The sequence below is a fragment of the Hippocampus bargibanti genome, linkage group LG06, assembly GCF_051943395.1.
Source record: "Hippocampus bargibanti isolate YZ-2025 linkage group LG06, ASM5194339v1, whole genome shotgun sequence".
Taxonomy (NCBI): Eukaryota; Metazoa; Chordata; class Actinopteri; order Syngnathiformes; family Syngnathidae; genus Hippocampus; species Hippocampus bargibanti.
Window position 1 is genome coordinate 2,810,754 of NC_142739.1, and position 144,179 is coordinate 2,954,932.

Below are 144,179 nucleotides of genomic sequence, written 5' to 3' on the forward strand. Positions count from 1 at the left end.
TCGTGAAAATGGCTTTGACAGTAAATCTCCAACCAAATCCATTTTGTCTCCTCCTTCAGCCATTGTGTGTTGAAAAAAAAAGCGCTATTACATCAAAACAATATATTTGCCTATGCAGCTCGCTCCCGATACAGCCAGTCTGCTCTTGTCACTAGCGGCTTTTGATCGGAGCAGTTTTCACAAACTATGATTGGCAAGTGAATCGCCAATCATAGTTTGTGAAAACTTTGACGTTGACCAGACAAGAAGGCATTGGTATCGGTTTTGGGTTGTGAACTCAAAATCTGATTGGTTAGAGCGCAGGGGTCGGGAACCTTTTTGACTCATACAAGGAAATGATTTAGAAATGTTTTTCAGTGAGAGCCACACACACACACACACACACACACACACACACACACACACACGCACACACACACACGCACACGCACACGCACACGCACACACACACACACACACACACACACACACACACACGCACGCACGCACACACACGCGCACACTCACACATGAATGTGTGATTCCAATAAAATGTCAGAAATTATTATTTAAAATTACTTTGTGATAAAACTCCCCATTAATATGAATATCGATGAGAAGGTTTCTTCAGCCGTCATCTGTACAAATTTGAAGGTTTCGGACGTTTCGCCTCCTATCCAAGAGGCTTCATCAGCGAACTAAAGTCTGACTGGTCGTATCGGCCAGTCAGACTTTAGTTCGCTGACGAAGCCTCTTGGATAGGAGGCGAAATGTCCGACACCTTCAAAAAGTACAGCTGACGGCTGAAGAAACCTTCTCATCGATGGACCACTCCTGTACGACTGAGAGCTTACACAGACGTATTAATATGAATAGTTTTCCGTTTCTTATGATTTGTAAAAAAAATCCAGCCAAACGATCGGAATGAAAGTCAACTTGCCGGGTCCATTGGCGAAGTTACTGCTCGCCAGCCTGCACACTGCTCATTAGCTTGCACGCTTGTTTTCTGCTGTCTCTCGCTGAGTATATTGATGCTAACGTTAGCATGGGGCTTGTCAAAGTTCCACTAACATTCGACTGCTTCATCGATGATATTGTTTCATTGCAAATTAGAATCACGGAAGAACCATTTCTCTCCACAAAGGCAAATCCTTCGGTCCATTCAACCTGAAGTGTACGATACTCGTCTTTTTGTACTTGTCCGATTATTCAAAAGGGGGTGTCGAGCTGTTTTGACATCAACGGCACCAAAGTCAGTATCATCCAATCAAATTGCGCTTTTAGCCACCTGCAGCCTAAATAGGAAATGAACAGCGAAAAAGCGAAAATATGTATTTAGTTTTATCTGCGAGCCAGATGCAATCATCAAAAGAGGCATATATGTCTCGCGAGCCATAGGTTCCCGACCCCTGGGTTAGAGCAACAGTGTGATCGACACATTTGATGCGACAGGACCTGCAGAACTGATTGTGAAGGCGTCCAGGTAGATTTCTGACCCTGGTAACAAATGATGGCTGAAATGTGATTGGTTAAATGCTTAAATACAAAAACACACATCTGCAAGCAATGCAACATGGGAAAATAATGAAAAGAAGCTGAAAGACAATTTAGAATTATTTAATAAGAATTTATGGACAAAATATAACCAACTTCAGTCCGTGATTCAGATATTTGTAGGCCAGGAGAGAAGGCTTTGACGGCCTTGACGGTCCACCACTGGTTCTAACACCAACAACATTAATTTGTTCTTGTTTCATCGAAAATGATTCAAGAAGCGTGTTGGCTTCTCAACAATTTCCAGTCTCACCATTTTTAAAAACAATATATTTTTAACAGTCGTGCTTAGTTATCTCCCACGAAGTTGACTTTAGCTCAAACAACGTGACCATGCTACTGATACGGCGCAAAGGTTTTGAGTTTGTGCATCCAAAGTGAGAAATTAAAAAAATACAGTATACAACTGTTTCTTATCGCTGGCCACTTTTGGGTGTCATTCTACCTCGCTATGTTTGTATAGTAGGAGCCAGGATTGAAATATTTTCTCTTTTAAAATGGTGACAGTTAGCCATTTCTGATTTTCATTGGTTAATTTGATGAAGACTTTAGTCAGATTATCTTATTAGAACAATTGAAATAGATTAGATTTCTGGAAAGGTGCACTCTTTTGGCTTTCGACTCTCATTAGATTGTATAATGTTTTGACTCGTCAATATATCCAGGCCTTATCACAAAACTCACTTAAAGGTCAAAAAATGTCATCTATGACATGAAGCGCAGTATAATATGAACCAGCAAGCTGACAGCAGATTAGTGCGTGTGTGGTCGTAACATTGCTTCTGAAATAGCCAACATAACATGCATGTTGACTCGTCTTTTATCTAATTGGATTACAGCTAACCCATACAGATTTTCACTAAAGCATGACAAATACTAGACTGATTCTTCTAATTTTTTTCTTGCTATATTTGCTCTCAACATGTCATTGTCATTTTGTCGCAACTCCTGGTGGGTGGAAGTGATGCATCGATGTTGACTGAATGACCTATATGAAGAAATTACCACAATTGTCATTCCGGTACATATAGGCCTGAATGTTCATATATCTGCAATTTCATTGCCTCCAGGCATACATATTGTACCGTGTATATGTCACATTACAATCAGAAGAAGGGACAAGTGGGATAAAATGATCACATTTTAAACACCATCAATGCAATTGAGCTCATTCAATGCGATGCATCCAAATATCTACTGTGTGTTGCAAAATCTACTAGTTTAAACAGCAACAGAATGGAAAGAGTAAATAGTTTTTGAAATGATATGAACACTGGAAGCTTTTCTTTGAACACACGCTCATCCTCCCAAAAAATCAGTTTTCTGTTCATTATCATTGTCATTTTGAGATAGTATGAGATGTGAAGACAGGCTGTGTTTTCAATTAGGTTGCTCACTGTTTACAGGTATTTTGCGGGGGGGTTGTCAGGCCTCCGGGCCATTGTGACTGCTTGGAATAATGAGCAATATGCAGACGGCAAAAACTCGGGACACTTATACAAGTACAAAATCACACGCAATATAATTTTCCCATGATGGGGTGTCACAACATCCATTTGTCTGTTTTTCTGCCGTCTATGCGCCTGGCTGTCAATGCTTTCCTGCCATTCATCATTCTGATTCTCACCTATGCGTTTCAAGCAGCATTTAACAAATGATTTACAAAATCATTGATTAAAGAAAATGGAAAATCGAAAAAATTCTATGCTCAGTAACTATAAAATGTGTACATTGATAAATATTAAATACTACTTTCTCATCACCTCCATTAGGGTGCCGGCTGCTGTTACAATAGATAAAAGGATGGAAATGTGTAACTTGACACTCTGCAGGAGTGAGGAGAAAGGAGCATCAGCACAGAGTGTCAATGCATATGTGGAACTGTCGCGGCTTGGAATCGATGCGGATTTACGTGAGAAAGGAGATGTGAGACAATCTCTTTGGATGCTACAGCTTCATGTTTGCTTTCGACATTTAGCTTGTAGTAGACGTGCACATTCCACCATGACATCCCTGATCCACTGGTGAAAAGGTCGCTTTGACCCTCTCCTCTTTCATTTAGAATTGCTTCATGTCACAAAGAGGGTACAGAAAGTACTGAAGAATGAATGCCTCTCTTTGTCTTTGTGTTGTCATATTATTTGTTATTTTATTTTATTTTCTGTTCTTCTGACTTCAAGATGCTGGCGCGAGAGTGGCTGCCTTTGCAGCAGCTCCTGTATTTTGTTTTTTGACTTCTTTCTTTCCTTTCATAACTTTGGTGCTGTGAAATGTAAATTTCTCCCCTGCAAGACTCATAAAGGTAAATCCAATCCCAATCAACACGTCTGTGTAGGCTCTCAGTTGTAGAGGAGTGGTCCATTGAGGTAAAGGTTTCTTCAGACATCATCTGTACTTCTTTGAACGGGTTGGACGTTTCGTTCCTCATCTAAATAGCTTCGTCAGTTAAATAAAGTTGTGCTGGTAACCCTGGCCCTATATCTCTAAATGGACAGAGGTGGCTGTGCCAGACCTTTCCCTCTAGTAGGTTCCTGTGCCCATCCCCATTAGTTGGTACTAAATGATTCCTATTTATCTCAGTTAATGTGCCTTATATCTATTTTGCATTAGTGTCCAAGCCCAACAACCCGGCAAAAAGTACATTTTGGTTTTGTCCGAAATGTACACAAAGGTTGACACGTGTTTTTCCTTGTTTTTTTTTTCTACTGTAATTCTCATCGCTGAATAAAGCTGGGAAAATGTTTTCATCGCAACAATCTCAAACTGATTGATGGTGTAGTGGTGCACTCACAGTATGTGGGCAGCATGGCATCGTTTCCCACTCATTGACAGTGTGGTTGTTGGTGTGAATGTTGGTTTGTCTCAGTGGTTCTTAAACCGGGTCCTACACAGACACTCCCCAGCTTACAAACATTTTTGCGGGTAGTGTATGTCAAAAAATGTTTGGATAGAGATGCTGTAAGTTACATTTTGTATTGTGTGCCTTTTTCCGGCCGAGATCGCTTGCAATTGGCTGCGTACTGCGCTTCACGCACACGCACGCACACAGACACTTTGGAGGTTTCAAGGGCTGGATGTTCACACGACTGACACTAAGGCTGACCAATCAGCGCCCGGATATGCTGAAGTGTTGCCAATGAGTTCAGGCCTCGATCCGCCGAGCTCGCTTAAGATTGGCTGCGTAGAGTATGTGGGCGGAGAGGAAATCCCTCTTCCCAGGTGAGGCACCGAGGTGGAGGCGATGCATAGAGAAGTCCAAGATGGCGTCAGAGTATGCAGCCGTCAGCAATTGCTCTCATGAGCCTTGCTTTTTGTTTGTTGTTGTTTTTGTATTGTTTTGTGTTTTCTTTTGTGACTTTGTGTTGTTGTGCGTTGTGTGGAATGAATACGGATTGTTTTTCAGCATTTTTGACCATGACATTCATCAAGGAGGAAACTGTGTTGAGCGGTTGCGCCTTTTCAGCAGCATGAATATGCCAGTACTGTTTTTAAATGGGAGGAATGTCGGTGCAATTTCACTGCCATCATGGACAGCTCTGGGGCCATTGTGTTTTTTTTGCGCCTGTAATGGGCAGCATCTTCACAGCCCAGCTTTGTTCAGCGGAAAGGTCGGTGCTGTTGAACAGTCTGTGGCTGGATGGATGCATGGCTTGAGGAGCCCGCGATAAGAAGGAGCGTCAGCGCAGAGCGTATGTGGAACTGTGCGGCTTGGAATTGAAGCGTATTTATGTGGGACAGGAGATGTGAGACAATCTCTTTTCGTCAATGCTAAGCTGCGTGTTTGATTTCAACATTTAGCTTGTAGTCGATGTGCACGTTCCACCATGATGTCCCTGATCCACTGGTGGAAAGACGCTTTGATCCTCTCCTCTTTCATCTAGAACTGGTTCATGTAACAAAGAGGGTACAGAAAGTGCCTAAAAATGAATGACTCTCTATGTCATTTGTTATTTATTTATTCTTTATTCTTTTGACTTCAAGACCGCGCTGCGAGAGTGGCTGCCTTTCCAGCAGCTCATGTATTTTGTTTTTCTACTTTCATTCCTCTCATCACTTTGCTGCTGTGAAATGTAAATTTCTCCACTGTGAGACTAATAAAGGTAAATCCAATCCAATCCAAAAAAGTAATGTCACGTAATTCAGTAATTAGGTGCAGCTTCAGTAATGTTTGACTTCAACATACATTCCATACAAACTAGAGCACTGAAGCAACTTACAACCAAAATCACCTTACAAATGACCGCTCAGACCGTATCTTGTTCGTAAGGTGGGGAGCGTCTGTATCCGTAATGGACAGAGGTGGACGTTCCAGACCTCTGCTCTGCTAGGTACCTGCTCTAAGGTTAGGGGAGAAGTGGACCACTCCCTGAAGCTAATCTATTTACCTCTATTGTCCTATACCTGACGCTGGGTTCACCTCATTAGCTTGACTAAGCCTACAATGGCAGTATCAGCCCAAGTCTGTTGTACGCACGGTCTAACTTACTGAGATCAACATTACTGAAGTCACTTGACAGAGAATGAGTGATAAACAACCAATATATTTCAGAAAAGGCGGCACCGACAAAGGACAATAAAAGTTACTGGCAACAAAGGGCCAGGATAAAACCAAATATACAAAAGAAAAAACAGCAAGGCGAATAGATAATGCAACAAAATGGCAAGGAAGTCCAATTATGCAAAACAAAAAACCACAATGAATCACAAAACACCATAATCAATACTTAGAAGCGAAGTCCAGCACAAAGAGTGGAGAGCACTGAAAGATAGACATTGAAAAAAATCGAAGACTTGCGAGTAGGATAGTGAGCAAGGTTGAATAATCCAACAAAGGACTGCCGGCTTCAACTGTTTGCAATACACCACAGGTATGGCGCACAAGGGGAAAACCCTCCGCTCCCACAGGAACAGAATCAAATAAATAAATAAATAAATCTTGACAACAGGATAGAGATCAAAACCATGATAAACCGCATCAATCAAGTTCCTGTGGAGACAAAATGCATGTTCTTTTGCGATCGGGTCCGGTTGTTGAGTTGGTCGATCGAAGGCCTTCAACTTTATCCGTTGTTGTGTTGACATTTTTTTTTGGATCACTGCCGTGCTACACGGTGAAGCTTCTCTAAATTGCGAGTGAAAATGAAATTTGACTCTGTTGCTTCAACCTTGAGTTACATAATCAATAAAGACTATTGAACCCGTTCCAGAATGAGTTGTGACATGACCTCCAGCATGCTTATGTTTTCTTGGATCATCAGCATAGCCTTTCTTTCTCCATTCTTTTGCCTTTCCATAACTTTGATAGACGTTGGTTTTTGGTCTCATCAGTGCATAAAACTCAGCTCCAACATTTTTGGGGCTCATCACTACTTCTTCGCAAATTTTAAACTGGCCTTATGATTCATGCAGACCAGTGGTTGCATATTGTACCATGGCTGGTATATATATATTTGTATTCTCTGTTTAAAATTCTGCCCTTCCATCCATCCAATTTTCATTGCGCTTACCCTCATTATGGGCGATAAGCCAATCCCACTGAATTTGGGCAAAAAGGAGAAGAGCGCCAAACCCTGGACAAGACGCCAGTCAATTTTAGTTAAACTACATTGAATAATAATTTTCTCTCTTTTTCTGCAGAAAAGCTTAGTTGTAAATCTTCCAATGTGGAGTCACACAATGTTTTGGGACTGACTTGTTTTCATGTAGGGCCAGAAGTGAAGGATCTAGGTCAGATGCAAATCTCTTGCTTGTAATAATTTCAGCATGTGTTGATCCATCTGGAGCCCACAGCAGAATAATAAGCACAAGCCTTGCTAGCATGTGCCGACATTCAAAAGGCGGCAAAGACATGCTCGGCAGCTGAAGGCGACGTAGTGTGCAACTTAGCTTAACTAAAATAAAACATGTTAAAATTAAGCTCATGTGAATGATTTCAATGATTGGACCAGCAGAGGTTCTGCATGAAATATACATTTTAGCAGGGACACCTAAAATGTGATCAAATTTGACTTTTAATTGGAACAGGAAGCTGCAGGGAATCACGCGCAGCTCCCCGTGTTGGTGTAAAAATTAATCAAATGTGATTTTGGGTTATATTCACACATGTCATTTCAAATTTCAGGAAAACAACCCTCGATGGAGCGCAAGGCCTCATCTAATTATGGAAAAGTTGCTGAGGCGTCAACACTTCTGCTTGCTCTCTGTGTGGTACCCGCACCAGAAACAACAGGCTGTCTGAAACCCGCACTCATCACTACCTCTGAGGTTAAAACCTGTGCAGTCGGTCCTGGCAAACTGCGAAGCGAGGCCGTCTATGCAAATTACTCCAAATATCACTTAGAGGGCAGCAGAATAAGAAGCGAGGCCATGTGAGGGACTGTTGACGTCATATTCTTCCACCATGATGTCCTAAATAGGATGATAAGATAAAAGTTGTTGTGCACACTCACTCCCGTACTGACTAATGGAAAATTGTAATATTTTCTTTGAACCCAGAACCTCAAAACTGCGAAAAAGATGTACTTAGCACTTGTCCTCCACCCTGCGATGTACGTTTCTATTTTTACTATTTAGATAGAGCTGTGATCCTAAAAGACCTCCCATCCTCTGGATTCAATGCCATCAGAAGACAAATGAATAATTTTGATTGGCTCTTAATGCAAACCTAACCATTTATTGAACCAATGTTGACTTGGCCCTGGAGTATGCGTGGCATGTTACATGGTGGCAGTTTAAGGGCAATCACTCTACTTTAAGGGTGAATGGTTTTGGTGATGTCTGTTGTTGTGTGATGTAAGTTATTGGATTGGATGTACCTTTATTTGTCTCACAGTTGAGAAATGTACATTTCACAGCAGCAAAGTTATGAAAGGAAGAAGAAAGGACAGAAAGAAGTAGAAAACAAAATACAGGAGCTGCTGGAAAGGCAGCCACTCTCGCGGCGCCATCTTGTCAATAAACAATTATGTTATTCTTCTATTCCTTCCGGCTTTTCCCTTCAAGGGGTTGCCACAGCGAATCAGTGTCCTCCATCTTCAGAGGTTTGATTTGCATGTTTGTTTTGGCCAAGCTTTTACGTCGGATGCCCTTCCTGACACAACCTTCTGTATTTATCCGGGCTTGGGACCGGCACAAGAAGACTTATGACCCCTTGTGGCTACAGAATAAGCAATTCGCTCAGTAAAAGGCTCCCAAACACAAAATGGTCATCGGCACAGCAACAATCAATAAAGCAAAAGCATACTCACCATTTGATGTTATATTAAATATTAGATATGGAATGGAATAGAGTAACACGGGAACAAAGCTTGCTCATTCTTCAGCACATCACAATAGAAAGACACTTTGGTACATTACTATTGTTTTGTCACCACAAACTTGCTTTTCTAAGTAATGGTTGATAGGAAACCTTAAATGACTTGAACTCGAGCTAAAGTCAACTTAAGCATTTACATAAAAAAGGAGAATAGTACATGTACATCATTTTACTCAATTCTGACGTGTATAATAATAATAATAATAATAATAATAATAAAATATGTTCCAAATATGGAAGTCCTTGCTTCTTTCAGCTTTGGACAAGACTTCTACATCAGACTTTTATGGTTAAATAATTGATGCACGCACGTCACATGAAGGCATGTAAGGTTTCATTTCTACCCTATTACAGTCTTGCCTCAGTCTGTAGAACCATTTCTGGATATGCCGGGATTCGTTTTTCCCCAATGAAAGCGTGTATTAGAGCGCCCTCTGGTGCTTCCTACCGGAAGCGGTGCTGGTTAAATTTACCCATGTCACATGAGCGAGTTGTTCTGTAGCCACAAAGGGACACAAGTCTTCTTGTGCCGGTCCCAAGCCCGGATAAATACAGAGGGTTGTGTAAGGAAAGGCATCCGACGTAAAAACCTCTAAAGATGGAGGACACTGATTTGCTGTGTGCCCTTGAAGGGATCAGCCGATAGGAAAAGAAGACATGTTATCATTATCTTCCTTGTTTTGTTCTAATTCTCTCAATCCATGTCACCTAAATATAAATGATCTAGGTAGTATATCGTTTAAATAATGCATGATTTATCAACAATATACCATATTTTCACATCTCAAGAGTGGTTAACTTTTGAAATAACCTGGCAGCTTAGTCGTGACTCCGATGAGCCAAGTATTTTCCATGTACGTGTACGTGTACGACGACCCCTTACCGAAACGAGAAACTAACTGCTAACCATGACAGCAAACACTGTGATGTGCGTGTGCAACCAATGAGACAATAGACAAGGCTTCCTTGGTCCTGCAGAACAAGCCTGCTAGAGTTGGTGCTAAAGCAACTATGAGCCGAGGGTCAGACAGATGACTGGGAGGATGGGCAGACAGACACAGGCGGCAATCCCTCAGGGCCTTTACTGATTGGCACTGATCACAAGGTCCTTGCAAGGTGCAATTTCATGTGTGACTGTAAACAAGGTCAGAAAGATGACACAGTCGCCTGAGCTGCCTGTGACTGGAAAGGTGGCAGCAAGCGCTTCAAGGCGATAAAGGAGATATTGGGTCATCGATATGCCGATTTTCTCATTGGCAATGACAGAAGCTTCTACTGGAACTTGAAAAGCAAACTACAGTACACTCGTGCATTCTTTACACATTCTGGCAAAACTGAGTTTGGTTTGAATATTGATTTATTTTTGGGGAAGTCGTCTTCAGAGGAATTTTGTATTTCATATGTGTCGTCCACTTTTAGTAAAGTCATGTAGTAAATTATCTCTTTTAAAACCCAAATCAACACATTTTAAAGGGGATAAAGCATATCACATAAAAAGTTATTTCATCTTGTATATTTATAATAATGACAAAACAAATAAAAGTTGCAGTAGTTTGGGTATAATAAACATTCCCCTTTAAGCATAGAATAATGCATCCATGATGTTTGTTTTTCATTATCAAGCTTAGAACCTAGAACAGAGAGTGATAACCTCATAGTAGATAGTCAGTTGTGAATGAAGTAGGTCAGGAAGTTATTTTATGTATTTTCAATTTACCCTCATTAAAATGTCCCATCTTGTGGCAGTACCATAAGACAGATGTGACGTTTTTATGTACTGTACTTAAAAATTTAAGACGGGTACCACACACTGTACTTACCTTTCACAATGTTGGCATACTTTGTACTAATTTGTCCTGAATAAAAGCAATTCCAACTTATTTTTTTCAGGGATGGTAATATATGCCATTTATTGCTGATGGTTCCAGACAGTTAATGTACAACGGATGGTGTTGACATCGAGACATATTGATCCACATGTGAGAGCAGTCGCTGCCCTGGGCCATTTTGGGCTGTATGAAAGGAGGGACAAGCAAAGAAAGCGAGAATGCAAAAGTTGATCTCACATAGATTTGCCTGAGGTGGGACGCTGAACGCTGAATACTGACTGGTCCAGTTGCCTCCTGATTGATTCCATACTGGAATGGCCCGTGGGCCAGCCAGTGCCTCTGGTACTGACTGTCTGACTGGCGATTGATTCATTAAAAACTCAAATCATACTTTTTTTTTTTAACCTGACAAACTAGGCAACACATCATGTAAGTACCTCACCGGTCATCAGCGGGCTGGACACGCTTCTTCACCTCTTTTCCACACTCTCCATTGCTCTGGACAGTTGACCCCAAGTACTTAAAATCCTCCACCTTCTTTATCTCTTCTCCCTGTAGCATCACTCTTGCACTTGGATCCCTCTCATTCACACACATATATTCCGTCTTGCTGCGACTGATCTTCATTCCTCTCCTTTCCAGGGCATATCTCCACATTTCTAGTTTATCCGCCACCTGTTCCCTGTTCTCGCTACAGATCACAATGTCATCTGCAAACATCATGGTCCAAGGAGATTCTTTTCTAACATCGTCTCTCAGCCTGTCCATCACCTTAGCAAATAAGAAGGTGCTCAGAGCTGACCCCTGGTGGAGTCCCACCTCCACCTTGAATTCCGCAGTCACACCGACAGCACACCTCACAACTGTCTTGCAGTCATGATACATGTCTTGCATCGCTCTGACATACTTTTCCGTCACTCCAGACTTCCTCATGCAATGTCACAGCTCTTCTCTGGGCAGCCTGTCATACGCTTTCTCCAGATCTACAAAGACACAATGCAATTCCTTTTGACCATCTCTGTACTTCTCTATCAGCATTCTGAAAGCAAACACTGCACCTGTCGTACTCTTTTTTGGCATGAAGCCATACTGCTGCTCACAAATGTTCACTTCTGTTCAAACACTTTTAGTACATGAACGAAACAGTTCTCCGCTAACGACTCTGCATCGGTGTGGAACGGCCTTAAAGCAATAACAAATTATCGTTTACCATCCCCCTAAGCAGTGTAAAACAATGGTCTGGCCGACGAGTTAAATACATTCTTTTGCCGATTTGAAAAGGACAACCCCATTTCCCTGGTCTGCCCACCATTACCAGAAACTACTGTGCCCTACAGATCCACGAACTGGACGTGAGACGGTTCTTCGAGCAGCAGAAGACCAAGAAAGCTGCGGGACCTGACAGAGTGTCCCCCTCCTGCCTGAAAGTCTGTGCTGACCAGCTGGCTCCGGTCTTCACACAAATCTTCAACAGATCCCTGGAGTAGTGTTAAGTCCGATCCTGCTTCAAACAGTCTACTATCGTCCCAGTTTCAAAGAAACCAGCACCCTTGGGATTGAACAACTATAGACGTGTTGCTCTGACGTCTGTGGTCATGAAGTCCTTTGAACGCCTCGTGCTGAACCACCGAAAGAACATCACCGGACCTCTGCTAGATCCTCTTCATTTTTCGTACCGTGTAAACAGGTCTGTGGAGGATGCAGTCAATATCAGACGGATACCTCAAAGGGTGCAGTTCCTTCCAACTATCGGCCAATAACCTGTCTCTCCACAACATGGAAGCTCATGTCAGGCATCATTGCGGCTAAGATAAGTGGACAATTGGATCAATACATGAGCAAAGCACAGAAAGGCATTGGTAAAGATACTAGAGGTGCCAAAAATCAGCTGCTGGTTGACAGAACAGTCGCACAAGACTGCATGTCCCCACATACCAACCTGCGCACAGCCTGGATTGATTACAAGAAAGCATATGACTCGATGCCACACACCTGGATCACTGAATGCTTGGAGTTGTATAAGATCAACAGGATCCTGAGAGCCTTCGTTGCAAACTTGATGAGGATGTGGAAAACCACACTTGAAGCCAATGGAAGCCACTAACGCAAGTGTCCATCAAATGTGGCATATACTGAGGTGATGCACTCTCCCCACTGTTGTTCTGCATAGGACTGAACCCCCTCAGCCAGATAATCGCCAAGACAGGCTATGGATACCGCCTCAGAAATGGAGCTACGATCAGTCACCTCCTCTACATGGATGACATAAAGCTGTCTGCTTAGACCGAAAGGGACATTGAGTCCCTGATCCACACAACCAGGATCTACAGCAGTGACATCGGGATGTCATTCGGGGGCTGGAGAAATGTAGTCGGATGGTGACTAAGAGGGGCAAGGTAGTCCACACTGAAGGGGTCTCACTCCCAGAAGGAACAATAGCAGAAATTTAAAACAGCTAAAAGTATCTCGGTATACCACAGGCCAATGGCAACCTCGAACTAGCAACAAGGAAAGCGGCAAGGACCAAATACCTCCAGCGGGTGAGGCAAGTCCTAAGAAGCCAGCTCAATGGCAAGAACAAGACCCGGGCAATAAACAGCTTCAGATCACAGATGTTAAGACGCGAAAACTCCTCACCATGCATGGAAGATTCCATCCCAAATACAGCACCCTGAGACTGTACACAAGCCGTAAAGAAGGAGGCCGGGGACTAGTGAGTGTGAGAGCCACTGTCCAGGATGAAACATCCGAGCTCAACGAATACATCAAAGAGAAGGCTCCAACAGATGATGTACTCAGAGAATGTCTCAGACAATGGGGAACAGAGGATGAGGTGCTGGAAGAGGGACAATCATGGGAGGAAAAGCCTGTACATGGGATGTACCACTGAACCATAACTGAAGTGGCTGATCTCAAGAAGTCCTATCAGTGGCTAGAGAGGGCTGGCCTCAAGAACAGCACAGAGGCACTCATCCTGGCTGCTCAAGAGCAGGCCCTGAACACCAGAGCCATAGAGGCACGGTATACCACACCAGGCAAGACCCAAGGTGTAGGTTGTGCAAAGAGGCACCCGAGACAATCCAACACATAACTGCAGGGTGTAAGATGCTGGCAGGGAAAGCCTACATGGAGTGCCATAACCAGGTGGCTGGCATAGTCTACCGAAACATCTGTGCAGAGTATGGACTGGTAACCCCAAGGTCAAAATGGGAAACACCTCCCAACGTAGGAGAGAATGACCGAGCAAAGATCCTGTGGGACTTCCAGATACAGACTGACAAGATGGTAATGGCCAAAAAACCAGATATCGTGGTCATGGATAAAGGGCAAAGGAAAGCCGTTGTCGTGGATGTAGCGGTCCCGAGTGATTGAAACATCAGAAAAAAGGAACATGAAAAAAATCAAGAAATACCAAGGGCTCAGAAAGGAGCTGGAGAGAGGCTGGAAGGTACAGATGACAGTCGTGCCTGTGGTGGTCGGAGCACTCGGGGCAGTGACCCCCCAAACTCGACGAGTGGTTGCAACAGATCCCGGGAACACCATTGGATATCCGAGCTGAAGTGGGGGACAGACACCACCCATGGGGGGTGAGACGTGGATTTTATATATACAGTAAAGTCTCGTTATATCGATATCGGATATATCGATAGTCCCGGTTATATCGATACTATTTCTATGCACGCACGGAGAAAATTACATGCAAACAGGGTCGGATATATCGATAGTCCCGGTTATATCGATATTTTTTCGGACTCCCTTGAGTATCGATATAACGAGACTTTACTGTATATACACACATACATACATACATACATACATACATACATACATACATACATACATACATACATACATACATACATACATACATACATATTTCTACATGATGATTGCAACTATAACTTTTCACCGCTAGAGGGAAGACGGTTACCATCAACATAACTAAAAAGCCTTGCCAAGCATGATCAATGAAACTTGACTTTCCTGTTCATCACCACCTTATCAAGCAGGACTAAAATGCCTTTGGAACACGATTTTTGACTGTTTCTATTAGTTTTCATTTTAAACCCACAGGTCAATACTCGGATTTTTGGTACTAATTGTACAAAAGTAAAGTCTCAACAAAGACAATAAGAATCAAATACATTTTTATTCAAAACATCTCTACATACTACAGAAGATGGCAACATCCAAATACAGTACTAATATCACAGTACACTTTCACAAATGTGGTAGTTGCACACTGCAATGTGACAAGTCTGATTCAGAATTAAGACATTCTCATGAAATAAAATCTGGTCAGCAGCATCAAAAATCCAACGGCGCTTTTATGCCAGTGCCGTTACCATAAAATTCACACTTGCGCAGTATGGCCAAAATAAATTGGATACAGGTCCTCTGTCCTTATGCTTGGATGGCGGTGGTTAACCTGAACTCCTCTGACATCCATGATGTCAAAGTTTGCATGACTGGACTGTCACGCTGTCCTCTGGCCAGCGGTATGAGTCCGCAGTAAAATCATCATAGTCAGTGGTGAAAATCAGTGAGCGTAAGTATGCTTCTTTGTCAGCGGGCTCGGGGCGAAGTGTGGCTATGTTGTGCTTGTAGGCATATTCCAGTATCTGTAACACATTTGTTTCATATGGAAAGAACGAATAAACATCTATCACAAAAGAAAATGGCTCATGTGAACACAAGCTCAACTCTCACCTTCACTGCCAGCGCAAGGGAGACCTCCCTGATGGACCTGAGCGGTGGAAACAGTCTTCCCTCAAAAAGGTCCTTCTCTGTCACGAGGTCAGCAAGAGCCTTTTTCCCCACAGAAAAGCAGAAATAATCACCAGAATTATAAACAAATGTTTCGACTCAAACCAATGACAATTCTACCAAGCGACAACCATCCATCCATTTTATATACCACTTCTCCGATAGGGCCCTATCCCAGCTGCCGAACCGTTTGGTCCAGCTTGATAACTGTTCTGATGACAAATAATTGGTATAGAAGACGGATGAATGCAGAGAAACACCTGAACATTCTTCTCAATGCAAATCTAAAGCTGTTGTTCATTTAAGTTTCTGAGGCCAAGCTCATATTATACAGTGAAGAAAATAAGTATTTGAACATCCTGCTATTTTGTATTTCCCCCACCTAGAAATCATGGAGGGATCTGCAATTTTTATGGTTGGTGCACGTCCAGTATTTTAACGATTTATTTGTGTGAAATAGCTGCAAATAAGTCTTTGATCACCTGAGTGTCATCTATAATTCTGACCCTGAAAGACCTGTTAGTCCGCCCATTAGAAGTTCACCTGCACTCCATGTATCATCCTGAATCAGATGCACCTGTTCGAGGTCATTAGCTGCATAAAGACACCTGTCCACCCCATACAATCAGTCAGACTTTAACTTGTAACATGGCAAAGACCAACCTCTCTCACAGTGGACATGCACCGACGATGAATATTTCACACCCCTCCATGATTTTTAAGTGGGAGAAATAGCAAAATAGCAGGGTGTTTAAATACTTATTTTCTTCACTGTAAGTATCCCATTCCACTAAATGTAAGGGAGAATTAAGAATACTGTAAACCTGCCTCATGCTGTTATTTTCTGTATTTATTTTTTCCATTCTTACTGTCAATGGTATTTGTGTTTACAAAGGTGTATTTTTTTATTACTTCATGATAGAGAATAGACAGAATAAGAAGTTATGATATTTAAAAGTCGCATGCTTTGTTGGCCACCGAACAAGAGGCCTACAATGAAAGCACAGAAATCCCTGGGGTCAATCTGAGGTGAACAGACACAGCCTGTTAACCCGTCATCTTAATGTAGGAGATCTAGCCTCGGACATAATTTAATACTTGGTCAACTCCTTCACAGGACATAATTTAGTACTCATTTTAAACCCACAGGTCAATACTCGGATTTTTGGTACTAATTGTACAAAAGTAAAGTCTCAACAAAGACAATAAGAATCAAATACATTTTTATTCAAAACATCTCTACATACTACAGAAGATGGCAACATCCAAATACAGTACTAATATCACAGTACACTTTCACAAATGTGGTAGTTGCACACTGCAATGTGACAAGTCTGATTCAGAATTAAGACATTCTCATGAAATAAAATCTGGTCAGCAGCATCAAAAATCCAACGGCGCTTTTATGCCAGTGCCGTTACCATAAAATTCACACTTGCGCAGTATGGCCAAAATAAATTGGATACAGGTCCTCTGTCCTTATGCTTGGATGGCGGTGGTTAACCTGAACTCCTCTGACATCCATGATGTCAAAGTTTGCATGACTGGACTGTCACGCTGTCCTCTGGCCAGCGGTATGAGTCCGCAGTAAAATCATCATAGTCAGTGGTGAAAATCAGTGAGCGTAAGTATGCTTCTTTGTCAGCGGGCTCGGGGCGAAGTGTGGCTATGTTGTGCTTGTAGGCATATTCCAGTATCTGTAACACATTTGTTTCATATGGAAAGAACGAATAAACATCTATCACAAAAGAAAATGGCTCATGTGAACACAAGCTCAACTCTCACCTTCACTGCCAGCGCAAGGGAGACCTCCCTGATGGACCTGAGCGGTGGAAACAGTCTTCCCTCAAAAAGGTCCTTCTCTGTCACGAGGTCAGCAAGAGCCTTTTTCCCCACAGAAAAGCAGAAATAATCACCAGAATTATAAACAAATGTTTCGACTCAAACCAATGACAATTCTACCAAGCGACAACCATCCATCCATTTTATATACCACTTCTCCGATAGGGCCCTATCCCAGCTGCCGAACCGTTTGGTCCAGCTTGATAACTGTTCTGATGACAAGTAATTGGTATAGAAGACGGATGAATGCAGAGAAACACCTGAACATTCTTCTCAATGCAAATCTAAAGCTGTTGTTCATTTAAGTTTCTGAGGCCAAGCTCATATTATACAGTGAAGAAAATAAGTATTTGAACATCCTGCTATTTTGTATTTCCCCCACCTAGAAATCATGGAGGGATCTGCAATTTTTATGGTTGGTGCACGTCCAGTATTTTAACGATTTATTTGTGTGAAATAGCTGCAAATAAGTCTTTGATCACCTGAGTGTCATCTATAATTCTGACCCTGAAAGACCTGTTAGTCCACCCATTAGAAGTTCACCTGCACTCCATGTATCATCCTGAATCAGATGCACCTGTTCGAGGTCATTAGCTGCATAAAGACACCTGTCAACCCCATACAATCAGTCAGACTTTAACTTGTAACATGGCAAAGACCAACCTCTCTCACAGTGGACATGCACCGACGATGAATATTTCACACCCCTCCATGATTTTTAAGTGGGAGAAATAGCAAAATAGCAGGGTGTTTAAATACTTATTTTCTTCACTGTAAGTGTCCCATTCCACTAAATGTAAGGGCGAATTAAGAATACTGCAAACCTGCCTCATGCTGTTATTTTCTGTATTTATTTTTTCCATTCTTAGTGTCAATGGTATTTGTGTTTACAAAGGTGTATTTTTTATTACTTCATGATAGAGAATAGACAGAATAAGAAGTTATGATATTTAAAAGTCGCATGCTTTGTTGGCCAACGAACAAGAGGCCTACAATGAAAGCACAGAAATCCCTGGGGTCAATCTGAGGTGAACAGACACAGCCTGTTAACCCGTCATCTTCATGTAGGAGATCTAGCCTCGGACATAATTTAATACTTGGTCAACTCCTTCACAGGACATAATTTAGTACTTGGTCAACTCCTTCACAGCAGTAATTTAGGACTTGTTACTCCTTCACATCTCAAGCCAGGTTACAAATCTATTGGTTCAGGGAAAGACAACCAATTAAAATGTCCGTTCTATTGTTTATAGCTGTTGGTGCTTGGAACGTCCATGGGCGTGGTATTCAAATCAAGAAGACTATGTTTTAGTAATGTATCACTCAAAGGACAACCGACGCCTCGGGACAAGTTGTGTCCATAATTTGTAAAATCACTTCAAATGACTTCTATTGAGCGTATTTTACAAAGATTCCACGGCATATAGCTATATTTTATTTTTTTAAGACTCGCGCTAAATATTCAGGAAGTCTTGTTTTCGAGTTGATGACGATGCCTGACATGACGTCACGTCTGGAACGCCCCGGACCAAGAAAGCGACACATAATGCATTTTGTGTACTTTGTTTGGTCCGTGTTGATGCCGAAATTAGAAGGAAAACACATGAATAACGCGATGGTGGTTATGTGTTGCATTTTCTGGGACGCTACATTGGATTCCTGATGGCTCGAATTGATACCAAGTACTTCTTTAATCGATTGCAAAAATGTATGCGTTCCGCTTCAGAAATATTTGAATCATATTCATAACTGGATGAGTAACAACAAAGCATCTTCCTGTGTTCGAGCCATTGTTCACAGTGTCCGGCCGAATATCTCTTTACACTCCATTAGTCTTATATTTCACCCATTCATCAATCCATCCATCCAGTTAATTTGATGCGCGTAACTGCACGCTGGACTTGAGGGACATCTTGAATCTGCACAGTGCTAGCCAATAGACTCATACTTGCAGTCTCTTACTCATTATTTTGATTACATTGAAGTCCCAAGATATCATGTAATATTTGGCTATTATTTGGAAAGATTTAAAGAGGTTGAAAGCAAAAAAAGCACAGCCATAATGAAAACATTGGCAATGATAGGACTGAGCGGCCATGTTGAAGAACACACATCTTCGACAATTAGGTGACTGAAAGTGACCATAAGATAGACTGCAATAAATATGAATAATGAATACAAATGTGTGACATAGCTTTCTATAAATTGTCGCAAATAGAAATTATTTCCGTAAGAAAGCGTTAAACGTTATCTTTTTGAGACAGGTCGTATATTAGAGAATAATATTTACGGGTTGCATGAACGCTGGCGCGTGTGGCCGCCGCTGCTCACCCTCAGAAAAAAATATCCTGTGACTGTAAAGTGTCCTTGAGAGTTTTAAATGGCACTTATAAAATAAATGTATTATTATTATTAATGCTTCATCGGTGTGCTTTGGACATATGCGAATATATGTGAATGAAGTGTCCCTTCAGTGTTTGTTTTCTTGTGCTAAATGTCAATGCTACCTCCGCCGCGGTAAGAAAAACATCTTCACTGATGTGACGAATGGCACCGGCGGTGACACCAAGGCCCACACCAGGAAAGATGTACGCGTTGTTTCCTTGACCAGGGTACAATGTCCTCCCGTCATGTAAGGTGACAGGATCAAATGGACTGCCACTGGCAAAGATGCCACGCCCCTACAGCACAAGGTCAATATTGTTTATATCTATTACAGTGCAGTATGTGCATTTTCAATGTAAAATGAATACAAGTGTACTGTGGGTGCATTTTCACAGTACCTCTGTGAATGTGTAACATTGCTCTGCAGTGCATTCGGCTTTGCTGGTCGGGTTGCTGAGAGCAAAGATGATAGGGTGTTTGTTGAAGGACGCCATGTCCCTGATAATCTGCTCGGAGAAGGCGCCAGCCACAGCTGCCACACCTGAAACAGACAGGCAATGATAAACAACACAGTACCAATGAATTGTCAGGCTCCCAAAGGCAGACGATAAAACTCGACAATAAAAAGTCGGGTCCAAATGTATCTTTAGCTGGCACAAGGCGGTACATTCGTTTATTGCCATACCTACTCTTCTTCGTTTGATTCTTTTATATTTCTTGAAATGCTTTTCCTACCAATATCGACCGTGATTCAGACTAAACTGCTGTGTTATGTGCTGTGTGGCGGTGGTACATTCACAAGCTGTATACAGTGATACCTCAGCTTACGAACGCTTTAGCTCACAAACTTTTCGCCTCACGAACATTAAATTTGCAAGCACAGTCTTGGCTAACGAACTACTTTTTGGCGGACGAACCAAACCACACAGCGCCACGATGGCTGGTGGACTAGTTTTCGGCAGATGAACACCAAACCACATGGTTGAACAGTGTGAATGCTGTTGAACACATTGTATGCTGTTGGATGCAATTGTATGCATTGTGTGCAGTAATGTAGCCACAAGGGGGCACAAGCCAGTGTCTTATTGTGCCGGTCCCAAGCCCGGATAAATACAGAGGGTTGTGTCAGGAAGGGCATCCGACGTAAAAAATTTTGCCAAAACAAATATGCGAATCAAACCTATGAATCCCATACCGGATCGGTCGAGGCCCGGGTTAACAACGGCCGCCATTGGTACTGTAGGTTGGATAGGTACCGGAGGGAGTACATTAGAGGGACAACTCATGTTAGAGGCTTTGCAGAGAAAGTCAGAGAGGCCAGACTGAGATGGTTTGGACATGTCCAGAGGAGAGAGAGTGACTATATCTGGAGAAGGATGCTGAGCCTTGAACTGCCAGGCAGGAGACTGAGAGGAAGACCGAAGAGGAGGTTTATGGATGTGGTCAAAGAGTACATGAAGGTAGCTGGTGTGAGAGAAGAGGATGCACAAAACCGGGATAGATGGAGGACATTGATTTGCTGTGGCGAACCCTGAGGGGAAAAGCCGAAAGGAAAAGAAGAAGATCTGTTCATATTTTAATCAATGTATGTTGTTTATAATCGTGATTGAACAATACAAACACGACTGCTCACAATAGAATGCTAAAGGAGTCGTTCACATGCGACGCGACACAAGAAAGTGACGTGTGAGGAAGTGTGGGGGGGGGGGGTCCGGTGGTACATTCAGGTGCTCTCAGTTTGGCCCGTCAGCACATTTGGCCCGGCCCCCTGAACAATACCAGAGATGCTATCAGATTTTTTTCCTATTTGGCCTCTAGAAAAAAAAAATCCTTTTACAAGTCAAAGGTTGGTTTTCGATCATTATCTGTTCCTATTTTAATGACTGAGGAATTCAAGGTGGGGGTGGGACTCCACCAGGGGTCAGCTTTGAGCCCCTTCTTGTTTGCTATGGTGATGGACAGGCTGACAGACGATGTTAGACAAGAATCTCCTTATACCATGATGTTTGCAGATGACATTGTGATCTGTAGCGAGAACAGGGAACAGGTGGCGGAAAAACTAGAGATGTGAAGATATGCCCTGCAAAGGAGAGGAATGAAGATCAGTCGCAGCAAGACGGAATATGTGTGTGAATGAGAGGGATCCAAGTGCAAGAGTGATGCTACAGGGAGAAGAGATACAGAAGGTGGAGGATTTTAAGTACTTGGGGTCAACTGTCCAGAGCAATGGAGAGTGTGGAAAAGAGGTGAAGAAGCATGTCCAGGCAGGCTGGAGCGGCTGGAGAAAAATGTCAGGTGTGATGTGCGATAGAAGGGTTTCAGCTAGGATGAAAGGAAAAGTGTATAAAACAGTGGTGAGACCAGCCATGATGTTTGGACTGGAGACAGTGCCACTGAAGAAAAGACAGGTAGCAGAGCTGAAGATGTTGAGGTTTTCTTTGGGAGTGACCAGGTTGGATAGTATCAGGAATGAGTACATTAGAGGGACAACTCATATTAGAGGCTTTGCAAAGAAAGTCAGAGAGGCCAGACTGAGATGGTTTGGACATGTCCAGAGGAGAGAGAGTGACTATATCTGGAGAAGGATGCTGAGTCTTGAACTGCCAGGCAGGAGACCGAGAAGAAGACCGAAGAGGAGGTTTATGGATGTGGTCAAAGAGGACATGAAGGTAGCTGGTGTGAGGGAAGAGGATGCATAAAACCGGGATAGATGGAGGACATTGATTCGCTGTGGCGACCCCTGAGGGGAAAAGCCGAAAGGAAAAGAAGAAGTATGCATTGTGTGCAGTGCATGTGTTTGTTTAATCTTGGCGGACTTTTAATCTTGGTTTTCTTTTGATACTTTGTATTTTTTCCATTCAGATGATTTTGATGTTTTACATTTTGTTCCTGCTGACTTTATTTTAATACAATTTCTCAAATACAACCTCCGGCTCTCTCCTGCCTGCTTTTAGGGATCCACACCCGCCATCACCACCTTGCACACCGTGACATAAGAAGACATTCAAGAAAATTACGGTCGAGCAGAAGAATATCATCGGAAAACACGAACGAAGTGTGCGTTTGTATTACTTAGCGTCCCAGTACCAGTATGCTAAGTCGACCATTGCTACGTGTGGCTAAGTGTGTTTCTGTGTTGTCTAAGCAACGGTCTCAGGCAATAGAAGAGGTTGAAAAACTTTTGCTGATTTGGATTAACGAAAAGCAGCTAGCAGGGTACAGTATGAGTGAGGGTATTATTGGAGAAAGCACGGCAACTTCTCTCGGATATCATCAAGACAACTACATCAACGACCCTCACAAAAGTAAATAAAACGAGTTTATTATAAAGTACAGTTTATTTAATTACAATACAATAGCACATTTATTTTACGTAAAACAAGGTATATTTTGTGTAGTTTTAAGGTTTATTTAGTAGAAAATTATGTTTTATGGGGACCTGGGAACGGATTATTCTAATTTTTAATGGTTTCTTATGGGAAATAAATGTTCGGCAGACTAACTTTTAGCCCAACACACACTTCCTGGGAACCAATTAAATTCGTAAAATGAGATATCACTGTTTTGCTTGCATGAAATTTGATTATTGCATTCATCCAAAACTATTCTTGTTCATTTCATATAATTTCTATTTGCTGCATGGCCTCTAGTACGAAGATAGGGATGATTTTTCTAGGGCCCTCAGTTTATTGCCACGTTAATCTAATCTACGCCCCAGAAAAAAAATTGCAAAAAAAAAAAACACAAAATGAAATCACTGTTAACGGGCGTTTGTCGGAAATCCCAAAACTCTCTCTATGTGAGATGCGGGAAAATTCCAATGTCACTGGATTAGTACCGGGCTGCTGCTTGTCATTTGTAGTTTACGGTAAATGCAAACAATCTGTTAGTTTAAGAAAAAAAACTGCTGAGTATAGATATAAAAAAGAAGCCAATTTGTTGTTTGTTATCAATTGAAATGCATGTGTGAAAAATAGTGTTTATCCAATGACACAATTGCTCTATTAAATTTTTAGTAGCATACTTAATTCATTCACTACCAAATGATGTGCAAAAATGGGTCCACGCCAGTGCCAGGGTTTTTGTTATTTTCACAGAAGTTGCAGGACCCACCGAATATTGACTTTTAGGACGGCATAAACATTCAATGCAGCGTAATAAATCGTAAACTTTTTTTTCCGAGGAAAGAAGAAAGTCTCTTTTGAGCTTACTTGGCTCTTGAGTTATTTGCATTGAAAATGGGGGCGGCTGTACAAAATGCAAATGCTGCCCCCTCTTGGGAGGGAAAAACATTTCTAGAGGTCTGACCGAAGCTTCAAATGCACCCTCTCCCTCCCCGCAAGAAAAAACAAAACCCGAACAAATTCATGAATGGAGCTCCACGTAATGACTTTCAATTCCAGAATAAATTTGGGAATGGCAGTGTAGGAGTTAAATGTCGAAATATTCAACCTCGGCTTTACATTGTCATATTTTTTTTCTGGACATTTACGTGCTCCTCCAAAATGTGAATGTGCTCCTCTATTGAAGTTAGTTATGAGCTAAATTTCTTTTCAAATAACCAGACAAAGACCTTCACACCTGTAAAAAAACAAAAACAAAAAAGTGTTTTACCAATGAGGGCAGTGGGTTTTAGTTCCCGAACCACATCCTCCAGGGTTCTCATCTGTGGGTGCTCATGAGCAAACCTCTGCTTCTCATGAGTCAGGTGATCTCGACCCTTCGAAAGGTGGACAATGTCAAAGAACAGGACAAAGAGAAATTGTGTCATCAAGGCATGGCTTTTCTTACTCCTGACTATTTTACACCTTGTCTTGGTGCTTGAAACCAATCCAACTATCCCAAATCGAAATATTTTGCCACCCATTTGTGAATTGACTTCAAGTGACGGATCACGCCGCAAGTCAATCACACGTGAAGGATTATCAAAGTGTCAAATCCAGCCCTCCTATTTCTGCAGTGGTTTTCCACAAGAGGCCAGCGGGTGACAACTGCCTATCCCATCCGACTGTGTGAAAGGCTCTGTACTAGCCGTCAGTCAAACGCAGAGAAATAAGACGAATGAACGCTCATACATTCACATTAGAACCGAGGGGAAATTAGGGATGTTTATTTTATCTAACCTGCATGTTTAAGGGATTTTTGAGGAAGCAGATGGAATAAATTAGGTGCAGCTATTTTGGGGAGAATTTGTAAGAAAAATCTACCTGAACAATGAGGCCCTTGGAATCAACCATCCAGATCTTCTTCAAACCGTCTTCCTTTGCAAGCCCATCTTTCTCCATGGCCATTGTAATCAGCTCAGCAATCCCCATCGCCGCCTGGTATCAACACGAGAGGGAGGCAAGACTTTTACAGTGATAGGATCACTCGTATAAAGTTGTGGATGAACACAAATGGAAATACATATTTAACTCATTTCTCAATAAAAAATAACATTTTAACAGTCAATGAAATTCACAGACTTGAATTGCAATACAACATTTTGTTTTTTTCCCCACACTTAACACATCCTGTCAAATCCCAGTCCATCGTTTCTGCTGTTATCATTTTAAGTGATGTGCGTGAGAGTTGACAAAGCCATAAAAGTAATAGTCTGGTCTCACTGTGCATGAGCAACCCACCTCCCCTGCACCTTGGAACACGACAGTGTGGTCACTCATTTTGCGATTGGTGATGCGGAGGGCAGCCAAAAGTCCAGCTACTGCTACAGCAGCTGTTCCTAAAGGAAATTACAGAACAACAATTTACACTGGTATTATGTACCTACAAACCATCCAAACAAATATTACACATGTGCCACATATATTATGTGCCATATATTACAATGTTTTCATTGCTTCCTTTACGTTACTAGTTACTAAACGAGTTATCTCCACCATTGAAACAATTTTTCCGTTTGCCGAATGCCGCAGAAGATCGAAATCTCCAATTGTTGGTCAAATGAAGGCTGACCAGAGGGATTGGATTACCGACGACAACTAGGGAGAAGCAATACATTTGAGCCCAATCAATTCCTTAGGCTGATTATGACCCTTTAAAGGACAACCAACACCATTTTTTTGTTTCCTAACTGACATCAGAAAAACGTTTTATAGCATCTAAAATACCCAAAACACGCAGGCTGATATTTTTAGTCAAATGCAACACACCAATAAAAATGAGTTAAAGTGTCCAAAATTCGGCACAAATCCCAGTTCATGATGTCACGCCACGTCGTGTTGCATTGCTCAAGAAACAACACAATGGGCTCACGGAGTTCAGATTCGGAGAAGATGATTTTCTTGTCACTCATCCAGTTATGAATATGATTCAAATAGTTCTGAAGAGGAAAGCATAAATGTTTGCAATCGATTAAAGGAGTCCTCCCATATCAATTCGAGCCATCAATGGCATCTGGACTGAAATGTAGTGTCCCAGAAAATGCAAAAGATGGCGCCCAAGCTCCGTTGGAAATGGGTTGATTGGTCTGCTGGGAATTTTTGTCAGAGAATATCAAATAGTTGCCATCATTCCCGGGTTGAGTGAACGGTGTGGCTGCCGCTGCTCGCCTGCTGAAAAAAAATTATCCTGTGACTCTAAAGTGTCTTTAAGAGTTTTGAAAGTCGCTTGGAAATAAAATGTCTAATAATAATAACAATTATTATTATTATTATTATTCAAAACAAAGAAAATCTTTATTTTTACAAGCTAAGGCGGGCAATGTAAGTTGTGCAAGGAATTGGCCGGTGTGTGACAATTTTACATGCAATCTAAAGTCACACCTTGATGAAGAAAAAGTAAATACAACAAACATCGAACATATATTGCCCAGAAATGTGGGAAAATGGGAAAATCAACTACCGGTCACAAAGATTAATGTCCTTGTAACTTCAATAATTCGAAAAAGAAAAGTAAATTTTGGAGCAATATATTTATTGTTGCGTCCATAAGTGATTAGGACGGCCCACAAAAAATGAAACTCTATATATACTGGAAATGCACTGTGGAGATGGGAGGGATTGGGTGTATTTTTGTTGTTGTTTGTTTCATCAGCCAATTGACCAGTCAACTGTCTGTTTTTTACCCGCCAAAAATTAACATTTACAAACCTCTCGGTTGGGTATTGGAAATACACTTTGACAGTAATCAAAATTGAGCATCACAATTGATTGAAGTGGACATTTTCTGAAGATCTTGTATTGAATAATTTTGTTGTATACGTGTATCTGAAATATCCATTTACTTCATTTTGATGAGTGGTTGACATCACATTTGAGGAAATGTCATAAAATGAATATAACGCTGTACTGCACATGTGTCAAAGTCAAGGCCCGGGGGCCAAATCCGGCCCGCCACATCATTTTTTTCAGTCCGCAAAATCAAATCAAACTTGAAATTCCATGATGCTTGCCAAAATCCTAACCAAAATGTCATATTTTTGGATGTAAACCACAAGAACAGTCATTTTTCTTGACTTCAGATTTGAAAACTAGTTATTCACTAATTTGTTGTGCGCTCTAGATGTCATATGTGGAGGGGGTTTAACATTCTAATGGCTTCCCCACATTCGGGGTGTCAAATGACTTTGACACCCCGGCTGTACTGGATAACTTTAAGGACAACCGACGTCACTTTTTTGTTTCTTAACTGACATCAGAAAAACGTTTTATAGCATCTAAAATACCCAAAACACGCAGTATGATATTTTTATTCAAATGCAAAACACAAATAAAAATGACTTAAAGTGTCCAAAATCTGCAAAAAATTGAGCTGCGAATTGGGCATTTTCAGAAAGTCCCACCCCCAGTTCGTGACGTCACGCCAAGACGTCTGGCATTGCTGGAGAATCAAAACAATGGCTTCAGAATCGGAGAATATGCTTTCTTGTTACACATCCAGTTATGAATATGATTCAAATAATTCTGAAGAGGAAAGCATACATGTTTGCAATTGATTAAAGAATTTATTCTGTTTCATTTTGAGGCAACTGGACTGCAATGTAGCGTCCCAGAAAAGAGGCACAAAATGGCGACCTCCTGTGGCCATTTCCGTTTCCACAGGCTGATAAATTCCTTATATGGAGCTTGGATGCCCTCTTCTGGCAGCTTTTGGGTGCAACACAAGGCTTTCAGACCAAACAAGTACATCAAAATACATTGACGTGATGGAAGGACTGCTACAATGTGTGTTTTTTTTTCGGTCATGGGCGTTCCTTTAGTGACGTAGCGTACGGACTCGTCACCAATTCAAAAACAAGACTTCCTGAATATTCAGCGCAAGTCTTAAAACGTAGAATATAGCTATATGCGGTGGAATCTTATTAAAATACGCTCAGTAGAAGTCATTTGAAGCCATTTTACAAATTATGGACACAACTTGTCCGGAGACGTCGGTTGTCCTTTAAGTGTAGTCAGATGAGTTGTATACAGTATATAAAAAATATTAGGAGTCAAAAGGTAAGCAGTTTTTGTGTGCCCAGCTACCTTGGATGTCATCGTTGAACGTGCAATACGTGTTTCTGTACTTGCTGAGCAACCGGAAGGCGTTAACATTTGCAAAGTCTTCAAACTGAATCAGGCAGTCCATTCCATATCTGCAAAAAGTAAGGATGCATTTTAAAATGTGTGAATATAATCTTATTTTAGGTTGTCCAAACACCCTGAGTGATGCTGGAATGCAGGCCTGTGGAGGGCAGTCTATACCACAGTTTTGAGTTTTACATCTAGGAGTTGAGGTCCTAAAAGTTTAGGAGCTCAAATTTGTGCATGTGTAGAGCAAATGTAAATCATACCATCGTTGAAATAAGAGCAATTCACGTCCCAAAAACAAAATTATTTAAAACGTTACAAGGAATAAAGCCACAAAAACAATGGACACTGGTTTGAATTACAACATGACCCCTTTAATGACTTTCAACAGAGGTTAAAGATGCACAGGAAAAAGAAGACAAAAAGTCAATTCCTAAAAATTAAAAAGGGCAACCAGCAATGTTCATTGCTCCTCAGACACCCAATCATATGTAACAGCGAGTAAAAGCACCCTTCTGTTCATTAATTTACAGAATGTTTACATTCTTCAAGATTCAAGATCTGGTGCGACGGTGAGGAAGCAAAGAATGACCTAAATAATGGTATCATTCTGATGACCTGCCCCTGGCTAACCCAATGTCAATCACATAGAATTGAAGAGACGCATCCACTGGTTATTGTATGGCTTAGCAGCGAAATGCATGTTCGCCCCATGCCTGCGTGGGTTTTCACCAGGTACACCGCTTTCATCCCACATTCCATAAACATGCATGGCAGGTGTGAATGTGATCTCACACATGCTTCGTTGTGCCCAGCGATTTGCTGGCAACCAGTTCGGGCTATCCCCCGCCGAGTGCCAGAAGACAGATGGTATAGGCTTCAGCACTTTCCGTGAACCTAGTAAGGATAAAACCATTTGGAAAATGAATGAATGAATGAATGAATGAATGAATAAGTGAATGAACGAACAAGTCTTTAGAATTCAAATCCAACCTGATGCTCAACTCCAGCATCAAAACGTTGTTTGTATCGGGGTGTAGAAAAGAGGGAGTTTGAAGGAGCAGTGGACATAGGAGGTGGGCACCCCAACCCGCGCCCCTTCATCAATGAACAACTAACTTTATTGGGTCATCAAAACATATTTTCCCAGGCAAGACTCCACAAACTCCTGTGAACCAACCAGGCCAAGAATATCATCGCCCCAGTGGTGACAAAAACTTCCAAGAGGCAGCTATCTTTGATATAGGCATAAGACATTTCAGACAACTGATGTGTATTAGCTTTAATCATCAGAATCCGTCGACAAATACAATACTATGCACGCAAGGCTATGAGTCACTTGGTTGTTGGAAAAAAGTGAATCAAGTTGGAGGCATCTTTTTTCTTAACCTTGCCAACAATCAATTTACCTGGTAAGAATTCAGAGTGATCATAGTAATGGGAAAAATGGACAGTTGACAGTTTAATTCCCCACGTTCCTATAGGGCTACCAAACACTGCGCAAATGTGGTGTGGACAGAGGTTTACATGGAGTTTATTCTAGCTGACTTCGTAGGAGACTTGCACTTGCCGCTTGTTGGGTACGCTAAAACATAACAATGCTGTTGGCTTTGTTGTTTTTAATTTGATAGATTTTAGTTCTGATATTGGGGGTTTTGTAATCCTCAGTTTCTTTGTCAACCAGGTCTTTAATAGATCTGTTTGATAATATTTCACATTTTATCCAAATAGGCTTTGAGAAAATTTTGGAAGAAAACTCTCTCGCACATGCACATGCACGCACCCACACACCCCCCCCCCCCCACACACACACACACAAAATGAAAACAAAATATTTTGTATTATTCAAAAACTTATGTAATGTGCACATTCAAACCGCACAGAGGGATACGTTCCAAGTGTTATTTCATATTAATTTGGATGGTTATCCCAAATTCACAATATCAGACAATTTCAATATTGTGAAATCTGTATGCAAGATATGGGTTTCAGCTGTCACATTCCTCATGTCAAACCACTCCACTTTACCCTTGGAAAATCCAATGTCACAACAACAGTAGTGTCAGGTGCCTGGGCAAAAGACAATAAAAAAAGAGATAGGACTCCTGCTGAGTGGTCACAAAATCCTGTTCTCTGATGAAAGCAAATTTGTTATTTCCTTTGGAAAGTAGGTTCACAGAGTTCGGAGGAAACGGAAAATGGGTGTCACACAATCCATGGTGCTTGCAGTCCAGTGTCAAATTTCCAAAGTCGATCGCACATGTGCAAGTGACCACTGCAGCTAATGTGTGTGTGTGTGTGTGTGTCCTATTATTGCTGCATTTGTGCTTCATGAATTTTACCTCACACAACCGGTTGGACAGCTGAGGTCTATGAAATGATTATTTTGTCAGAAATTTTGTTGTCATCCACACAGTCATTAGGATGTCATGATTTTCTGCTGCAGAAATTCAAAATATATTTAATCCTTTCATGAACAGTGGTTACTACAGTGGACAGTTTACCAAGTTATGAGGTTACTGAGTGCACAAAAGGGACACATGGGACATAAGATGCAACTTTCTAGCTTTACTTGGTTAATTTCATCTTTTCCACTCATCATTCTTGGTACAACATCCCGTCTGCATGTGCGCGATTTCAGCAGTTACACAAAATGTCAAGATATCAAACGCTGGCAAATACAGCAAAATCTTTCAAAAGTTGCGGGGGGTGCTGGAGCCTATCCCAGCTGTCTTTGGGCACTAGGTGGGGGACACCCTGAATTGGTTGCCAGCCAATCGCAGGGCACACAAAGACAAACAACAGTCACTCTCACATTCACACCGAGGGACAATTTGGAGTGTTCAATCTGCCTGCCATGCATGTTTTTGGAATGTTAGAGGAAACCGGAGGACCCGGAGAAAACCCACACGGGCCCGGGTAGAACATGCATAGTCCACACAGGGAGGCCGGAGTGGGACGTGAACCGGCGACCTCGGGACTGTGAAGCTGGTGTGCTAACGACTCGACTACCGAGCCGCTTCTTTAAAAAGACTTAAATAGATAGACTTAAATAAATAGACTTCATTGTGTTATCTCAGCTTTTAGTGGCTTATGTAAAAATTCTCCTTCCCCAAACTAAAAACATCACACATTACAGGTTTAATTGGAAAACAAAGCTTTGAAGTTATTTATGTTGGTGTCATATCTTTTTTTTTCCCACAAAAACTCAGGGATCTTTGCTGTAGAGTACATGTTCGGAAAAGATTAACCTCCCAAATCACCAAAGTTGGGACTTGTTTTGATTTCTCTGAACTTGAGCAGCAAAACACAAATGCACAAAAGGGCAGAGGTGTTTGAAAAGTATAAAAAAAAGCAGAGGTCATGTTTTTGTGACAACAGAAGAAATTGGTCAAGGTCATGCAAACAGTGGCAAACTGCTCCAATAGCTCATGACACATTTGTTCTAGTCTTTTTTTCAATGCTATTTTGTGTTAGCTTTTTATGAAAGACAAATGTCCCGAAGAAAGGGCCATGACCGTTTCTCCATTGGCGGCACATGCGAGAAATTGCTGCTTAATTCTGGGATAGTGAGCCTGGCTGCCAACACAGCAGTCTCGTAGTGGAGAAAATATGTTTTCTATCAAGCAGGCAGCAGCTCTAAAAGCACACTGTCTGTAAAATGGTAAAGAAGAATGGGACAAAGAAGGGTGCAATCAACGTTTTACTATGTTTGGCCTCTGCATTTATACTTTCATGCGCCGTTGTGGGATGGCCTTTTCCAGTCCAGCCATAAATGCAGAAAAGCAACAACAGGGCACTGACCGTTGGCAGGTGGAGATTCCTACTGGTAAAGTCACCAAAGCTCACAGAGAGCCAAGACTAAAAGGCCATCTACAGAGCAAGAGGATGTTGCCTCGCCTCACCTCTCCTGCTTCAGTTCAGACAAACCATTCTACTTTTCATTTTTCAAATGTAGAGGTTAATCTTTTGGGGGGTAAATGACAGGGTAGTGAAGCTTAGTCACTTGAACAAAAATATCAGAATGATAGACAGAGAAACGTAAAAAAAAAAAAATCTCGACCAAAATCCTCTAACCATCTAACCACTGGTGAGGTTGCGGGATTGAAGTGAAAGCAGAATATCTTCTCAGAACTTTCTCCGTGTTGGTTTTTCGCCAGTGAAAATGAGTGTTTGGGTCTTTAAGGCTGTGCGTGCGGTGGCGTGTGTGTGCGTGCGTGCAGGACATCTGTGTTGTTCATTTGATTTCATTTTCATTTTAATGCCTTTCTGTAAAACATTGGATACCCATCAATCAAACGGATGTCATCTAGCGGCATCTTCAAATGCTGGACTGCGGCCTGGAGCCTGCCTGAATCATGCTCTCATTTGAACTCGTGGTCAATTTCTGTGGAATAGAGTATGTACACATTCAGGCTGTGTCCTCCGACACAGACATAAAATCCGTACGAGCTACAGGGAACGTAGCCCTCTGTTGTCATCATGTGACCAAAATGAGCCAATCAAACAAATCAAGAGATTTGCCCAATTTTGCGGGGGGAAATGTGACATGACTTGTTTCAAAATTAAGAAGTTCCATAGTTCCATCAGAAACTTGCGTTTTTTTTTTAACTGCCATGTTTCGTCGACTACGTCGGAAATCAAAATAGGCGACAATTAATTTCATATTCAATATCGTCATTTATTTATTTGACGGCTAGTTTTTCTTCTTGAACCTGCCGATCTATTGGGGCTCTCGCTGGCTGTCTGCTGGCATGTGACGCACATGCTCAGTCGTGGTAATTGGCGTCATCCAATGTTTATAGAGGCCATCTGACATGTGATACCAGTGATTCCCACCAGTCTGCTGTGGCAAACTACCGTGCAACGACCAATCATATGTGCCATGGTAAATGATCTAATCTCAATTTTTCAGTCCAAAACCGGCTTTCTTTCTCTAAAAACAATGTTCATTTGGTAATATACATGGGTTTATGGTTTCAATGTCCAGTGTATATTATAAAATGAACCGGTTCATCCAATTTTTGCCAGTCATTTTGTTTAATCTTGCGAGTGATAACATGATGGGCGACAGGTGCAGGATTGGAATTATGACATCCTGATTATCAAGATGGTTGATGTAAAACCCAAAACCTCAAACTATACCCTCATGTTTGTGAGCATCACTGATAATGTAATTTGAATTTGACCAGTCTCAGTTTTTGGCTGCTCTAAAAGAAGAAAAAGAAAATCAAATCAATTTGGCAGGCAGGCTGTTTTGTCTGTGTGTTCAGGGCTTTGTGAAGATTATGAACATCTGTCAAGTCTGGTGGGAAAGTCCTCACACTCTCTATCACAAGGTGAATTCAGTTCGTCCGCAACCTCCTTAAAGATGTGACATACCGAAACAATCTCCTTAACTCATTCACTACCAGAAAATGTGCAAATATATGTCCACTTCAGTGCCAGGGTTTTTGTCATTTTCACTGAAGTTGCAGGAGCCACAGAATATTGAGTTGTAGGACTACATGAACATTCAATGCAGCATAAGAATCCAGAGACTCTTTTCTTTCATCAGAAAAATAGTTAATTTTGCTTGGCTCGAGAATTATCTGCATTGAAAGTGGGTCGGTTGTACAAAAGGTAAATGCTTGCAAGGGAAAAACATTGACAAAGGTCTGACGAAGGCTTCAAACACCCCCCCCCTCCCCGCAAGAAAAAAGAAAACCCGAACAAATTTGGGAATGGCGCGCCACGTCAGGCTTTTCGATTCCCGAATACATTTGTGAATGGCAGCAAATGAGTTAATTGTGACAGTACCTGAGCATAACATTGACTCACGAAAGGAAAATTTGACATTCAAACAAACAAATCTGGCATTCAAAAATCTCACAAAATATCAAAAACCTGAGCTGTCACTGTCTGCTGTAGTAACATTAATATGATGTCCCCCTCCACCCGCCAGACCTTCTGTCGGTCCACCCATCCATCCATTCAATCAATACCTGCCTTAAAGGGATTGGGAAGGGAGAAACAATTTAGCAGAGAATTCCATATTGCCTTAACCCCAACCACCCCAACCTTGGGGCAATTTTGCAGCCAAGGAGACAAAGGGCTTGCGCAAAATGATCTATGTGCAAGGGTACAGTTTTTTTGTTGGAGTTATTTTGCTATATTACACATATAATTGGACGTAACTCTGCATTTATACTTTCATGCGCCGTTGTGGGATGGCCTTTTCCAGTCCAGTCATGAGCGATCCCTCATGCATTGAAATCAGGACAGTCACGCGACACAGCGGAGTACAGTGAGACCTCAACTTACAAACACCTTATCTTACAAACTTTTCGTCTCACAAACGTCAAATTTCTGAAAATTAAACCTTATAATAAGCACTATTTTCATAATACACACCCACCACGGCTGGCGGAGTGATTTTCGGCGGAAGCACACGACCGAACAGCACCAGAGGTTAAGTTACCAACAGTCCTTATGGAAGGTGACTCTCCTTCCATAAGCCATCAACGACCATCAAAAAGGTAAATAAAACTTTATTTTACAGCACAGTTTATTTCTTTAATTACAGTCCTCATGTAATGCTCCTTTCTTTCCAAACAGCAATTCCCTTTGACCTTCGACCTCCAACGCCATTCCATCAAGCCATAAATGAACATCACAAATGTAAATATAATGACTTTATGATACAATGCAGTGTATTTCTTTCATTACAATACGATAGCACATTTATTATACATAGAATAAGCTATGTTGTGTGTAGTTTTAAGGCTTATTTAGTTGAAAAGTATATTTTATGGAAACCCTGGAATGGATTATTCCCATTTTAATGGTTTCCCATGGGAATTTTTTTTGAGATACACACTTTTCACCTTACACACTATGTCTGGGAACCAATCAAGTTCGTAAATTGAGGTCTCACTGTACAGCAGAGTACACAGTGTTTGACACTGCGAGAATAGAACCAGACTCGCTGTATTGTCTGTGGATGATATTGGCAATTAAACTGCAAACTCTCCCATTGGGGTTAATGTCGTGTGCCGGGCATGCAACTTTTATGAGAAAAAAATGTGTGTGTGTGTGTGTGTGTGTGTGTGTGTGTGTGTGTGTGTGTGTGTGTGTGTGTGCGTGTGTGTGTGTGTATAAAATCATTATTTCAATTGAAAGTTACCTTTACTTGTAAAATACATGTAGTCGTCTGTATATCTAGCTGCTATGGCTATACAGTATGAAATACTTGGGTTCATGCTTGCTGTCAGAAAAATAAACATGTATATTACTTACAAGCCCACAGAGTTATAATCATTTACTCAATCCCAGAGCCTGTAATTATTCATTTTTCCATCCATGTGGCTTCTTTCTGGGCAAAGCATTTCTGCTCCCTGTAGTTGAAAAGCTACCCAGTTATTAGAGCTGAGGCTTATGATTTCCATCTATTTCTGTTCTTTCTTAACTCATTCACTGCCAGACGATGTGCAAAAAAGAGTCCACTACAGTGCCAGGTTTTTTGTCATCCATCCATCCTTCTTCTGCCGCTTATCCGGGGTCGGGTCGCGGGGGCAGCAGCTTCAGTAGGAAAGCCCAGACTTACCTCTCCCCAGCCACTTCTTCTAGCTCGTCCTGGTCAATCCCGAGGCGTTCCCAGGCCAGCTAGGAGACATAGTCTCTCTAGCATGTCCTGGGTCGTCCCCGGGGTCTCCTGCCAGTGGGGCATGCTCAGAACACCTCACCAGCGAGGCGTCCAGGGGGCATCCTAATCAGATGCTCGAGCCACCTCATCTGGCTCCTCTCTATGTGGAGGAGAAGCGGCTCGACTCTGAGCCTCTCCCGGATGACCGAGCTTCTCACCTTATCTCGAAAGGAGAGCCCGGACACCCTACGTAGAAAGCTCATTTCGGCCGCTTGCATCCGGGATCTCGTTCTTTCGGACACAACCCATAGCTCGTGACCAAAGATGAGGGTTGGAACGTAGATCGACCGGTAGATTGAGAGCTTTGCTTTTTGGCTCAGCTCCTTCTTCACCACGACAGATCGGTACAAACCCCGCATCACAGCAGACGCCGCACCGATCCGCCTGTCGACCTCTCGCTCCCTCACACCCTCATTCGTGAACTCCTCCACTTGAGGCAAAATCGCAATTGAACCATTGTCCACCAAGAACCATTGTCTGAGATTTGGAGGTGCTGATTTTCATCCCAGCCGCTTCACATTCGGCTGTGAAACGCTCGAGAGTCGGAGAGCTCCACTTGAAGGCCCCAACAGTACCACATCATCTGCAAAAAGCAGAGATGCTTTACTGAAGCCACCAAAACGTAACCCTTCATCGCTTTGGCTGCGCCTATAAATTCTGTCCATAAAGGTTATGAACAGAATCGGTGACAAAGGGCAGCCTTGGCGGAGCCCAACCCTCACTGGAAACGATTCCGACTTACTGTCGGCAATGCGAACCAGACTCTGACATCGGTCGAATAGGAACCGAACGGCCCGTATCAGGCGCTCCTGTACCCCATACTCCCGTTGCACCCTCCAGAGAACTCCACGAGGGACTCGGTGAAACGCTTTCTCCAAGTCCACAAAGCACATGTAGACTGGTTGGGCGAATTCCCATGCACCCTCGAGGACCCTGCCAATGGTGTCGAGCTGGTCCACTGTTCCGCGGCCGGGACGAAACCACACTGTTCCTCCACAAGCTGAGGCTCGACTTTCCGACGGACCCGACCCTCTAAAACCCCTGAATAGACCTTTCCAGGGAGGCTGAGGAGTGAGATCCCCCTGTAGTTGGAACACACCCTCCGGTCCACCGTTTTAAAAAGGGGGACCACCACCCCGGTCTGCCAATCCAGAGGCACTCTCCCCGATGACCACGCAATGTTGCAGAGGCGTGTCAGCCAAGACAGCCACACAACATCCAGAGCCTTTAGGAACTCCGGGCGGATCTCATCTACCCCCGGGGCCTTGCCACCGAGGAGCTTTTTAACCACCTCGGTGACTCAAGCCACAGAGATCGGAGAGCCCACCTCGGAGTGCCCAGACACTGCTTCTTCCAAGGAAGGCGTGTTGGTGTAGTTGAGGAGGTCTTCGAAGTACTCTGCCCACCGGTTCATGACGTCCCGAGTCGAGGTCAGCAGCACCCCATCCTCACTGTACACAGTGTTAGTGGTGCACTGCTTTCCCCTCCTGAGACGCCGGATGGTGGACCAGAATTTCCTCGAAGCGGCCTCACCGAACTCTTCCCATGCCCGTGTTTTTGCCTAGGCGACGACTGAGGCTGTATTCTGCTTGGCTAAACGGTACCCGTCAGCTGTCTCAGGGGTCCCACAGGCCATATAGGCCCGATAGGACTCCTTCTTCAGCTTTACGGCATCCCTTACTACTGGTGTCCACCAGCGAGTACGGGGGTTGCCGCCACAACAGGCACCAACCACCTTACGGCCACAACTCCGATTTGCCGCCTCAGCAAGAGAGGTACGGAACATGGTCCATTTGGACTCAATGTCCCCCACCTCCCCCGGGACATGTGTAAAGTTCTGCCGGAGGTGGGAGTTGAAACTCCTTCTGACAGACATTCATAACAAACCCTCACAACATGGAGAGGAATTTTTGTCATATTCACTGAAATTGCAGGACCCACAGAATATTGAGTTTTAGGACCACATAATCATTCAATGCAGTGTAATAAACCTTAGACTCTCTTCTTTCATCAGAAATGGGGGCGGCTGTACAAAAGGCAAATGCTGCCCCCTTGTGGGAGGGAAAACATTGACAGAGGTACACATTATATATATATATATATATATATATATATATATATATATAAAAAGTAAATACGTAACTGCACCCAAATACATCAAATATGCAAAAAACTTGTGTTCAAGGACATGAACTTCAAGCTTTGGCGCATTTTCATTGCTGTGAATGAAATCAATAGTTCTGGTGCTTTTAGTGGCTCTCTGATCATTTTTCAATAAGGTCTCTCTGATCATCATGAGCAAAGTTGGGTATTATGGTTTGAAAAAGCATTGGACCCAAAATTCCACTCATAAAAGTCCAATCATGCAGTGGTAAATTGTTTTCCAGACAGTAGAATCCCACAAAATGGGTCTGTCTACATCACATATTGTACAGTACGTATAGTACGCTCCAAATGGCTTAAGAGAGTGGTATGTCTGAAAGACACAGCGGCAGACTGTGAAAAGGAAGTGGGAACATTAATTGAAACAGACCTGTCTGTCACAGCCTTCATAAATTCATCCAGCAGCTCATCATATGCCTGGCCTCGCACCCTCTTGTGCTTGAGCCCAATGTACAGTGGATCTTGCAATAATGCCTGAAAAACACACAATGAAGAGGATAAAAGACATATGAAACTACCGGGAGGTGTATTTTAAAGGATACATTGATTCTTTCATGCATAGGTGTCAAACTTAGGTCCTGGAGGGGCGCCGTCCTTGATGTTTTCCAAGTCTCCCTGTTGCAACGCACCTGATTCAAATGAACCGGTTCAATGTCAGACTTCCGCAGAGATTACTGATCTTTTTAATCAGGTGTGTTGCAACAGTGAGACTTGGAAAACATGCATTACAGTGGCCCTCCAGGACCTGAGTTGACACACCTTCTTAATGGATTACTAAATAGTAAAATAAATCAACTGTTTTGGAGTACAGCCATCCCACACAACATGCATAATTTGTTCTTTGAGTTTGTGGTGAGAGCGAGAAGCACGATGTGAACAAGCTCAAGCCTCACCCTCATAATTTAATGATTTCTATACATGTTTTATGTTCATACATAATCCACCAGGCAGCAACTTAACATCTTTCAAATGAATATACAGTATTTCTGCTTGGATTAACTTTGATGAAAGGTCTTCAGAGTTTTAATCCTCAAATCTTTGCAGCTGCTTTCTTGCCTCACTTGAGAAGGCATCCTTTTACTTCCCATGCACTTTGAATATATAATTGCACAGTGGTTCTAAAATAAGCAAATGATGGAGTGAGAAGCAGCCACCTTTCCATTGCGAGGTCAAGAACCAAACAAGAATATTATTTATATGGGGCTGACAAGTTATTTCCTGGCAGGCATTCGTTGGACACTCGTAGGCAGGAGTGGGCCAAGATTAACTGTAATCGAAACAGGCAAAACGTGATCATTCGATGTACCAGAGTGGACTAATATCAGCGTGTCTTTGGTGGTCATTTCAAAAGTGATGCAATCGCATGCAATGAGAAAGGCCATGAGAAAAGCTTGCAGGTTTTGCATCAAATGTATTCACATTGAGCAGTGCAAACTCCATAGACATTGCTGCGGTGCTATGACAATACATGAAACTTCTTTTCCTTTCGGCTTTTCCCTTTAAGGGCTTACACAGCGAATCAGTGTCCTCCATCTTCGGAGGTTTAATCGGCATGTTTGTTTTGGCCAAGCTTTTACGTCGGATGCCCTTCCTGACACAACCCTCGGTATTTATCCGGACTTGGGACCGGCACAATAAGACAATACATGAAACACATGACAAATTTGGCGGATTGAAGCTGATCTGCAACAGAGGAGTCATCTGAAATCTGTCTTTTGGTATAATACACAACAACTTCTGACAGGCTCAGTTTATCTGGCATCAGGCACAGAACCCTACCTAATGTAGCCACGCCTTTGGCCAACACAACATGGATACAGTATAAAGAGATATGTGTAAATATAGACATGCATGCACACTATTTTCGTCTGAGTCTCTTCAAAGACTATTGGTGGGTGCTCTGTTTGCTGTCTGGCCGGTACTTGCACGTACCGGCACGAGAGAGATCTGCTTTACCAGCTGGCACCCATCAGGGGAGATGTAGCATCTCAAAAGGGGAATGCACGGGAGTAGCTGGTTGATGTTTTTTATGAAGCAAGGCGTGCCTGGTTAAATTTGATTATGTGATTTCTACCAGAAATTATCCAGTAAACTGACCCCTGGTTTAAAACACATGTGGAATTTATTTTTCATCTGATAAGATTTTGAACAACATACTGCCAGAATCCATCTCATACTTATAAATTTCCTAATTGGATAGATATGCCTTAAAATCATTTGTAAAAGGTAGAGAATAGTATATCTGACTAAAGTTGTTTGGTAATGACTATTGCTGCTTAGTAACGAAATGTCTGGTTTTATTGCATACAAAATTCTTCACAAACAAACAAACAAAAATAATCCCAATGAAGTTGGAATTTAAAACACAATCAAAACAGAATACAATAAAGTACAAATACCTTTCCACCTAATATTCAATTGAATACACCACAAATACATTTTTGTGTTCAATTTCAGAAACATTATTTTCTTTTGTTTAAAAAAATCACTAATTTTGAATAGGATACCTGCAATGTGCTTCCAAAAGCCGGAACATGAATCATTTTTCATTTCACAACACTCAGTCAGTGTTTCTTCACTAGAGAACACTAATTGTTTTTTGGGTGGAATTGCTTGATGTACAATTTATGTGGTAAACAATCTGTAGTCTTTGTTGTCGTATTTTACACTTCATAATAGTACACATTTTCAATGGGAGGCGGGTCTGTACTGCAGACAGGCCAGTGTAGTACCTGCACACTTTTACTACAATGCCATACTGTCACAACAAATGCAGAATGTTTCTTGCTGAAAAAAGCATAGACATCCTTGAAAAATACAATGTTTGAAAGGAATCCCGTGTTGCTTCAAAACCTGAATGTATCTTTCAGAATGAATGGTACCTTCACAGATGTTACATATGTCATGTGCACTATACATGCCCTCATCCCATCTAAAGTGCTAGCCTTTTGTACTTTGTACTTATAAAACCGCAGGACACAATGTTCATAACTTTATAAAAATTGTTTGAAAGGCGGACGTGTCAGATCACAGCACACTTTTTCAATTTATATCAGATGAGCTTGGGCCGAGACAAGCCAGCGGTGTTTCTAGGTGTTTTTGACATGAGGCTTTCACATTGCGTAGTACCTTTTGAACTTGCATCTTTACATGCAAACAACTCTGGAAGCGGACAATGGTTTGCATAAGTGTTCCTGAGCCCATGTGGCAATATCATTTTGACCCAAGATTTCCCTTTTCAAGGGGCCAACCTCCCATGATGAACCACCTTTTGATTGACAGGGAGGCTGGGAGATGCCAGCAGCTCATGTATTTTGTTTTTCTACTTTCATTCCTTTCATCACTTTGCTGCTGTGAAATGTAAATTTCTCCACTGTGAGACTAATAAAGGCATATCCAATCCAATACATAATCCATCATTGGCGGCAGATATATGTAATCTGTGACATTTTATGAAATAAATAAATCGAACAAATCAATGTGAATCAGTTTGAAAATAAAATGAATTATCTTACAGTATCTCTGTAGTGTATTCAATAGAACTGACAATAGGTTTAACCTCCCTATCAACTTCATTTTACACAGAAGATTTTCTGGAGTATGCAGTATTTCTTCCCAGTCTCAGAGTAAAATATTCAGTGAGAATATAACATTTGGAGCTATATTGTCTTGAAAAAAGCTACCAGATTTTTCGGTGCAGCAGGCGCACCGGAATATAAGGCGCACCCCCAATGAATGGTGTATTTTTCCAATTTTTTTCCATCTACAAGGCTTACTGGACTATAAAGCGCACATTCAATTAATGAAAAAAGTTTGTCAAATATATAAATATATAAATATATAAACATGTTCCAAATATAAGGCTCACCATATTATAAGGCGCTACAGTAGATGCTGGGGTTACGCACACTACTTGTTCTACAGGGGGAATGAAGTCAGTGGCTGCTGACAGTAGTTGCAGACCTATTGCTTCACATTAAAGGAGGGTCATCTTTTGAAGAAAATCCAGGCTTCTGGAAGCGCCTTATACACCGGGAAATACGGTAGTTTTTTGTTCACTCTGAAGTTTGAAGTACATTTTACTCACATCAGTATTGGTTGAGTAAAATGTTGAGAAACAAATCCACAGTTTTCACGTTGGGAGATGGCCAAATGATGACCTGAGCCATGCCGCTCCTACTTTGAGTTCTGCTCAAAACCAAAAATTCTTGAGATCTTTTGGTACGAGTATTCCATCTGTCATCAGCAATTTATTAGATCATCATAAGAGTGGCGTGGCATGGCCTACGCCCTACGTGCTACTGTGACTGTTTCCCGATCTGCAGGATGTGTGTTTGCTCTTCACCACTTGAGTAACATTGTTTTATTATTATTAAGTACAATTATAATGAAGTAAAATTTATTGAGAATATCTGTGTTGGGGTAATTCGCCATACAAAAAATTATCCAACAATCTGCATGTGAAATTTACTTTGAATTTATGAGTGATAACTTTTTTTTCAAAATTGATACCACTCCAATCTTTCCTCAATGTAAAATGTCCTTTTAATTTCAAATTTTACTCTGTTTAGGTGTACTCTATGGTGATAACAGACTGTAGAAATTGTTTCACGCTTCTGAAGAACCATTTTGCCTAGAGGTATACTGTATTCAATCGTTTCCTCTTACCTCATTGTCTGTACCCACGTCAAGCAGGATGGGCAGGCACTGGTGTGGGGGAACGCCCCCACAGGCTGTGTAGAGGGCCAGCTTGCCCACTGGAATTCCCATCCCATTGCAACCAAGATCTCCCAGGCCCAAGATTCTCTCACCGTCAGTCACACACACAGCCTGTAAACAATCAACGTAATGCTTTGAGAAGGATAATATATTGATATGGATGCCTACAGTCTCCACCCACATTCCTATCTAATTAAGTACAATTTTATTGCGATAATATATGAATTTAATAACTCAATTTAACTACATTTTACTGTGGTGAAGGTGTTTTCTAGCTGACCAGAACAGCCACCTGACGCAGACCATGTTTGGCCGGGCGACGTCTGAGCCGGCATGTCATTCCATTTATTGTCTCTCATCATTGTATGATGTAGGCCATATGCCAAACCGATGCCTTATCAACTGAGCTATCCAGCCGCTATATATACAGTAAAGTCTCGTTATATCGATATCGGATATATCGATAGTCCCGGTTATATCGATACTATTTCTATGCACGCACGGAGAAAATTACATGCAAACAGGGTCGGATATATCGATAGTCCCGGTTATATCGATATTTTTTCGGACTCCCTTGAATATCGATATAACGAGACTTTACTGTATATACATACATACATACACATACATACATATACATACATACACATATATATCTATATATATATATATATATACATACATACACATACATACATATACATACATATACATACATATATATATATACATACATATATATATATATATATATATATATATATATATATATATATATATATATATATATATATATATATATATATATATATAGTAAAGTCTCGTTATATCGATATTCAAGGGAGTCCGAAAAAATATCGATATAACCGGGACTATCGATATATCCGACCCTGTTTGCATGTAATTTTCTCCGTGCGTGCATAGAAATAGTATCGATATAACCGGGACTATCGATATATCCAATATCGATATAACAAGACTTTACTGTATATATATATCCAAGATGGCGCTGCGAATGGCAGCCTCGGTCACACGCTCCCTAGTACTGTTCCTGGTTTTGTCATTTTCACTAGTTTTTTGCGATCCTACGCGACTCAGTTACACGAGGGAAGAGTTACTGAGCATTTGGGAATCCACTCTAGGACTATTTTCACCGACACACCAAAATCTACAAGGTTTTTCGGGGCTGCTCGCGAGCGGCGTAGCAGCTCTGTACGGAGCTTTGAGACGCCGGCGTAGGAGGGGGAAGCGAGCCGGCGTGCTCGTCAAGCTACGGCAGCGTGGATTTCGAACGCCGCTCCCATCGATCCACCTCGCTAATCTACGCTCACTACCAAACAAGATGGACGAACTTCAGCTTCTCACAAAGACCAATAAAACGTTTGCCCGCTCTGCTGCGCTGTGCTTCGCTGAGACTTGGCTCAGTGACCGCCACCCGGATTCCGCGCTACACCTACCCGGATTCCGTCTCCTTCGGGCCGATCGTGACACGGAGCAATCGGGGAAATCCAAAGCCGGTGGACTATGCTTCTACATCAACGAAGAATAATGCACCGATGTCACGATGCTCGACGCACACTGCAGCCCTGGTTTGGAATCGCTGTCTCTCAACTGCAAGCCATTCTACTCGCCACGTGAGTTCGCTTCCTTTATTCCCGTTGCCGTATACATCGCGCCACAAGCTAATGCTTACCCGTGTATATAAATGCTAGCGGACCATGTAAACCAACTCGAACTAAAATATCCAGAATCACCCCTGATCATTTTGGGCGATTTTAATCAAACACGTTTAAACCGTGAACTTCCCAAATATAAGCAGCATATTGACTGTTTCACCAGAGGAGAAAACATTCTAGATCATTGTTACACAGCACTCAAAGGCGCATACGGGTCTGTTGCGCATGCAGCATTGGGTCTTTCTGACCACTATTTAATCCACTTAATTCCCACATACAAACAGAAACTCAAATGTGTAAAACCGGTAGTCAAGACAGTTAAAAAATGGACAGATGAAGCAACGTTATCGCTACAAGAATGCTTAGACTGCACTGATTGGAGCGTCTTTGAAACTTCAACGGGCACATTGGATGAATACACAGACACTGTAACATCATACATCAGTTTCTGTGAGGACATGTGTGTACCAACAAAGTCCTTCCGCTCATTCAACAACAACAAGCCATGGTTCACTTCCAAACTCAGGCAGCTTAGGAAAGAGAAAGAGTCCGCATTTAAAAGCGGCGATCGAGCAGTTTATAAACTCGCCCGAAACAGGCTGATGAAGGAAATTAACATCGCAAAGAAAAGTTATGCGGAGAGGCTTAACAAACAGTTCTCCGCTAACGAGTCTGCATCGGTGTGGAATGGCCTGAAAGAAATAACAAATTATCGTTTACCATCCCTCCAAGCAGTGTACAACAATGGTATGGCTGATGAGTTAAATACATACTTTTGCCGATTTGAAAAGGACACCCCCAGTTCCCTGGTCTGCCCACCATTACCAGAAACTACCGTATCTCCGCCCTCTGCCCTACAGATCCACGAACTTGACGTTAGACGGCTCTTCAAGCAGCAGAAGATCAAGAAAGCTGCAGGACCTGACAGAGTGTCCCCCTCCACCCTGAAATTCTGCGCTGACCAGCTGGCTCCGGTCTTCACACTTCAACAGATCCCTGGAGCAGTGTGAAGTCCCATCCTGCTTCAAACAGTCTACTATCGTCCCAGTTCCAAAGAAACCAGCACCCTCGCGATTGAACAACTATAGACCTGTTGCTCTGACGTCTGTGGTCATGAAGTCCTTTGAACGCCTCGTGCTGAACCACCTAAAGAACATCACCGGACCTCTGCTAGATCCTCTTCAATTTGCCTACCGGGCAAACAGGTCTGTGGAGGATGCAGTCAACATCGGACTGCACCACATCATCGACCACCTTGACAACACAGGAACCTACGCAAGGATCCTGTTTGTGGACTCTGCGTTCAATACCATCATCCCAGAACTCCTCATCCCCAAACTTCTCCAGCATGGTGTGTCCTCCACGATCTGCCAGTGGACCCTCAGCTTCCTGACACAACAGGAACGACTGTCTCTACACGAACGACTGCACCTCAACGCACCCAGCTGTCAAATTCATAAAGTTCGTAGACGACACCACGGTCATCGGTCTCATCAAAGATGGCGCCGAGTCTGCTTACCGACAACAAGTGGAGCAGCTGGAGCTCTGGTGCAGCCGTCACAACGTGGAGCTGAACACGCTCAAGACAGTTGAGATGATCGTGGACTTCAGGAAACATCCATCAACACAGCTACCCCTCACACTATCCAACTGCCTTGTGTCAACCGTTGAGACCTTCAAGTTTCTGGGAATCACAGTCTCCCAGGACATGAAGTGGGAGGTCAACACCAACTCTATTCTGAAAAAGGCCCAACAGAGAATGTACTTCCTGAGGCTGCTAAAGAAGCATGGCCTGCCACAGGAGGTGCTGCAACATTTCTACACGGCTGTCATCGAATCCATCCTGTGTTCTTCCATCACCGTTTGGTTCGGGGCCGCCACAAAAATGGACAAAATCCGACTTCAACGGACAGTTAGGACGGCGGAAAAAATCATTGGCACCGCCCTACCCACTCTCGAGGACTTGCATACTGCAAGAATCCAAACTAGGGCGCGGAAAATCCTACTGGACCCTCCGCACCCTGCCCACCACCTTTTCCAGCTACTCCCCTCAGGCAGGCGCTACCGATCCATGCGCACCAAATCCAGCAGACATTTAAACAGCTTCTTCCCCCAACCCATTAACTCTTTGAACTCTTTGATCTCTTTCAACAGTAGCCAAAATGGAACTGTATAGTGCCACTTAGCAGTTTTTTTGACAACGATACTAGTGGCCATTGAGCTGGCTTGCCATTGAGATGTATATATATACATATACATATACATATACATATACACATATATATATATATATACATATACATACATATACATATATATACACATATACATATATATACATATATACACATACATATATACACACACATATATATATACATATATACACACACACACACACACACACATATATATATATATACACACACACACACACACACACATATATATACACACACACACACACACACACACACACACACACACATATACACACACACACACACACACACATATATATATATATATATATATATATATATATATATATATATATATATATATATATATATATATATCATCTATCTATATATCATATATCATCCTGGCTGCCCAAGAACAGGCCCTGAACACCAGAGCCATAGAGGCAAGGATATACCACACCAGACAAGACCCAAGGTGTAGGTTGTGCAAAGAGGCACCTGAGACAATCCAACACTATATATATATATATATATATATATATATATATATATATATATATATATATATATATATATATATATATATACATACACACACACACACACACACACATGGCAGAGACCCTTAAACAAGTCTAGAGCAAAGTACAGACTAACTGTGCGCATAGGTGGTGTTTTCTTTGAGAAAACGGCATTTGTGGCATTGTGACCGTGAGCACAGCCAATTTGCTTGCATGCCGAATTAAATCAGTTCACAACAAATGTTCGTTTTCATGATCCTTTCCTTTTCCTTTCGGCTTTTCCCCCCAGTGGTCGCCACAGCGAATCAATGTCCTCCATCTATCCCGGTTTTGTGCATCCTCTTCTCTCACACCAGCTACCTTCATGTCCTCTTTGACCACATCCATAAACCTGCTCTTCGGTCTTCCTCTCGGTCTCCTGCCTGGCAGTTCAAGACTCAGCATCCTTCTCTCGATATAGTCACTCTCTCTCCTCTGGACATGTCCAAACCATCTCAGTCTGGCCTCTCTGACTTTCTCTCCAAAGCCTGTAATATGAGTTGTCCCTCTAATGTACTCATTTAAGATCCTAATCAACCTGGTCACTCCCAAAGAAAACCTCAACATCTTCAGCTCTGCTACCTCCAGCTCTGCTTCCTGTCTTTTCTTCAGTGGCACTGTCTCCAGTCCAAACATCATGGCTGGTCTCACCACTGTTTTATACACTTTTCCTTTCATCCTAGCTGAAACCCTTCTATCACACATCACACCTGACATTTTTCTCCAACTGCTCCAGCCTGCCTGGACACGCTTCTTCACCTATTTTCCACACTCTCCATTGCTCTGGACAGTTGACCCCAAGTACTTAAAATCCTCCACCTTCTTTATCTCTTCCCCCTGTAGCATCACTCTTGCACTTGGATCCCTCTCATTCACACACATATATTCCGTCTTGCTGCGACTGATCTTCTTTCCTCTCCTCTCCAGGGCATATCTCCACATCTCTAGTTTCTCCGCCACCTGTTCCCTGTTCTCGCTACGGATCACAAGGTCATCTGCAAACATCATGGTCCAAGGAGATTCTTGTCTAACATCGTCTGTCAGCCTGTCCATCACCATAGCAAACAAGAAAGGGCTCAGAGCTGACCCCTGGTGGAGTCCCACCCCCACCTTGAATTCCTCAGTCATACCGACAGCACACCTCACAACTGTCTTACAGTCATGATACATGTCTTGCACCGCTCTGACATACTTTTCCGTCACTCCAGACTTCCTCATGCAATGCCACAGCTCTTCTCTGGGAACCCTGTCATACGCTTTCTGCAGATCTACAAAGAACCAATGCAATTCCTTCTGACCTTCTCTGTACTTCTCTATCAGCATTCTTAAAGCAAACACTGCATCTGTCGTACTCTTTTTTTGGCAAGAAGCTATACTGCTGCTCACAAATGTTCACTTCTGCTCTTAGTCTAGCTTCAACTACTCTTCAGTTTCATTGTATGGCTCATCAACTTTATTCCTCTGTAATGAGTACAACTCTGCACATCTCCTTTGTTCTTAAAAATGGTCATGAGTACACTCCGTCTCCATTCTTCAGGGATCTGTTCACCATCTAAGATCTTGTTGAATAACCCAGTCAGCGCCCTCCTCACTTCATCCTTGCTAATGCTTGCTCCGTCTTGGTCCACAACAGTCACGTCTTCTCTTTATTCCTTCTCATTTTCCTCATTCATCAATTCTTCAAAGTACTCTTTCCATCTTGCCAGCACACTACTGGCACCTGTTAATACATTGCCATCTCTATCCTTAATCATCCAAACCTGCTGCAGGTCCTTACCATCTTTGTCTCTCTGTCTCGCCAGCCTGTAAAGATCAGTCTCACCTTCCTTGCTGTCCAGCCGAGCATACAAGTCATCATAGGCCTAGTTTGGCCTTTGCCACCTTTACTTTAACCGTGCGCTGTATCTCCTTGCACTGCTGTCTACTCTCGTCCATCCTCAGTGTCCCACTTCTTCTTTGCTAACCTCTTTCTCTGTATACACTCCTGCACCTCCCCATTCCACCACCAAGTCTCCTTATCTACCTTTCTTCCACTTGATACACCAAGCACTTTCCGACCTGTGTCTCTGATTATGTTTGCTGTAGTTTGCCAGTCACCTGGAAGGACCTCTTGCCCACCCAGTGCTTGTCTTACTTCCTTCCTAAATGACATGCAACACTTCCTTTTTCAACTTCCACCATTTTGTCCTCACTTCAGCCTTTGGTTTCTTCATCTTCCTCACTGCCAGTGTCATCCTACACATCACCAACCTATGCTGTCTGGCTACACTCTCACCAACCACTACTTTGCAGTCACTGATTTCCTTGGTCGTTTTCATGATACATTACCTTAATGTCTTTCTCGGGCCAGTTCCGTAGTAGGGATGCAATGTGGCCACGGTCATGGACAGTGATGAATAGACCCCTGGGGTGTAGAATGAATAACATATCAAAACACATATCAAAACAATAATGAGAAGGTTTCTTCAGCCATCATGTGTACTTTTTGAAGGTGTCGGATGTTTCGCCTCCTATCTAAGAGGCTTTGTTAGCGAAATAAAGTCTGGTCGTATCGGCCCTATTTATATATCCCTAATGTCCAGACATGGCGGCGCCGGACACAGCTATGATAGGTCGCTACTCTCAGGTTGGGGGGAGCAGAGGACCACTCCCTGTGGCCCCACTGATTGTTCCTACATTCCTGACTAACGACTGGCCTGTTTGCCCCCCTCCCTCCGGTATCACCTCATCAGCATTACGAATGTTTTGTAACCTGTTTTGCCTAAGCAGGCTATTGTATGAACAATCCAAATATAACCTCACCCCACCAGACCGGTTTAATGAAGGATTTTTTTTGTTTTATGAGAATCACTTCTTTTACTCCCCTTTCAAACCCTCTATGTTCTTTTGCTAAGATTTTAACCTCATTGTCGTCAAATGACTGGTTGCTAGCTTTTAGGTGCAAATGTACTGGCGATTGAGGCCCACTCGTATTATCCCTGCGATGTGTAGCTGTCATGTCTGAACATTAGGGATATATAAATAGGGCCGATACGACCAGTAAGACTTTAGTTCGCTGACGAAGCCTCTTGGATAGGAGGCGAAATGTCCGACACCTTCAAAAAGTACAGATGACGGCTAAAGAAACCTTCTCATCGATGGACCACTCCTGTACGACTGAGAGCTTACACAGACGTATCAAAACAATAGTTTTAAAATTTCATCTGAATTTTTTTAGACAATGTTGTGTTCAGTAGTTTTGTCCTTTGCGATGCGCCGAGAAAATATCTTATAATTACTATATAATATGTTTCGGAAATAATACTTTAGAAACGTGTACAAAGCAGGAAGTTGGCAAAACTCACGGGGGACAAACGAGTCTCTCTTTCGGCAGGGAAATGTGGGTATGTAAAATTTGTTCCTGTTATTACATTTATTTTATGTATTAATAAATAAATAATAATAATAATAATAATAATAATAATAATAATAAATGGTGAGTATAGTTTTGCTTTTTTGATTGTTGCTGTGCCGATGACCATTTTGTGTTTGGGAGCCTCTTACTGAGCGAGTTGCTTGTTCTGTAACCACAAGGGGACAAAAGTCTTATTGTGCCGGCCCCAAGCCCGGATAAATACAGAGGGTTGTGTCAGAAAGGGCATCCGACGTAAAAGCTTGGCCAAAACAAACATGCGAATCAAACCTCTGAAGATGGAGGACACTGATTCGCTGTGGCAACCCCTTGAAGGGAAAAGCCGAAAGCATACCAAAGTCCTGCTGCCCCTTTTCGTTGAAACCATTCCCACAAGTTATTGAGCATGAACATCATATGGGGATCAACAATAAACAACAAAGTACTTTGAACACGCTTGTAAATGACTTGAAAGAAAAACATTGGTTTATGGGTAAAGATTTTATTGTTTTTGCCTTCGAGCCTTGACCTCCTAAAACAGGATTATATGGAACACTGAAGGCATTTTAGTCATGGACTTTATAGTTCAGGCTAGACCCATTTGATTGAGTTTACTTTGCACCCCTATGGCTACCAAAATATTCATTCAAATCACCCTCGTCCCTTCATATACCCCATTTTATCCTACCAGCTGGTCTCAATGTCCTCTGCTGCGAGACAATCCCAAGATAAAGAGATCATGTCTGCATGTGAGGTCCAGCTATATTGTGTTTTCTTGCCAAGAAACTCATCTGTTCGTGGTATGGGATATCTCAGTTATGCGGCATCAAGAGTAAAAATGTCACAATTAGTAATATTGCCTTTAAGGTCAATGCCAGAAAAAGCACACAGTAGGAAATGTCATATCCAACAAGTCAAAAAAATGTCATTGGACTTGAAGAAAACAACATGGCTATATGTGTGCAATAAAAATGATTTGACAGTTTCACGGTGAGGAAATATAAACTGCCAGTATATTTTCCCACCTACTGTCACTACTATTATATCAGTGAGAAGGCCAATCACAGCACACTATATGAGTTCCATTCAGTTTAAATTGCCTTGGTATAGGATGGATACTCCATATGCAGATTGCACATTGGTGCCTTTGATTATCAAATGTTCGGTTTGGCATCAGTTCAATGAGTGCATCCACAATTCCAACATTCATTTCATCTGGAATCAATTTGTCACAACCACTACATTTAATTAGTGATGGTATGTCTGAAAATCTGGACAAAGTCTGTTTCCTTTCCAAACAAAACAGTACCATTGGGATTAAATTCTTGACATTTATGTGGTAGATTACATTTAAAGGACAACCGACGTCACTTTTTTGTTTCCTAACTGACATCAGAAAAAAAGTGTCATGGCATCTAAAATACCCAAAACACGCAGTATGATATTTTTATTCAAATGAAAAACACCAATAAAAATGACTTAAAGTGTCCAAAATCTGCAAAAAAAATAGAGCTGCGAATTGGGCATTTTCAGAAAGTCCCGCCCCCAGTTCGTGACGTCACGCCAATAAGTCTTGTATTGCTGGAGAATCAAAACAATGGCTTCAGATTCGGAGAATATGCTTTCTTGTTACACATCCAGTTATGAATATGATTCAAATAGTTCTGAAGAGGAAAGCATACATGTTTGCAATCGATTAAAGAATTTATTCCGTGCCATTTTGAGATAACATTGGGGGGAAACCCAAAAAGAGGCAGAAAATGGCCACCGAGCTCCTGTGAGGAATTAATCAGCCACAGGCTGATAAATTCCTTACATGGAGCTTGAACGCCCTCTTCTGGCTCTTTCTGGTGCAACACAAGGTTTTTAGACCAAACAAGCATTGACGTGATGGAAGTACGGACTCGTCACCAACTCAAAAACAAGACTTCCGGAATTCAGCAAGAGTCTTAAAACGTAAAATATATGCGGTGGAATCTTTGTAAAATACGCTCAGTAGAAGTCATTTGAAGCCATTTTACAAATGATGGACTCAACTTGTCCGGAGCCGTCGGTTGTCCTTTAAAGCCATAGCCGAAACAAAACATCTGCACTGTGAGACCAAAGTGCTAGCCAGTTGCTCAATGTACCGGGCTCCCTGATGATAAAAATTCACATTTACAAACAATTAAATTTGATTCATTCCCTCTGGAAACTGAAAAACACATTTGAATTTAAATGTGTCACGTGAAGTAAAGACAAAATGTATTTGATTGTTTCTCAATGTTCTGGTTTTAAATTACAGGGTTGTGTCTTAACACGAGAGTTTTGGCTCACTTCAGTTGAAAGGACAAAAGCCATACATCACATATGGCAAATGGTGCATTCTGCATTTTACACTATTATCTTAAACTGTGCACGTATTGTAATAAAATTACAGGTACACAATTTCAAAATTACAGTACTGTACTTGCAATGTTGTTTATTTGTGGTAAACAGGAAGACAGTATTCTCTAACAGACGAGAACAATGATTTTGAGTCGTTGAAGTAAAAATGAAAATGAAAATTCAGTCCCACAATAAGATGGCTGCAAAACAATTGCAGGAGATGATTAAAGCAGACAAGCAGAGGCAGGACTCCCCTAAACCCGTTCGATGTTAACAAAAATGTTTCAGGTGACGTATCCAAACCTCCATTTCTCATTTTCAGTCTCTTTGTAATTTGATATGCTGTTGAACTCATAGACATTTGACCGTGACAAAGTAGAGCAACAGGGGAAGCTGTTTTAATAGCTTTTAAAAAGCCACAGAGAATGAGAATGTAACTCTTGGCATAAATATCAAGAACAGCAAAGCAGTGAAGTTGAATACATGACGTCAGGAGTCGGTTGCTTTTAAATTCATCATCACTATGTTAAATGCTGCTCTTCTCTTCAGGGTAATATTTCTTTGCTCTCAGAAAGCTCGATCGAATTAACAGGAATGCGTGTGTGCCATAAAAAAACATTCGCCCTACACTGATGTCACGAAATGTGTGAGAAAGAGGATGAGATTACAGTCATGCTGCATACGTTGTTGTGAAATGAGTCATTCTTGCCTGTCCACGCTTTATAAAGCGATCATCGCAAGGAATTAGAAAGAACTTTGAGAGTTTCGGGTGAAAGGCCAGTTCTGTTTCTTGCCATTAAGACACGTAAAAGCCTTAAATAGTGCAAACCACCATTCTGTATCTTTGAAGATAGAAAGTTGAGGGAAAACAACACAAAATAATTTGTTCACTTCAAACAGTCACTTTGCACGAAGCTGTTTCATCTTTGTTTTTGTTTGCATTTCATATTTAAGGTGAACGTTTTACCATAGCAATAGTTTGTCACGAAAGTGCACACTTAACTACAACTGTGTTCATAACAAAACTTAAAAAGCATTCTTTTGTTCTGAGTGTGATTTTCAGAAAGAAAATCAATCACGGTAACTGAAAAGAAGTTCCAGTACTGCTCTTGCATTCATTGTGTAGATCGGGGATGCCCTAGTCCGGTTCTTGAGAATCCCTTTGCAGCCTGTTTTAAATGTCTTCCTCTTGCACCAAACCTTACTGAAGTGTGCAGGATCGTGAGCAGGCTTTTTTCTGCACGGTATAGCTTGCTGATCATTTGTTCATTTGAATCAGATTTTGTGGAAGAGAAAGATGTCTTAAAGCAGGCTGAATGGTGGTCCTATTGGACATGGGCAACCCTGGTGTAGACAGGAGAAAAATTACATCTCTCAAGCTTTTCTGCTCTATTATTACACACATGAACCGAATTACAAGATCATCTACCACATCTGTGTAAACTAGTCTGGAAAAAAATATGCATGAATGTGGGGACAGATTGCAGTCAATGTATTAGTTGATGGACAAAACGTATGTGTCGTACTGCTGTTGACATGAAATAGCAGTGCTGCGTAGCTGTCACCTCATTTTCTCGGTGAAAGGAAGGCCACATAACAATGAACTACCATGTCTGGTTTTCCTTTAAAAGGTTGGCGAGAACATATAGCCTAAAAAAACAACCCAATGACATGAAACAGCACTGCCACTGACCTGCAGGCTATCGCAAAACCGATGGCAGAGACTGTGGAAAACACGGTTCACACTGTGACCCCAAAAACATTGAGCCCCATCGAGAAGATGGCCTCCAGTCTTTGACTCGTGTCCAGACTAAACACAACCAGTCACCATTCTTGAGCTTCAATGCCTTACCTTCATCTTCAGTGTGCGAGACAATCTCCCTGAGGTTGGCTGACATCATTAAGAGTTTGGTTGGAACAACAGTGTTGGAGGTCAAGATCACACACTTGGAAATGTTGGTCTTCTTTGAACCACAACAAAGGTTTGATCTTGTAAACATGTTTCATAAACTTATTATTTTCAAACAAATGATGCTGGGTGGCAATTTGGCAACCCAAACTTCTCCTTCCAAAATTAAATAAATCTACCAAATATCCCATAAGTGAAGTGGGAGTTCGAAAGCACGCTCTGTTGGTTACAAAACAAACACACTAAAGCATAATGGTGGCAAGAGCACACGACGTTTCTTCAGGTGAAATGAACTGCGGTTTAGTCAAGGTGGAGGGAATTGTGAACAGATCCAAATACTACACACACAAAAAAATTGGCTTCAAAACCTAGGTCTGTGTTCCAAAACTAAGAGGAATTTCGCATTTCAGCACGACAGTGACCCAACACATATATCCAAATAACACATTCAGTGCACTGAAGGAGAAAGCTCTGCCAAAGACCATCTCTGAATCAGCTTTAAACTCTGTGGGGACAAGCTGTGCGCAAAGGCTTGCCCTCATAATTTGACACATTTGGAAACAAAAAATGAATTAATATACAATATAATGTGTGCGATTTTGACTGGCAGTTTAGGGTGTACCCCATGTCCTCCCCGAAAACAGGTGGGATAGGCTCCAACTCGCCACGACTCGTGAGGATAAGAGGATGAGAAACTTACATGATTCGGGATTTGTCTCTAGACTGATATCGGTCTGAAAAAAAGTTTGAGTCATGAATCATCTGGTGCAATCAAAAGCCCCCAAAAGATGGTAAATTAACATGACTATTACATTAACTTCAACCTGCCAACTGCCATTGACATAGTACAGTATACTGTAGATTAACAGCAGTGGTCAGTTTGTTATTACTGATGCAAGGTCTATCCACCTGTCACCGATTGACTGCCCTCGCACTGGCACAGTGACAACTGATGGAAACTTTTATACAGTTCTGGAATAAACACAGATGGCAAAAATATTTTGGACATCATCCTAACCGTCAAAACAAAAAGCAGACAACTTTTTTGCAAATGTTTTGTGAAATATGTCTGTATGTATGTATGTATGTATGGCGATGGAAATTTCTGCAGCATTTCAGTTGCCCAAACTTTTCCGGGTGTCCACGCCTACTTCCTGAAGATAGGCTCCAGCATGCCCTGCGAGCCTTCTGAGGATTGGCGAATTGGAAAATGGATGGAAAATAGAAGGATTTGAGTAGCCTGAGGTCTTTCATAATGAAAGGTTGTTTGTCATGAGCTCACCAATTCTGCGGCACTCAGCACCAGCATCCAACATCCAGAAATGGAACCCCAAGTTTTTTTTTTTTTATGCTGGTCCTAAAATAGCACCGAAGAACTGTAATTTAGCAAAGATGGAAACATGGTTAAAATAAAGATGACTGACTGGATCGGCCTAAAATTAATGACAGAGTGATGGTGATAGAGTGACGGCCAGCCGCTGGCTGATGAAGAATGACGGACTGGCAACATCCTGTGATGAGCCCAGCACTGTATGCTAACATATAATGCATTGACCTTTGCAAGACTGTGATGCTTTCTGATCTGCAATGAGGCAGGCCTCATATTCAAAATATGTTTGGAGTACCGCACCAAAATTAACACATGAGATTTGTCTGCCAGACCAGCTGTTGGAATTAATATTATAGTTGGAAGGTTAAAATGGGGGCCACAGGAAAAACAGCATTTCATTTCCAGTCACACATTGCACAGGTTTTGTATGAACACATACAAGTGACCGCAATTAAGATTCTTGGAATGCAGTAAGAACCCACATTTTATTTTGCGCCATAACATGTAACTAATTATTTTGACTGATTCTTTAGACTGCTTGCTTCACTGAAATTTTATGATTCCAGTTGTTAAGTCGCAAACATATAAACTCACCAATGTGAGGTTTATTGGCCAGTGACTGCCTGTGAATTAGCTGTTGAACTTTTAATTGCTTCTTTTTGTTTTGTTGAAAATCCCACCATTACTTCCCTCCCCCCAGAGGTTTTACATCATTTATTTTTATCTTATTCATGTTAGTTTGTGAAATTCAGTTTGTGCAAAGTTGGACAGGATTGAGAATATGCTCATAAGAGCATTAGCAAGTGACTGGAAACGTTGACTATTTATTTTAGCTTCATACAGTGGAAAAGCCAACATTTCCCCAGTCATGCCTTCATTGGTAGTATTTATTAGGTAACAAGCACCTTCTAAAAATACAAGGTACTTCATGTTTGGAGTGAATATTACTTTATTGATATTACTTCATTCACTTCATTGAACCTCATTTTCAACGACAAGTAGCAGTCTCATTTATGTCTGATCTTTTGCACACCCGGTCCACTTGTGGTGTTAATTTTTATGGTAAAGTTGACCAACTGCAATTAAACTCAAAAGAACAAGGAAAACAGTCTGCCCACTCAGCTAACAATACAACTGGACAACACAAAGGCTCAATCAATGAGCCTGCAGACTTGAATTTTGCTGGTGACAAACTTCATCCTTTTGCAGATAAACTCGGTTGTTTGTTAGTTTTTGCTTTTTAGTATGTTTTAATGACTGCTTCGACTCTCACTCAGCATTCGTGACTTATGCTGACCTAACTGAGCCATTACATGTGTAACTCTGGCGTACTCGTTTCTGACTTCAGTGCATATGTTTGCTTTGAACTTGTGTTTTGTTGTAAAGTGCTGCTTAAAATCATCAACACTGATCGGAGCTTAGACTTCACCTGAGAATTTTTTTGCACAAAACTCCAGTGAATGTATATGCAAACCAAAATGTAAAACAGCCATCTCTTTTAATGACGTCTGCCCGAATTCCATTGCAACATGAAGTCGAGAACAGACAGAGCACACAATTAAACAGATGTCATGATTGGATGGAGTATGATAGAAGACCAAAAGCTGCAAAGAGGAGATGCAACAAAGTACTTGAACAACGAGCATTCAGTGTTTGAAATAGCGTCTGCCCGGTGGCCCGGGTCGTACAACTTTGACGTCGGGCGTACAACTTTCAAAATGTCTCGGCCCGGGTGGCCAACAACTTCAAGAAAAAAAAAGTGATTTTTTTCAAATTAAATGTTTGTTTTATTCAATAAAGCAAAAGCTACACGCAAACCACTACAAGCCACGTGCAATCCTCTTTCTAAGCGGCTTTCAAAACTATCAAGTACACCTTTCAGTCATATGATAATAATAAACTGAAAAGTGAACTTGAGAGTTTTAAAAGCCGCTTCGAAAGAGGAGTCCACGTGGCTTTGGGCAGACAACGCAACACAAACATTGCATTGTGCACCATGACGGCAAACGACAACAAAAGCTTCTGCAATGGATATTTACCATAAATTAAGCAAGGGAGCATTTTTGGTAGGTACTTCCTTAATTAAAAAAATACTTAATACTTTGCAACAATGTTTCTTTGTGATTAGTCGTCTGATTGTGTTTCAAGTTGTGAAAAATGGGGCAGGCAACTTTTCAGAGTTGTCTGCCTGGGTGTCCGCTAACTTTTTGTCATGAATTTCAGACACTGGCATTCATTAATGGTTTTCCATGGAAAACATCTATGAAGGATATGCTGAAGAAAGTTAACTGTTATGTAAAACAAAATGTTTCCATGTAATGTGAGAGGAAGTCGTTTTTCGCCGACCCACCACTTACCTTGGAAATAGATCAGCGAAACGAGACTATCGTCTGCATGCAAAGACCTTTGCAATAAATGACTTAAACTCCTGACAGTTAACTCGTTGGCACATTGAGGATACAGTGTGCCACTAAGCACTGAAACGAATGACCCAACAGTGAAGAGCTCCGGTCGTGGAGGGAGTCCCTGGCACAGCCAATTCATAATGCCACAACAATTATGTGGTTCCTGATTCTATTACATTTCCTCAACACGATCATTTCTTCACACAAAAGCATCATTTTTGCAGAATTTGAGACAGAAGAAGCAATTTGACTGAGTACTTTGTAACTTCTTCCCAACCAAAACTGTCCTTTTAATCACTTTAACATGAAATGTGACCGTGAGGAATTTTCTTTCCGGACAGCTTTCTTTTCCTTTTACACCTTCCTCCGAGTGTTCTACTCTCCAAAAACAATGCAACACTTCTTCTCTTCTACCTCCCACCATTCTTGGTGTGCACATCAGTTCACAACACACTGCTTGAATCCTTGAATGCTTTTTCAGTGCCACTTAAAGCCCAAAACTAAATCCATCGCTATACCGAGCTGTAAACCGTTCTGACTTCACAGCGGTGATGTTGTGAGTTTGAATACCGCTCTGGCCTTCCTGTGTGTAGTTAGCATGTTATTCCCGAGCCGGTGTGGGTTTTCCCCAGGTCCTCCGCTTTCCTCCTACATTTTTTTTTTTGTTCTTTTGGCTTCAAGATGGCGCCGCGAGAGTGGCTGCCTTTCCAACAGTTCCTGTGTTTTGTTTTTCTACTTCTGTCATTCCTGTCATCTTCCTTTCATAAATTTGCTGTGGTGGAATGTACATTTCTCCACTGTAAAACTAATACAGGTAAATCCGATCCAAAAACATGCACAGCAGGCTGATTGAACACTCAGAATTGTCCCTCTGTGCGAGTGTGAGAGTGAATGGTTGTTTGTCTCTGTGTGCCCTGTGATTGGCTCGTAACGAATTTAAGGTATCCCCCCCACCTCGTGCCCAAAGTCGGCTGGGATAGGCGCCAGCACTCCCGTAAGGATAAAGCGGTGGGGAATATGAATGAATGCATGACTGAATACATGAATGAATGCATGAATGAAGAGTTTACTCGGTTTATCAGTCTTTCAGCACATATACAAGAACAATTTGGCAAAAGTGTAAAAAAATCCCTCTATCCTGAAGACAAGGGAAAAAAACCTGATGTATGAAGCCGTGGAATTTCAAAATAGGACATAACCATTGATGGCCCTGTGAAATAGAAAACTTTAGGAGTCCAGACAAGGGGTGTAAATTCCCAGTTTATATTCTCAGCCAGTCTGACACAACTGAGGCAGGACATAGGAGTAAAATGATCATTCCAGGACAGGAAGGCACTGCGAAAGAAATCATAGCCACCGATGAACGCAAATGGTTATTAAATGAATTTCAGACTGATGAAGCCAGATTTTTCTTTAAGTTGTTTTTTTTCTTTTTTTGTAACCACCAATGAAAAAGTATTTGCCAATGACTTCAAGAATTCAAAACAGTCAATGAAATCATTACTCTCCAAAATATCCGCATCTGTACTGTTTGTATTTACAAAGGATGCATTGTGTTGACAGCTATGCTTGAATGAACCACATAATACGGGACCAATGAGGTGATGGAAGGGGGGCATGAAAAGACAGGACTCAACACGAAATGGATACCTCGAATTATCTGCTGCTATTTCATTCTTTCTTGGTGTGATGGAGATATGTTCCTTGGAAGTATAACAAGTATCAACATGATGCCATACATAAATACAGAATTCAATGATTTGAAAACTAAATCCAGAGATTTCATGATTGTAGAATGGAGTGGATATTGGAAAAACAGCAACACTTAACGTTTTATCTGTTTGAACATTTTGCTTTCATATTGTATTAAAGTGAAAAGGGACTTGCTCATGCTTTTTTTTTTTTTTTTTATTGTTGCCTTACCAAACATCAGAACTTATTTGGAATTATTTTTGTAATTTGCAACAGACAGAAAATTAAAGTTAGGGAAAAGGCAGAATTAACTTTCACCCTCAAGATTGCAATGCTTTTTTTTCCCAAAGTCTCGTGGTTGCCTAACGTCTTAAGAGGAAAAGCATGAAAATGGATGGAACACCACTAAAACATCCAAAACCAATACTGCGAGAATAAGCAGTTCTGGTAATGGATGGGTTGATGGTATGAGATTTCATGTACCATGTTAATGGACTCATAAAAGATTGAAAGACCAAATTTAGGTCGAACAAAAGTATTAATTTTGAGACTGTAAAGACAGTAGGTAAGTAATTACATGAGGCCTTAACGAACTTAAAACAGATCACATTATAACATTAAATGAAATCAGTCTGATTGTTACCTTCCTTTCACTCTGTATATGCACTTAAAACCCACACAAAGGATCATTTTCTTTCCAGCTCCTAACAATCCACGGAATGACATTTACTTCACAATCTTCAGCTGCTATCAGACTTCCAACAATGATCCAAGCGATGACAATGCAGCTCTATTTCAGAAGACCAAGTGGCACACATCATTAAAATGGGAAGCCCCTAGCACAGCCTGTCTAACATGTACTTGAGAGAGGGTTCACAGTTTATTCAGCATTCTTTAGAATGATGAATAAAATTCACAAAACACATACTGACATAGGGCGGCCCGGTAGTCGAGTGGTTAGCACACCGGCTTCACAGTGCAGAGGTCGCCGGTTCGCATCCCGGTCCGGCCTCCCTGTGTGGAGTTTGCATGTTCTCCCCGGACCCGCGTGGGTTTTCTCCGGGTCCTCCGGTTTCCTCCCACACTCCAAAAACATGCATGGCAGGCAGATTGACCACTCCAAATTGTCCCTAGGTGTGAGAGTGACTGTTGTATGTCTTTGTGTGCCCTGCGATTGGCTGGCAACCAATTCAGGGTGAAGACAGCTGAGATAGGCTCCAGTAACTCCCGCGACCCTAATGAGGAATAAGCGGTACGGAAAATGAGATGAGACATACTGACATGAGATTAACATCATTTTTCTGACAAGAAAACAATCATGAATCAGCAGTGAAGATGGTCAGCTGTGAACCTACTGTATCGGCACAACATGCCTTTTCAGAGATCGAAAAATGTGATAGAGAAAGATTAGTGTGCTCCACTAAACACCATGGAAGGATGCCCATTAATCTTCTGATATGTGAATGTGGCTTTGTCCCTTGACCCTGTGCTCCATCAAAAGATGAGGGAAACCACTGTTTTCACACTTAGTAGCGCTTGAGCTTTGGCCTCTGGATAGAGCTGATGTAGAAGTGTTTAAGGTCCATGAAGCAGATTAACTAGTAAAGTCAAGCATGACAAGAAAAGGCTGCAGTTTCTGCACAGAAAGCCTTTATTCCAGAGTTCCAGGGGTATTCCACTTTCCCACGTATGTTTGTTGGGGTGAAATTACAACAGATTTGCGGCGAGCGGACTGCATTGACTACACGTGGAAATGCATTACCAGAAACTTTTAAAACTCTGTACATCAACTGATTTTCTGGGTGAATTTTTTGACAGTGGCCGCATCCTAAGAATTTACAATGGCGATTTCATCAGTCAACATTCCATCTCAGTGAATTTACATCTCACTTTGATGAAAAGGACATAATGTGATACATGTGCAAGCTGGACACACTGGATATTAGCAATACCAGTCATGGAGAACGAGTGCAATTTGCATCTATCGCAACAGCAGATGTAGAGAACTACAATGGTGAGTCGTTGCAATCACACTTTGAAGGCTTTGAAGGTTACAAATTAAGGTAATGAGGCACATGTACCTAAGACTTGCATGGCTTTATCTCTTTGAGCATGTGGTGGGCTATGTGCCAGGACGACTGGGTGGATGGCAGGACCAGTAGCCACACAAGATGGGGAAGCGGTTGATGCGCACGCTTGTGGCCTCCATTGGTCTGGAGAGTGAATTTATGTTTGCGTATTTTCGGAACTGTCAATTGAAACAATGTAAGATTTTTATTCATTCCTTTTTTTAAATAAAGGGTCAATTTGTTTGCTCAGTGTCTTTGCAGAGAAGCTAACATCAGTAGGAGAGCGAAAGTGCCTACCAATTCATTGGACTAAAACTCAAGGGGAAAGAAACACACACATACAGTACATACAGTATATGACCTGCTCGTGGGTCCCCGTCTCCTTCGCTCTTGAACACAGAATTTTATTTTGTATGTGAAAGCTTGTGTGCATTTGATAGGTTCCAATGAGTATGTGCACTGTGCAATGGAGTCTAACACAGGAAAGTTGATCCCGCCCTACACATGTTGTAACGGAAAAGCATAAGAGGCTGGTGCGGTTTGGTCTCTGGCCGTTCCCTCTTTCGTGAAAGAGAAGCATTTTTGGAAATCGTAAAAAGCTCACCATGAGCTTTCTTCCAACCTGCTGAAGTGTGGCTTTCTTCTATGTCTGAGCCTCACAAACCCCAGCTGGTAACAATTGGAACTTTCCGTATCCTTACACAAAATTGCCATTCTCCCACAAGCAGCTCTGGCACTTCTGATGATTATTCGGCATGCCTCTCAAGCATGAGCCCGAGTGGATGAAGTAGTTATCTGCCAATCTAATGACGGAGTTGAAGACACAGTCATTGAGGAGGCCACGTGCGAAACGAACAGCTGTAGTCCAGGTGAATGAGAAATAGTGCTTCATAAACATCAAAGTGCTAATGCCAAAGTTCCAAAATGAAATGAGCTATGGTATATTTTTTCTATTTTTTGTCCATTCATCCATTCATCAATGTTCTAATCCGCTTATCCTCACGAGGGTTGCCGGTGTGCTGGAGCCTTTCCATGATGTCTTCGAGCAGGAGGTTAGGCACACTAAGAACTGGTTGCCAGACATTGGCACGCCTACTGTACAGTAGACACACAACCAATCACCCTCATAATCACAACGAAGGACAATTTCAAGTGTTCTACTAATCTGCCATGCATGATTTAGAAATGTGAAGAGAAACCGGAGTACCCAGAGAAAAAAACAGGCATGGGAGAATATACAAACTCCTCACAGGAAGGCCAACCCCGCACTTCTGCACTGTTCTGCTAACCAGTTCACCACACCGCCATCTTTTTAATATTTGTCTGTCTATTTATTATTCATATTCTTATATTGTTTTGTGTAGAGCAGACATGGGCAAACTACGGCCCGCGGGATAGGCTTTTTAATGCGGCCCGCCGAACTTGTCCAAATTATAGTAAAAACAGTGTCTGAAACTCATGACAAAAAGCTAGCGGACACCAGGGCTACTCTGTAAAGTTGCCTGCCCCATATTCCAGGTTTCTGCGAAATAGTATGTAAATGCCACATCTTGCATATTCCTTGAGACAAATGTATGAACTGATAAGGGCTATTTTTCACGTTTGAAAAACAGTTAATAAATTGGGTTGTAGTGTTTGCACACACGACATTTAATGCTTTAGTATATCCGGCCCAAACACTCCCTCCAAATGCTCCTGGCCCAGCCGGCCCCTCTGTCAAATTTTGGATTGGATTGTTTTATATAGTGGCTGTCATAAATAAAGCTGAGTACGTTATTGGGAGCAATTTACCCATTATCATATATATATATATATATATATATTATATATATAATATATTATATATATATATATATATAGTATTTATATATCGATGTGGCTAGTACATATTTACTTTATCGCAGTGGGTTTGTTGTGTGAAGAAATTCTGTTGTTGAGTTGTATCTAATTCATACATTAAAAATATCTAGAAACAATGGTGGAGTTGTTCATGGAAATCAAATCCGCTGTATCTAATTTATATATATATATATATATATATATATATACAGTAAAGTCTCGTTATATCGATATATCGATAGTCCCGGTTATATCGAAACTATTTCTATGCACGCACGGAGAAAATTACATGCAAACAGGGTCGGATATATCGATAGTCCCGGTTATATCGATATTTTTTCGGACTCCCTTGAATATCGATATAACGAGACTTTACTGTATATATATATATATATATATATATATATATATATATATATATATATATATATATATATATATTAGATTAGATTTACCTTTATTCATCTCACACTTTTTAGATATTGCGCCTCTAGTAAGGAGCTACAGGCAACTTGATCGGTGGGCAAGGCCCCCTCGGTGGGTTGACATTGGCCTCAATAGCAATGAGAAATATGTTCACAATTGCCTTGTTGGAATACAAATTGTATAAAAAAAATATATAAACACTAACTTTAGTTTCTTGACACAACAGCTTGAGAAAAAGTGCCTAGCGCTTTGTCACCCTCCACACCAAGTTTCGATGCCCCTTTGAGTAATTTGGCTAGATTGTGGTTTTAAACCATTTCCCACATTCAACGTGATAAACTATTGCTGTGCGTGTGTGCGTATGTCACCTTGGTCTTCTAAATATCAGGCCGTACTGCTGGCAAGCGAGGCCAACGGTGGGTGTGTAAATGATGGGCATGAATCTCTCAATATCTGACAATAGCACACGGTAGAAGAGCTTCTCACTGCGGTCTTGGAGCCCCATCAAGAACACATATCTGGGAATGACAAGGATGAACACATTGGAAAACATCACTTCTTAATATTGAACCTCTAGTGGACCAACACCTGATAAAAAAGGGAGACAGAACCCGAGTATTGACGTGTTGATGTAACAGGCACGATCGGTGGAGTCCTTGTTTGAGCGAGAATAACAAGAAAACTAGTGGGAAATTAAGAAAAAACTGAATAGTGAGGGGGAAAAAACTAAACCAAGTGAAGTGAATCAGTGGTGTACAATAACGACTTGTATCTTGGGAAAACGCTGCACAAGCTCTTTATTGTTCGAGTTATTTGACTGGGAAGTAAAAGTTACATATGACCCAAATGAGGTAGAACATGCCAAAAACTGTTATTTCTAATCAGAACAGTTTCCATAAGTTCTCAAGCACAAGGTGGCTCTTGAAAGGATTCCACTCCCTCTTTGCTTTATGTTCTTCTGCAGCAGCAGCTGCACAATTGCCTCATGATGAAGGCAGATCTTGGGAAACGTTTTCATTTTGGAAAGCCATTTTAGTTAATAATGTGGGTTGTTTTTTTTCCACAAACTATGTTGTTTGTTTTTATTGATCATTTATTGAATGTTTTCCACTTATTTATTTTTAACGTTATCAAGGACGCCTGAAATTCTCAGTGTTTATGTTACTCTCTGCGGAAGGTGCACGTGCTCCCAAAGACATAGTCCAACAAACTGAACTTTACTGTCTTTCATACAGGAACATAAGTCCACTCACAAATGAAAGCCACACTAGCCACATACACAAGGACCGCCATCGCTTATCCTGATCTGTCAAGGTTGGCCTCTCCCAAGTGAATTTGGCGCGAGGTAGGGGCACACTGGAGACAGACTTACTATTCTATACAACTACATACTCCTTAAACGTGAAGGAGCAATTGAGTGTAAAATTACAAAATAAAACAAGAAATAACCAAACATATCCGTTTTTTTTGTTTGTTTGTTGTTTTTTATTTTGGTTTATTTTTAATGGTAGATTTTCAAGTGGGACTAACAGAGGAAAACTGGGTTTTATTTTCAGGATTTGGCATCTGAATATGTTCACAGTTAAGTATGATGGACATTATTGGCAAAGGAAATTGTTAATATTAAGTATCTGATGATGTCTTCAGATGAATGATTGATTGCTCTTTGTGTATTCAGTTTTATGGCAGTTGAGTTGAACAATTGTTTTAATGTCTGTTTGGTGACTGCCGTGCTTTGTGTCTTGCTTTAAGTGTGGCCCTGCTTGACTTTGTATAGATGACGGTCTTAGTATTGAGTTAATTGAACCCAGCTGAATCTAAATGTGTGGCAATGCAGCTGCTACCCTGGACAGATTTATTTATTTATTTTTATTTTTCTTTGCCGCTGTCAAAGATTGAGGGATTGTTTGATAAGAATCATTCATGTATTTGACTCCTTGTTGGACTACCTTCAATTCTATTATCTTACAAGGTGCATTTGTTGTGCAACCGTTGGGAATATTTAAGAAGAGAGAAAGAACATTTTCACTGTGGGGTATTTTTATAAACAGTGTTTGCATTTTGCCTATGACTCCCGACCACCATGACTGTCAGTGCAGCTTTGTAACAAAGATTGACAGAAGGTGAAAAGTATGCATGCATTCCACTCTGACAGTTCAAGATGAGGTCCTATTGTGGAATATCGAAACATATTAGCTTAAGGGCCACATGTTAAAATGGCCCAAACCCAATCTTGAAAATGCAGACGGCATTTGGCTTTAATTACTCCTACCGCCAAGAAAAGTTAAATTTCAGTAAAAATCTGACTCGGCTTAAAGGACAACCAACACCATTTTGTGTTTCCTAAACGACATCAGAAAAACATTTTATAGCATCTAAAATACCCAAAACACACAGGCTGATATTTTAGTCAAATGCAAAACACCAATAAAAATGACTTAAAGTATGCTAAAACTGCAACAAATTGAGCTGCGAATTGGGGATTTTCAGAAAGTCCCGCACCCAGTTCATGATGTCACGCCAAGACGTCTTGCCTTGCTCGAGAATCAAAACAATGGCTTCAGATTCGGAGAAGATGCTTTCTTGTTACTCATCCAGTTATGAATATGATTCAAATAGTTCTGAAGAGGAAAGCATAAATGTTTGCAATCGATTAAAGGAGTCCTCCCATATTAATTCGAGCCGTCAATGACAGCAATGTAGTGTCCCAGAAAATGCAGAAGATGGCGCCTAAGCTCCGTTGGAAATGGGCTGATTTGTCTGCTGGGAATTTGTATCGAATAGTAGTCTTGGTGCAACACACAACGATTCACCATTGCGTTATTTATGTGTTTTCCTTCTAATTTCGCCATCAACACGGATTAACACGAAGATTTCAGACCAAAAAAAGTACTACAAAATGCATTGTGGGTCGCTTTCAGGGGCGTTCCAGACGTGACGTCAGGTCAGGCATCGTCATCAACTTGAAAACAAGACTTGCTGAATATTCAGTGTAGTCTTAAAACGTAAAATATAGCTATATGCGGTGGAATCTTTGTAAAATACGCTCAGTAGAAGTCATTTGAAGTGATTTTACAAATTATGGACACAACCTGTCTGGAGGCGTCGGTTGTCCTTTAAAGTTTTGCACGATGGCTTAATAAAACACAATGACTTTTACCTAGATTAAGCAGTTTCCTTTCTCGTTTTGTCCCGGAAACTGACAGACAAAATGTCTATTCTGTACCTTATTTTCTTTGTGTCTGGCCCGCACATTTATTTTTAGTTTGGTATTGTTTTCTCAGTCCAATAAGAAGCAAAATGACCTTTTCTTCAGGAGTTCAAGTGGAATACTTTCAGATGATGACTTCCACTTAATGACTGACTGCGTTTGAGTTTTTTGCCAACATTTTTGATAGAAAGGCAATTTATGCTGGAACGCTAAAGGCATTGCGAGACCATGGGAATCAAGACAAAATTCAAATCAGTCATTTAAGATGTTGATGTGATGATGTTGTCATGGGGCGAACGGAAGAGCACAGTAAGAATCTATTTAAGTCTGTCTCACAAGAAAATCTGTGGCCTTGAAAATGATTGATGGCGGAATGGTTGATGAAGTGAGAGTGCCCGAGCAAAGAAGGCAAATTCACAAGTGGATAAAATCAAGCACGTGACTCTCAGTTCAAAAACAGCAAGCCAGGCTGGAGTTCAACTTTCTGCCTGGTATGGGAACAACTGACTCCTACTTATGTATGTACACACTACTTAGGAATGAAGCAGCAAAATAAAACTGACATTAAAAGTTATGTTTGAAAGGTTTAGAAAAACAATTGTGGGAGGAAAAGGGAGTGTAAAGATTTATTTTTTTGGAAGGAACGGGGGCTGAGTGTTTTTAATGAAATATTTGACATTAAATACAAAACGACCGAGATAAATTTCATGTAGAGGCTGTACAATCCTTTTAGAAATCTATCAAAATTCCAGAAACAAGAAAGAAAGCCGAACATGTGCGAGGCATCCTGGCTGTGTTTGTGTCTCACCTATCCAGGTCATCCTTCTTCATTTCATAGTTCCTAAGGACTCTTAGCAGCTGGACATCTTGAGTAATGAAGCAAGGAGGGAGCAGGCCGTGGATTCCCAGCTGCAGACGTTCCTCCAGGGAGAATGCCATGCCCTTTAAATATGCAGGTAAAAGATCATTAAAATAACCACAGTCTTAAAATTGGAAGTATATTTTCATTCAGCGCAGTATCAAAGGACTGCATATTTGCCTCTGTGAATGAGACTATACTCTGTGACAATAAGGGTTCCATATTCATGTCCAGTGCAAGTCGAACACAAAGCACAATCTAAATGTGGACATGCAATATTATATTTTAGAATATTAAATACTTATAATGATATCAGAATCAGAATAATCTTTTTTGACAAGTATGTAGAACACACAAGGAACAGTAACCCAAATAGAACTGTATAGTGACTATACAGTTATATTTGGGTTACTGTTTAGGCTTGGGTGAAGAAGCTGTTTAAATGTCTATTGGATTTGGTGCGCATGGATCGGTAGCGCCTGCCTGAGGGGAGTAGCTGGAAAAGGTGGTGGACAGGGTGCGGAGGGTCCAGTAGGATTTTCCGCACCCTTGTTTGGATTCTTGCAGTGTGCAAGTCCTCGAGAGTGGGTAGGGCAGTGTCAATGATTTTTTTCCGCCGTCCTAACTGCCCGTTGAAGTAGGATTTTGTCCATTTTTGTGGCGGCCCCGAACCAAACGGTGATGGAAGAACACAGGATGGATTCAATGACAGCCGTGTAGAAATGTTGCAGCACCCCCTGTGGCAGGCCATGCTTCTTTAGCAGTCTCAGGAAGTACATCCTCTCTTGGGCCTTTCTCAGGATGGAGTTGGTGTTGACCTCCCACTTCATGTCTTGAGATACTGTGATTCTCAGGAACTTGAAAGTCTCGACAGTAGACACGGGGCAGTTGGATAGTGTGAGGGTCAGCTGTGGTGATGGATGTTTCCTGAAGTCCACAATCATCTCTACCATCTTGAGCGTGTTCCGCTCTAGGTTATGACGGCAGCACCAGAGCTCCAGCCGCTCCACTTGTTGGTTTACTTTGGAGGCATAATGCTTAATTAGCATTACCCCTCATGCCAATTAACACGACTTCTTGATATCCAGAATGTTTCACTTTTTTGGTTACCCGACCATTATCCCCAAAAAAGGACATGTTTTCCTCGCACCCCCTAGGATGCATTCTCGTACTACTAGGGGGTGCAAGCACCACCGGTTAAGAACCAATGATCAACTCAGAATACCCCAACCTTAGAGCACGGACCTATCAAAGAGGAGGTCTGCACAGCCACTTCTGTCCATTAGGGCTATACAGTATATCGGGCCAGAGCTACCAGCACAACTTTAGTTCGCTGACAAAGGCTTTCGGATGAGGAGCGAAACGATCGACACCATCAAAGAAGTACAGATGACATCTGAAGAAACCTTTTCATCGATGGACTACTCCTGTACGACTGATAGCTTACACAGAAGCACCTTGATTAAATGAGAAGGCTTACGGTTATTTTCTTTTACGTGTCACTTCTGTAATTGATTAATGAGCAATCAAAAGGGCACCACTCCGCAGCCCCGCTTTTGATTACATTTTCAGTCTTGAAACTGAAACAGCAGTTTCATTACTTTATGGGTGTATGGGCAGCCAAACATATTTTCCTTTCAAACAGTGATCATCCAAATGACGTCCACACGGATAAGACAACCAAGGACACAGAGAGACAAAAAGACACATGCATAAGTGCATGAGTGCTGTGCCACCCAGGACCTAAGCAGACCTCTGAAATAAACACTGAGTGGCAATGTTGGCCACAAATTCTGACTCAAAACTCAGTGATGGGACACAAATGAGCACAAGACTTGAGTCATGGTGGTTGGGATTGCACTGAGTGATGATTTCATGTCATGCCTCCCAGGAACACAAAAACACAGACTACTAAACCACAGAATGCCAAGAAAACCAAAACCCATACAAGTAATCCTTCTACTAACAATAACAATACACCCAAGGCTAAACAAATGGTAGGTCCCCAGAGTACAAACCCTTCACCACTGAATCCATCTGTCCAATGCTATTGCTGAGATAAAAGCACTATTACACGGTTTTTGGTCCCCCTTTGAAACTGCACTCACTCTGTGTCGCCTCAACTTTTGGCAGAAAACGTCATTGAGGCAAGGTAAGATGAAAATGTGCTTCCTTTCGAACATATGAATAAGATATAGTTTGTTTGAATTTCATTTGAATACACTCGTCCACACTAATGTTCAATGTAATGTTTAATCTCAGGACGGCAGATATTGCTGACATTTGGAGTGTAAATGTGACCATTTTGTCATGAAGATGAAATGTAAAACGTGTACCTTGGATCCATACACGTTTGCTCCCAGTTCTCTTTCTTAAATGTTAGGTTTTTGTTTCATTGTCTCTGAGTGGAAATTATGTGATCCAGAAAAAAAGGAAAACAAAATCATTGCAGTAACCAGGAACGTTTTATTGGAAATTGGTTGGGTGAGGTCCAGCCCCCCAGGAGGTGTACACTATTTGAGTGAATGTAGCACAATTGAACAACAAGCACAATTTTCTCAGAGAGCTAAACAAATATAGACGAATGGCTAATAAACACATCCATTCGTTTGCTTTTCAATGCCACCTTTAGTACCCACAATATCCCATTTCAACCTCTTGGGGACAAGCGTTACGACAGTGGATATCTTCTCATGTTATCAGGTTATAGGGTGCCTGAAAAGGTTAAAAAACAACAACACATTAACACATTTACAAAGTTTTAGATATTGTCATACATGGCTTGAAACCAAGGTAGCTAAAATCTATGCAACAGCATTCAAGGAAGGATTGAATTATTCAAGGAAGGATTGAATTAGATTGAGTCATCTTCAATTTTTGCCAACATAGGAAATGGAAAGCAGCCATTTAGACTCAGTAGGCCTGGGATGTGCAATTGTGGCCCTCAAGGGCCAGCATCCTACATGATTTAGATGTTTTCCTCCTCCAACGGGCCTGCTTAAAATGATCATCGCATCTCTGTAGAAGCAAGATCATTTGAATCAGATATATTAGGGGAGAAAGGCGGTCTATATGGGGTGACTTATTCTCTGATGGGGTATCTAATTCCCTCTGAATTTGCTCTGGTAGGTGACACCATCAATGCAGTTGATCCAATATGTTCAGGATTTTAATCTTTCGTCAAACCATAATTGACCAGCGACCCAGTATCACGTCAGCATGTTAAAACCAGTTGCGAATTAGAGGGCACACTGCAAACAGTGCTTGTCTTTGGACCAAGTCCATTCATCGTAATTACAGTGATACAAGCCACAGGCAATTTATGTGAATATGGTTGTGTTATTGATAGTCTGTACATCAATGTTGACCATGGATGTAAATCTTGAACACAGACTTTAATTTGGATTGCTTATGATGATTGAATTCGAGCGAGGCACCTTTTTGTTTTACATGTACTTTATAATTAACTCACTGAAACACTAAAATTAAAAATTAGTGCATGGAAAACAGGTGAATGCCATCATGGACTAAGCATCCTTTGAACTGCTCGAATCATTTTGTTTATGGTCTGCAAAAATTGTTGGTGGCACATGTCTGACGTCTAGTTAGTTGCCCATATGTTTTTATCGTATGATTTAGTACACAAGTCAGAATCATTCGACCCGAATTTCATTGAAGTTCTCTGTAGTCCAGTCTGTACTTAAGAGACCACATACAGAAAAATGCAATGTTCAGTTAAAACTCTCCTCAATTTTCATAAACGGGTTCTTCACGGAGCCAGATGTTGAAATAAAATGTCATCCATTAATCCAGGTTGCTGGGCTCTCGAATGCATAAAGGGAAAGCATTATGTGACAATATTTTTTAGGAAAATCAACCGCATAGACAAAAATAAAACATACCTTCCAAAATTATGTTTGATTTTTTTTTTATGTTGTATTTTGCAGCTTGTTTTGCTTAGCTTGTATCACAAGAACAGTTCTTATTGGATTGAGTCTGATTCCCAAGAGAATGTATTAATCATGTCACTCGTGCCAAATGTCGCAAAGGGGGAAAAATATATTTGAAAAAAGAATAGAAACAGATGATCACATCCACTAATTGTGCAGGAAAACTACCATGAATTCAAAGCATGAAATGCTTCATTTGGAATAGTTCACATCACAAACATTACATTATCACAAATCTACTGTGTAGGCGTAATGTCAGAGGAAAGGATTTATGGCAAGCACAGAGACAAATTTACGGGAGGCGTGGGAACCACTCACGACTTTGCAATGGCCTTTTCCGCAGTAAATAAAAACATCTGGAAGGCTGTTGTCAAAGAAGGTCACGCTGTGTTGGGGGAGTGATGGTGGGGTGTTAAATATAACAAGGGTGGTAGCATCTCAACTGAAAGGGATACTTGAAAAAAAACATTCTGATGTCGCTGTGATGAAAGCGTAGTCTTCCATTGTACAATGTGGGTTGGCACCTAACCATTGTGTATGAGCACTGTGTCTTTCTATTGTTTCTATGTAATCGATGAAAACCTTTCGCAGGTCACATTAAACGATGGCCAGAGCTGGCCCCCGAACCTTCTGTTTGACATCTTTGTTTCAGGACGTCTCATTCATATGCCATGCACATTTCTGCAGAGAAAAAAAACCCACACAGACACTGAGAGAACATGAAAAGTCTACACAGGAAGGGAAGAGCCAGAATCAAAGCCCGCACCTCGGCACTGTGAAGCCAACGCACTAACAAGTCGACACCGGGACGCCCATGGCTACTTTAATCCTCATTTAATAATGATGGGAAAAAGCGATCGTTCGTTCCTGGTTCATCGCTTTTCAGGGTGTAAGAAGTGGGATGGTGAAATCAGCACGAAGCCAGTTGTTGAACAGAATAAGTTATTTTAATCTTGTAGACAGCAGGGGCATTGTGTGGTCGGCCGGGGAGGGACAGAGAGGAAGAGAGCGAGAAAGACGCTCTGGGAGAGCATTTATGTAAGACGGACAGGATGTGATGTAATAGTATGTGACATCATGTAAAGGCAGGCAGGATATTACGTATCAGGAAGTCAAACAAAAACAAACGATGCTAAAAGATGTTTAAAGATGTTCGTATAGCGAATTACCCCAACATATAACATCTTCAGAATCGTGTTTTTTTTTTTCCTCACACACACACACACACACACACACACACACACACACACACACACACACACACACACACACACACACACACACACACACACACACACACACACACACACACACACACACACACACGCACACACACACACACACACACACACACACACGTGCATTACAAACACAGCCATAATGATTATTCGTCTCCTGGTTGTAATGTGTTTTACACTGCTACAGTGCTTCCGCTTTATGTACTGGGTTGGTCCACATAAATCCAGAAGCTTCCACAAGTCTCAAACCACATCAGAAGTGGGTGCACCGTCTGCAAACACTTGTTGCCCACAGTACTATGTTCTAGATGTCATTTATCTCATGGGCCACCCATTAACTTGAGAGTACTTCCATGCCCATACCAAAGTTGTGTTCATTTGAGAGGAAACAGCTATTTAGTTGACCAGATGGCCCAACAAAACAGATGAAAGTTTAAGTCATTTAAAGATTATAAGATTGATGAAAGTTTCAGTGGTTTGAAATAGTGGGTTTGTTGCACATTTTAAGGGTAAATGTTCCAAAACCTAAACATTATGCTCCTTCAACCTTTTCATTCCCATCTGTCACAACCACACAGAGGCCAAACAGCAGGACACTCCCTTCCTTACAAATACAGTCTGGAAACTGTTACTGTAAATTCCTCAATGCCACTGTTTGTTCAACTCCATCCAAATGACTAGTTTCCTTATCACAATATTCACACAGTGAGTAAACAGATCTCACACACTATTGTCACATGATCTAATGTAGTCTCTCATGAGTTGTAATTTCTCAGAGTGTGAACTTCCTTACAGTTTTGAGTGAGGTAAGTGTCCTTTTGCAGTGGGAAATTGCCTTTGTAAAAAAAATGACGTTATAGAGTTGGTTCACAGGATGGTCATTGTTGAATAGAAGAGAGGTGTGATGGCAAATTATTTCAACACTGTAAAATGGAGACGTTCCAAAATATTAATCTGCTTATTAGTTCCAATTGAAAAATTATGTGCTCTAACTTCATGCTAAGCATTAAGTCAAGCACAGTCGAACTGAGTGCCTGGGTGGTACTTTGCAATTATGGAAAAACTTTGCACCAGCAAAATTGGGCGTAAAGCACCATTATGGTATGGAAGATGAATTTTCTCAGCCAATCCCCGTAGCAGCCCTCATTTGCCTCAAATTCGGGATGCTTGAGTATGTTGTGTCTGACTGAACCACCAAACTAGAGGATTGAACTCGGGGGCGCAATGGAAATATGTTACAATTTTGTGATATGCCCCCTCTATCCCAGCAGGATTCCCTTTAACATGGACACTCATCAATTTATTTGCCAAACAACGTGCAATTAATATTACTTACATGGACTGATGTACTTAACATCGACCAAAGGAATTGGGATGGGGGGTGAAAGCGCTATACATGCTACCTCGCGGGTGGATGTGAAAGACCACTACCTCATTGATTCCGTCCTCTGCACCCACCCACCAGAAAAGGAATGATTAGGTGGCAATATAACAAGCTATTTTATTGCATTAAAAAAGTATGAGTCTTTATTCCTACGCTAGGTTTTCATTACGTATCAGTGATTTAATACACTCATCAGTGCCAGCATTGATTTTCGAAAAAAGTCAGCAAGATCAATAAGAAACAGTCAAACAGTCGAGGCAATATTGCATTAGTGTCACATCTCGTTGCCATCCTGGGCGCGCCCCGCCCCTCCTCCGCCACTCCCGGGAGACGGCCCCTCCAATCATCACTCACCTGGGTTCCCACAGCTGATTGTCATTCACTGATTGTGCCTTCTGTCTATATCTGCCTATCGCTCACTACTTTGTCAGAGTATTTTTGGATGTTGCCGTTACCACTACCGTGTTGCCAGGTCTGCTATTATTTAGTTATCTTCCTCCACTCTTCCCTGTTTGTTATTTTTGATGCATGTTTCAGTAAAGACTCTTGCTCCTTCCAAGCCTGTCACGTCGTGTATTTCGGGTCCTTCCCTTTCGCCAAACCCCGTCGCTCGAGTCCTGCCTTTTTGCACTCGAGCGTCGTCACAATTAGTTACAAAATATAGAGAAAGACATCCCAGTGACTTAGCGACGTGAGCAATGACAGAAGTGCGACAAAAGTATTTAGGTCAGTTCACCTGTAGTGGATTTTGTCATTCTGCTCCGTATAAAAGAACAGCAAGTTGTGCAGAAAGTATGAAAAAAAATGAGCAGTTGGACATGTTCATTCACAAGTTTAGAGAAATTCAAACTCATTTTGTAAACCTCTGCCCTTTGAGGGTGATATACCACCGCAGTAAATAATACATTGTTAGTGTCGTGGTACATGCGGCTCCCATCTTCGTAGATTATATCTGTTTGCGTTTTGGTCAGTGCTCCAATAGAAAGCCGGAGTCCATAGCCGGACGCGAATAGGTTGCCTCAGGGATGGCATCTGTTGGAAAAACTGTCCAACAAATCATACTCGTGACTCATTGTGGTGATCCTTCTTAGGACAAGGTAAATGTTTAAAGGACAACCGACACCTCCAGAAAGTTGCATCCATAATTTGTAAAATCACTTTAAATGACTTCTACTGAGCGCATTTTATAAAGATTCCACCGCATATAGCTTATATTTTACGTTTTGAGACTTGCGCTGAATATTCATGAAGTGTTGTTTTTGAGTTGATGACGATGCCCGAAGTGACATCACATTCGGAATGCCCCTAACCGAGAAAGCGACACACAATGCATTTTGGGTACTTTATTTCATCTGAAATCACTGTGTTGATCGTGAAATTAGAAGGAAAACTACATTAATAACACGATGGTGAATCGTTGTGTGTCGCAGCCAATTGCGGTAACACGCATAAAGAAGGTGTAAGTTTACAGCGGACAAATCAGCCCATTCCAACGTAGCAGAGCAGTCGAGCACCATCTCAACATCTGATGTTCACGTGGTGGTCTTCTTTGTGTGTGCGCATAAAACCCACCCCTCTGTCTTCTTCCATGGATTTTAACCAATCACGGGCGGCTTTACGGCTCTGGTAATCGGCTTTATATACTGGACGAAACGCAGCTTGTGCGCCATATTGTGCATTTTCTGGCCGCTACATCGGAGTCCAGATCTTCACCGGTTTCATCGGTTGTAGAGGGCTCAAATTGATACGGAAGAACTTTAATCAATTGCAAACATTTATGCTTTCCTCTTCAGAACTATTTGAATCATATCCATAACTGGATTAGTAACAAGAAAGCATCTTCTCCGAATCTGAACTCTCTGAATCCATTGTTTTGATTCTGGAGCAAGGCAGTTTGTGAAGGAGTACCCTGACGAACAAGGGGTCGGGACTTTCTGAATCTCCCCAGTTTCGAGCTAATTTGTGGCAGTTTTGGGACACTTTAAGTCATTTTTATTGTTGTTTTGCATTTGACTAAAAATATCAGTATGTGTGGTTTGGGTATTTTAGATGCTATAAAACGTTTTTTCTGATGTCATTTAGGAAACAAAAAGATGGTGTTGGTTGTCCTTTAAATCTAAAATGCTCTTCCTATTTTAAAACTGAAATTTAAAGCCGTTTGGTTGGTTTCCCCTCCCAATTTTGCAAAATATGGGCATATTGGAAACATGGACTAGAAAAAAATAGATTTTCCGGGAAACTATGAAAATTATGGAATTCAGAAAAAAACCTCAACACTGAATCCAAATAAATTCTGTTGAGCAATGGTAATTCACCTCATAGGACGCGTTTCCATGTTTGTTCACGTCAATTCATATGCTTTCTGCGCCAAAAGAAACAACTACCATTGTGATTGTCCAAATCTGAAAAGTACAGGGGGATCTCCGCATTGGCGCTCTTGCAACCACATCCCTTGGTCGGTCAGACACAGGTCCCAAAGTCTACAGGCCAGTCAACAGGAAGATACAAGACTTCAAGGTTAGGCACTCATATCAGGCCTGGCAGAGATCAGTGCAAAGCACATTTTTTCTATTAGGTGTGGAAGGGGGGTTGCTTTCTTTCCATAAAAATCAGGCCTCAAAATTTTATGATGGCCTTTTTGTTTGACACCTTAGGCTGGAAGTGGCATGTAGTGATAGCCATCTTGACCCCACTTTCGTCTCAATTGCAGCGTTCATGTTGTGAAGGTGCTGCACCAATGTCACTAGCAAGTTAAATCAGTTGAAGTTACGCTTCCCAAATAACCTCAAAAGGTAGGACTAAACTAAATCCATCACATTTAAAGGGAATACTGTAGTGTTTTTGATCAAGTTTTTGTCACATTCGGCTTGACAGCATGGGGTGGGGTTGCGCCTCCCCGCTTCCACCAACTGCTGTCAATTCCCTCATTATGTCACAAGGTATACATACGGCACGCGTTTAACTGGTATTCGCCGGATTATTTGATGTGCCTCACCACTGCCAGCGCCAGGTTAGACTCGTCTACTGTGCTCTCGTATGTACCAGGTCCGAGGCCCCCAACCCACTTCCCGTTAGTTTTTAACTTGTCGGGATTGTTGCCATTTTGCACCACCATGTGCGTGTTCCTTTTAATTCCATTGGTGTCGTACGCAGGTTGGGTTTTATTTTTTCCCCCTGGTCCGTTTGTTTGGACCATCGCTTTTTGTTCATTCATTAAACATCCTGCACAGACCTTTGTCTCTGTCGCTTGCTTTGGGATCCAAATATTCATTTCGTTTCCGATGAGACGGCTCCTATCCGCCTCGTTCAGGACGTGACACTTTTAAAGACTGCTTAGTATACGAATAACCAGTAACAATTTAAGATATAATAAATTGTAGTACATGTTGGAGCAGTTTCAGGCTCATCTCAGGCTCTGAAACTCACACTGGACTGCAGTTGATGACAGAAAATTCTTAAGCATGCATTCACTTTTATTAGCTTAGAAATGAGTTTAAAACCCAAGATGTTAACTGCTGATGGCCTCACATTTGAAAAACAGGGTGGAAAAAGTATACTTCCAATGAAATCTCGATTTAACACCCTCCGAGCCATTCAAAACGCCCCTTATACAGTGGTTGTCAAGGTTACGTATCTCATCATCATCGGAACTGAAAACATCCACTTGAACTACTTTAGTAAGAACATTAAAAAATGGGAGTTTAAAAACCATCTCAAATGAATCTTATACTCTCACACATACACTTAAAACATACATAGACTCTACCAATACAAATGTTGATTTTGAACAAACTTTCTAAGAGCGTGAATATAAGGCCAATAATGGACTGAATGAGACTCAAATGGACAATGAGAACACACTGGCCACTTGAGTCTGTGAATCTGGATTCAAATCAGCTTGTGATGTAAGGGCTCCTCACATCAGAAAACCAGCTGAGCAAACACGGTTCATGTGGCACTAAGGTTTCTCACAAAAATCTACACAAGCACCATCTTTTCCATCCCTCTAAAAGTGACGCATCTACTTCACAAGAACTCTGTACAAGCCAGAGGAGTGTTGCCTCTCATTTGTTCCCATCCATGGGTGAAGTAAACTAAAAATGTTTTTTTTTTTTTTTTTTTTTTTTGGGGGGGGGGGCTGATTCAGCCTCAACATTTGTTCCTTGTATATGCTCCAGATATGCTCTGTAAGCCACTGTGGAATTTTAGAGATCATGTGGGAGGCATTTACATATTGGGAGTGAGCAGAAGTGGAATATCTCTCTGATATCAAAGAAAACCTGAGGATTTCATGGTCAAAACTGCCCTGCGAGGGAAGGGGGCTATGGCCAACTGCTGCAGGAAACAATGAGTCATACATTAATTGGCTTTTCTCTTTTGAACACACATCAGCATTTACAAACACAAGCACACTTTTGCCCGTGAATGTGCACTGCCCACCCGCACACGGTTGACATTTCAAGTCATACAGCTCTCTGTTATGTGTACAAACACAGTCCACAAACTATTTCTTGGCCTCTACTCGGGACTGCATCCACTGTAACTACAACACAAACGTGATTCAAAGTGAAAACAGATGAGCTCTGACTCCAGTCAATCAAAAGAATTTCCTCAGGACGCCCTCACTGTTGAGCCTCACACTGTAGGGTCATCTTGTTTTATCAGCAGAGGCATGTGTGTCTAGACGCTGTGAAAACAGCTGGTGGGGGTAAGAGAGTGGATCTCCGGGAGGAACGGCAGACTCATCCCATAGTTATCCCGCAGTTGGAAAAAGGAGACAAACACTCACAAAGAAAACACTGGGACAAAAGGGTTAATGTGGGTCCGGTCCATTTTTACTGTTCATCCAATTATCAAGTCCTGCCATCGTGGCAGCTCAAAAGCTCAAAAGCAGGACAGTGTTTACACTTTTTATAGGCTCTTGTCTGTTGGTTGCTGTTTATAGAAACAAAACTGCCAGGCCCCATTTACCACAATGGAACAGAAACAATGTAAGTGCAAACAATGCAGGCAGCAACAACTAGAAACAGACTCCTCATAAATGGTTGCGGCAATAATATTTATTTCCATTTATATCAAACTCCATAATCTATTTATTTACATTTCTTTGTTTTGATCACAACACTAAAAGCATGGTGTCCAACCACCACCCGCCCCTCCAAATTTTACACTTATTATAGTTATACACTGTGTGTGAAGAGGTTTTGATCCCCTCTGAAGATTGATTCCCACTGTAGTGACTGACCGGTAGTGCAATTGGACAATTTCATTAGAGGAAAAATAGTTTGACTTAACCAATTTCACAATGAAGGTGGAAATATTTTTCTCGAGGAGGACCTGCCTGTTGCACTACAGTGTCCACGTCACCGGGCACAATTCCGTTGATGGCACAATAAATTAAACAAGAAAAGCAAATGCATGCTGAGAAAGACAACCGCCAATTCGAAATAACACATATCATGTTTTCCATATCAAATGACAGCAACCCAAATCTGAAAAACTTACTTCATGTTTTTTTTTTCTTAATGACAATCCGTTTTTCCATGTTTCTATTTGTTGTCTCTTAAAGGACAACCGACGTTACCTTTTTTATTTTTTAACTGACATCAGAAAAACGTTTTATAGCATCTAAAATACCCAAAACACGCGGTATGATATTTTTAGTCAAATGCAAAACACCAATAAAAATGACTTATAGTGTCCAAAATCTGCAAAAAAATGAGCTGCGAATTGGGCATTTTCAGAAAGTCCCGCCCCCAGTTCGTGACGTCACGCCAAGACGTCTTGCATGGCTTGTGAATCAAAACAATGGCTTCAGATTCAGTGAATATGCTTTCTTGTTACACATCCAGTTATAAATATGATTTAAATAGTTCTGAAGAGGAAAGCATACATGTTTGCAATTGATTAAAGGATTTATTTCGCCATTTTGAGGCAAAAATCTCTCACCCAAAAAAAAGAGGCACAAAATGGCGACCTCCAGTGGCCATTTCTGCTTCCACAGGGTGATAAATTCCTTATATGGAGCTTGGATGCCCTCTTCTGGTTCTCAACACGGTTCTCAGACCAAACATGTACAGCAAAATACATTGACGTTGTGGAAGGACTGCCACAATGTTTTTTTTTCGGTCAGGTCCTTTCGTGACGTCACGTACGGACTTGTCACCAACTCAAAAACAAGACTTCCTAAAATAAGGTGGCAAAATTCTCACTTTTTAGTCAGAATAGGTTTTGTTTCCTTCACCAGGCCCTGATACTCTTCCATAGACCATCTCACTTTTACATTTGCGTATTTGTTACGATAGCTGTTTCTGTCGACAAACTATTTAATCTTTTACACACATTCAGAATTTCACATTTGTGATGGTTTGCTGAAGGCTTTGTACCTTCCTAAAATTGTTTACAAATAACCTAAACCAACCAGTGCAGAATAATTTATAGTTTTACAATTGTGTGTGTGAGTGTTTTCACAACAACGTATCGTATAGTTTACTACGGACAGCAGAGTAGAGAAGTGGTTAGTACATTTAGCTCAAATGTTACTGGGGGTCCCACTCTATGGACTTTGCACATTCTCCCTGCCTTTGCATGGATTTTGTCAGTACTCAGGCTTTTTCCAAAAATATACTAACATCCATGTTAACTCAATTGAAGACACTTGTCCGCACTTGTCTGTTGCTGTTATGTGCACTGTGTTTGCCTGATGACCATTCCAGTAATCATGCCTTAGACCCAAAGTCAGCTGTGATTGGTTCATGGTCACCATCTAATTAGGCCCAGCTGGAGCTAAAATGAATAGGTAGTTGCCCCGAGGTGACCGAAAGTAAAGCTTGTGTAGAGTGTGTAAGGCTGCTGGAATTGTAACTGAAACCATCAAGAGACATGGAGTTTAGCTTAATGAAAAGTGTTTTCCAACATCCAACCCAGGGTCCTTTCAGATAAATGTTGTACTTGAGTCTGAACTTCTTTGAACTTAAATGCTTTCATCCCTGCTGCACCGCTCGTTAAGTTAAATCAGCCTGGTAGTTTTCATGCAATCAGTCTGACAGCATAGCAGACAGACAGACGGTGGCCGCTGGTGAAAACCTCCATCGCTAAAGATGCAGGAGTGAGGAATGAATTCAGTGCTTTCATTCATGGCCGCATGCACATTAATGTGCATTTGCTCATGCTTACGAGCGAATGTGCTTGATCTGTCAAACTTGCAGCCACCAGGCAGCCGAATTCAGATGGATTGGTTCCAACACAAATAGTTAACTCTCTCGTCTCCCCAGAAATATCCTCAGTCATATTTGCCCCCTGGCAATCCATTCATCGCTTGCCTTTTTTTTAATTAACCACTTCGAAATATAGAAAGGAAGGAGCGTGCTTCTGGCCGCCATCGGTCGTCAACTTATTGATGACAAATATCTCTATTAAACCAAAAGGAGTCTCGGAATTTATGTCAGTATCAATTATATACATTCTACACCCATTTGGAGTCTCGTTGACATTGCCATCTTTATTTGTATTTCGAGTTTTGCATGCTTCATCAGAACATGGTGGTATCATCATTTTTTATTTTCTTCATGGTCATACTCGTGACACCGCTTTTCTGTGCGCATGCATTTATTTGGTCACATTTTTTTTAAAGATTGTATTTAGATTGTGTTTCTTTAAAATGAGAGATCTGACCTTGGGAAGCAAAATCTCACACCAGTTTGTCCCCTTCATGTGCCCCCTCTCCAAATGAACCGCTGAGCATATATAACACATAATAATAGAATGTCTACTTAAACCTTGGCTATATTAACTCCAAAAATGCATCAATGTTTCACCACAAATGTGAAACCAGTACAATGGAGACTGTAATTGCATGGAAATCAAATAACTCTCAAGCCAAACATTCCGTGTTTCAGCCAAAATCATGTCTCCGTTGAAGATTTGGTAAATTGGGAAATGTACTGTTTGCTGTTTGTTCATCGATTTATGAATGCTTGGCTATGTGTGAAGGAAAATCCAGTTGTTTTCAAAAGGATTGAGAGCATCAGTTGATGAATGTTGCAGCCAAACTAAAGCAACATCGACGTCTAATGACTTCCAGTTGATGCAGCGGGTTATCAGGACGTAAAGTATTTAGCACAGCATTACATATTCAGTGTCCAATCAGATACAGTGTGCTGGATTTTAGCATTTGCCAAGATGCAAGTCATCATATCAAGTCATAGCATTTCCAGTGTCGTGGAGAAACATATTTTTCCCTCGTCATGTATATATTTTTGAATTATACATATTATACATAGGAAAGTCTGTGTGACAGCTTGGAGAGACAGCTGACAGGAGGGAATAGACCCCACTGGGGCTGTCATGGGCTAGCTACCCACGGTGGCAGTCACCAACGCTGGTTCAGTTTGTTGGAGACACCCGCTAAATGCTACAGAAAGAATACAGAGAAACATACTCCAAGAGCCTGCGAGAGCGGGGGCGCAAGATGGCTCAACGACTGACAACACGGTTACCGACCCAGGAACGAACCTGACTATGAGCAAGAACATGGCACATGAGACAACGGCAGCAGGATACTTGATCAAGGTGTGCGTCTGTGGCTGGGCAAAAGTAACATCAGCTATCGGGTTAAAGATCCATCAAGGGAAGAGACCGTACTTGGGAAAGCAGAGACAAGGCCTCGCAATATTTCTTACGAAGTCAGACGTCAAATAAGTCGAGTGAAGCACAACGACGGGACGACAACCAAAGTTCGCAGAGCGTCTACACCCCTGTCAAGGACGATGGTAATGCACTTACAGAACGAAAGGTGGAAGAGCCCACCCAACCACAGAGACCTCCCATGGAGGACAAGATCAAAGGGCACAGACCAAGTGTGAAGTGGACAAAAGCTATCAAGAAAAGAGAGTGGGAAACCGTCAATAACGATCTGACCAAAATCTTGGAGCAACAAGTGGGCACAGCAGAGAAAAAGCTGGAAAATATTGGTGACATCATCTATCACTACGGGGAGGAGCGCTTTGGAGTGTACATCCGAAAAACTGCCAATGCAAGACCACCACCAACCAAATCCAGGAGGCAGCAAGAGATAGACAGACTGGTCAAAGAAAGAAGGGACCTGCGAAAACAGTGGAAGAAGGCCTCTGATGCAGAGAAAGAAGGTCTCATGCTGCTCCAAGGGGACATCAAATGCCGGTTGGCAACCTTACTATGGGCAGAAACCTTGAGAAAACATCGCAAGAACAAGGAACACACAAGAACACGGGTCTATAAAAACCCCTTCAAGATTGTAAAAGACCTCTTCGCGAAGGACAAAAGCGGAATCGGAAAACCTCCAAGCAGGAACTTGAAAAGCATCTGGAAAAGGTCCACCAGGACACAAAAAGGCAGGAAAAACTAGCTATCCCACATGACATCCCCCCTATTGAACCACCAGAATTCAACCTCGAGACTGGCCCTCCAAAATGGAAGGAAGTGGACAATACAGTACGGCGTGCAAGATCAGCATCAACCCCGGGGCCAAATGGAGTTCCATATAAGCTCTACAAGAACGCACCAGATGTTCTGCGTTATCTTTGGAGACTCATGAGGATTGTGTGGCAGAAAGGGATAATACCAAAGGGATGGCGGAGGGGCGGAGGCGTACTAATTCCCAAGGAGAAGGAAGCGGCAGACATCAGTCAATTCTGTCCAATTAGCCTTCTCAACGTTGAGGGGAAAATCCTCTTTAATGTTTTAGCACGGAGACTTTCCACCTACCTGGACAAGAACAAGTACGTCGATACATCTGTACAGAAGGCTGGCATCCCTGGGTTCTCTGGTTGCTTGGAGCACACCAGTATGATCTGGCACCAAATACAAGCGGCAAAGAAAGACAAGAGAGATCTTCATGTCATCTTCCTCGACCTGGCCAATGCCTTTGGCTCAGTTCCCCATAACCTTCTCTGGGAATCCTTCAACTTCTTCCATGTTCCATTACCCATTACTGCCTTGGTAAGAGCCTACTTCGAAGACCTGCAACTCTGCTTCACAACACCTAGCTTCACAACATCATGGCAGCGTGTAGAAGTCGGCATCATGGCAGGTTGGACGATTTCACCCCTGGCCTTCACAATGGCCATGGAGGTCATCATCAGGGCCTCAAGGTGGGTGGTGGGGGGTGAGCGAACAAGGAATGGGATCCACCTCCCACCTATCCGGGCATACATGGATGACATGACCACCTTGATCACTACCGCAGCTTGCACCAGGCGGCTACTTGGAAAACTGCAGGAACACATAAAATGGGCCCGGATGAAAATCAAGCCGAACAAGTCACGCAGCATCTCAATCGTCAAGGGACAGCTAAAAAATGTGAAGTTCTGCATTGGTGATGACCCAATACCAACAGTGTCTGAGGAACTGGTCAAAAGCCTGGGCAGGTGGTACAATGCAAGCCTCAGAGACAAAGATCAAGTACAGCAACTAAAGCAGGACATCACCAATAGTCTGGAAAACATCAACAAGACTCAGCTCAGGAAAGCTCAAGCTCTGGTGTCTGCAGTTTGGACTTCTCCCTCAGGTAATGTGGCCACTCACAGTCTATGAGGTCCCACTCTCAACTGTGGAGAAGATGGACCGAGCCATCACTAGATATGTGAAACGCTGGCTTGGTGTTTCACGCTGTCTGTCCAACATCGGCCTTTATGGCAAAGGGGTCCTTGAGCTTCCAATCACAAGCCTGACCGAAGAGTACAAGTGCGCTAAAGTGAGACTTCAGGTGACCCTCACAGACTCCAGAGACCGGAAGATCAGTCAAGTTGCACCCCCCTATCAACTGGACGGAAATGGACGCCATCCATTGCAGTGCAGCAGGCCACAGCAGCCCTAAGGCACAGTGACATTGTGTGACACGTTCAGCTGGGAAGAAAGGGGTTTGGCCTTACAAACAAACCTCCTTGGCGTAAGGCTTCAACATCGGGAAGGAGGAAAATGGTGATGGCAGAGGTGCGCGGCCAAGAGGAAGCTGAAAGAACTGCACAGGCTGTCTCTCTTGCCAAGCAGGGACAATGGATGAGGTGGGAAGGCCCGGAGAAGAGAAAGCTCAGCTGGAGGGATCTCTGGGAAATGGAGGAAAGCAACATCAGCTTCATCATCAGAGCTATCAATGATGTGATCCCATCTCCAAAAAACCTCCACCAATGGTATGGCGAAGATCCAACCTGTGACCTCTGTCGAACTCCAGGAACTCTCAAACACATCCTGACCGGTTGTAAGACCAGCCTCACACAAGGCCGCTACACCTGGAGGCACAACCAGGTTCTGAAGAGTTTGGCAGTTGTCCTTGAGAGCAAAAGGAATACCATCAACTCCTTGCCAATGAGAGCCACCACGTCCAGCACAGCACCATTGACTTTCATCCGAGAGGGACAGAAAAAGCCCAACCATCCTCCTGCCAAACCAGAAGTTGGACAGCTATCCAGGGCCCACGATTGGGAGATGCGGGTTGACATTGGCCAGCAATTTGTTTTCCCAGTGGAGATTGCAGCCACCACCCTCAGACCAGACTTGGTGCTCTGGTCCTCTTCACTCAAGGCTGTCTACATCGCAGAACTCACAGTCCCGTGGGAAAACTCTGTTGAAGAGGCCTATGAGCGCAAGAAGCTGCGCTACACAGAACTCGCAGTGGATGTGCAACAGCGGGGATGGAAAGCCAAGGTATATCCAATTGAAGTTGGATGCAGAGGGTTTGTGGCTTCCACCACCATCTTCTTTTCCTTTCGGCTTTTCCCCTCAGGGGTCGCCACAGCGAATCAATGTCCTCCATCTATCCCGGTTTTGTGCATCCTCTTCTCTCACACCAGCTACCTTCATGTCCTCTTTGACCACATCCATAAACCTGCTCTTCGGTCTTCCTCTCGGTCTCCTGCCTGGCAGTTCAAGACTCAGCATCCTTCTCCCGATATAGTCGCTCTCTCTCCTCTGGACATGTCCAAACGATCTCAGTCTGGCCTCTCTGACTTTGTCTCCAAAGCCTCTAATATGAGTTGTCCCTCGAATGTACTCATTTCTGATCCTATCCAACCTGGTCACTCCCAAAGAAAACCTCAACATCTTCAGCTCTGCTACCTCCAGCTCTTCTTCCTCTTTTCTTCAGTGGCACTGTCTCCAGTCCAAACATCATGGCTGGTCTGACCACGGTTTTATACACTTTTCCTTTCATCCTAGCTGAAACCCTTCTATCACACATCACACCTGACATTTTTCTCCAGCCGCTCCAGCCTGCCTGGACAGGGTTCTTCACCTCCTTTCCACACTCTACATTGCTCTGGACAGTTGACCCCAAGTACTTAAAATCCTCCACCTTCTTTATCTCTTCTCCCTGTAGCATCACTTTTGCACTTGGATCCCTCTCATTCACACACATATATTCCGTCTTGCTGCGACTGATCTTCATTCCTCTCCTTTCCAGGGCATATCTCCACAGCTCTAGTTTGTCCGCCACCTGTTCCCTATTCTCGCTACAGATCACAATGTCATCTGCAAACATCATGGTCCAAGGAGATTCTTGTCTAACATCGTCTGTCAGCCTGTCCATCACCATAGCAAACAAGAAGCGGCTCAGAGCTGACCCTTGGTGGAGTCCCACCTCCACCTTGAATTCCTCAGTCACACCGACAGCACACCTCACAACTGTCTTACAGTCGTGATACATGTCTTGCACCGCTCTGACATACTTTTCTGTCACTCCAGACTTCCTCATGCAATACCACAGCTCTTCTCTGGCCACCATCAGGCTGCTAAAAGACCTGGGTATTCACGGACAGGCTCTGCGGAACACAGTTAGATCAGTCTCTGAAGCCGCAAAAAGAAGCAGCCAGTGGATCTGGATGAAGAGGAAGGACCCTTGTTGGGCTCATAGAACGGCAACCTAAGACACAACACCCCTCCCCCCCACCAGCTTCTCAACATCTGATTGGGCATGGGACACAAGCGCGGGCATGATCAACCTGTCGCTGGCCACCATCGATGAGGGTGTCCAGTGATTAAAAGGCCGAAACACCCAATGATTCTTTGGCACACTACTGACGATGTGTCCCAAATTCACAACCTCCCATCCCCGAGGCACAGCTCCCTCACCACTCTCAACATCAAGGCTAATCTCATGTGAGGACCAGCCATTGGCACAAATGGAGAGAATAACATCACGTCCAGTGTTTCATGAATCTCTCCAGTTTGTAAATTTGTTTTAAGCCATCCTTCTAGAGTTTTCTTGAACGCACTTGATGTTTTCTAGAATTTTCTCATTAAAGGTCAGCAAATTCCCGTCTCCTGTAATTTGCCCAATACATTGTCCATAATTAATGGACAATGTATTGTCCATAATTAATTAATACATTGTCCATAATTAATGGAAATACTGGCATGTCTATGTCAAACCAAATCACCTCGTCAGTTTCAGAGGATCCTAGTAAGTAATTTAGCCTTTTCATGCATCCTGTAACCAGATAACATGGCGAGCTGTCCACTGTAGTCAAAGCTGCTCTTGAAATGGTTCAAATTGAAAATTCGAAATTGCTTTTAATTCTTATTGTATATTTTATTTTTACAGTCGATTTGTACAGTTTATGATTTGATGCAAATCAGCAAACATTCTGGTTTTAAACAACTTTTCCCACTGCGGAATGAAACAAGATTAGAAGAAGTTCTCTCAGTTCTCTGCACCCTTTACTGCTGGATGTACTAGTTGTGGTCATGTCCAGCATTGGTCCCCAACCACCGGTCCTTGGACCGGTACAGAGCCTCGGCTCGTTTAGGACCAGGCTGCACAGAGACAGACTTGCGAACTGTGAGCCAATTACTCCATCAGATGTGAGGTGGGAAATGTGCGCGACCCTAGCCAATCAGCCTTCGTATTAACCTTGCTTTGCAATCATCAGAATCGGCCAATAAATGTGAGATAAAGGGAGTTACAGAAATCCTAACAAATTGACCAAACATTCATCGAAACAAGCAGCTGTTGAGCAGCAATGACTTCCAAAGATGAAGCTATTTGGACAAAAGATGTTCCTCACCTCGCACGATCTCCAAAGTCACATGGAGAAAGAAGCTGTTTATGCTTTGTCGTCAAAATCAAGATGGTACAAAGAAACAGGTTGACTCATTTCAACAAATACCACTGAAGTGGAAAGAATGAAAATAAGAGTAAAATTTGGACAGCCTGCCCATGTAAACATTAGCACTTCAGTCACTAATAACAAGCCGGCATTCACGGGATGAAAAAAAAACAGACAAACACCGTAGGTGGGACAGTAACTTGCATAAAATTGGTCAGATTATGTGCTGTATTTATTGTTCTTAATTGGTCCATTTCACCGTGTCATTTTATTTTATTCTACATTTTGTTGTACAGTGAATAAAACATTGAAAGTAATGGGCAGTAATAACTATTGAAATGATTGATAATTCTCTTTGTTGTGAGAACCAGTGCTTTAAAACGAATAAAATGATGAAAAAACATTGTTGCAGGCCCGCAAATAGCATGTACTTATCTTAATCGGTCCGTTGGCAAGCACTGATCTACAGTGCATAAGCAGTAAATGTGCATCTGTAGGTCGGCGACACCCACCCTCTCAGTTCAGCTTTTGAGGGGCAACTGCATCCATGATTGGGTGCTTTAAGCATTTTTAGAGAGGATGTTGTTATTTTTCAAAGCAGCAGCAGGCAGAACCAGCATCAGAGACATATTGAGGGTCAAGATTCACACAGATGCCTCATTAATGTGTGATCAAGCAGAGAGACAGAGGACGTCTGTGGAGAGCGGCCAGCGCTCTCGTCCTCCCCACAGAGAACCCTTTTTACACCTAGCACCCCGCTTCATCTCTTTATTGCACAGCAAGCACACAAAAAAAAAAACACTTCTATTATATCCGGTTCCCCTTCTCGAGAGGGAGGAGGCAAACTTAACCAAAGAGCAATGTGATGCCATGGACACACACACATTGCCCAGTGTGCAGGGAAGTGTGTGTGTGTGTGTGTGTGTGTGTGTGTGTGTGTGTGTGTGTGTGTGTGTGTGTGTGTGTGTGTGTGTGTGTGTGTGTGTGTGTAGAGATTAAAAGGAAATCAAAGCCTGTCAATGTGAGGAGAGGGTGCTTTCAGCGCTGCTTCCCTCAGCATCAATTAGCAGGTTGTGCTGTGACTGGTTCCTGTTGGAGGTGAAGTGAGCTTGACCTGGGTGAGGTAAACACACCTCATCCCCAGGGCTCGCTGAAATAAGATGGAGGGCAACATTGTGCCACTGCCTGAGACACAGAAGCCGGCCTGTGCCGGGCCACTAACATGCTTTAGTAGTCATTTCCGACCTTCTGCTCTAATTTCCTCAGCCCAGTTCAGGCGCAGCGCTGACAGTGGAGGCTTCACCAAGGGGCAAAGAAAACCTTTTTTTCTAACTATTACTCAAATCCCCGAGCGGGTGTCAGTACAGATGATGAGGTTTTATTTTGACATAGCCACCACCCAACAATAGCAAATACAGCTACAGTTGTATGGAACTCCAGCATGATTATAAAAAATACATAAATCAATAAATAAAATGACTACGAAAAAAGATGATTCCCAGCCAACTGAAAAAAACAGGCCAAATTATGAATAAAGTACAATGGGCATCTTTTAAATTGAATTAAAAACATTCAACATGGATGTAACATTCATCGCGAGTAAGTAAAGGAGAGGTTTGTTTTGTTTTAACACAAAAGCATCGCCCGCAACTCGCCACTTTTATTCGAAGAGGAAAAAAAACTGCATGTGACATACCAAATGGAGCAAGCAGCCTTCTATGTGAATTAGGTCAAGCTATTGCACCCCGTTTAAGAGCATTCTTGCACAGTGAGTTCATTCATGGCCTGGAGTGTAAATTGAGATGTAAACAAACGGTTTACAAGACCAGAAGCGAGAAGCATCCAGTATGACCTCTTCTCCAAACATGCATACTTACAGTTTAAAGGTGAAAGCTGTTCCAAATCAAATTACTTGGTCAACACTGATTTATAAAATTGCAGCTAAACACTCGAATGTGTTTTTATCCACACATTTTATTGCAGATTTTTTGTTTGCACAAAAATAAACACCTAAACGTGGAAGATATGAAGATATATAATTTTCCATTTCCAAGTGTAAAGTGACCTTGAGGGTTTTGAAAGGCGCTTAGAAATTGAATGTATTATTATTATGATAAAAAGTCCAATTAAGGTTCAGTAAAAAAAAAACTTTAATTTTCACATTTTAATGATTTATTCCTTTCAAGGTGATTCAGCTTGGTGAGAGGATGTCACCCTTGCACCTTCTGTTGAGAAGCTGTTACTGCAACTGGGTCACGAATTTGGCCACCAGTTTTGTCCCAGGGAACCAAAGGTTAATATCTGAAGAGCTAATTGAACATTCGAATTGGGTCTTTGTGACAATATAATTCCAAGCAAATCAGCAGTATGAGTTGGTGTTTCAAACGGTGAACTCCATTTGGCAGAAACCCAAGGCAATAACTTTCACTTGACTAACACCAAAATAAAATCTTTCAACTTCCTGGTTTCTGTGACATTGTGACTAGAATAACCAATGCACTCCCGATACGCTCTTGTATGCTCTAACTTGTGAGCACACAACTTAGCCAACTCATTGGACAATCTTACATGTGAGCATGCAACTCAACTCATTCACTGGACTTAATTTCAGTTCTGAAAAGTAAGCAAGAAGGCATCATTGGCAACATTTGATGGTTTCAGGTTTGAAGTCATTCATTCTAAACAAGCAAGGCTCTGTGCAAATAAACAAAGCAGCGCGCCTCACACTCTGGGTTGTTTCAGCTCCACTGTTAAACTCAACCAGTCTGGCCTTTAACGGACCGCACAATGGACTGACCACAGAAGCTGTTGACAAAAAAGGACATGTTTTCATCCCCATCCCTCTGTCTGTTCAACTGAGGCCTGTATGCAGAGGAAATCACATCAACTTTACTATCTGGGAATACAACTCAATAAATGAGCATTAGACAACATTAATAAACTCAGAGGAAATAAACATGATATCCTAGCTGAAACTTTTAGAGTTATCCATCAGCACCACGGAGAGATCATGTCACATCAAGATGGACAAATGACCTCGAAGGCCCTCATTACGCGATACAGACAATTCACGAGTACAGAAGGCAATGGCTCCGTTGTTGAATAGGCGTTTGTTATGAACAAAGTGACAAGTAAAATGAGTTTGCCGACGTGGAAATGACAAATAACCCTTTTTTCAACAGTAAGAACATGCAGCCCCTTCTTAAACCCAGGACGATTGGCTCAGCATTTGTCTATGTGATGAATTTCTCCTGTAGTCACGTTCCTCCTTTTGCTTCCAGAAAACACCATCATTAATAACATAACATTGTATTGACAGTATTTGTGGTTCAAGAATTTCGTTATTTGTTGATGCTCTTCAGTCACTTTATACCCACAAACGGTCACAAAATACACATTAAAGCGCAACCAACTCCCAATCGCTGCACACATGCTAGCAGACTAGATCAAGGATGTCCATTTGTTCTTTGGCTGCGGGGGCAATGTTACTTTTTAAATTTTAACAGGATATAGTACAGGTATGGAAAAAGTGCAAATTAAAAAAATCTACAAAATAATACAAAGTTAGGACTATTTGCTACAATAGAAGATGATTAAAAGACCTGGTGACTCTTCTTTACACTCACTCATTGTCTCTAACTTTACATCCCCTCAATCAGTACGCACGACAGGCAGCATTGCTCGGTTAAATTAAGTCGCCCAATGAACTTTTGAAGCCAGTCATGGGTCTTTGATGCTCATAGTTAGCACTATGGAGGTCGCTCACTCCCTTACTAGCGGTCCATTTACGGAAAGTTTTTAAACACGATAACAGCCAAACCATTCTAGGAAACATGCTTTTACTCGACTGTCCATCGAATCACGAGCAATTCACTGCCAGAATCGGACTGAGCAAGACTTGTTTCCTTGTTTTTGTCACCACCTTCTTCCCTGTGCTCTGCAACTTGGATTGGATTGGATTTGCCTTTATTAGTCTCCCAGTGGAGAAATTTACATTTCACAGCAGCAAAGTTATGAAAGAAATGAAAGTAGAAAAGCAAAACACAGGAGCTGCTGGAAAGGCAGCCACTCTCGCGGCGCTGTCTTTAAGTCAAAAGAACAAAAAAAAACTTAATAACAAATAACATGACAACATTCTTAAGCACTTTCTGTACCTTCTTTGTTACATAAAGCAGTTCCAGATGAAAGAGGAGAGGATCAAAGCGTCTCTTCACCAGTGGATCAGGGACATCATGGTGGAAGTCCAAGACGGCGTCCGAGTAAGCAGCTGTCAACAAGTGCTCTCACGAGCCTTGCTTTTTTGTTGTTTTTGGCTTGTTTTTGTCACTTTGACAAAGTCAAAAGTCAAAGTCAGCTTTATTGTCAAATATGCTAATATGCATGACATACAGCACAGATGAAACAGCAGATGTGTTGTTGTGCGTCATGTGCAACGGATACAGATTGGTTTTTTTTTTTCATCATTTTTGGCCACCACATTCATCAAGGAGACTGCTGAGCATTTTCGACTTTCTGGCAGCACGTATATGCCAGTACTGTTTTTGAATGGGTGGAATGTCGGTGACATTTGACTGTCATTGCTGGACACCACAGGGGCGATTGTGCTTTTTTTACACCTGTCGTGGGCAGCATTTTCACAGTCCGCTTTATTCAGCGGAAAGGTCGTTGCTGTTGGACAGTCTGAAGCTGGATAAATGCATGGCTTGAGGAGCCCGCGATGAGAAGGAGCATCAGCACAAAGTGTCGATGCATATGTGGAACTGTCGCGCAACACGAGCTGTGAGAATCTTTTTTCCTTAATGGATGCTGTAGCTTTGTGTTTGCTTTCAACATTTAGCTTTTAGCAGACATGCAGACTCCACCATGACGTCCATGATCCACTGGTTAAAAGGACGCTTTGATCCTCTTCTCTTTTATCGACAACTGTTTTATGTAACAAAAAGGGTACAGAAAGTGCTTAAGAATGAATGTCTCTGTCTTTGTGTTGTCATATTGTCTTTGTGTTGCTATATTATTTGTTATTTAGTTTTTTTAGTTCTTTTGACTTCAAGATGGCTCCGTGAGGGTGGCTGCCTTTCCAGCAGCTCGTGTATTTTGTTTTTCTACTTCTTTCATCCTTTCATCTTTCTTTCATAACTTTGCTGCTGTAAAATGTAAATTTCTCCACTGCGAGACTAATAAAGGTAAATCCAATCCAATCCAATCCAACATGAAACGGTGTCACCTGGCATTGAAATGCCTGTCACTACAAGTCCAACCGAAATGAATGCAATCTTCAAACCTCAATTGTTACCAACCTTAAGTGGGCCGCATTAAAAAGAAGTGGCAGATTCGGCCCACGGTTTGTAGTTTGACCACCTCTGGACGCGAGCCATCTTTAAAGTTTAAATAGTGCCTTTCATTTTAAATACTTATTTTTCTTTGCCCTTTCATCTTAAAAAAACACCATAACCACACTCCTCGCAATGCGTCAGAAGCAACTGTATCCAAAGAGTTTGTTTGAACTATTTACAAAGAGCACTTGAAAGCTTGCAGAGAAGCGCATGTCTTCACCATCTCTATAAAACAGTACTTCCAAATATAGTAGATGCTCTGGTGACTTCATCTTACGTACCACTGGAATGTGTCAAGATTTGTGTTCCAGTTATTGATAATGTCAAGCATTAACACTGCTAAGTAACTGTTACATGACAGGACCACAGGGACACCGTATGCGCCACAGCCCGGACTCTTTCAATCTAAATATAACCCTGAAGCTTAACCCTCTAGCTAATGCTGCATTCATTTGCTTCCCCAGAATCATACACATTGGCTACTGTAATAAAAATTAGACAATAATTAACGATTAAAAGCAGAGTGATTGTAAATGCATATCTGTTGCAAACATTGGTTTGAACCGACAGTGCTAAAAGCACGGGTGCGTTTAAATGTAGCGTTCAGCTACTTTCTAGTATGAAAATTACATTTGGGAAGGCTGTGAAAGCTGCCAGTTTCTGAGACGAAAGGTGTCATTGTCTGAAATATTATGCATTTTTTCTTTTAAATTAACTGGTATGATTTGCAATTCCAATATCGTCTTTGCTCTGTTAACAATTTGGTAGTTGTGCTTAATGAACAATCGCCCTGCGGCACATGAACGCATCGGCACACAGCTACAAACAAGTCCGACATTGAAATTCGTCCAAAGGATTTCCTACGTCACCTCACTTACTTTGTTGAGGTGAGGATTTCGAATAACCTCATAGCCCCTCTTCTTTGTGTACACGAAGGTTCTTCTGTTGCTGTCTGACTTGTGCATCTCCATGTCGCCGGATTCATTTCTGGCCAGCCCGTGTGCCATGTTGTTACCTCTCTAAATAGCAACAGCTGCTGTGAACGCAACAAGTGGATGCGACGCGCAGGACCAAGCGGAGATGTGACCTCACGTCAGCTGCAGCAGGTTCACCGCTGCACTCTTATCAACAAACCGGTTGATCGCAAACACTCAAGATTTCATAACCAAACGTGGGGTTACGTTGTCAGCAGGACGACGAGTGACAAGTATCCTATTTGTTCAAACATTACGAATGGGTTCGTTTATTTTAAGCTCGTTTTTAAATATTAAAATCGACTCATCATTCATAACTATTCATAGTAGACTTCTGCAAAGGTAGTAATGAACTAAATGTTGAAAAATATAGATTGTAAGTTAACTTAATTTCCCATTGCAAATGACAAATCACAGAAAGAAGTAGAAATAGGCCACATGACAGTTGGTGGCAGGATGTGCAAAAGTAGTTTGCACATCACAACACCAATATTTATGGTTAGAATTTCAGCCCCACTTTACCTGTGTGGCGTTATATTGTTCTCTGGTGCTTAAGTTGAGCAGCCTTGGTTTTCAGATTTACTTGCACCATCGGTCATTGATTACCTGCCTGGGAACCAATTTACGTATGTAGTTTGTGAGATCATCGGAGTTGCCACAGAAAATGATCAATTTTCCCAAATTAATCTGTAAATTATGTTTGTTAATTTCAAATATCATCTTTGCTGATTGTACACACGTCGGACTTGTGTGTGGGCAGTGTGGTATAATTCCCACTCTGTGATTTTGTTAATGTGGGTGTGAATGGGTGTTATACAGTACAGTGGGGCCTTGGCTTACGAACTTAATTGGTTCCCAGACAGAGTGTAAGGCGAAAAGTGTGTATCCCAAAAAAATATTTCCCATAGGAAACCATTAAAATGAGAATAATCCGTTCCCAGGTCCCCATAAAACATAATTTTCTACTTTCTAATTTTCTAAGCCCTAAAACTACACAAAATATGCCTTATTTTATATATATGAATGTGCTATAGTATTATGATTAAAGAACTAAACTGTACTGTACAAAGTCATTTATTTACCTTTGTGATGTCGTTAATGGCTTGATGGAATGGAGTGTCCGGGTTTCCTCAGCATCAAACACTTGATGAGGAACATCGGCTTCTTTCACCATCTTGAGGAATGATCCCTTGTAGGTGCTTTCTCTGTGATAATTGTATCTACTTCATCAATTGTGATCTGTTTAGCTGGGTTAATAGCTTTTTGCATCAAGTGTACAGATGACTTGTGCGGGGTATTTGTGGAGCCTGATTGATGGGATATTTAACCTTCCAGTCTACACTCTGCTTTTGAACTATCAAAGTTGAAATGGGTCCAAATTATACTGTTTTCTATCATTTTTCTTTCCATTTTACTTATTTTTTCCCCTTTTCTTTTTTTCAAGCTCTGTCCTTTCCTTTTCGTGTGTGTTTTCTCTCTGTCTGCCTGTCTCTCTAATGTTTAACCCCTCCCCCCCCCCCACACACACACACACACTGCAGGGTTCTTCACCAATCACGTGGCTTTAACCGAAGATGCCATTTTGTTTTTTGGAGAACGGCTTCACTCTCTCTCTCTCTCTCTCTCTCTCTCTCTCTCTCTCTCTCTCTCTCTCTCTCTCTCTCTCTCTCTCTCTCTCTCTCTCTCTCTCTCTCTCTCTCTCTCTCTCTCTCTCTCTCTCTCTCTCTCTCTCTCTCTCTCTCTCTCTCTGTCTGTCTGTAAACCGATCCACAAACAAAAGTCCTCTGCCATTTCGTCATTCACGAACGACACATCACTCATTGTGGCAGCTCCGTGTGTATCCCGAAAAATAGTTTGTATGCCAATGTAAAATTTTCATAAATGTAACGTTCGTGAACCGTAAAGTTTGTACGCCAAGGGGTTCGTAAACCGAGGTCCCACTTTACAGTGATACCTTGGCGTACAAACGCTCTAGCTCATGAACTTTTTACCTTATAAACATTAAATTTGCAAGAATATAATCTTTGCATACGAACTTGTTATCGGTGGACGAACCAAACCACACAGTTCCAGGGTGGCTGGCGGACTAGTTTCCACACACCCTTTGAGTGCAAACATGGTTTGCTATTGAGTGGAGTACTTTTGCTATGGGACCCAAAAAAAGACCCCACCATAGGCTAGTGGTAAGCCGAAGAGGACACAAAAGAAAATTATGGTCGAGCAGAAGAAGGAGATCATCAAAAAACACGAGCTAGGTATGCGTTTGTGTGACTTAGCATCCCAGTACCAGTACGCTAAATCGACCATTGCTACGTGTGGCCAAGTGTGTTTCTGTGTTGTCTAAGCAACGGTGTAAGGCAATAGAAGAGGTTGAAAAACTTCTGTTGATTTGGATTAATGAAAAGCAGCTAGCAGGGGACATTGTGAGTGAAGGTATTATCGTCGAAAAAGCACAGCAACTTCACTCGGATATCATCAACGACCATCACAAAGGTAAATAAAACGACTTTATTATACTGTAGTTTATTTCTTTAATTACAATACAATAACATGTATTATACATTAAATAAGGTTTATTTAGTAGAAAATTATGTTTTATAGGGATCTGGGAACGGATTATTCTCATTTTAATGGTTTCTTATGGGAAATAAATGGGAAAAAAACTTTTCGCCGTACATATACTTTCTTTACACCAATTAAGTTTGTAAGCTGAGGTATCGCTGTATATCCCCTGCGATTGACTGGGAGTCGGCCTTCTGATTTTCACTCCATTTCAGTCCAGTGAGTTTTTTTTCCAAGTCTGTGACTCAGTATGACTCGGACTTGGCCTTAGTTTTACTCCCTGGCGCGTTCTACTGTCTTGTGACTGATTTATTACTTTATTGTTGTGTACATGGTAGTTGCTCCATGTAGAGCATTTTGTATGCAGCGTTGGCTATTTGACAGTGGTTTATCAATACAGTAGAATTGAGTTGAGTTGAGAGCGTACCACTGCACCATCAGCAAATTTTTCATCCATGTTATTTTTGTTAGGTTGTGTTCAGTGAGATTTTTGTAATGCCTAAAATATGCCAAGGTTCAAAAAAGGTTTCGTCCATGAAACGTCTATTTGTGTTCTGTGAAAGACTGGCAACTTGTCCTTGGTGAACTCTCATCCAATGACAGGTTGTACTTTCAGCTTTGGACATCTTTAATTAGAGCCGCAATTAGATATTGTAAAATGAGAACCAACCAGTGTTAATAATGGTTTTATCTGAGCAATAAACATGACAGAAGTGAATACAAATGCTTACTTTGCTTTTTTCATGCTGAGTGGCATGAGTTGTGCTGAGCACAAGATCATTTGCTTGGCACAGTATATGTGGCGGGAGTGACACGAGATTTGAAGCCGAGGTCAAGCTTGGCATAGTTACTGTTGTTATGCAACATTCGCCAGGCACAAGCTCATAAATGTATGCTTCAGATGGGTTAAGGACAAAGGTTATACATTGCTAAACTGTACTTTAGCAATGTAATAAGGTAACTGTAATAAAGTGACTGATACATATGCACACCCAAAGAAATGATGTTTAATAATAATAATAATAAAAGAGATGCATATGCGATTCTAAATAGGTGGGTTTTGAGAACACCCCATCATGGGCTGAGGGTATGCAGAGATGAAGGGAGGATGAGGACCTGAGGGAATGGAATTATTTTTTTAATTCACTTTTACACCTTTCACATATTCTAATCTCATGTGAGCCAATTTCAGTGAAGCAGATTGTGCAATGGTTTGGTTGGTTCATCCATCTTGTTTGGCAGAGAACATTGATTAGCAAATCCATGCTGGCATATGATTCGTGCGAAAGTACACTTTCCTCTCGTCTGGCGGGGTTTCTATGCTCTGTATAGTTTAGTACTTCCGCTCGCTATTATCCCTGAATAACCTTGTTGATTATGTTTGCTGGTGAAAAAAAGTCTGTGTAGACTTCCTAAAATATTCATTGCATTTATTGAAAGCGACCCCAATCTAATTGTCTAAAAAATTGTGGAAAGAGCCAAAACAGCAGAAGAGAGAGGAGCCACCCTTCAAACCTGAGATAGTGAGAAGGGTTAAATTGTGGACACAAGCGTACTGAGATTCCGGCCCCATTCACTTACCTTTCCTGAATTTAAATCTAAAAAAAAATAACAGGCTTCATGGATGTCTCCTCAAGATCATCCTGAGTGATTTTCCTCACATCACGAGTGGCGTTAGTCCAGATATTAAAAATTAGAAGGTGTTGGCCCCACTGAAGGATTTGGCCATACTTCCTTTCAATTGTTTCACAGGTCACATTGAGATTTCCAGAAATCCTCAGATTGCAGTCATTGTGTTGGAGACTTCTATGATTTGGTCCTTTGTTCTGTCATATAGGCATGCCATCTCACAGTATATGAACTCAGATGACTCAGTGACACCTTTTCAGGAAAGCTTTCTCCCAGTCTGAGTGTCGGCACTCTTCCATGTCTTCTGCATCCAGATGTATATTTTTCAACATTTGTGGCATCCCCGCTTTTTGGGTCCAAATTCTACCGTTAAAGACAAAGTTGTGTGACAAAATGTTTTAGGGAGGGTATTAAAACACCTCTATATGTAATCAAAGCCCAAGTACCATTGTATTTATGTAGGCACTCAATATTTCTTTTATCAGATTTTATTCAATTGTATCGGTATACTTAATATTTTGACCAAGAAGTAACATGTTTTTAAATACGGCACGCTCCAATTTAACTTTGATTTGTGCGCATATTAAGGTAATCCCATTCAAAAGTCTCATCTGGATGGTAAACATCTGCCTTGTGAGTCTCTATCAGGAGCGGGAAGTTATTTTGGAGGTTTAGGCACGACGCCACTTGGCAGTAAAGATCATACGGAATGCTAGGAGAGATTTGGGAAGCACTCTGAGCCAGTGTAATCTTTGTGTTCCTGTCAAGATAGGGAATGGAGTGAGCACATGGTTGCCTGGGATATTTCAACTGGCTTTGGCCTTCCCGTGTGGAATTTCCAGGTTCTCCCTGTGTCTGCGTGGGTTTTCTCCAGATTCTCGTATTTCCTACGACATTCCGAAAAACGTGCATGGTAGGTTTGCAATTGTCCCTGAATGTGATTGTGAGCGCAATATTTGTCGATGTAAACCCTGTGCATTGCTGGCGACCAGTTCAGGGTGTCCCCCGACTACTGCTTGAAGACAGCCGGGAGAGGCTCCAGCACACCCGTGACCCTTGCAAGGATACGTGGATTACAAAATGAATGTATGGATGGAGGTCCCAGAGCTGTGCAATGGACATCCCTGGCTCTGATTTATTGGAAATTCTGATCACTTTTCAGGAAATGTCAATTATTCATAGTCAATCACCATTCAGTCGGGCTTATAGACACTATAGCCTTCAAATCGTTTACACTTCCGGGTTGCTGTTTGGCCACTGGCAACAAGCATATTTTTAGTCCTGTCTCGTTCAAGTGATTCACTTAAAATGCCGCCCTATCAACTGCTGGGATAGTGACAACTCCAGCTTTCCCTACTATGACAACCGACCCTTCTGACGAAAGTGGCTTCCCCTTTCCGAACTAACTGTCATATGCTATCCCACGATACAACTCCGCTCTTCAATTGGCTCTACAGCGTAACGATTGGGTATCCGATGAACAAAATGTCCATGAGTCTCAAGAACATTGTTGCAACTCATTCTTACGGCTGCTGCTATTGCAGACCAAAAAAAATGCAGCTGAGCAAACTTTCTGCACTGTCATTGATGTTGATGAAGAGGATTCATTAACTAGTCGTAAGAGCTAATCACGACCAGATTTTGTTTGCATGTAGCCTAGCCACTTGGAAAACATCAACAATGTCTTCTTTTGTCAGTGTTAGTACTTTTTAAAGTGGATTTACATTGTAATACAGTGGATTCTCGCTATTTGCAGGCGATAACGATCAAGCCGGCCAGCAAATAGCAAAAATCCACATGCTATTATAATTACATAAGATTTTGTTTTTAAAGAAATACTTATTCATTTTTAAGTCAGGAATATGTGAATTCACAGATGTCATAGTGCAAATTTGCAATAGTCCACTGTACTGTAAATTGAATTGATAGATGTAGCCCAGTGGTTTTATTCTCACACACCTGAAAAAGCAAATGTAAACTCCATGGATAAGCTTAAAGAAAAGTATCATCTTTATGACTTTCTGATAAAATGAAATTAACTTGATAAGATGGAAGGAACTTGAACAGTCACCACATGTTTGTGGTTCTCATAGTTCACGAGATTTATTGAAAATACCTGTCCTTTTGTTTTGTTTTCAGCCCTAATTTGAGTGAAGGGCATTTCCCTCCAGCACACCCGTGACCCTTGCAAGGATACGTGGATTACAAAATGAATGTATGGATGGAGGTCCCAGAGCTGTGCAATGGACATCTGAGCTTGCATTTCTAAATCTTGATGATTCTTTTGTGTGCAGCCAGTTGACAAAATAAAAATGGGTAAATAAACACAGATTTTCCCTTGTGCATTTTACATGTTAGATGTGGACAAAAGATCAAAAAGAGGCGCTTGATGAATTAGAATCTCTGCCGAGGACATTGATGACTGTGCAAAAGTTAAAAGGGGTAAGATGAGTTATATTGAAACTGTTTCCTCTGCCAGTGTTATCTCTGTGTCACACTTTCTTTCTTGCTTTGCCGTCAGTCCTGATAATGACCTGCCCCCACCTGCTCAAATCAATGAGCTTGTTTATTGATGTCTGGTCATAATATCCAACTGTTGGAGTCCATGAATATTTAGGAAGGTGGAACAGTTAAAACCACAGCACTGTTGTCTTGCATGGTTATAGAACGCTGAGTTGACAGGTGAAACGTGCGAAGGAGCTTGACCACAATGGTCCAACCTTATCAAAGGAAAAGCCGAAAGCATCCCAAGGATAACCTTAAACTTTTTGCGCCAAGTCTCCACATGGCCTCTTTTGACCATTGTGTAAAGCTAAATTAAATATATTGCCACATGTTGCGCTCCTTTACCCATACTCCCGAAGCACCCTCCACAGAACTCCACGAGGGACACGGTCAAACGCTTTCTCCAAGTCCACAAAGCACATGTAGACTGGTTGGGCGAATTCCCATGCACCCTCGAGGACACTGCTAACGGTGTAGAGCTGGTCCACTGACGAAAACCACACCGTTCCTCCTCAATCTGAGGCTCGACTTTCTGACGGACCCGCCCATCTAGAACCCCTGAATAAACCTTTCCAGGAAGGCTGAGGGGTGTTATCCCTCTGTAGTTGGAACACACTCTCCGGTCCCGCTTTTTAAAAAGGGGGACCACCACCCCGGTCTGCCAATCCAGAGGCACTCTCCCCAATGACCACGCAATGTTGCAGAGGTGTGTCAGCCAGGACAGCCCCACAACACCCAGAGCCTTTAGGAACTCCGGTTGGATCTCATCCACCCCTGGGGTCTTGCCACCGAGGAGCTTTTTTACCACCTCAGTGACTTCAGCCACAGAGATCAGAGAGCCCACCTCGGAGTCCCCAGACACTGCTTCCTCCAAGGAAGGCGTGTTGGTGGAGTTGAGGAGGTCTTCGAAGTACTCTGCCAACCGGTTCACGACGTCTCGAGTCGAGGTCAGCAGCGCCCCACCTTCACAACACGTTTGGTCAGTTGACAGCTCCGCCCATCTCTTCACTCGAGTGTCCAAAACATGAGGGCGCAAATCCGATGATACCACTATAAAGTCAATCATCGAACTGCGACCAAGGGTGTCCTGGTGCCACGTGCACATATGGATACCCTTATGTTTGAATAAACTGTTTGTTATAGACAATCCGTGTCGAGCACAGAAGTCCAATTACAAAACACCACTCCTGTTCTGATTGGGGGGGCCCTTCCTCCCAGTCACGCCCCTCCAGGTCTCACTGTCATTGCCCACGTGAGCATTGAAATCGCCCAGCAGAACAAGTGAGTTCCCAGGGAGAGTGCTCTCCAGCACACCCCCTAAGGTCTCCACAAAGGATGGGGACACTGAACTGCTGTTTGGTGCATATGCACAGACAATAGTCAGAACCCTTCCCCCCACCGGAAGGCAGAGGGAAGCAATCCTTTTGTCTACCGGGGTGAATCCCAACGTACAGGCGGCGAGCCGGGGGGCAATAAGTATGCCGACACCTGCTCTACGCCTCTCGCCGTGGGCAACTCCAGAGTGGAAGACAGTCCAACCCCTCTCGAGAGGGCTGGTACCGGAACTGAGGCTGTGTGTGGAGGCAAGCCCAACTATGTCTAGTCGGAACTTTTCGACCTCGTGCACCAGCTCGGGCTCCTTCCCTGTAAGAGAGGTGACATTCCACGTCTCAAGAGCTAGCTTCTGCATTCGAAGGTCGAACCGCCAGGGTCCCCGCCTTTGGCTACCGCCCAGCTCACAATGCACCCAACCCCCTCTGGCCCCTCCCATGCTGAGCCCGACCGGGTCCCATGGGTGTAGACCCGGCCAACAGGCGCTCGCCAACGAGCCCCATCTCCGCGTCCGGGCAAGGGAAAACCAAGTCCATTTATGTTTTACTTCATATGGGGTCTTCTGAGTCGTACTTTGTCTGGTCCCTCACCCAAGACCTGTTTGCCATGGGTGACCCTGCCAGGGCCATAAAGCCCCAGAAAACCTAGCTCCTAGGATCATTGGGACAAACAAACCCCTCCACCACGGTAAGGTGACGACTCATGGAAACTTAACTACACTCTACTGTATTTATAGAGCACTTTCAAACAGACACGTTGCATACAAAGTGCTGTACATGGACATACTATCATATACAGGCAATAAAACAGTCACAAACGTACTGTAGTAGAAAGCACCTGAGAGTAGAACTAAGACCAAGCCTGAGTCATGCTGAGTCAAATGCCAAAGAGTCCAAGTGAGTTTTGACGCAGGTTTTAAAGATGGGCAATGAGGGGGCTATCTATCATGCATCCATCCATCCATCCATCCATCCATCCAGCCAACCATTTGTCAATATGAATATCCATCCATCCCGACCTGTATTTCTAATCTATTTATCCTCAAAAGGGTTGTAGGTGTGCTGAAACGTATCCCTGCTATCTTCGAGCATTAGGCGAGGGACACCATTGACTGCTTACAAGCCAAATGCTGGGAGCACACTAACAAACATAGACCATTCACCCTCACACTGGCACCTAAATAAATAATTTAGAATCACCAAATAACCAACCGTGCACATTCTTTGATGTGGGAGGAAACCACTATACCCCGAGAAACCCCACTTGGGCACGGGGAGAAAATGTAAACTCTGAAGAGGAAGGCCAAAGCCTGGAATGGAACACGATATCTCCACCGTGAAGCAAACGTGCTAACCAGTCGTTCATTGTGCCGCATGCTCACTTAAGTCATAAAAAAATCGGATTGAATATTTGTTAAGCTAATTTAAACATGTATGCAATATGATCAATCACAAACCTAAACTTGCCCATTGTTGATGTGTGACCCATTACATCCATGTATACCTCATGAATTAAGATTTTGTTCAACTCTCACAAAATTATGCTAGAGATAGTTAAAAACCGACTGGAAAGCCGCATATGGACTTTGGGCACACCTACCCACAAGCAGCTGTGAACAAATTGCACTCCTACCATTCTTGTTTTACGGTTTGGTTTTCATTATACCATTATGAAAATGAATTTGATACCACACAACTATTTGCATAGTTTTGCAACTATTAGTCTGTCCTCTTGTGACAGTTTCAGGTTTGCAATGATTCTCTTGACTACGAATTACTGTTGATGAGTGAAATCAGGACTGTGAACGAACATCAACATATCTGACGCGGGAATTCCTTTTAGATTACATCTGAATAAAGACCTTGAGCTATCCACACCTTCTTCTTATTTTATGCATTAGGTTCTGGCCTGTGATGTGAATATGAAACCCCTCGCTTTTAGAAATCCTCACTGTAAACATTCATGGATAAATGCCACATTTTGCTTGTCTAAACAGCTCTCAGGTTTCCCTGCAGACATGCTGCAGATCTGTCAACTGTGGCTTAGTGAGAGATGTGTAACCTTGAAAAAGTTAACCTTGTTAAGCAGAATACAGTTCTCTATTAATAATAATAATAATAATAATACATTACATTTTAAGCGCCTTTCAAAGCTCTCAAGGACACTTTACAGTCACAGATAAGGATAGGTACTATAATAAATAAAATATAATTGAAATACAATGCAATAAATAACATCCAATTATACACAGAAATGCTTGTTCGCCAAGTGAAGGTTAATTCAACAGTAAGAATTGGATGTAGAATTATACATCTTGCGCACAACTTGAAAGCTTCCCCATGTTTCCAGGGAAAAAAAACTGAGGTGCAAAATATCCTGCCAACAACCATTGACGATGAACTCTGTGTTTTCCTTTTAAATTTTTTGGGTGTTTGTAACACAGACTCCATTCCCATCAAAGGACAAAAATGTATGTCCATATGCCTAACTGCATGCTTTCAAATATGAGTGTGGGGGCTCTATTTTCCGAGACAGGCCCGCGTGTGCTCAGCGTATAAACTCTTGATTTCCGTGCCGGGTCAAATGTCGCTGATACTCCATTGAACCTCTATTGATTTTTTGGAGGACCAAGGCATCTTTCTACTACACAACCCCATGCACACCACAATTTGATGACAGAAAACAGACTAGCCCTTAGATGAGATCAGTGCTGGACAGGTTGAAGGTTGGTACACAATTGAGGTCTGATGTGAATGATTGCATTCATTTCATTTCGACTTCTAATGACAGGCATTTCAATGCAAGGTGGCACAGTTACTTGAAGATGTGGAGCACAGGGAGGGAGTCTTGTCTACTACTTATGGACCTCTATTAAACGGAACATCCTTAACCTGGTCAAAAAAAATAAAAAATAGAAAATGTATGCATAAAACGGTCTATTACGATGTTAGATTAAAAATCAATTCATAACAACAGACGTTCTGGAAACCATACGAAAGCCTACAGTAGTGTTAACTCAAGCAACTCCCCCTCGATAAGAGATGAGGCAATCTTTGATTTGATTCTCCTTTTTCCAGAACTCACTTCACAGGAAACTTTTTGTTCAATATTTGATAGGCCACTGGACATGGATTTTAATTCAAACAAAGTTTAGATTCGGGATACACAGAGTGGTATGTAATGCCCACTGCAGGTCAGGGAGAAGTCAGCTAATAACCTCCACGTGTCGACTGTAGTACCATTTCGAAAAGGCTTCATCACACCCTTTATATACTTTGAGGCTTTCAGAAGCAAATGACAACCCATCATTCATGAGGGGAAACCCCACATCCACAGATATCTGGAGCAATAAAAAAGCAAACAGGTCGTCTGCTGAGTTGCTGGTTTATTCCCAATGTCAAAGAGAACTGTGGTGAATATGTCTGAAGGCGTGTGATGGTGTTTTTAAAGTTTTTATTGCTGCAGAAAAAGAAAATATGGGCAGTCAGTTTAAACATGCACATAAACTTGGCTGCACACAGGTGCACATGTGGATCTGATTTAAAGTAAAAAAAACACCAACTTGCATGTTGTCACAGGGCACCTCGTACATCCGCTCCAGACACATTTTAACTTTTAACATGTCTGTGTAAGCTCTCAGTCGTACAGGAGTGGTCCATCGATGAGAAGGTTTCTTCAGCCGTCATCTGTACTTTTTGAAGGTGTCGGACGTTTCGCCTCCTATCCAAGAGGCTTCGTCAGCGAACTAAAGTCTGACTGGTCCTATCGGCCCTATTTATATATCCCTAATGTCCAGACATGGCAGCGCCGGACAGAGCTATGATAGGTCCCTACTCTCAGGTTGGACGAAGCCTCTTGGATAGGAGGCGAAACGTCCGACACCTTCAGTACAGATGACGGCTGAAGAAACTTTTAACATGGTTGCGAGGTGGCTGACCGGTGAGCAGTTTAGCGTCAGGGTTCATAGGAGAAAGGTTCCATTCTAACTCAGGCCTTCCTGTGTGAAGTTAGCATGTTCTCCCCAAGCCAGGCCTGGTAGTTGAGTGGTTAGTCAGTGTAGAGGTCGCAAGTTCAAGTCCCGCTCCGGCGACACTGCATAGAGTTTGCATGTTCTCCCTGGGCCTGTGTGGGTTTTCTCTGGGTTATCCTGCTTCCTCCCATATTGCAAAAATATGCCCAAAGACTACTGGGATTGGGCCCAGCACAACCCTCGTGAGGTTAAGTGGACGGATAGATGGATGGACATTTTTTGGCTTCAAATATAGGCATTTCTTTGTTTGCGTCAATGCAGTACAGTATTGTGACACCGCTAAAAACAAAATAGTAGAGGAGTATGTTTTTGAATGCATAGATTATAATTTTTCTGTGTATATTTTTAGTTTATAATGCACAGAAATTGTTTGCTCAGTGAACCATATGTTGCAGTGGCATGGAGTATTTGCATTGTGCTATGTGTGTCCATGTGCCACATGCACACAGTATAATCTTTGAGGTGCTTCGGCCTCAAGTAAGACGACTTCATTGTCATAAGGGGCCCTTACACTCTGGGCTCTGCTCACACAAACAGAACTGGTTCTCGCCTGTAGAATCCTCTACCTCCACCTCTGTTTGCATGTTTGCCATGAGATCAGTAATGTACCGGGTGGGGTGTCCTCCTACTCACTTGCATAAGACAGCGTTGACCACTGAACGAGTTAATTGCAGCAGGACATGATAAAGGATGTGTAAAATGCAGGCAGCATAGCTCAGTGGTAGAGTATAATAATAATTACAATATATAATAATATAATATAATATAATATAATATAATATAATATAATATAATATAATTAATATAATATAATAATAAATTTTATTTCAAGCGCCTTCTAAATAAAATACAATTATAAAGACAAACAAGCTATGTTGTATGCTAGAGCTACACAGAAATAATAGCTAGAAATTAAATAGCTAGGTTTTGAGATGAGATTTGAAGATGGGAAGAGAATTGATGTTACGAATGATGGGAGGAAGTGAGTTCCCGAGTTTGGGGGCAGAGCAGCTGAAAGCTCTGTCCCCCATCGTGCTGAGACGGGCAGGGGGGCACACATAGGTGGAGGGAGGAAGAGGACTGAGGGAACGAGAGGGAATAGAAATTTGAAGAAGGTCAGATAGGTTTGGGGGGGCAATATTATGGATAGCTTTAAATGTATCAAGAATAATTTTAAAGTTGATTCTATTTGACCGGGAGCCAGTAGAGCTCTTGGAGGACGGGGGTGATGTGGTGAAATGGTAAGGTTCTGGTGATGATCCGGGCTGAAGAATTCTGGATTAGTTGAAGTTTGTGGAGAGGTTTCTGAGGGGTCTCACTCCTAGAAGGAACAATAGCAGACATTGAAAACAGCTACAAGTACCTCGGTATACCACAGGCCAATGGCAACCTCGAACTCACAACAAGGAAAGTGGCTACGACCAAATACCTCCAGCGGGTGAGGCAAGTCATGAGAAGCCAGCTCAATGGCAAGAACAAGACCCGGGCAATCAACAGCTATGCCCTGCCAGTGATCAGATACCCGGCAGGAATAATAAGGTGGCCAAAGGAAGAGATTCAGACCACGGATGTTAAGACCCGAAAACTCCTCACCATGCATGGAAGGTTCCATTCCAAGTCCAGCACCCTGAGACTGTACACAAGCCGTACGGAAGGAGGCCGGGGACTAGTAAGTGTGAGAGCCACTGTCCAGGATGAAACATCCAAGCTCAATGAATACATCAAGGAGAAGTTATCTCCCAACGCAGAAGTTGTGGACTAAATCCCTCAGCCCTCTGGGACATGTTGAAGTTTCCTTGAGCAAGGTACTGACCACCAAGTTGGTCTTGAAGCTGCGTTCTCAGTTGTTCAATGCAAAATCATTGTGACGAAACACTTTGAGTGCCTTAATTAATCGGTGGGGAAAAGTGTGACACAATTAAGTGAAGGAATCTATCTATCTATCTATCTATCTATCTATCTATCTATCTATCTATCTATCTATCTATCTATCTATCTATCTATCTATCTATCTATCTATCTATCTATCTATCTCTCTCTCTCTCTCTCTCTCTCTCTCTCTCTCTCTCTCTCTCTCTCTCTCTCTCTATCTATCTATCTATCTATCTATCTATCTATCTATCTATCTATCTATCTACCTACCTACCTACCTACATATATCTATATTTTTTTCCATAGTTTCCAGTGGTGAAAACATTTGAACATGGCGGCTCCACTTTTATGTTCAATCCCATATAATTCCAAGTTTTCTGAAGGACAATTCACAACATCTTTCTTCTTTCAATCATGGTTCGCAGCTGCTGTACCTCTGTAACTCCCCAGTCTGTTTTGAAATGAATTTCAAAAGGTAAAACAACACTTGGGTTGATGTGAAAGAAATGTATGCTCTCTATGAATTTGTACATGTTGTAATTGAGATGGGATTAACATATTCCTTTATTTTGCTTATCAGTACCAGTATTTTAGTAACTCTCAGACGCACTGTGGATCACTTGATAAAATGTTGACTTGTTTAAGATAGTGGTAACAAAAAAAAAGTTGCTTGACATCAGTATGTTAGCAATGTAATTCTAGATATTATATAAACATTTAGATATCCACATTTGCAGTAGATAATTCAACATGCATACTCACTGGATCCAATAGACGTTCAATGTTTATCATAAAAGTGAACGCAGCTAAGGACAGCTTTCTTGCGTTTCCTTTGGAGAGTGTGCCAAAAACAACATATCCCATGAGGCTCTATTTCGATGGACTCCGCGTTGGCTCCTAACATACATGACCTATCGAATATTGAAACGACAGCATCGAGTAAGTACTAAAAATGGACATAAACAATCCAGTACAGTCGCAGAAACAGTACAGAACAGTGCATTCAGAAAACAAAATAATGACTCTTGAATAAACCTTCATTATTACTTGTGAGTGCGCGCGTGTGTGATTGTGCGTGTGTGTGTATGTGAGTGTGTGCGTGTGCGTGTGTGTGCGTGTGTGTGCGTGTGTGTTCTCGTTTGCGCCCCCCGGCGGGGACGTCAAACTGACTGCACGCAGCCCGGTGGGTACTCATGTACCTGTGGGGACCTAAAACGAGGTCCCCACGGGCAAATTGCTCTGAGAGACTTCAAAATGAACGTTCGCAATGTTTCAACAGTTCTATGGCAATTCGCAAAAGTGTGTAGCAAATAAACTGCTATTTATATGTACAGTAAAGTCTCGTTACATCGATATTCTCGGGAGTCAGAAAAAATATCGATATAACCGGACTATCGATATATCCGATCCTGCGGCATGTAAATTTTCTCCTTGCGTTCATATAAATAGTATCGTAATAAGCAGTACTATCGATATAACCGATATCGATATAACGAGACTTTACTATATATATATATATATATATATATATATATATATATATATATATATACTGTACACAAGCCGTACGGAAGGAGGCCGGGGACTAGTAAGTGTGAGAGCCACTGTCCAGGATGAAACATCCAAGCTCAATGAATACATCAAAGAGAAGGCTCCAACGGATGATGTACTCAAAGAATGTCTCAGACAATGGGGAGCAAAGTATGAGGTGCTGGAAGAGGGACAATCATGGGAGGAAAAGACCCTACACGGGATGTACCGCCGAACCATAACTGAAGTGGCTGATCTCAAAAAGTCCTATCAGTGGCTAGAGAGGGGCGGCCTAAAGGACAGCACAGAGGCACTCATCCTTGCTGCTCAAGAGCAGGCCCGGAACACCAGAGCCATAGAGGCACGGATATACCACACCAGCCAAGACCGAAGGTGTAGGTTGTGCAAAGAGGCACCTGACACAAACCAACACATAACTGCAGGGTGTAAGATGGTGACAGGGAAAGCCTACATGGAGCGCCATAACCAGGTGGCTGGCATAGTCTACCGAAACATCTGCACGGAATACGGCCTGGAAACCCCAAGATCAAAATGGGAAACACCTCCCAAGATAGTAGAGAATGACCGAGCAAAGATCCTGTGGGACTTCCAGATACAGACTGACAAGATGGTAATGGCCAACCAACCAGATATCATAGTCATAGATAAAGGGCAAAGGAAAGCCGTTGTCGTGAATCTAGCGGTCCAGAGTGATGGAAACATCAGAAAGAAGGGACATGACAAAATCGAGAAATACCAAGGGCTCATAGAGGAGCTGGAGAGAGCCTGAAAGGTAAAGGTGACAGTCGTGCCTGTGGTGCTCGGAGCACTCGGGGCAGTGACCCCCAAACTCGACGAGTGGTTGCAACAGATCTCGGGAACAACATCAGATATCTCGGTCCAGTGCTAGGAACAGCACGGATACTGCACAGAATCCTCAAGCTTCCTGGCCTCTGGTAGAGGACCCAAGCTAAAATGGGAGACAGACACCACCCATGGTTGGTGAGACAAGGATTTGTGGGGTGAGACGAGGATGAGTGGGGGGCACCAATTATGTACAGGATTGTACGGTTAGTAATCTCTCTCTCTCTCTGTCCCTCTTTCAGATTACCATGAAAATTATTGAACAAACCAAGGACGATTCTCTGTCGAGTTCTGACAATACTGATGATGAATATGTTCCCAAACCTGGAGAACAAAGAAGTGACAGCTCGGTGGAAGGAACAGAGCAGCAGAAGAACAAGAGGACAAAGAGACGTGCCTTTGACCAACCCACGGAGAGTACATGTAACTTCACATAAAAAAAGACATGTGACACCTTCTTCAATCCTGGACATGGATAAATCTCATGAATCAAAAAGTTTACATCTGGCCAATTCCTCTAAGCCACAGACACAAAGACGCGTGACTTGTGCCGACTCATCTGACTCAGAACACCAGCAAACAGCATCATCCAGTGGTTCTGATATGAAGTTCATAACTTTTAAAAGGAAAACAGATGGTGGCAGGCTCTACAACAGATCTCGCTTCTGTGTGTTTTGCTCCAAGCCTTACAGAAAAATTGCACGCCATTTGATAACACATAACAAAGATACCCCTGAAGTGGCAAATGTGCTTCAATTTCCAACGGGCGCCAAAGAGAGAAGAATACAACTGTATCTTCTCAGAAATAAAGGGAATCGTGCCCATAACAATGACGTTCTTCGTGAAGGTCAAGGAATGTTGATACCTCCTCAGCAATCCAAAAAAAAAACGTGGAAGCCAAAGACTACATGCATTGTGTGAAGTGTCAGGGCTACTTTAGGAGGATAGCAATGTGGAGACGCATGCAGAGGTGTCACTTAAACGTGCATGTGCAAAATTTGAAACCAGGAAAGACTAGGGTTCAGGCATTGTGTGAATATGCTCAGCCAGTTGCAGATGGTGTAAATGAACAGTTTTGGAAAATGGTGCTTGCTATGAATCAAGACGAAACGAAAAGGTGAGTCTGAAATTTGAGGAACACCTCTTCAATAAGCATGGACATGTGAGACAGGACGACTGCTTCTACAGGGGAAGAAAATTGGAAAGCTTAAAGACATGGTGGATTTCTTCATCCCAGTAAATTTCCCTCATGTGATCGAAGCAGTGAGGAAGGTGACTGGCTTAAATGTGCAATTAAATGCAATTTAAATACCATTGTTAGCACTTAAGTTAGGCCACAACCTCAGGAAAATTGCAAATATTATTGAATGTGAAGGATTATTCTCAGGTGATGACGATGCCATTAATAATGCACGGGTGTTCATACAAATCTGTGACACTAGATGGAATGAATGCGTGTCCTCAAAGGCCCTCAGAAACCTGCGGAGGTTCCCATTGTCCTTACACCTGAAGTGCGGACATCCATGATGTTACTTATACTCGTCATGAATGTGGGATGCTGGATGAAAACACATTCTTTTTTGCAAGACCACAAGCTCCCAGTCACTTCAGAGGATCTGATGTAATTCGTCAGATAGCCCTAAACTGCGGGGCAAAAAATCCGGAAGCATTGTCTTCCACAAAATTGAGAAGGCCCATGGCCACAATGTCCAAAGATCTCAATTTAAAAGACAATGAAATGGACGAGCTGGCAGATTTCCTAGGCCATGAAATCAGAGTGCACCGTCAATATTATCGACTCATCGCTCTGGAAACGGGAGGTTTGTCCCAGTTTAAGGGCAAGAATTTGGATGAAATCAACATTGATCCCCATGGTATGAACCATCCATCCATCTTCTGCCGCTTATCCGGGGTCGGGTCGCGGGGGCAGCAGCTTCAGTAACTCATCTCATCTCATTATCCGCACCGCTTATTCCTCATTAGTGTCGCGGGGGTTGCTGTAGCCTATCTCAGCTGTCTTCGGGCACGAGGCGGGGGACACGTGAATTGGTTGCCAGCCAATCGCAGGGCACACAAAGACATACAACAGTCACTCTCACACTCACACCTAGGGACAATTTGGAGTGTTCAATCTGCCTGCCATGCATGTTTTTGGAGTATGGGAGGAAACCGGAGGACCCGGAGAAAACCCACGCGGGTCCGGGGAGAACATGCAAACTCCACACAGGGAGGCCGGACCGGGACGCGAACCGGCGACCTCTGCACTGTGAAGCCGGTGTGCTAACCACTCGACTACCGGGCCGCCCTCAATAATAATAATAATAATAATAATAATAATAATAATAATAATAATGATGATTATGATAATAATAATACATTACATTTTAAGCACCTTTCAAAGCACTTTACAGTCACAGACAAGCAAAGGGACTATAATAAATAAAATACAATCACAAATAGAATGCAATAAATAAAATACAATTATAAATATATATAAGAGACCTGTTTTTGTGCAGGTAGGTCAAATTGGAAGATGCTGCTCGTCAAGAAGGTGCCTGTTCCACCACAGCAAACAAAAGGTAAACTGTTTTCTCTTAGTTCGTGACTGAGTTATCATCTGACAAGCAACAGTGGTAGGGGTCTATATACTGTATGGGTTGGGAAAATATGATACATTTTCGTTTTTGATTATCATAATATCTCCTCCTCCTCATAACATTCTATGGGATATTTAGTATTGAACAACTTCAAGTTAACATCGAGGGTGTATAGAAATCGGAATGGAATCTTTAAAATCATGTTTTCTCAGTAGTAAATAGTTAAGCATTTCTTCATGACGATGCCATTAATAATGCACGGGTGTTCAAACAAATCTGTGACACTAGATGGAATGAATGCATGTCCTCAAAGGCCCTCAGAAACCTGTGGAGGTTCCCATTGTCCTTACACCTGAAGTGCGGACATTCATGATGTTACTTATACTCGTCATGAATGTGGGATGCTGGATGAAAACACATTCTTTTTTGCAAGACCACAAGCTCCCAGTCACTGCAGAGGATCTGATGTAATTCGTCAGATAGCCCTAAACTGCGGGGCAAAAAATCCGGAAGCATTGTCTACCACAAAATTGAGAAGGCCCATGGCCACAATGTCCAAAGATCTCAATTTAAAAGACAATGAAATGGACGAGCTGGCAGATTTCCTAGGCCATGATATCAGAGTGCACCGTCAATATTATTGACTCATCGCTCTGGAAACGGGAGGTTTGTCCTAGTTTAAGGGCAATAATTTGGATGAAATCAACATTGATCCCCATGGTATGAACCATCCATCCATCTTCTGCCGCTTATCCGGGGTCGGGTCGCGGGGGCAGCAGCTTCAGTAGGGAAGCCCAGACTTCCCTCTCCCCAGCCACTTCTTCTAGCTCGTCCTGGCGGATCCCGAGGCGTTCCCATGCCAGCTGGGAGACATAGTATCTCCAGCGTGTTCTGGGTCGTCCCCGGGGTCTCCTGCCAGTGGGGCATGCCCGGAACACCTCACAAGGGAGACGTCCCGGGGGCATCCTAATCAGATGCCCGGGCCACCTCATCTGGCTCCTCTCGATGTGCTTCATGGTATGAACACATCTGCATATTTTAGGAAATAATTGCACCCATTTTTTTCTCTGCCAGCTGAAGTTTTATCTGTGTTTCCTCTGTTCCTCAGAAAAACTATGACACTGATATGTCAGGCACTGATGATGAGGACAATAAAGATATGACAAAATGTACTCCTACATCAACATCATTGCCACAATCATCTGGTATGTTTATGACTTTAAAATGTTTTAGGTCAAAATATGTTTTGTTCAATGCCTTCCCGAAAATGTAGACCATTGGTGTCATACATGTCAGTATATATTCATGTTGACACAGAAAATAATTGTAACAATACTTGTACAAATAAATAAAATAAAATCACAAATAGAATGCAATAAATAAAATACAATTATAAATATATACAAGAGACCTGTTTTTGTGCAGGTAGGTCAAATTGGAAGATGCTGCTCGTCAAGAAGGTGCCTGTTCCACCACAGCAAACAAAAGGTAAACTGTTTTCTCTTAGTTCGTGACTGAGTTATCATCTGACGAGCAACAGTGGTAGGGGTCTATATACTGTATGGGTTGGGAAAATATGATACATTTTCGTTTTTGATTATCATAATATCTCCTCCTCCTCATAACATTCTATGGGATATTTAGTATTGAACAACTTCAAGTTAACATCGAGGGTGTATAGAAATCGGAATGGTATCTTTAAAATCATGTTTTCTCAGTAGTAAATAGTTAAGCATTTCTTCATGTAATGTGAACCCTTACAAAATAAATTGATCCCACCCAAAAAAAATTGAAATGCATTCAGACCTGCACCGTGAAGTACATATTCCTAATTTTGTAGAACTCAATATATTTATTCTGTGTTTACTACTAATAGGTAAATTGGATGGTAGGGCGGAGCTGGTGAAGATCTCTGAAGGTAAACTGTTATCTAGTGGCTTTTGAATGTGTTATCATTTGATGTATATAAACTACAAAACTGTTACAAAACAGACCAATAATGACTTAAGACAGCACTGTTTTGTGTGTGTGTGTGTGTGTGTGTGTGTGTGTGTGTGTGTGTGTGTGTGTGTGTGTGTGTGTGTGTGTGTGTGTGTGTGTGCGTGTGTGTGTGTGTGTGCGTGTGTGTGTGTGCGTGCGTGCGTGCGTGTGTGTGTGTGTGTGTGTGTGTGTGTGTGTGCTTGTGATTGTATGCGTGTGTGCATGCTCTTGAAAGGTAAGGATTTCTGTCATATCAATGGCAGTCTGTTTCGAGGAAAGCAGTGCTGAGCTGTCTTAAAAGACCTTTCAGTTGTCAAAATAAAGCTAAGAGAAGTGGATTGGACCCTTCTGAGTGGGTTTATTAGAAAGGTCTGTGTAATGGTGTGGAATGTCGTCTCGATGTCCAGTAAAGCAGCCCTTGACATGAAAAAAGTTTGATAACACAATATGTTCAACAATGAATTGGCAAGATTGGGTGAGCGTCACTATTTTCCGCAGTTTTCTGTCTCCAATAACTATGTATGGCCTACACCAGAGCGCAAATGGAGCACCAGATACAAAAGACCCTCTATCCTCGGTACACAGACCCGACCTCTCAACCCAAAATATCACTCACTGCTTTTCTCAAAACCAAAGGCTGCAAGCAGAGACTTGACTCGCTCTTGTTCTTGTTCTGTTCCCCCCTTGTTTATGTATCCTGATCGTACATGTATTCTATTTCTCCACAAACCGGTTGTTGAGGAATTAACTAAATGCTCAGAAGTGCAGCAACAAATTAGAAATTAACCTCATTATATTCATTTAATCTCTTGAGTGTTATGTAGCTTTACTTTTGCCAAACACCCTCAGTTTTCCTTCCATCTCAATGGACAAGACATTTATCACCATTAATAAGACGGCAGTATTGTTTTCAGAGAGTAATAAATAATATTCTTAAATTGTATGAAGCTCCGCACAAGAATCTGCAAGCACACTTACAATAAAGAAGATTGTTCAATTACGTTTTTAAATGCATAGAGTCCACCCAAACCCACGTGTGGTCATCAGCCTCACAGAGACTTCATGGGTTTTTACATCAGGTGTGCATGGCCACCCAAGTCTTCCTGACCGCCTACTTCCTCTCCCAAGCACAGAAGCACTTACATACTGTACACTATCATCAGTGGTGGAATATTATAAACATCTGTTTTAGGAGTACGGAGCCAAGTAAGGGATTCTATATAGGTCAGTTTCTAATACAAATGATATAATATGAGACTAATTTTGTCTCCTGCCAGAAGTTCAACATCCCCACACAGTTGCTCCCCCGAGTGAAACATTTAACATTTCAAACAACAAATAAAAGCAATGATTGTGGATCTGATGTTCATATTCATACATCAAACACAAAATCAGAGGAATAGAATAGGACAACATGCCCATCATACATGTGTGTCTAACCCGGGAAAATACCATAAAATACTTTTCCAGCTAAGTTCTCATCTCTCTCATCTCATTTTCCGTACCGCTTATTCCTCATTAGGGTCGCGGGGGTTGCTGGAGCCTATCTCAGCTGTCTTCGGGCACGAGGCGGGGGACACCCTGAATTGGTTGCCAGCCAATCGCAGGGCACACAAAGACGTACAACAGTCACTCTCACACTCACACCTAGGGACAATTTGGAGTGGTCAATGTGCCTGCCATGCATGTTTTTTGGAGTGTGGGAGGAAACCGGAGGACCCGGAGAAAACCCACGCGGGTCCGGGGAGAACATGCAAACTCCACACAGGGAGGCCGGACCGCGACGTGAACCGGCGACCTCTGTACTGTGAAGCCGGTGTGCTAACCACTCGACTACCGGGCCGCCCACTTTTCCAGCTACGTTAATGCCACAAATTTTGGAAATAAACCACAACACGTCGGTGAACCTGTTCCTTTTGACGGACATGAGGGTGATGAAAATAAATAGTAGTTACATACTTATTCAATACCTTTTTTGAACATTATATTGTACAATGACCCACCTTCAATTACGCACCACTGTAACATAAAATAACACAGATGAGAGCCGTGAGCTTCCGTTTTTCATCAATTGACCAGTACAATATGATAATCTATTCATTGCAATTCTCAGTCCTGTTGAGGATTTGTGTATGTCACCAAGTATGGGCAACACATAAAAAATGACTCCTCCAGAGCACAACTGCTGTTCAGAACTTGGTTGACTTCTATTCTTTTGTTTACTGCACACCTTTTGTCATTTATCAGCAAGAACCAGAGATCATTCTAAACAAATGCAAAAATATTGACATCATCATGAATCTGCACGGGGGCAGTACCATGGACAACCAGTTTGTGTGTCACTCTCACAGTGCAGAGTTCGATTTCAGTGACCTGTGTGGGGTTTAAGTTTTTCCCGTGTCTGTGTGGGTTTTCTCCGGGTCCTCCCGTTTCATCCCACATTCCAAATAACATGCATGGTAGTCTGATTGTACACTCGAAATTGTTCTTTGGTGTGAGTGTGAGCGCGAATGTGAGGATAAACAGATCAGAAAATGGCTGCATTTTTTTTTTTTACTTTAGTATTGTGTGTTGATGTGTTTTGAGTAGTTTTCAAATAGAAATGCTAAATTAAAGCATACAGCAAGCACATTTTACTTCTTATGTGGATAGAGAAAGTGATTATTTATAATAAATTACTCCATACTCTTCATCAGCAGCAATATGTGCAGACTTACTGAATAAGAGTATTGGATATTTCATTAGACAAGTAGATTTGATCTTTGTTCATTTCTGTCCACATGACTATCACTTCGTTTCAGGGTGGGAAAGAGTTGCAGATGTTGAGAATGTAGGAATTCAGATCCGTAGCACCCCTTCGCTATTGTTGTGAGACCAGTGGAACTAATTCCTGTAGAGTGCCTCAGAGAGAATGAGGCTCGATTCTACTTCTGTTTTGTGCCTCGTTGCGCTGGCCACACACCATGCCATCTCCTGTGCTGTGTGGCTTCTGCTGAATACAACGCCGACTTGTTTGGACACTTTGTCTAGTCCCACCCACACGAGCAGAAGGCTTTGTCATGGGAGAGAGGGCAGGGAAAAAAGTCTTTTTCAGATTGTGCTTGCCTCAATACCACCCTCCCTCCTTACCTCTCTCCTCAACATCAAGCGCTTTCAACTTTCCCTGCAGCCACTTAGAATTAGCAATGAGGGGAGAGGAGCTGTCGCCCTGTTGATGCCTGGACGTCTGGGATGAAGTAACAAACATTTGTTTTTTAAAAGGACGGCCTTTGTGCATCTTTCTAGGAAAAACAAACAAGATCTTGCGGATTTGTCATAACCATCACTCGGATGCAAGCAGGTAGGACAACTATTTAATTTTCCTCCGAGTGAAGGAGCCATTTCGTCTTCTTTGGTTTGGGATAGATGTATTTGTAATCAATGTGTTTGTTTTTTGACTCTACCTTCATGTCATATGACGTGTTTCAATTGCTTTAGGGTGGATAGTTTTTGTTTGAGAAATTTGATAATTCTGTCGCCATCAAAAGTACCATTTTACTATATGTAGTATAATTAGTTGTATATTTTGATTTACACAAATATGATTCGGCGACATTTAAAAAAAGTTGAAAATAGTATCTTGCAGTTTTTTATATTGCATATATTTCAACATATATTTTATTTAGCCTATTTTGTCAAAAATCAAAATCAAGATCATCATTTTTACATATTTTTTTAAGTTAAGATAAGTGGTCAGGTTGGGTGAAGAAAAAAATATTGTGATATATTGTTGAACTACTTGATGATAATCTCTCTGTAATGGTTGCTTTAAAAAGCCTGTGGACGCTTTTGCCCTCTGTCTCCCATCAAGCGTGAGGCGGATATAGTTAGGGCATACGCTCACTTGGGTAGAAAATGACCGAACTCCAATTTGAGGGTTTCGTGTGACTAAGAGCCATGGTGGCAGCAAATCAGTCACTTTCCACCCTGGTGAGTTATTGCAGACTTTCCAGTTCTTTTTTTCTGATGTTGAAATCTGATTGAGGACGTGTGAAGTTGAAAAGACATTAAAGAGCACTTTAGTCTCAATTATTAAGGCTGTTGTGCAATTCCCAGAGGCTTGTTTTATTATCCTTTGTTTTTGGCTGATTATCTTGACTCCAACTTTAAAAGGGGCCTTTTAAAGTTTAAAGTCATTTTGATTTTACCATTTCCAAAGTGCTTTCTGCATTTTTGTAGAACTTGGTCTGTGCCTTTACTGTACTGGAGGCTAAATGATGTCGAGCAAAATGGTGAAGCCGGTAAAAAATGCCTTGAGGAGTTCACACCCTCAGGGGTACAGCAACGTAACAGTGTTGGGCTTCTACACGAGTTTGCATAATTTCCATAATTTGGTGTGAAACTTTTTTTTGCACCACTAACCATGGCAAAATGTCCCTCAGGTTTTTATCAGTGCAGTCTTTGTGGGTGTTATGACATTGAAGATTTAAGCCCTGCAACTGAGGAATTCTATTTCCGGTATTTCTCTTGGGAGAAAAGCAATTGGACATCCAAATGCATCTGAGGTTCTTTACTTCTGAGTTGCAGAACTCTGTGATACTCCATTTCCGTACAACTGAAAAGGAATGCCCAAAACCCACACCATAACACACACCGCCGAGCTTTATCCCATAACTGGAAAGTGCAGCTCTCAGACCATCTACAGAAACATCCAAACGGCTTACTCCTCATGTGTTTGGAAGTTGCCGATGTGACTTCATGACCACAGTAGAGCTGATGGAATTACATTTTCTGACTTTGCAGTTAGGCTCTGCTGGATGGAGTTAACTGTCTTAACAGCATTTTCTTTTTGGGGTTATCAAGAAAACGGTTGTATCAGTGCCATACCAAGAGCCACAATTGCGTAGGATGCACACGTGTCCTGTCATTTATTGACACGGGAGAAGAGTGGTGCTGAGGAAACCAGACGTGGTCATAACTAAAAGAGAAGGTTAACCATTGTGGCAAACCTCCAAGCCACTGTCTTGAGCTCATTCTGAGAATTGTGGTTCTTCCTTACCCCAATGTTAACCACAACTGGGACTGTACCATATCTCCATATAAATCTGTTCAGCAGAGAGCTGATGCAACAACCTAGCTCGTGGTCAGTGTATCCATGTATAATCCAGGAATAGACCATGAATAATGCGCACAATTATTTCTTGCAGACTTGCAAAAACGCCTGGAGAAATGGTGTGCTGCCCCACAAGTGCACTCCGTTAGTTGTACATAAACTAGAGATAATGTGTAACTTTGATCCACGCTGCCCCTCTCTGGCCAGAGATGGAATTGAGTTAAGATCATCCAAATTCCAAAGAAAGCCTCTCATGTCAAGAGAAAGGGACACTGAACGGCATAGTTTTGGCAATGGAGGTGGAGTTGCTAGCTAACTTACTTCTTGTGTAATCGTGAAATCCCCGATCCACTATATTCTTCAAATGCACTAAATGAGACCAAAGTATGTGCTGAAGTATTTTTTTAGGTTGCTTGATTCCTATTGATAAATGTTTTGTTTTGTTTTTGTATACAAGTGGTATGCCTTCCCTCAAATTAAATTACTTTTTGGACTACAATTTTCACTTCAATCTCAAATCAAATTCCCCCACCACAGTAATTGAAAGTAAACCAATCAACCTTTTGCAGCTCCTGAAAAATGTAACAGCAATATTGGTGACATTACATGTCGGAATAAAATGTATTGTGTGAGAGAAAGCGCAAGTGAGAATTCCATGTGACTGACAAGAAGCAAATTTTGTGAAAGCAAGCAATATTTAGATCTGGTGCCAATATTCCACATTAATTGTTCATTTATTTGGGGGTGGAGAGTCTGAAACTCAATGTTTGTGTTTGCAATTAAAGGAAAAAGTTAATCTGACCATTATACCTAAAAAAAACTTGTGAATCGGATCCCTCATAAATTAACACCACAAAGGTTTGTAGATCAATGTACAGTCCAGGCATATATACGTGGATAGGAGGGGGTTTAGTCACAGGGGCGATTCTAGGGTCAGATGTTTCAGGGTGGTGAGAATTTTGGTACCAGAGCAAATCCAAGAGCATTCGAGTTGGGTGTACAAGATTATGCCCCCAAAAAAATAATGGACTGGTGGGGCCGTTTCTCGTACGCACATCCGCGCCACAGTACAGTTGGTTGTGGATTTGAATATGGGTGCCGGTCTTCCTGTTTGAAATGTGCATTTTCCCTGCACGGTTGGCTAATTGGTCACTCAAAATGATCCCAGCTGTCATTGTTAGTGTGAAAGGTCATTTGTCAATGTGTACAACCAGTTCAGAGTGTCTGCCTATGCTGCCCTAAGACAAATGGAATAAGCTCCAGCACGGACGTTACACTCGTGAGGATAAACTGCTTGGATAATGGACAGCTGGATGACAATGGATGTCCAGTCAGTTAGCTAGTGAGTAGTACACAATACTCTCACTTTAAAACGATCACCCGCACATTGCAAAAGTGATCTTTGCTCGTTGCAATTCAAAAAGTTCAGTGGCACTGTCTGACCAACCGTGGCATTTACAAGATAGCAGCTAACCCTGATCAAGCAACAGAAAAGTGGCCCCATTGTTAAATGCAGCAGTAATTAGGCCGATAATAACAGTGAAGAAATTTGCCATATATCCTTGTTGAATACTGTAGAGTGGTAATATCTATTGTAAATTCGAACCAAACTCTTGACATAACGTATTCATTTCTTTTATCAATGTTTCCAACTTAAATTAATCTGTAAATATTTAATGTTGAGACAAACTGGAAGTTGCAACAACTGCAGCACCTGTAATGGGTATGGCCAAGTGGGAGTCATCAGGAATGTTTTTCTACTCTGGGTTTGGATGTGAAATTAGTTCAATATAAATATATACATAAATAAATACAAACTATAGTGCTCTTTCTGTCTACTTGCACATCTGATGAGTAGATCCTACATACGTGTCAACAGATGCAATGTAACAATCAACTTGGTGACCTTGACTTTTATGTATGTACACTCTGACACTTACCTATAAGCAGCTGTGATGCTACTTACATTTTACTCGAGTGGCCGCACTTCCATATATTACTTCAAACTAAAATTTTGATCAGCTTTTGTGATGTTAAAAAGTCATAAGCACAGCACTCCGAAGTCAAGGTACCACTGTGCATAAAATGTTCCATGTCTAATATGGATGCATCTTTCAACATTGTAACCATTCACTTTTTGTTTCATTTTCAGAGCCAGGCCCAATTCAAAATGGGCCCTCTACATCTATGTGTGCTTCTCCCAATGACGGTGTTGGTTGTGGCGGCTGTCGCTGTAGAGCTGCCTTCAATGGTTGATGATGATGAGTACACTTGGCCTCAGTGGAATTTGCCCCTAGTAAAGAAGAGGCGCACTCTACCTTTAAGCAGCCCCGACTTCTCAGCTCATCCAAACGTGGAGGTGAACGGAACGTGCGGGATCGAGTGTCAGCGTGCTATCCCCTCACCGTCCCTGAATGACCTGGAGCAATTCCTATCCTATGAGACGGTCTATGAGAATGGCTCGCGCACGTATACCTCTGTGTCTGTGCAAGGTCTCAACGAGGTGACTGATTGGTCCAAAAACAACTCCTCTCGGTCCCGTCACAAAAGAGAGGTGTACGGTACGGACACCCGCTTCACCATTTCCGATAAGCAGTTTTCCACAAAGTATCCCTTCTCCACTACCGTCAAGATCTCTACCGGATGCTCAGGAGTTCTGGTGTCACCCAAACATGTGTTGACGGCGGCCCACTGCATTCACGACGGAAAGGATTATTTGGATGGCGTTCAGAAGCTTCGTGTGGGTATTCTGAAGGAGAAATCGAGAAGAGGGAGAGGAGGCAAAGGGAAAGGAGGCCGAGGCAAAGGCAAAAAGAGAAAGGGAGAAGGCGCAAAACCAGAAGTGAAGCAAGTAGAAGAGAAGTCGGCGGGCCGTAAAGGAAAGGAAACTAAGGGGAGAAAGAGTCGGAGTCGCCGCAGCGCCACACAAGTGGAGAAGCCCTCATTTAGGTGGACCAGGGTCAAGAAAACTCAAGTGCCGAAGGGTTGGTTCAAAGGTGTGTCTGACGGACTGACTGCCGATTACGACTATGCAGTTCTGGAACTGAAGCGAGCACCCAAAGTGAAGCACATGGATATGGGTGTCATCCCCTCAGTCAAGAAGTTTCCTGCAGGAAGAATCCACTTCTCTGGTTTTGATGATGACCGGCCAGGGAACTTGGTCTACAGGTTTTGCTCTGTGTCTGAGGAGTCCAATGATTTATTATACCAGTACTGCGATGCCAAACCAGGCTCCAGTGGTTCCGGGGTCTACATTCGTCTCAAAGAGCCAGGCAAGAAGAAGTGGAAGAGGAAGATCATTGGGGTTTTCTCTGGTCATCAGTGGGTGGATGTTAATGGAAATGGTCTGCAGCAAGATTACAATGTTGCAGTGAGGATCACGCCTCTCAAATATGCCCAAATCTGCTACTGGGTCCACGGGGACTCGAGCGAGTGCCAGGTGTCCTGAGTCAACACTGACAACCGACGGGATATCACCCAGATTCACTTCCTTGCAACCAAAGGTCATCCAGTCTCTCCCCCCTAGCCCCCCCCCCCTCCCATGAACGTCACTTCCTGCCTGTGCCTCCCACCACACTCATCTTCACACAACACACAGCCGTACAGACTTGGTGTTGACAACAACAGGAACAGAGAACTGTGGCTTTTCTAATTTATTTGAAATAAAAATGAGAAAACATATATTTGAATTGTTAACAGATCACTCAGATCTGCAGTTGTGCTCTAGATTTTTGTCCTCGTTTCACTTTGTCGGATAGATTTTCAAAAAGTGCATTGGCTTGTCGAACTGTCTTCGAGACTTGCCATCTTGCAAGTTATTCCTGTCGTGATGGTGATTGGATTTGACCAGACCCAGGACCGACATTTATGTCAACTATATTCCTCAAAAAGACAGCATAGAAATATCAGAATCATCTTTATCATCTTTATTGCCAAGTATGTAGAACACACAAGGAATTTGTTTCTGGTCGAACAAAATATTGAAGAAATGAGTATTTCAACAGGTTTTTTTGTACGTCTATAGCATTCTATCACTTTCTGTCACAAAAGAGCTGGTTCTAATGGACCTTCAATTAAATTCAACACACCTGCTTTTCTTGACAGCAGTGAAATGTTGTTTTATTGGTGCGCACATAATGGTAATGGTACTTATTCAGAATACATGGTGCTAATTTCTCGAACTATAAGCTTTTTTTTCCCAGGGAAAGGGGAGCCTACTACTGTAACTATGATTTTGAGGCTGTTGTGCTCAGATTGGACTGAACTTTTCAATAATTTACTCGATAATTTAATTCATTTCTTATGCAAAGGATTTAATTTGACCACAGACATTAGAATATTGTTTTATACTGGAACAGCACATTGTAATATGAAATATTTTTTAAATGTTGCTGATGTTCCCATTTTTTCTGCAAAAACTAATAAACACCAACTTTCTGTTACCAATGATGCAGATTTATGTAGCAATGATTTAATCAGTGTTCACGACTACAACAAAATATTCTCTGTGATATATTCGAGTGCATGTAAATGGGTACGAGACATTGGCAATTCCATCAGTCATCAGTCTGCATGGTAAAACTAACATGCTTGTTTGGTTTGTGGTTAGGCCACACACTTCATGGGAACAAATGAGCCATTTGATATTTAAAACATAAATTATGAGTTTTCCCCTTCACCGTGTGCCAGACGATCAACCAGTTCGTTGTCATGTGACATGACAAGACGCCTCCCCACAATGGCCTGAGCATCTTACACTTCCTGCCTCAGCAGAACAAGGTTGTGCTGATACAAGCTACCGACACACTCCACCCGGCTCTGTGATTTATTTCCTCTTTCCCAAGGCCGAGGAGGGCCATCAAATTGTTGTGTTTTGAAGATGTCAGCAACATCAAGACGGCCGATATTGCACAGTATTCCGGAAGAATCCTCCCCGAGTGCATGTGGCAGACAAGGCAGGTTATTTTTATGACTAGTCACGTTTATTACATACATACTATAATATTTATAATTCAAGCATATTTGTTTGTAGCCATAAATCCATTATTTCATTTGCAATTAAAAATATGTCAATAATTTTATTGAATCTGTCTATGGGCAAAATGTTGGGTATACTCTGGCTTGGTTGCCAGGGCACAGGTTCAGCTTGAATTGTGCTTAATCATTATATTAAGATCGACTGAAAAACACATTGTTCATTCAAACACTATACTCCATGAAATCAATTTCCTGAAAACCTGTCTTCAAAAAAATAAATAAATAAAATGAAAAAAATCTCAGCAGATACTGTATGTTAAAAAGACAGAAATGACGGGGGAGAGAATATTCAGTTCAATCCGTTGTTTATTGCATCTCAGAGGGCTTACATGCACTGGGAAGCGACATCATCCACAAAATAAATTAAACAAAAATACAATTATTGTAACTTATCCATGAAAATGTTGAATTGTTATCTCTCTGTACAATCTGGTATTTTAAACAGCCCGTTTGAATGCCAGAGGGAATATTTGACGGTATATTTAATGCAAATAACATGTAGTCCAAAATCAGGTGAATGCACAAAACAAACACTCTAACAAGAGACAATGCTGATAAAAATGATCAAAACAGACTGGGACACAACAAATCGTTGATGCCAAATAAGAGAATTCAGCAAATTGCAGTAACCATTAAAAAAATACTTGTTTATATGCTGAAATTGAAATTGGGCTGTGAAACACAAAATCAGATCACTTGTTTAAAAAACAACCGTTCCATCATACGAGACTGTGCAGAGTTTGGATTGATGACATCTGTTCTACAACAATTTTGAAAGGCTTTGCTTGGCTTCTATTGAATTGATTGATCTGCACAAACAGGATTAAAGAAAATAATACACCGCACGCAATAAAAGGTGAATTTGTTTCATTGAGGGGCAGAAGTTTAAATGGGTCTCCATGAGAAATAAAAAAAAGCTTTTGGATGTATGATTTGTCCTCCACTGGTAAAACAGATCATTAACAGTACCCTATCTTCACTTGGGCCAGACATCATTTAAGATGAGAAAACCCACACAAATAAGTAACATGGAAAAATAATAAACAAATAAAAAGAAACACAGAGCCTCAGTATGACGTTACAATCCTTAACAATGTTATGTTAAGTCCTGAAGAATGAATGACTCTCTGTGTCTTTGTTTTGTCATATTGTCTTTGTGCTGTCATATTATTTGTTATTTAGTTTTTTTTTGTTCTTTTGACTTCAAACACGGCGCCGCGAGAGTGGCTGCCTTCCCAGCAGCTCATGTATTTTGTTTTTCTACTTTTTATTCCTTTCATCACTATGCTGCTGTGAAATGTAAATTTCTCCACTGTGAGTCTAATAAAGGCAAATCCAATCCAATCCAATCCAATGCCTACAAAGCCCGCACAATTAATTTCATACCATTTAATTATCGTTGTTTCTATACATATATTTATTTTTTGCAGATGATAATGATGATGGAACAACACTCACATTACTCCTCACAATTTCATTTCAGATTCACATTGATATTTCTCTTCAACAGACATACAGTATAGAATAGGTACGTCATCGTCAAACACACCAATGGTTTCTATGTACATCCATTAGGACCATTTTGTAAACAGGACACAATATAGTTCTGAAAAAACTATGGGGACTGAGTTAAGCTCGTTTCCCCAATGAGAAGGGCTCCTCCCTCTTCACAAAGGAGCAATGGACCTTAAGACACCAAAATACAACCATAAAATAAATCTAACAACATACATCCTCACTTTCACTCAAAAACATTTTCAGATTTTTTTAATGAGATTTTGCTTGACACAAAAAGTTGAGAACACTCACACAAGCACGCACATGGACTTGTTTTTCTCATACATATTTGTACACTGTTTATAATGATCTATGGTTCACTTTCACAGTTTGTGCTACAACATCACACAGGAGAAGGAAACAGAACGTAGAAGGATGAGATCTTGGGGGATGAGGCTATTCTCAATGTTGAGAAGGAGACAACAGAGAGAGATTGGCATGGCCATTGGCATCCTGGATTCTTGACAGATGGCGGGTAAACGAAGGGCGCATTCCGACTGGTGAGAAAAATATCTTTGTCTGCAAGACAGAATAGTCTGTCCTCATTATTTTAATTAAATAAATCATTATAGGATACTATATTTACCAGGGAGATCTTACTACTGTAAATACTGCATTTAAAGAAATATTTCTCCGGGTACTCTGGTTTCCTCCCACATTCCAAAAACATGTACGGCAGGCTGATCGAACACTCTCAATTGTCAATTGAACATGAAGACACAACATGGCTAACGTTGGCAAATTATAGATTTTAGTTACACTTAAAGGACAACCGACGTCTCCGGACAAGTTGTGTCCATAATTTGTAAAATGTCTTCAAATGTATTTTACAAAGATTCCACCACATATAGCTATAATTTACATTTTAAGACTCGCGCTGGATATTCCGGAAGTCTTGTTTTTGAGTTGGTGGCGAGTCCGTACTTTACGTCACTGAAGGAACGCCCCTGACCGAAAAAAAAAGGACACATTGTAGCATTCCTTCCATCACGTCAACGCATTTTGCTGTACTTTGGTCTGAAAACGTCGTGTAGGACCAAAAAGTACCAGAAGAGGGCGACAAAGCTCCATGTAAGGAATTAATCAGCCTGTGGAAACGGGCTGATTAATTCCTTACACGGCTTTGTCGCCATGTTCTGCCTGTTTGGGGTGCGACGTTTCCCACCCCTGATGCCTCAAAATGACACGGAATAAATTATTTAATCGATTGCAAACATGTATGTTATGAATCATATTCATAACTGGATGAGTAACAACAAAGCATCTTTTCCGAATCTGAAGCCATTGTTTTGATTCTCCAGCAAGGCAAGACGTCTTGCCGTGACACCACGACCATGGGGGCGGGACCTTCTGAAACTGGCCACTTCCGGTTTCAAATTGAAGTACTTTTTAGATACTTTAAGTCATTTTTAGTGGTGTTTTGCATTTCCAAAACTATTTTTTCTTGTGTTCCGAAAACATAAAAAGATGACGAAGACAATTATGTGACATGGCCAACGATATCAAAAATCTTTTACGGACTTTTACTGACGTGATTTGATGTTGTAATTGCTGCCAATTCTTATTATGACTGCGGTACGTCCAGTGATGTGTGGTGAGGTTCATGGCTGGTGAGGCACTGACGTCATCACAGTCAGATTTACAAACATGAACTCTTCAGAGTAGCTTATTCACCATTTGATTGGCAACGTGTTTTGTTTAAAATGTCATGTCAGCATTCTTTATATAAACTGTAGCATAGAAAAAAAGAATTAAAAATGTGATTATTGTGTTACCTTTACTTATAAATGAAGTCCATGCGCCGCTCCTTCTGAAGAAAGGCATCAATAACTTCTTTGTAGAAGCCTTTCTTATCTTCAGTTTTAAAAGTCTCTCTATTTCTTTCAATTTAGATATGTAATCCTCCATTCTGAAAATAAGGCCAAGCAACATGAAAAAATGACTGGATGGCTGCACTTAACTTGCTAACTGTTTACTGTAGCTTGCTGTCAGTAATTCTATTATTCTGCAGCCAAGGAGGCGCAAGAAGAATCTGTAATCACCAGCGCACCCTGTCAAGAGGCAGGAGAACTGTGTGCCAAACCTATGCACACAGTTTTGAACAAAACAAAATAAAATAAAATAAACACTGTAGTACAGTGTTTATAATGTACAGTGACTGTCCATTATATACACCACCTAAGCTCTACATAGACATTTAGTTCATATACTAAAAGTGTTTGAACACTTTAATAGCGATATGCAGAGGGAGAGCAAGCCAGCACAGTTAGCATAGTCATTGCGCAATACATGGTGAGGCTCAGCCAGCTGCTGCCTCACCGCTTGTCTCTACTTAGTATTTGAACGGTAAATGTGAAAATTCAGTGATTTTGAAAAAAAATCCAAAAACGGTGAAGTTAAATGGAAAATAACTTTAAAGTACAAATCACTAAATAAATATAACTGTTTAATTTTGTTTTTCATTTGATATTTCCATGATGACAGGTGACGTGCCTCACCTGCCTCCCCTGACTGCACGTTACTGGGTACGTTAGAGAGATAAATATTTTCATGGCTATTTCTGTCCACTTGAAAATGTCACTTTCTTAATGCTTTCAAACTACAGACTGCAACATACCCTCCTTTCATATTTGTTATAAGAAGTCCTTAAGGTCAAGCTCTGCCAGTGGATCCTTGGGCTTTTTGGGACTCTGGCTTGCAGGTCCAGCAGAGAGCTGTAAAAACATACAAAATAAAAAAAATAGACATGTACCTTAGGCATAAAATGACCTATCATGAAATATGGACAAAAATGCACAACCATGTAGATATTAGTCTGTGTACTCCATATGCATGCAAAGACATGATGAAACCTCGTGGTTGAATACTGTACTGAACAGTGAAACCTCTTGAACCACTACTGTAATGACGATGGCATCCGGACATGAACACGGAAACAAGTAATGGTGACTATAAAGTGACTGGACATCACAAATTAGGTGCATAGGATATAAGGCGCACGTTCAGCTTTTTAGGCTATCTAATGCTGATAGGTGTGCCTCATAGAATCGAATGGAATATAAAATATTGTAATAAAGAAATCCATGTGGGGTTTCTCCAATTTTTCTGTCACCCCACCCCCATTCCAAATCCACGCATGGCAGCTTAATGCAACTCTCTAAATTGACTGAAGGGGTGATTGCGAGCGCAAATGTATGTTTGTCAGATAGTTTTTTAGAATTCCGTTGGGAATATTCATCAGTCCTTTATCGCCGTTACTTATCCTGTTGTTTTGAAATCCAAACAGAAGACAAAAGAAGTTCCCACAGTGTGTATGCTCTTACAGCTGCTACTGGTGGCCCAGCTCCTCCCGGTGCAGCTCCAACCACGCCAGAGAAGGGAGGTCTCATCATTGCCTGACCCATTATAGGCTGACCAATCATGGGCTGCATCACAGGAGCTCCTGTTGGCCCTCCTGCAGCAGGCTGAACACAAATTCATGCACTTACACGTGTGGTCCTTGAAGGACAGGGGTGTGTTATACTGGATAATGCAGTACAGCATAGGCAAAAGGGTATACGTTTCACAAAGTGCAAGAGAAACACAGTATTAGAGAGGTTACTCTGGATTTGGATGTCCTGGCACGCAATGCACTAAAATTGAAGAAGCCCTGTGCTCCATACTGGTGCATACTGGAGCACTAAAAGAACTGCCCAAATAATAAACATGTGTTGGTATTGAGTAAAAGTGAAGAAATCAAAGCACAACATGCAACTGATTCTCGCCACTTGGAATGGAAGTGGCAGGGGTGAGGTTTTCAGTTAACTGGGGAGTACTATATTTCAAAAGGTTGTGGCGGGCACTAGGACCAGGCATCTCACCCACCAGGTGCATGGGAGGGGGCGGGTGCATGTTACATATATTTCACTGCATTTGCTGTTTGAGTTAGATCCACTTGTTAGCAGTTGGAATAAAGACGTACTCCAGTCGATCGTGTGTTCTCCTTCCTCAACTGCTACGACCACGACCGGCGCCTCAGCTCGTAGCTGCCGCCTATGCCGCGAAGCTGTTCTGGAAGTTCTGGAATAATGACCCTGCTTCGTGGTTCCAATATGTGGAAGCGCTTTTCCACCAACGAGGCATCACGACAGATGAGCCGAAATATTACCTGGTCGTGGCGTCTCTCAACGAACAGACTACTTGTCGTGTGCTGCCTCTCTTGCGTGCACCTCCACGATGCGGGAAGTACGACGCGCTCAAAAAAACTGCTGCTCAAGCGGTTCACGCTATCGGCCTCTGAGAGAGCTGACAGACTTCTTTCCCTTCCCGGACTCAGCGACGGAACAGCAGTGGATCTCATAGACAATATGCAGTCGCTCTTAAGTTCGGATAAGGCCGAATTCCTTTTCCCCCATCTATTCCTCCGTCAGCTACCAGCCTCAGCGCGCGCCGCGCTAGCTAATTCAACGTGCTTAGCCACCGGTGAGTATCAAGGTTTGGCTGAAGAAGCGGATCGAGTGCTTCTGGCGACACGACGGTTCATCGTGCAAAGCGTGACGGCCGATCCCCTCAGTGAACGACCATCGATCCGACCGTCGTGGCCGGAGTGGGATCGCAGAAGCGGCGCGGAAAAGCCATCTGCTTTTTACATCAGCGGTTTGGCGCCAAGGCTCGACGCAGTGCACCCCCCTGCTCCTACGAGGCTCCGGGAATCTCCAACGCCCGGCACCCAGTAGCAGCCGTGGGCGCCGGCAACGAAAGTGAGGTGCCTTTCACCATGGACTCCTCGTCATGTAGACGTTTTCTTGTGGACAGCAAGGAACAAGTCAGCCTGCTGACACCCACCGCCGCGGACAAGACGGCAGGTGGATGCGGGCCTCTCCTGCGTGCAGCTAACGGCTCGCCCATCGCCAACTTTGGCTTCAGGTCGGTGACTGCGCTTTCATGGATGGGAATTCAAGTGGAACTTTATTGTTGCCTCGATCAGTTCCGATAATCGGCGCAGATTTTTTATGTGCTCACGGACTACTTGTGGACAATGCTAACCGTCGTTTGATTGACGCCATCTCTTTCGCGACTTTCCCGTGTGAGGCTGGAGGGCTCGGAGCGTTAACACACGCAAATAATTTAACGTCAGGTAACGTTTACAAACGTCTGCTGACCGATTTCCCGTCGTTAACTACCCCCGCCTTTTCCAATTCCGATATGAAACACGGGGTAGAGCATTTCATCCCCACGGTCGGCCCGCCAGTTTTTGCCCGCGCTCGTTGCCTCGACGCGGCAAAATTGGCAATGGCGAAAGGGGAGTTGGCGACGATGGAGCGCTTGGGCATCGTGAGGCGTTTCAACAGCCCGTGGGCCTCACCATTACACATGGAGCCCAAAAGTGACGGTTCTTGGCGGCCGTGCGGTGATTTTCGTCGGCTTAGTAACATAACCACACACGACCGTCACCCCATCCCGCACATTCAAGATTTTTCCGCACTTTTGGCCGGCGGCGTGATCTTTTCTAGATAGTAGTAGATCTAGTTCGCGGTTATCACCAGGTGCCGGTACGGGCAGAGGATGTTCCAAAAACTGTGGTGATTACCCCCTTTGGCCTCTTTGAATTTTGCCGCATGCCTTTTGGCCGGAAGGGGGCGGCACAGACCTTCCAAAGACTGATGGACTCAGTTTTGCGAGGCCTTGATTTTGTATTTGTCTATCTAGACGACATCCTTGTGGCCATCCCTTCACCGGCGGATCACCTGTCGCACTTAACTGAGGTTTTCATGCGTCTTGATTCACACGGCCTTATCGTTAACCCTGTGAAGTGCCAATTTGGTCTGTCCAAGATCGATTTCTTGGGGCACTGCATTTCTCCACAGGGCGCCATCCCCTTACCCGCCAAAGTGCAGGCAGTGGTGGATTCCCCCCGCCCGGCCACAGTTAAGGATCTGCAGGAGTTTTTGGGCATGATCAATTTTTACAACCCGTTTCTTCCTCACGCAGCCGATCTCCTACAACCCCTCTATGGCGCCTTGAGAAGAAAGAAGGCTAACGACCCCGTCGGTGGGCCCCACAACGAGCACAGTCCTTTCAACGAGCCAAGGAAGCTCCCGCGGGTGCAACTCTTCTGGTCCACCCGACCTCAACCGTACAGGTGGCCTTGACTATCGATGCCTTTGAGGTTGCCGTAGGGGCAGTGGTTGAGCAGCTTGTGGACAATGAATGGCAGCCCCTTGCATTTTTCAGTCGGAAGCTGCAAAATAACGAACGCAAGTATAGTGTTTTCAACAGATCTCTTCTATCTTGCAACGCGCCATTTTCGTTTCCTCCTCAAGGGTCGCCGGTTCACCGCATATGTGGATCACAAACCACTCACATTCGGCATGTCGAAGGTGACTGAACCGTGGTCGGCCCGAAAGCAACTGCATTTAGCGGCCATTTCGGAATTCATGACAGACATTCAGCACGTGGCCGGCAAATGTAACCTTGTGGCCGATTGCTCGTCACGCGCGATCGTGTGTCCAGTCCAGCTCGGGGTGGATTTTTCAGAGATGACCACCGCCCAATCTGAAGATGCGGACATCCACGAACTCAAGGCAGCAGGCACAGCACTGAAACTTGAGGAGGTGTGAAGGGGGTCCCGCTCGCCTCTGCGATGTGTCTATGGCTCGCACTCGTCCCGTGGTTCCGCAGGAGTGGCGTCAGCGAATTTTTGCTTCAATTCATTTCCTCTCGCGTCCGGGCGTCAGTCAAACTACTTGGGGCCAAGTTTGCCCGGGTTATGAAAGGACGTCAGGAAGTGGGCAGCTGCATGTGTGGCATGTCAGCGCGCCAAAGTCCACAGGCACACCCGGGCAAACCTGGAAACTTTTCCGATTCCGGCCAGGAGATTTGACCACGTCCATGTCCACCTGGTCGGGCCCCTCCCTCCTTCGCAGGGTTGCACACATCTCCTCACTATGGTCGATCGGACCACTAGGTGGCCGGAAGCAGTCCTCCACGACCTTGGCAGATATTGCCCGCGCATTTCTGTCGTCCTGGGTCACACGTTTCGGCACGCCATCCGATATCACTTCAGACAGAGGCTCCCAGTTTGTGTCCGAGACCTGGTCAGCCATGGCGCAGTCCTTGGGTGTGCAGGTACACCGCACTATGGCCTACCACCCGCAGGCTAACGGAATGTGTGAACGTTTATACCGGTCACTTAAACCCGCGCTACGGGCCGCACTATCCGACGGTAACTGGGTCGACCGGCTTCCGTGGGTCCTGCTCGGGTTATGCTCTGCCCCAAAAGAAGACCTTAACGCCGCTCCGGCAGAGTTAGTACTCGGTCAGCCACTCCGCGTCCCTGGTGAATTTCTGCCTGAAGCTTCGGGTGCACCTTCTTTCCCCCTTTTGCCAGGGGAGCCCCTGACTCCCGCACCATTTCAACACTGCGTCCCCAAAATATTCGTTCCGTATGCTCTTAGGTCAGCCCGTTTTGTCTTCGTGCGTCACAATGCCCACTGCTCTCCCCTCCGGCTGCCGTACGAAGGTCCGTTTAGAGTGCTCAAACACGGGGAAAAGAGTTTTGTGCTCGATACGGGTGGGACAAGGGAGGGCATTTCAATAGACAGACTTAAACCGGCTCACATAATTGCAGGCGAGGACGTTTCGACGCCGTAGGTCCCATGGCGTGGACGCCCTCCGAAACCTCCAGCCTTACCGCGGCATGCCAGGGTTGAGTGTCGTTCCCCCAATCAGGTCTCACCCGGGTCACCTGCCCGAATAATTTCACCTTCACCACCGAACGATGGAGTGCGTAGTCGTTGTGGCAGGCTGGTCAAGCAAAATATTCGCCTTGACCTTTCTTCTGGGTGTTCTGGGTGGGTGGGGGGGCACAGTGTGGCGGGCACGAGGACCAGGCATCTCACCCAGCTGATACATGGGAGGGGGCGGGTGCATGTTACATATATTTCATTGCATTTGCTGTTTGAGTTAGATCCACTTGTTAGAAGTTGGAATAAAGACGTACTCCAGTCGATCATGTGTTTTCCTTCCTCAACTGCTACAAGGTTACATTTAGTACAATCATCAGAGTTAAAAAGAAAAAAAAAACCATCTTACTTTTATTTAAGTGCACATGAATCAGTACATTTTCCAGTTTTCACACACTATTCTATCCGTATTTCTATTTATGTACTGTGTGTAAGTAACTTCACTCACCATGCCAAAACCAGGTGGCGCCATAGCTGCACTAGGAGGCGGTACTCCAGGTCCACCAGGACCCACACCAGCCTGTTTGGAAATTCACATACGCAGTTAGGTCGCCCCCTACATGTATGGACGGGGTATAAGCTTTGTAGCATTCCAAAACTATTCTCACCATGGGGACACCTGGTGTGGTCCAGCTTGTGGGGGCCACATGAGGGGTCCAGTTGGCTCCTCCAGTCAACTTCTTCTCACTCTGTGTGTCCCTACAGAACGATTATTATTATTATTATTATTATTATTATTATTATTATTATCTCATTTTCCGTACCGCTTATTCCTCATTAGTGTCCCTACAGAACAATTATTATTATTATTATTATTATTATTATTATTATTATTATTATTATTATCTCATTTTCCGTACCGCTTATTCCTCATTAGGGTCGCAGGGGTTGCTGTTCGCATCCCGGTCCGGCCTCCCTTTGTGGAGTTTGCATGTTCTCCCCGGACCCGCGTGGGTTTTCTCCGGGTCCTCCGGTTCCTCCCACACTCCAAAAACATGCATGGCAGGCAGATTGACCACTCCAAATTGTCTCTAGGTGTGAGTGTGAGAGTGACTGTTGTATGTCTTTGTGATCCCTGTGATTGGCTGGCAACCAATTCAGGGTGTCCCCCGCCTCGTGCCCGAAGACAGCTGAGATAGACCCCAGCACCCCCGCGACCCTAATGAGGAATAAACTGTACGGAAAATGAGATGAGATTATTATAATTATTATTATTATTATTCTTATTTCGTCTGTGTAAGCTCTCAGTCGTACAGGAGTGGTCCATCGATGAAAATGTTTCTTCAGCCGTCATCTGTACTTCTTTGAAGGTGTCTGACGTTTCGCTTCTTATCCAAGAAACTTCGTCAGCAAACTAACTACAGTAAAGTCTCGTTATATCGATATTCTCGGGAGTCAGAAAAAATATTGATATAACCGGACTATCGATATATCCGATCCTGCGGTATGTAAATTTTCTCCTTGCGTTCATAGAAAGAGTATCGTAATAAGCAGTACTATCAATATAATCGATATCGATATAACGAGACTTCACTGTATTCTCCAAAAAAGACGTTATCAACATCGTAGGGATAATACTAGTGGGCCTCAATCGGCAGTAAATATGCACCTAAAAGCTAGCAACCACTCATTTGACGACAATGAGGTTAAAATCTTAGCGAAAGAACATAAATGGTTCGAAAGGGGAGTAAAAGAAGCGATTTTCACAAAACAGCTAAATCCTTCATTAAACCGATATGGTGGGGTGAGGTTCAATTTGGATCATTCATACAATAGCCTGCTTAGGCAACATAGGATTAGTAATACTGATGAGGTGATACCGGTGGAAGTGGGGCAATCACGCCAGTCGTTAGTCAGAACAATAGGAACAATCAGTGGAGCTGCAGGGAGTAGTCCTCTGCTCCCCCCAACCTGAGAACAGGGACCTATCATAGCAAAGTCCGGCGCCGCCATGTCTGGACAGTAGAGATATATGTGTAGGGCCTAAACTACCAGTAAGACTTTAGTTTGTTGACGAAGTTTCTTGGATAAGAAGCGAAACGTCCGACACCTTCAAAGAAGTACAGATGACGCTGAAGAACCCTTTTCATCGATATTATTATTATTATTATTACAGTAAAGTCTCGTTATATCGATATTCTCGGTAGTCCGAAAAAATATCGATATAACCGGGACTATCGATATATCCGACCCTGCGCGCATGTAATTTTCTCCTTGCGTTCATAGAAATAGTATCGTAATAAACGGCACTATCGATATAACCGATATCGATATAACGAGACTTTACTGTATTATTATTATTATTATTATTATTATTATGCGGATGGATGGTAGGAAAAGACAGGCAATTTGCATCAGAGCAAATGTTGCTGTTGTGAAAAAGTTGGTCAGTGGTGAAAAGGATGGATGATAGAGCTGCATGTTTGCTTTCAACATTTAGCTTGTCGTTGATGTGCACATTCCACCATGATGTCCCTGATCCACTGGTGGAAAGACGCTTTGATCCTCTCCTCTTTCATCTAGAACTGCTTCATGTAAGAAAGAGGGTACAGAAAGTGCCTAAGAATGAATGACTCTCTGTGTCTTTATAATGTCATATTGTCTTTGTGCTGTCATATTATTTATTTCGTTTTTTTTTTTTTTGTTCTTTTGACTTCAAGACGGTGCCGAGCGACTGGCTGCCTTTCCAGCAGCTCATGTGTTTTGTTTTTCTAGTTTCATTCCTTTCATCACTTTGCTGCTGTGAAATGTGAATTTCTCCACTGCGAGACTAATAAAGGCAAATCCAATCCAAAGTTGATTCATGTTGCACATGCTAAGAGTGCAACTGGTTAATTTTCAATACCTGCCACATCAGTTATTTGCTTTTATTTTATTTTATTTTTGGTGTGCAGTACTGTATACAAATATTGTGCTTAATAAGTGTTTCATGTTTTATGTCCAGTATGTGTAAACAGTATACACTGTATATAAATTGGTAGCTCATATGTGTCATATGACAACATCAGAATTGAAAGAAATTTCCAAATCAGCCATGATAAATTTTGGTACAACTTTTCCCCCTTTTTCTCCTCAACCACGATTGAGAAAATCAGAGATGATTTCATTTTTAGTCACAAACGAATAAATAATACACTGATTCCACCATGGACGCAATGAGCATACTTACTTTTTCTTCACTCCTAGGTCTAAAGGTGAAAAGAAAAGAAAACATTGAACGTCAATGCTCATGGAAATCAGCGATGGGTAGCACCATCCAAATAATTTACCTCCGACCAGGTTGGCCAACGAAGAGTCAAGATCCCCTGCAATGGTTTTGTTTGGGGGCGGGGTTGCAGGTGGAGCAGCTGCAATGTTTTCAACTGTGACGGGAGTTCCCATGCTCCCTGCTGTACTTCCTGTTGTGCTTCCCCCGGTGCTTTGCGGCGTAACGGCGGGCATCAGCAAGTCGCCTAATCCATCAAACACTTGAAAAGAGGTTGGAAAAGGCACAACATAAAATAAGTAATAATAAACACTCCAGATTACATGCGTGTTAAAGGCAAATCCAATCCAATCTAGAATGCAGGCAATAGACAGATGTCAACCCCGACAGTATAAAATGAGGGAAACAATCCAGCTTCATCAGCAATGTACAGGTACACACAGTGGGACCACATTTGGAGATTCAAAGGGGGAGCAATAGCAACACATTGGCAACATGTGTAGTTTAAGATTTACAGTATGTACATATTTTTTTATGTTTTTTTAATCAAGCACTGATTTACAATGAGGTGTCCCCATATGTTCCTTTTATGAAGAATGTGGTTGTTGTATGTGAGTATGGTTTGCCTTTGCCTGTCACCGTCAGTAAAAATGAAACTATTTGAAAATAAAGAGCAAACAAACGTTATGCAAATATTGCAGGATATAGTTCTTATGATTTCTATAACAGGCAATATTATCTGCAAGATGAAATACAGTATTTGGAATTACTCATTCTCATCATTGCAATATGTTGCCCAATTCGTTGCAATGTTATCATGCAACCTCACTCTTGTCTGTATCTTAAATGGCATTTGGACACAAACCAATACTAGAGATATCTGGGGGATAATAATTCCTATTTTGTCTCATGCGGGAGACACTCAGGTATTATGATTATACATGTACGTTTTAAACATGCCTATTATCCTAAAAGAAGAGGCAGACGTCAAAAAGTGAAGATGTTGCAATGCACTGTGGAGTTCAACTCACCAATTACACATTAGAAGAAGCAAGCAAGAGGAAGCCAGCAGAGAGAAAGAGGTGAAGAAAAAGCATGTGGGGGAGCGTTGGTGAAGCAGAAGACAGCATGTGTAAAGCAGGAGATAGCAGAGCACATGTGACATTAAAACAAGATAGGAGAAAAACCAGATCCATCATAGAGACAGAGCCATGGTGACAACTTAAGCGGTCAGCAACAGTCATGGCAACATGTCACACTGTGTCATCCATGCACCAGACAAGCTCTCAGCAATCAGTGCAGTAACCTGATGCCCAAACTGTTTCGTTTACTGTACGACACACTTTTACATCAACTAGTAATCATGCAAGATTGTCGAGGCAATATCTTTGAAAGATTTACACCGCCATTTTTATTGTGAGAATGTTTTAAGGAACTACCATTCACGATATAAATTAAAACCTTTAACTCATTCACTGCCATTCCCAAATTTATTGAAGAATTGAATTTGTTCGGGTTTTGTTTTATCTTGCGGGGGTGCCGATAAAGCGCTTGTCAGACCCCTGGCAATGTTTTCCCGTCCATGAGTGGCCAGCATTTGCCTTTTGTCCATGTTAGCGCTTTGTTACAGCTTGAGCTTTTGTTAAAGCACTATATACATCTATATGTATGTATTGTATTGTATTTTGTACAGCCGCCCCCATTTCAAGCTCATCTAACTGCAGACCCATATAATTTAGGAATTAACTATTTTTTCTCTCATGAAAGAAGAGAGTCTAAGGCAGTGAATGAGTTTAATGATACTTACTTGAAGCATCAAAGTGTGCCGGTGTGGCTTTTGCAGGTTCCGTATTGGCAGGTATCATTGGTACAGCTGGCACAGGTGGCGTCAGAGACGGAAGTGAACCCAGAGCCTCAAATCCCGACTCAAGAAGATCATTCTGCAGTGGAGCTGGAGCAAAGGCCGGGGCCACGGTTGGTGCCAGGGTTGGGGACATGAGGTCTAATGAACAGACAGTCATGGCTGTGATCACTATTTGCGATAACATCAATCCATCCATCCATTTTCGATGCTGCCCATTAGACTGATACTTGAGTCAGATAGTGAAATATAGGTGGTGTACACATTGGAGGAGTTGCAAGCCAATCACCCTGCTAGCTTTATGCTGATTCAATATTTTTGGCAACCCCTCCTTCCTCCTATTTTTTTCTCAATTATTCACAGATTTTCACGATTCGCCCACTAGTCCTTCCTGTCCATATTAATATTTTGTCACTGAAAACAGTTGTACCTCCCAGCAGGTCGCCTCCAGGTGCCCCAGGAGCAGAGCTTTGTATCTCCTTCACAGAGCCACTGAAGGAGTCTGGAGGAACATCCAATTTTCCACAGTGCAAAAAAATAAATACATAGGAGTGAGTGGTCTATGGAAATACGTACCCATTGGCAGAAAGAAACATATTGTTCAACCAGAAATCTCCAGATATTATTTTCACTTTTTATGAATCTGCTAAATAATGAGGAAACAAGTTGATCGCTATCTAATTTTAGGGATATGCCTGTAGTTGCTTGAGCTAAACATATTAATAAAGACCGTTGTACTAAGTTCATCCTGTCTACTTAATATCTAATTTAAAGCAGATTCTTTACTTACAGACAGTGTATTATAGGTGTTCAAATAGACACTCTGACGAAGGCGGAAGTATACACCGAAACATGTCAGGTATTTGAATACCTATAATACACTGTCTGTAAGTAAAGAATCTGCTTTAAATTAGATATTAATAAAGACTATGTTTTTAAATCAGTATGCAACACTTTTTCGAGACAGTCCAGTCATCAGTGGTGTCAAACTATTTTTTTTTGCCATGGGCCACATTGTAATTACAGTTGCCTCTCGAGAGCCGTTATGAATTTGGGGAAACCATTAGAATTTATCATATCCTCCACATATTAAATACAGAACGCACAAAAAATTAATGAATAACTAGTTTCCAAATCTCAAGTCAAGAATAATGACTGTTATTGTGGTTTATATCTGACAATTCAAAATTTTGGTTCTGACTTCAGCAAGCATCGTGTCACTGACATGCTTGATTTGCTTTCGTGGGCCGAATAAAATAATGCGGTGGGATAGATTTGGCCTTGACTTGACCTCTGTCCTACATTGTACTTCCACATGTTGCTCATTTGATGGTGACTGAGCATTGATTTGTCTGGAAAAGTATAAACCATGGTTTTTCGATACATCACAAACAAGGTGGGAAAAATGAAGTATCCTTCACGCATGTGCATGTTTTATTTCTATATTATTCCTATCGTATTGCACGGCCGCAAAAACTGCCGTGTGAACGCAAGCGGGGCTGCACCGGGGTTAACATGCTTCTCTTTAAGAAGCAGCTTTTTACATGTGAACACTCCCCAAAAATTACACCTGTGTAAAATATATTGCGACAAAATACATTGGTGCAGAATTCATGCAAATTTGTGCCATGTGAACCCTGCTTTAGAAGAGTGGACGACGTGTTTGGCCATTAGGTGTTATTTCAAACTGGACGTGCTATATGAGTGTATGAACGCAGTGTGTAACACACCAAGCAGGTCAATAACTGGGGTCAGCTCAAGTTTGGGTGGAGAAGAGGCCTCAGTAGCAGGAGCAGCAACAGGAGCTGCTGTCGAAGCAACAACAACAGGAGCTGGAGCTTGAACTGAAGCAGGCGCAGGAGCAAGGCTGGCAGTTTCAAGAACAGGATCTGAAGAGGAGTTGAAACAATAAAACAGACAGGCAAACAAATTAAGGTTGATTCATCTTTATCATTTATTTTTCTGTTCCTGCTACATTATTATCACGTCAGGTCTAAAATCCAATCGCAAAGGAAGCAGAGCAAGAAAGCAGACCTTCATGCATCTCAACCACAAATAGGACTGGCCTGGAGTGGAGGCTTGCTACATCCTTCGTGATCAGAAAGAAAACAGAAGGGATGCCATTCAAGTAAAGCACCTGAACTCACCAGTGACAATGCCTCCAGACGGAGCCGGCTCAGGTAGAGGGGAAGGCCCGCGTGAGACAGCAGGGAGGTCTAAGTGACCAACGCAAGCAAGTGCGAGAAAGAAGAAAATGGCGGAGGTTGTGGAGCAAAGAAAAGTATTAGCATAGCAGGTAGAATTAGCTCCGGAAAAAATAGCAGCCAAAGGGAAAACACCATGCTTGTGAGTTTCATGCAGCGCTATCAAATCACTCTGGGGAAGGGGGGGGTCGTAGGAAAGGACTATATATTTGACAGGTGTGAACTGGAAGGGATGGAAACAAGTTTCACACACAGACACATAAGTATCAGCTCCTGTACCTGCTCCAAAAAGGTCTCCAGAAGGAGTGGTGGCAGCTTTAGAATATGTGGTGGGACTTTGCTCAGGCATGGATTCAAGCATATCTAGGACAGACCATTTATGTATATTCAGATTTTAGTCCAGGGCAAATACAATGAACAAGAGAAATGTAGGAATGCATCCAGTAGTCAGAGGAAAAAAAAGCTTAAAAATCAAGAGAAATATTGCACGCTTCCTATTTGTTTGAAAAGATTTTGACTGTACTTGTGAATCCATCGTAATTGGCAGGTGTAATTTAACATGTGAAAGTCAATATTGACATGGAATGAAGTACTCTACTTTTTTCTTGTTTTTGTGCATAGATCCAAGGTCCCAAAATTCTCTCCTAAAGATATTTCATTGGCACCAATATGTCATAAAATGGTGACACAGCAATGCTTTCTTGTAGTGGCCTAAGCACAAAAACAGAAAAAAAAAATCACATTTTAGCCGAAACCAAATTTGCTCGGTTTTGGTTTTTCTTGCTGGGGTGCCGATAAAGCGCTGGCAGAGAGCATTGTATGTTGGTCAGCCTCCCTCATTTCAAGCGATTATACCTTCAGACCCATATAATTTAGGAATTAACTATTTTTGCTGATAAAAGAAGATATTCTAATGCTTCTTACAATACATTGAATGTTTATATAGTCCTAAA

The 144,179-nt window shown here is 42.2% G+C and overlaps 3 protein-coding genes and 2 long non-coding RNA genes across 18 annotated transcripts in view; 2 read left to right on the plus strand and 3 right to left on the minus strand.

The window, feature by feature from the left end:
• Positions 1–14,808: 14,808 nt before the first annotated feature.
• Positions 14,809–15,712, minus strand: LOC148896193 (uncharacterized). Its single transcript, XR_016115382.1, has 2 exons — positions 15,388–15,712; positions 14,809–15,299 (listed from the first exon to the last, which is right to left on the minus strand). It is a non-coding gene; the product is annotated as an uncharacterized LOC148896193 (long non-coding RNA).
• A 938-nt stretch (positions 15,713–16,650) lies between these two features.
• me1 (malic enzyme 1, NADP(+)-dependent, cytosolic) lies at positions 16,651–95,922 on the minus strand. Of its 2 annotated transcripts, XM_088999281.1 has the most exons (14): positions 95,550–95,919; positions 68,635–68,768; positions 64,984–65,133; positions 49,516–49,591; positions 42,697–42,858; positions 38,399–38,502; positions 28,137–28,246; positions 25,296–25,393; positions 24,879–24,992; positions 24,286–24,391; positions 20,070–20,212; positions 19,794–19,967; positions 17,230–17,328; positions 16,651–17,141 (listed from the first exon to the last, which is right to left on the minus strand). In XM_088999281.1, the coding sequence occupies exons 1-14, from the start codon at positions 95,676–95,678 to the stop codon at positions 16,974–16,976; spliced, it is 1,767 nt and encodes a 588-aa protein (XP_088855407.1). In that variant the 5' UTR covers positions 95,679–95,919; the 3' UTR covers positions 16,651–16,973. The 2 variants fall into 2 exon arrangements, with proteins under 2 accessions (XP_088855407.1, XP_088855408.1); XM_088999282.1 differs by lacking the exon at positions 64,984–65,133 and having other exon boundaries at positions 95,550–95,922.
• Positions 95,646–102,142, plus strand: LOC148896195 (uncharacterized). The gene is made up of 3 exons (XR_016115390.1): positions 95,646–95,777; positions 100,605–100,749; positions 100,829–102,142. It is a non-coding gene; the product is annotated as an uncharacterized LOC148896195 (long non-coding RNA).
• An 8,326-nt stretch (positions 102,143–110,468) lies between these two features.
• The window catches only part of snap91a (synaptosome associated protein 91a), a 66,101-nt gene continuing 32,390 nt past the window's right edge, over positions 110,469–144,179 (minus strand). For 6 of the 13 annotated variants that reach the window (XM_088997903.1, XM_088997905.1, XM_088997901.1 and 3 more), the window contains 12 exons: positions 143,506–143,589; positions 143,170–143,238; positions 142,753–142,911; positions 141,453–141,524; positions 140,969–141,163; positions 139,226–139,423; positions 139,126–139,144; positions 136,565–136,655; positions 136,405–136,476; positions 131,556–131,696; positions 130,850–130,946; positions 127,572–128,751 (listed from right to left, as the gene is read on the minus strand). In XM_088997903.1, coding sequence (XP_088854029.1) covers positions 130,866–130,946; positions 131,556–131,696; positions 136,405–136,476; positions 136,565–136,655; positions 139,126–139,144; positions 139,226–139,423; positions 140,969–141,163; positions 141,453–141,524; positions 142,753–142,911; positions 143,170–143,238; positions 143,506–143,589 — 1,181 coding nt within the window. In that variant the 3' untranslated portion in view covers positions 127,572–128,751; positions 130,850–130,865. Of the gene's footprint in view, positions 110,487–127,571; positions 129,180–130,007; positions 130,142–130,849; positions 130,947–131,555; positions 131,697–136,404; positions 136,477–136,564; positions 136,656–139,125; positions 139,145–139,225; positions 139,424–140,968; positions 141,164–141,452; positions 141,525–142,752; positions 142,912–143,169; positions 143,239–143,505; positions 143,590–144,179 lie in introns of those variants that run through there. The other 7 variants (XM_088997906.1, XM_088997902.1, XR_016115195.1 and 4 more) reach the window with 6 other exon arrangements.
• Positions 119,630–125,730, plus strand: prss35 (serine protease 35). The gene is made up of 2 exons (XM_088997908.1): positions 119,630–119,886; positions 123,791–125,730. The coding sequence occupies exon 2, from the start codon at positions 123,809–123,811 to the stop codon at positions 125,084–125,086; it is 1,278 nt and encodes a 425-aa protein (XP_088854034.1). The 5' UTR covers positions 119,630–119,886; positions 123,791–123,808; the 3' UTR covers positions 125,087–125,730.

Bases quoted from the DNA above. Each gene is read 5' to 3' on its own strand.
- me1 (XM_088999281.1), bottom strand. From the start codon at position 95,678: ATGGCACACGGGCTGGCCAGAAATGAATCCGGCGACATGGAGATGCAC. The intron at 65,134-68,634 runs GTGAGACACAAA...TGTCATTCCCAG, and splicing joins AAGAAGGATGACCTGGATAG to ATATGTGTTCTTGATGGGGC. The intron at 42,859-49,515 runs GTAATGTATCAT...GATTGTTTACAG, and splicing joins GGCCCGAGAAAGACATTAAG to GCTGTGTGTGTGACTGACGG.
- prss35 (XM_088997908.1), top strand. From the start codon at position 123,809: ATGGGCCCTCTACATCTATGTGTGCTTCTCCCAATGACGGTGTTGGTT.